General features: G+C 36.2%; 1 protein-coding gene and 1 long non-coding RNA gene across 4 annotated transcripts; one reads left to right on the plus strand and one right to left on the minus strand.

The window, feature by feature from the left end:
* Positions 1-1,446: 1,446 nt before the first annotated feature.
* On the plus strand, positions 1,447-86,010 carry LOC100371219 (RNA-binding motif, single-stranded-interacting protein 2-like). 3 transcript variants are annotated; one of them, XM_006819254.3, is made up of 14 exons: positions 1,447-1,671; positions 1,874-2,092; positions 44,843-44,929; positions 48,462-48,656; positions 77,043-77,206; positions 78,995-79,053; positions 79,285-79,376; positions 79,994-80,154; positions 80,618-80,679; positions 80,964-81,114; positions 81,346-81,526; positions 82,543-82,728; positions 83,011-83,144; positions 83,377-86,010. In XM_006819254.3, the coding sequence occupies exons 1-13, from the start codon at positions 1,600-1,602 to the stop codon at positions 83,140-83,142; spliced, it is 1,761 nt and encodes a 586-aa protein (XP_006819317.1). In that variant the 5' UTR covers positions 1,447-1,599; the 3' UTR covers positions 83,143-83,144; positions 83,377-86,010. The 3 variants fall into 3 exon arrangements, with proteins under 3 accessions (XP_006819317.1, XP_085357670.1, XP_085357671.1); XM_085501545.1 differs by having other exon boundaries at positions 1,668-1,734; XM_085501544.1 differs by lacking the exon at positions 44,843-44,929.
* A 40,476-nt stretch (positions 86,011-126,486) lies between these two features.
* Positions 126,487-127,800, minus strand: LOC146740970 (uncharacterized). Its single transcript, XR_014930037.1, has 2 exons — positions 127,446-127,800; positions 126,487-126,956 (listed from the first exon to the last, which is right to left on the minus strand). It is a non-coding gene; the product is annotated as an uncharacterized LOC146740970 (long non-coding RNA).
* Between the last annotated feature and the right edge of the window lie 16,379 nt (positions 127,801-144,179).

Consider the following 144,179-nt stretch of genomic DNA (forward strand, 5'->3'; position numbering starts at 1 on the left):
ATATATTGTTAATGATGGAGTACTATTTGTTGTTCTGAATTATTTAGAAAATCTGGGTTTTAAAAAGTGTCAAAAAATGCAATTTTTCTTTAACATTGTGTTCTATGGAATTGTTCTAAAAATAGCGATTTTTAAGAAATATTAGAACACGTTTCTCAAAAATCTGTAACACACAAAATAATGCTATTTCATTGTACCATAGAACATTAACTTCATGATTGTACATGATAAACTAATGAACATTGTCATGCGAATTATGCCCATTTTTGTAAAAAACATCTATATGCAAATAGTGACGTGAATATTAATACCCAGTAGCTTCCTTCCAGAATGTTTGCCGATCTTTGTTACTATAGTTTAACGTCCACATTTAGTAACTAGAACTTTAATTATGTTTCCCGTAATTCGAAATTCGGTTAACTGTTATTTAACACTCGAGTTACTAAATGCGGACGTTCAACAAAACAAAAAGTAGACGGAGGTGACTGTGGTCAAACTAATGTAAATTTCGTGCAAAAACAATAAACAAATGTCAGCTTAAATCGAATTATCTAGTTGTTTACTTTATTTTGTTACTTTTTTAGCTAGTTGTTATTTATTTAAACAACATTCTTTATTTTATTATTTTCAAGATCCCAATAAGGATACGAAATCAATAAAGTTATTTATTTATTTACTTACTTATTTACAAAACAAAACAACAACACTCAAATAAAGCAGATACAAATAACATTGGTACTGAACGCACCGCATAAAAATGTCGTAACAGAATCTCGATGCTATTTACCATACACGCTTTTTTGCTTTTTTTACGGTCCTTCACTGTGTGGTTTCAAGTTGTCGTCGCCGCAAATCAGCTTTCAAATCAGCACTTTCAAAACAGCGCCCCCATGCGAACAAAACAACGGATTGCTAACGTTCGCTTGGTATTTGTGAATAATTATGTTTATTTTGGGTACACCATTATACCATGTACAAACTATAAAAACTTTAATCTAAGTACGTTAATTATAATGACTGGTATAAATATTACTTCGATTTGTTATTCTGTGACCGCTATATATATTAAAGTAATCCTATTTTGGACCGTTTCATTACACAAATATGTTCACTGCTCTTTCAACCGCAAAGAATTATTGTCATACACATAGCTTAAGCGGCTATATATACCTGAACACAAACACACACACACATATATATATATATATATAGTGTAACAATATAATGTTTGTATAATTTTTATTCATCCTCCAATTTTGTTTTAATTATGAAGATCTCTAAAACATTTTAACCATGTTTCGAATATTTATCCCGACTGTTTATTATAAGCATTGAGTGCAATAGAAACGCTAAATTTTTTTTTTTCCAATTTTAAGATATTGTTATGGTATACTTCTCGTCGTCTGATGAAATGTGACTACGGAGCGACTTCGAATCCCCGTCTGTGTATACAGAGAATACTGACAAGCACGTGTGATTTGTTTACGTTGTGTGCCATTATCAGTTGCTCGCACCTCCATCGTGGATTTGGGTCTTGTATATATTTATCGCTGTGATCTAGTTTAACACGATAACTTCCTAATATCTTGCTAGTTTATTATGCAGACGGATAGTGTAGAAAACAGAAAACATGCTAGCCTGCTCGCCGAACCTATCAACGCACAGAAGACGGTAGGTGGTTGGAAATGATCTGTGATTTTCAGTAGGGCTGGGTGTGACCGTGTTTTCGTGAAGGTTGGTACGGGGTGTCAACGCCACTGTCATTGGGAATCCTGTGTAACTGAGCGAAAGTGTGCTCATGGATGTCTCATATGTGAGTTTTATATTATTGAAAAAGTTCTGATTTAGCTCGATTGTGCTTTGTTTTACACAGGGAGGGGACGATAAAATGGAGGAAAGCGCGAAAGTGAACGGCGTGAAAGGAGAGACTCGCACGCCATTCGGAGAGAGTGTTAGAACAAACGAAACTAACAACAAACCAGAGAGTCCTCCTATCCAAGTGAATAATGACAAAAAGACTGACATGACTGTGGGTCAAAGTGACGACAACGAATCCAAGTTCCAGAAAATGACAGATAAGGACGAAAAGAAGGTAAGTTTTCGTTGAGTATGGGCAGGTTGACAAGTAAAGGCGTTAATGGCCTCTTCCCGTGCGATGTCGAGTTGAGGGCCCCTTCAAGGTATTTCGGTACATTGTCTGTTTCCTTCATTGTATTAATAGCGGTGAGTTTAATTAATATAAATTTCACTTAACACTGTAAGGATTGTTCGACATAATAAATAAATTGACACATGCGCTCATTCGACATGGTCACCGCTTTATTGTACTTTGCTTCGGTCATACGCGTACAAGAAAAGGAAATACGTTGAATAAACAGGGAAATATACAATCGGTTGCAGTCAACATTCCTAACTAATCTAATTTATTAAGGACATTCAAATGATTATACATTATATATTGCCAAAACACCCTGGGGAGGGGAGGGGTGTGATGGGGGTATTGTGGATATATGCATCTGTGTATACAATACAAGTACTTCATTGAAAAGTTTTCAAATAAAGTGGCATTTAAAGTTACCATAAAGGCATTCCCTCCCTAAAATAAGTTAATGTAGCAAGTAGCAATTTGTCATTTGTACAAACAAAATTATGTTGAGACTAGTAGATTGTTATCACCTCCCAACCTAGACATCAAGAATGTCCTAATCTATTGGGTATATGTACTCAACTCCTAAAGTACAAAAAATAATTTAACTAACATAACAATAATATAATTATTATGCACTATTTAAATTGGAAAAATCTATTTAGATGTAATAAAATGTAAAAACAAGTCAGAGATAAAAAAAAGAGAGAAATATGTTGTATTTAAAAAGATACGAGTTGTTCTTGATTATGGCTTAGGATTAGTTTTCTCTGGAAGGCTTAATAACAACCAAACTTAACTTTATAATAGTGTGCCAAAAGTATTGTCATTGGTCCTATCAAATGATGTATATACCTACACTAACTTTAAATCACACTCCCCAAGATGTCATGGTGCCGTTGATGTTCCTATTGTAATCTCTCAAAAGGCTTTTTTTGAATTGAAATAATTTTTCAAGATCAGAGTGTTGATAAAAATGTATTATCTGAACTTAGGAAATGCATAGTGCATTATAATAACTGATTATTTTGTACATGTTAGATATTACCTTCCATGGTCTAGCTGCTTGGATGTATTGTACATGTTCCATGATTCCTAAAAAAATAAAAAATGTACATTTCCAGACATTGTTTTGTGAGTGAAAATGGAAAAGTAACTTTAAAAAATTGGCTTTTGACTTATTTCCCATTGCTTGTTTTAGAAAAGCACTGATCTACTCTGGCAAACAAAAGATCCAGTATGTATATGTAGTTATTGAATGAACACTCATTAGTTATTCTTTGTAATGACATGGAGATTGATCTGGTTCTGACCTATTGAGGGCCACGCCCACTTTAGCAGTTTAGCTGACAGATAGTTCCTGTACTTTTTTCATATAATTAGAATATAATGCAATGGTACAAAATCAAAAATTGTGTAAAATTGCATTTATCTGCAGTTGATAGTTCTGAGTTTGCTAGTTACAAGGTTTTTATGTAAAAGGTTTATGAATATTCTGTCTGACATTTACTTTCATTTTTTTGTCGATTTCTAAAGTGGAGGGCATTTGTAAATACATTTTGTGAAAGTCACTGTGAATCATTGTCTTAAATTTGTTGGAATCATGAAATTACATTGCTGTGTTGTGTTATTTTGACCATAGACACACCAGTCATTTAGTAATATAACAAATAATGGTTACTGTAATGTAGAGCTCAGGATACTCAGGATACATATTTCTTTCAATAGAAGCACATCACCAATAGAAGTGATGTAAAGCGTCAGTTACATTAACTGTATAATTGTAATATTACTTTTTTTTGGCCATAGACATACTGCTGTCATCTGTGTGAACACATGAGCTACTAAAAGAGTTTATACATCATGTCTATTTAAACAGCCCTTATCTTTGCTATATCTCTTGTTTATTGACATTGACTCCATTTGACTTAGACTAGTAGTTATATCATCTTCACATAAGTTTTGTGTCCCTTTACATCAACATACTTGTAAGAGAATAATACTTTGAATTAAAATGGCAGATTTTAAACCTCCTTGAAGGGGTGGTACATGTATATTACGTAATAGTTGGTAAGCACATTACGTCAGCGTATATGAAGAGGCAAGTTTTGTAAGTGTATTGGGATTCTAAACTAAATTTGAGTGCCACAGTCAACTGGATTTGATTTTTGATTTTATTTCAATGTAAAACAGGCTCACAATTAATGTATGTAAATAACAAAACATTGCATGTCTACGAGTCAGTAACATAGTGCAGATTATGCTATATTTATGTCTCTTGTAAGAATTGCTGGTGTGAACACAAGATTATGCCACTGGCTAGTAGTAAGCAGAAGTAGTGGGATGTTCTTGTGTACACACTGTGGCTTGAAGTGAGCACAGACTGACCTCCCTGTGTAGACACTGTGCCTAGTAGCAGTGAGCATAAACTGACCTCCCTGTATAGACACTGTGCCTAGTAGCAGTGAGCATAAACTGACCTCCCTGTATAGACACTGTGCCTAGTAGTAGTGAGCATAGACTAACCTCCACGTGTAGACACTGTGGCTAGTAGTAGTGAGCATAGACTGACCTCCCTGTGTAAACACTGTGCCTAGTAGTAGTGAGCATAGACTAACCTCCACGTGTAGACACTGTGGCTAGTAGTAGTGAGCATAGACTGACCTCCCTGTGTAAACACTGTGCCTAGTAGTAGTGAGCATAGACTAACCTCCACGTGTAGACACTGTGGCTAGTAGTAGTGAGCATAGACTGACCTCCCTGTGTAAACACTGTGCCTAGTAGTAGTGAGCATATACTGACCTCCCTGTGTAGACACTGTGGTAAGTAGTTAGCATAGACAGACCTCCCTGTGTAGGCACTGTGGCTAGTAGTAGTGAGCATAGACTGACCTCCCTGTATAGACACTGTGCCTAGTAGTAGTAAGCATAGACTGACCTCCCTGTGTAGGCACTGTGGCTAGTAGTGGTGAGCATAGACTGACCTCCCTGTGTAGACACTGTGCCTAGTAGTAGTGAGCATAGACTGACCTCCCTGTGTAGACACTGTGGCTAGTAGTAGTGAGCATAGACTTACCTCCCTGTGTAGACACTGTGCCTAGTAGTAGTGAGCATAGACTGACCTCCCTGTGTAGACACTGTGCCTAGTAGTAGTGAGCATAGACTGACCTCCCTGTGTAGACACTGTGCCTAGTAGTAGTGAGCATATACTGACCTCCCTGTGTAGACACTGGCTAGTAGTAGTGAGCATAGACTGACCTCCCTGTGTAGACACTGTGCCTAGTAGTAGTGAGCATAGACTGACCTCCCTGTGTAGGCACTGTGGCTAGTAGTAGTGAGCATAGACTGACCTCCCTGTGTAGACACTGTGGCTAGTAGTAGTGAGCATAGACTGACCTCCCTGTGTAGACACTGTGCCTAGTAGTGAGCATTGACTGACCTCCCTGTGTAGACACTGTGCCTAGTAGTAGTAAGCATAGACTGACCTCCCTGTGTAGACACTGTGCCTAGTAGTAGTGAGCATAGACTGATCTTCCTGTGTAGGCACTGTGGCTAGTAGTAGTAAGCATAGACTGACCTCCCTGTGTAGACACTGTGCCTAGTAGTAGTGAGCATAGACTGACCTCCCTGTGTAGACACTGTGCCTAGTAGTAGTGAGCATAGACTGACCTCCCTGTGTAGGCACTGTGGCTAGTAGTAGTGAGCATAGACTGACCTCCCTGTGTAGACAATGTGGCTAGTAGTAGTGAGCATAGACTGACCTCCCTGCGCAGACACTGTGGCGAGTAGTGAGCATAGACTGACCTCCCTGTGTAGACACTGTGGCTAGTAGTAGTGAGCATAGACTGACCTCCCGGTGTAGACACTGTGCCTAGTAGTGAGCATTGACTGACCTCCCTGTGTAGACACTGTGCCTAGTAGTAGTAAGCATAGACTGACCTCCCTGTGTAGACACTGTGCCTAGTAGTAGTGAGCATAGACTGATCTCCCTGTGTAGGCACTGTGGCTAGTAGTAGTGAGCATAGACTGACCTCCCTGTGTAGACACTGTGCCTAGTAGTAGTAAGCATAGACTGACCTCCCTGTGTAGGCACTGTGGCTAGTAGTAGTGAGCATAGACTGACCTCCCTGTGTATACAATGTGGCTAGTAGTAGTGAGCATAGACTGACCTCCCTGCGCAGGCACTGTGGCGAGTAGTGAGCATAGACTGACCTCCCTGTGTAGACACTGTGGCTAGTAGTAGTGAGCATAGACTGACCTCCCTGTGTAGACACTGTGCCTAGTAGTGAGCATAGACTGACCCCCCTGTGTAGACACTTTGCCTAGTAGTGAGCATATACTGACCTCCCTGTGTAGACACTGTGCCTAGTAGTGAGCATAGACTGACCTCCCTGTGTAGACACTTTGCCTAGTAGTGAGCATATACTGACCTCCCTGTGTAGACACTGTGCCTAGTAGTAGTGAGCATAGACTGACCTCCCTGTGTAGACACTGTGGCTAGTAGCAGTGAGCATAGACTTACCTCCCTGTGTAGACACTGTGGTTAGTAGTGAGCATAGACTGACCCCCCTGTGTAGACACTGTGGCTAGTAGTGAGCATAGACTGACCTCCCTGTGTAGACACTGTGGTTAGTAGTTAGCATAGACAGACTCCCCTGTGTAGACACTGTAGCTAGTAGTGAGCATAGACTGACCTCCCTGTGTAGACACTGTGGTTAGTAGTTAGCATAGACTGACCTCTCTGTGTAGACACTGTGTATGCACTGTGGCGAGTAGTGAGCATAGACTGACCTCCCTGTGTAGGCACTGTGGCTAGTAGTAGTGAGCATAGACTGACCTCCCTGTGTAGACACTGTGGCTAGTAGTAGTGAGCATAGACTGACCTCCCTGTGTAGACACTGTGCCTAGTAGTGAGCATTGACTGACCTCCCTGTGTAGACACTGTGCCTAGTAGTAGTGAGCATAGACTGACCTCCCTGTGTAGACACTGTGCCTAGTAGTAGTGAGCATAGACTGACCTCCCTGTGTAGACACTGTGCCTAGTAGTAGTGAGCATAGACTGACCTCCCTGTGTAGACACTGTGGCTAGTAGTAGTGAGCATTGACTGACCTCCCTGTGTAGACACTGTGGCTAGTAGTAGTGAGCATTGACTGACCTCCCTGTGTAGACACTGTGCCTAGTAGTAGTGAGCATAGACTGACCTTCCTGTGTAGGCACTGTGGCGAGTAGTGAGCATAGACTTACCTCCCTGTGTAGGCACTGTGGTTAGTAGTTAGCATAGACTGACCTCCCTGTGTAGACACTGTGCCTAGTAGTGAGCATTGACTGACCTCACTGTGTAGACACTGTGGTTAGTAGTGAGCATAGACTGACCTCCCTGTGTAGACACTGTGCCTAGTAGTAGTGAGCATAGACTGACCTCCCTCTGTAGACACTGTGCCTAGTAGTAGTGAGCATAGACTGACCTCCCAGTGTAGACACTGTGCCTAGTAGTAGTGAGCATAGATTGACCTCCCTCTGTAGACACTGTGCCTAGTAGTAGTGAGCAGAGACTGACCTCCCTGTGTAGACACTGTGCCTAGTCGTAGTGAGCATAGACTGACCTTCCTGTGTAGACACTGTGGCTAGTAGTGAACATAGACTGACCCCCCTCTGTAGACACTGTGCCTAGTAGTAGTGAGCATAGACTGACCTCCCTGTGTAGACACTGTGGTTAGTAGTGAGCATTGACTGACCTCCCTGTGTAGACACTGTGGCTAGTAGTGAGCATAGACTGACTTCCCTGTGTAGACACTGTGCCTAGTAGTGAGCATAGACTGACCCCCCTGTGTAGACACTGTGGTTAGTAGTAGTGGGAATTGACTGACCTCCCTGTGTAGACACTGTGGTTAGTAGTGAGCATTGACTGACCTCCCTGTGTAGACACTGTGCCTAGTAGTAGTGAGCATAGACTGACCTCCCTGTGTAGACACTGTGGTTAGTAGTAGTGAGCATAGACTGACCTCCCTGTGTAGACACTGTGGTTAGTAGTGAGCATAGACTGACCTCCCTGTGTAGACACTGTGGTTAGTAGTGAGCATAGACTGACCTCCCTGTGTAGACACTGTGGCTAGTAGTGAGCATAGACTGACTTCCCTGTGTAGACACTGTGCCTAGTAGTGAGCATAGACTGACCTCCCTGTGTAGACACTGTGGCTAGTAGTGAGCATAGACTGACCTCCCTGTGTAGACACTGTGGTTAGTAGTTAGCATAGACAGACTCCCCTGTGTAGACACTGTGGCTAGTAGTGAGCATAGACTGACTTCCCTGTGTAGACACTGTGCCTAGTAGTAGTGAGCATAGACTGACCTCCCTGTGAAGACACTGTGGCTAGTAGTAGTGAGCATTGACTGACCTCCCTGTGTAGACACTGTGCCTAGTAGTAGTGAGCATAGACTGACCTCCCTGTGTAGACACTGTGCCTAGTAGTGAGCATAGACTGCCCCCCCTGTGTAGACATTTGATATTTGATATTAATTATACATGTATATATAGGCACTACAGGTGAACCTCTCTCAGATTTGTTCATTTCGTGATGATATCTTCAATTCTCCAATTTTGATGAATATTTTTGTAATTTTTTGTAAAATGTTTGCATTAGTATGCATTGAGGGGCAGCGGTCAGGGGATAGTGTAGGGTGCACTGTAATTGGGGGATGGTGGTCATGGGATAGTGTAGGGTGCACTGTAATTGGGGGCATGGTGGTCATGGGATAGTGTAGGGTGCACTGTAATTGGGGGATAGTGGTCAGGGGATAGTGTAGGGTGCACTGTAATTGGGGGATAGTGGTCAGGGGATAGTGTAGGGTGCACTGTAATTGGGGGATAGTGTAGGGTGCACTGTAATTGGGGGATGGTGGTCAGGGGATAGTGTAGGGTGCACTGTAATTGGGGGCATGGTGGTCAGGGGATAGTGTAGGGTGCACTGTAATTGGTGGATAGTGGTCATGGGATAGTGTAGGGTGCACTGTAATTGGGGGATAGTGGTCAGGGGATAGTGTAGGGTGCACTGTAATTGGGGGATGGTGGTCAGTGGATAGTGTAGGGTGCACTGTAATTGGGGGATAGTGGTCAGGGGATAGTGTAGGGTGCATTGTAATTGGGGGATAGTGTAGGGTGCACTGTAATTGGGGGATGGTGGTCAGTGGATAGTGTAGGGTGCACTGTAATTGGGGGATGGTGGTCAGGGGATAGTGTAGGGTGCACTGTAATTGGGGGATAGTGGTCAGGGGATAGTGTAGGGTGCACTGTAATTGGGGGATAGTGTAGGGTGCACTGTAATTGGGGGATGGTGGTCAGGGGATAGTGTAGGGTGCACTGTAATTGGGGGCATGGTGGTCAGGGGATAGTGTAGGGTGCACTGTAATTGGTGGATAGTGGTCATGGGATAGTGTAGGGTGCACTGTAATTGGGGGATAGTGGTCAGGGGATAGTGTAGGGTGCACTGTAATTGGGGGATGGTGGTCAGTGGATAGTGTAGGGTGCACTGTAATTGGGGGATAGTGGTCAGGGGATAGTGTAGGGTGCATTGTAATTGGGGGATAGTGTAGGGTGCACTGTAATTGGGGGATGGTGGTCAGTGGATAGTGTAGGGTGCACTGTAATTGGGGGATGGTGGTCAGGGGATAGTGTAGGGTGCACTGTAATTGGGGGCATGGTGGTCATGGGATAGTGTAGGGTGCACTGTAATTGGGGGATAGTGTAGGGTGCACTGTAATTGGGGGATGGTGGTCAGGGGATAGTGTAGGGTGCACTGTAATTGGGGGATAGTGGTCATGGGATAGTGTAGGGTGCACTGTAATTGGGGGATAGTGGTCATGGGATAGTGTAGGGTGCACTGAAATTGGGGGCATGGTGGTCAGGGGATAGTGTAGGGTGCACTGTAATTGGGGATAGTGGTCAGGGGATAGTGTAGGGTGCACTGTAATTGGGGGATAGTGTAGGGTACACTGTAATTGGGGGATGGTGGTCAGGGGATAGTGTAGGGTGCACTGTAATTGGGGGATAGTGGTCAGGGGATAGTGTAGGGTGCACTGTAATTGGGGGATAGTGGTCAGGGGATAGTGTAGGGTGCACTGTAATTGAGGGGTGGTGATCAAGGATTAGTGGTCAGGGGTAGGTTGGGGTGCACTGTAATTGGTGGATAGTGGTCAGGGATAGGGTGGGGTGCACTGTAATTGAGGGTTGGTGATCAAGGATTAGTGGTCAGTGGTAGGGTGGGGTGCACTGTAATTGAGGGGTGGTGTAAAGGGTAGGGTGGGATGCACTGTAATTGAGGGTTGGTGGTCAGGGGTAGGGTGGGGTGTGTTGTAATTGAGGGGTGGTGATCAGGGGGTAGTGGCCAAAGGTTGTGTAGGGTACATTGTAATTAAAGGGTGGTCAGGGGGTAGTGGTCAGGGGTAAGGTGGGGTACACTGTAATTGAGGGGTGCTGGTCCAGGGTAGTGATCAGGGTTGGTAGGGTGCATTGTAATTATGGGATGGTGGTCATGGGCAGTCAACAGGGGCAGTGTGGGGTGCACTATAATTGAGGGGTGATGGTCAGGGGCAGGGGCACGAGCAATGTGGGGTGCACTATAATTGAGGGATGATGGTCAGGTGGGGTGGTGTAACTTTTTGTAATATATTCTGTTGAGTTTGGTTCTTTTGTCAGCATCATAAAAATGTAATAAACTTTTCAAGGCCTTTCCTAATTTACCAAAATTTAAATACCATTGTTCCTTAGCAACTGTTAAGAGAATGAAGTTTAGTTACAATTCCATGTAAAAATTTTGTGGTTCTAATGTTGTTATAATTTGTGGCAAACTGTCCCATAATACATGTAAGATAGCAAGTAGTTTCCACAGTGAAAACACACATCTCAATACATGTAGTAATTGAAATGGTCGTAACTTTGTTGCTTATCTATATTGCTTATCAGTGAAATATGGCCATTGGTTTTGGACATTTTAAGGACTTTATATTGAGCCGCTTGGCATATATGTGAATGGTCAACGAACTTTAAATAATAATTATAGAAAAGAATTTTTATTTTATGAAATTTATTCCAATAATTAAAATAATTCTGAAAAAAATCAACAAAATATTTATTTTAAAAGCCCGTTTTTTGAAATTATAAAAATATGGTGTTCACACGGAATTGATAATATCCATTTGGGAAGACCCAAGCAGTTTGACTTAGACGTACGGTATTTCACAAGCAACACGATTTATGACGTATTAACCTCAACAGTGTGTTTTTTCATTCAAAAGTTCGAAATAAGTCCATTTTTAAATCTAATTCAAATTATGAATCCACACAAAGCAAAAAGTGACATTCTTAAAAAATGTCAAAACTGCCAAAATCTTCTCAAATAAATAAGTGTAAAAAAAATATTTAAGAGACTTTGTGTTTTGGTCTGCCATCGTTGTATACTATTTGTGGTAAAAGTAACAGCAAAAGATGTGAATAAGTATGAACGCCAATTAAATATGAACCTCTGCAACAAACTACATGTGTGAATAAGGCTATAGTAATTACCAATTAGATCAATAGTGACATATTGATGTAGGAAGCAAAGCAAATATTCATGACCAATATAGATATCATATTTGTAAAATGGTTGCAGCATAGCATGTAATGGGTACATCCTATCACCATGGTTGCAGCATAGCATGTAATGGGTACATCCTATCACCATGGTTGCAGCATAGCATGTAATGGGTACATCCTATCACCATGGTTGCAGCATAGCATGTAATGGGTACATCCTATCACCATGGTTGCAGCATAGCATGTAATGGGTACATCCTATCACCATGGTTGCAGCATAGCATGTAATGGGTACATCCTATCACCATGGTTGCAGCATAGCATGTAATGGGTACATCCTATCACCATGGTTGCAGCATAGCATGTAATGGGTACATCCTATCACCATACGTCCTTTATTATAATTGCTACATGTCATTCAGTATTAGTCTTGTGTTAACATCCTTATAAATTTTAAAACAGCTGTTTGTGATCCACAGACACTTGTACTGTTCTATCTTTCCATTACCTACAGTACAGTTCTCGCGGAAGCTTTGGCTTCACTTCAGCTTCACCTTCGCTTCAGCATCGCATCATTATGGCATTGTTATGGCTTCAGCATCGCTTCAATGTCGCGCCATTAAAAAGTTAGGCGATTATCGCTTCGCTTCATTGTGGCCTCATTATGGCGACAATGTGGCATCAGCATCGCTTCATTCAAACAAAGAAGTTTAGTAACCGTGCATAGATGTTGAACAACCGTCAAAAGTTCAAATACTTTTTGTTTTAACTATCTATAATTATATGCACGCAATCTGACCCTTTGACCTAGATTTGGCTGGGATTGAATATTTTATTTTAGACAATATTCCGACGTGACGCACTGCTACAAAATGTATTCAACTGAAGTACAACATGGTTGTCTGGGTTTCTTTTCCTGATTGTGTTGAGTTTACGATTTGTATAATTATCGTTGTTTCCCCCCCAAGCAGAAGACAAGCCGAAGGACCATGAAGCTAAATAGAATTCCCACGCATGGACGTGGACTGAGTGAAAAAAAATATTTCTAAGGCTAAAATAAAAATGACCTACTATTACACCTCTTTGTGTATTTGTCAATTTTGTATATATATGACCGTATGATCGTAAATACCTAGAAAAATCTCGTCTTTCGTTAATAATTTCATTTGTTTGAAATGTCTACCGACCGTAATTTGTTTCTCCAAACAGTCCCGACGTCCGTCATTCAACACAATCAGCATTTATTTATCGCAATTCATGGGGATCATGTCCCGTAATTTGCGGGCTGTAAAACCAAATAATTAAACAAGTACTATTTATTGTATTTTTGTTTTACCTCGCGAAACTACAACAGAGCGTAGAGTTGTCACGGTTAAATAGTCGCCTTGAAATCGATGGAACTTCAACTACAAGTATCCATTTCTCAACTTGAAATAAAAAAATCGAAGAGCATCGGGGGATATATTATTAACCAGTCTTACGAATCGCTAGCTTTATTTTATTCGAATTTATAAAATTCACGAGTTTTCGACATTTGTTGGCAACTTCCGCGCTAAAATGGTTGAAAATGTGGGTGTGGTTTTCTCGCAAAGTCCTGTTGATAATACAGACTTATATGGTTCTGTGACCCAGGTCGTGTTCCGATCAGGTGACTCTCAGCCAATCAATGATGTTGTAACAAAACATATTTAACGCAAATTGAAGGGTCGTCGTACCATCCAATCTCCATCGTCGATTCACAAAGTTTTTTTTGTGCTGTGACAAGTTTCGCAATTATTCACTGAAAAACATCGGTATATTTTGACAAACGGATGGGATTTTACCTCAGTTCAAAAAAAAGAAAAAAAAAAAAAAAAAAAAAAAAACAGGGCTGAGATACAAATCAGTTTTGCAAGTTGGGAAATAAGGTAAACCAGACTGGGGTCGATGATTTTCAGTATCGAAGGATTTCCGTGTGAATCATGATTTTCAAATTGTTCATCGGCTGGTGACCAAATATTTACGGCCACACTAAATGGACACGTTTTTTTTCTGAAGCCCAAAAAATTATTTCTGCATGTCAAGTGCTATTCGATTTTTTACAGAGCATGTGGCTCGTTTTCATTCGAAAATATGTTTGTGAGAATACTTTTAAAGTACGTATAGATCAAGCTCAGATCACTGATCGTGACTTAATTTTGAGAATTGGTTGTCAAATTTTACCAGACCGACGCCACCACAACCATCCAATCGTATGTTGGAAATGTACGCACTTGTTTTGGAACTTTGTATCAAGATGACTGGCGACGACGCCGACGCACCAGGCGGCGTACGTGTGTGTTGCATGTTTTAGTAGTCCGGGCATGGGGTCGGACTCGGCTAAAACTAAACGAAACACAGAAAAATACCACCGAAATGAGGAATCTGAATCTGCTCTTCTAGCAGCAAATAAAATGAGCGTAAAAAGGTAAATTTTATAACAAGAACAGTTTCACTTCGTATACAGCAAATTGCATCGTGTGATTTGAATTTATCACGATTTTCCTTCCAGTCAATATGAAACTCGTCACCTTGCCGATTGTAATGTACTTCGCAAAGTTTTTGGTGCCCAATACTCGCAACACTAAAATAATTAAACAAGATATCTTTTTAAAATGTCATTTTACTTTTGATCATATTATTTTATTCGCCTTGAATTTCAAATCGAATACATATCGAACTTCTGTACATGTTTTTGTCTACTGCCCTTCTGCGTGCAAATAATGAGGTCATACTCATGTCACAATACTTTGAAGCTGATGCCATGTTGATGCCATGAGACTGCGAAGCTGAGGCCACGATGATGCCACAAAATAGCGAGGCGAACACAGCTTCAATTTTCAATGACGCGAAGCTGATGCCACAATGATGCGATGCTGAGGCGACAATGAAGCCATGCGTAGGCGACAATGATGCCACAAAAGCCAAAGCTTCCGCGAGAACTGTACTGTATGTATGCAAACAACTAAAAGGCTGAAATATGAAACTATGTACGGGTACTACATTTGTACTTTGTTCTGAAGTGGAGCTTTCATTATGCTTTGTAGCTGGTTGGTATACTTCGTTCTGGCAGGTCTGTTAGAATAACAAAAGGAATATAGTTGTGGTTACAAGTACATGTACAGTAAAACCTGTCAAAACCGACCCCTGGATAAACCGACCTACTGTCAGAACCGACTAATTTATGTAGCCCCGAAATTTCTCCAAAGACGCCTATAGTAAAATAACCTGTGAAATCCAACCACTGTCTACTCCGAACACCGACCGCATTGATGGGTCCAGGTCCAATATTCACACTGAATACATCGACCATCCGACCAGTTGCACCACGTCCGCTGGCTAGTAATCTGGTCTGCCCGACCTAAAAAGTGTGCATTGTGTTTAATTTATCGTGAACGTCACAGAAACAATACCAAATCTCACACTACAAGTAACGTCCGAGTAAAACAATAGCAACTGATTAAGTTTTTCACACCACACGCCCACGCATCGCGTGGTGTCTGAACAGTATAATGACCCCGGATATAAACAAATGATCGGGGTCATCACTTTCAGTTGCTGTGAAACGTACTACATCACCTTTTCAACGAGCGAAAGACATTGAGTTTTCTTCTTTTCATAACGATTCTGAACGATAATATTGTGCTTTCGAATGTTCCCGTGAAGGGGGCTTCAAGATTGAAATTGATGATGACGAAGAAACAGACGACAACAAAGAAATCGGAAACCTTATTGAAAAAGTTGCAGACCCTCAAACGCAGTGTAGCGACGTATGGCGGCAAGAGAGCAACAGATTGTTGAGAATTTGAGAATTGCAGACAAAGAAAACAAGGAATCTACAAACAACGATGACATAAATTGCAACGACAGTCAAATTATCGACCCCCACAACGAAAGTGATTTGACGCATGGTGATGTGCTAGCCCGGGTGTGCTAGACATGTTGACGTGATTACAGGACTTTGCAATAAACAAAAACTCCAGGTACTTGACAGATATCCAAGATCTCAAAATTTGAACGGAAAACAAAATCGTTGAAAAAAGATGTTCTTTAAAGCAGTCAAAACTTGATGATTTTTTTACATCGTAATTTAATTCATTGACTTAACAGCAAGATCAACTGTCTGCATAAATTATGATAATTACATGTAGCTCACATGAACTTCAAAATGGACGCCTCCAGTTACGATACGTGATACTTACCCGGTCTGTTTGAACAGTTATTTTAATATTTATTGATTTCATGTACATATCATAATATTCTTGTCTTGTTTGGTAAATTATTTTATTGAAACAATACAATAAATGTAAATATAATCATTGGAGGCAAACTCCAGTGTCTTTCATTTGTCCCGTGTTTACCGCACATGTAATTGTTGTTTCAATCGAATTGAGTTACGCCCACCCTGAATAAACCGACTCCCTCTGAAAACCGACCATAGATCCCAGTCATAAAAATACACACATTTTATTACAATACTATTTAAATAACATCTGAATTTACATTGTAAAAATGGGTAGGGTCTGTGTGAAAACAGTCAAAGGCAAGATGTTTATCATTATCTTTGTTGTGGGATGTTTTCGATCATACGTAAACTCTCCATGCAAAGCAATTTCTGCCATGATGTTTTTCAGCACAATTTGTCCTGAAGCAATGTCCTTTAAACTAACAAGTCTTTCGTTAACCAATCAAAATGCTGTGTCATACTGATGAAATTTTCTGATTATTGACGATGTAAATTGACATGGATTATATGTATAACCCTAATCTACCTACAATTTATTGTCTATCCTAAATTACTCAAAATTTCAATGAGAATTGAATGAAACTGAATTTATTATCCAGAGCTGTTACTGATTGTCTGTCTGTCTGTCCGTCTGTCTGTTCGTTAACAATTACATGTAAATTTTCATCATCTTCTTGAAAACCAGTAAACCAAGTGCTTTGATGTTTGGTATACAAGTACCTTATGGAACTGATCATTACCACCCAGCCCGTTTCCTGTGAGTTTGACTCTGTTTACCGTACCGGTCGTTGCTTTACCGTACCGACCGTTGCGTTACCGTACCGGCCGGTGCTTCACTGTACCGGTTGGACAATTACCGTACTGATAGGACCAATACCGACTATTTATCACCTTCGATTAATGAATGCATGGTAAACAAAGCCCCGGTAACTGATCGGCGCCCTGCCGGTAACCATGAGTCATGCATAAATTAATTGGGCATTTTGCAAACAATAAGAATTTTTTTTTACCCATTGAAAGTGAATAATTTGAAAAAGACATGACTTGTACAACAGAGTGTTACCTCCCAGTCGACTAGAGGACTCGATGGGTTAATTATTTGTTTATATTTGTCAGTAGCTCACACAGTGGAAAGAAAGTCGGACAACCGTCGAAATACAAATAAATAAATTAAATAAAAAAGTCTTTCTGAAATTCTTCGCATGTGTATTTTTCAATATATGTTATAAAACGACAGTCCTACATCATAGCTTACCCACGACGTTGAATAAAACGTCTCAACTTGTCGCATGAATTCGATGATACTTGCATAATGTGTCAGCGTGACTCGCGTGGCCGAGCTCACATGTATTTAAATTCGGGCTTGGGCGTTCGAAAATCTGTTTTGATACTTTGTTGACAATAACACGCGCAATGCGTGCACGTAGTCCAGATAAAATTCAAGTGCGTAAAACGGAATTTGACCTTGCTCTAGGTCAACATTTTTCCATTGCTTTTCGACCTCATTTTGTGATTTTGTTTATGGAATTGACCAAACATATTTACACACCCCCTCCAACAATCCCCAATGTAACTTTATTATAACAAAACAGAGTGTGCAAGTGTGCCGGTATATCTCTTTTTGGAACATGTGATTGGCCCTGAAATATGCTGTTTGGTTTGGGGCAGAAAATGATTTAGACTGGAAAGGTCGGGACTTTTTTTTGTTTTACAAAAAAAATATAATTACAGCCAATACAAAGTCAGCTTGGACATTCAGTTGTGAGACATAACAAAATAAACGGTGCCAGCGATAGATTTTGCGAATGAAAGAACAAACTAAACGCAATCAAAGGCGCCGACCACGCACGTTGGAAATAAACTAATAAAACGCGTTGCGACGAGAAATCTCGTCTGCATCTATCATTCACGCAAACGCACACACATGCTATTTTCATATGTTGAATACGTTGGCAACGTCGTCAAATATTTAGCCCAATTACTGAATAAAAAAACATCCAAGCACACGTGCACTGGCGCCAGATAAAGTGAAAAAATGAAAACAAAATTACGTCTGCACTGTGCATTTGTAACAATAACCAAAACCATTAGGTTACATGCCAAAACTACCGACTCAGGATTCATCATACACAAATATAGCCACTTTCATGGAACTGTTATTTTTGTAATCCACTTTGTCGGCTCAGTTGATTTGAGTGCACTGATCCCAATTTAAAAAAAATAAAAATATCGTATAAAATAAAGACACAGTTCTGTCTGTAGTCATATCCAACATTTGATTGTTCCAAAGTTGAGTTGGACGCCTTGGTGAAGCTCTCATTTTCACCATGGACGTACTGGGAGCTCCATGATCTCACAAAAATCATGTGTAGCATTATCACGCGCAACTTGAATGTAAATATTATGCAATAATAATGGTAAAGTTTAATCTCTGACAAATAAAAAGACACAACAAATTGCCCTGGTGGTGTATTTGACCTCGAAAGCTACCGCATAGCAAACATGAACAAAATGATTTATAAACAGACTATAACTACAAACTAAACAAATTCTACTCAAATTAATTCTACAGTTTTGCTTTCTCTGCCGATCCTGTGCATAAAACTGAAATTTAAACAGGTCGGCATTTTACCGGTAAACCGGAATATCAATGCATAAATTAACTTGTCAGAAGTGTGAATTGCCTCCTGCCAGTACGGTAACGGCCTTGCCGGTACGGCTAATGACCTTCGGGTACGGTAAAGAACCAGCCTGAACGGTGAAGAACCGGCCGGTACGGTAAAGCAGCGGCCGGTACGGTAAAGAAACGCATGCCGCAGGAGACTCACAGGAAACCGGCTTGGTGGTAATGATCAGTTCCCTTAGGTGGTTCACTCTCAGATTTGTTTGTTTTATTAAAAACTGAAATTTTCGACCTTTTCTCTGAATCTGTTTACTTAGAATGGTTTCAAATTTGGTATACAAGTACTTTGAGTCTTTCTCTCCTAGACTTATTCATTTTGTTTCGATATCTCAAATTATCAACTTTGTATTTATGAATACAGCGGAGCTTATTTGACCATGTTTGTTAATTTTTGTTTTTAATTAACTGAGGATTTTATATTTCTGTATTTTGAAACTGAAAAGTCAGGTGCCGATGATCACAACATTAGCGGTGAATGTGAATGCCCATGACATCACAATGCTATCAGCTGGCAATGTTATGTTTATCATTGTATTATGATATAGATCAATGAACAGTTCTTGGCTTCAGTTTGAAATGCTGTTGCAGAAAAAATATCGTGTGATAATTTTTTTTATTCCATGAAACAGTGAAATCCATGCACCAAGAGAGCACAGCATGTAAAACGTGGTATAAATTGAACATAATAGGACCTTAGATGCAGGCATTTTGTGTTTCAGATCAGATTCAAAATGGCTGACTGTTGGACATTTGTTTTAATGAATGCGGTAACCAAATTAGTATCACATATGTCATATTTCAATAATGGAGTACTGGTATATAATAAATACAGTTTTTGATTTATATGTGTTTCTAGTAGAGCAAATACAATATTTTATTCACAATGTGTTCAAATCTCAAACAAAAGTAGTTTGGATATCTGTGTGATCAATGAAATTGCTTATGACTCTGTACCACACAAATACATTGTATGTTTGATCATCAACAAAGGCTTACAATAGTTACACAATGTTTCAAAGTAAACTTACTTTATGATTTTCAGCTATATCTTCGAATGCTGCTGCTTTCAGAATTTTCAAGAATTAAATTGAACTAAATTGCTCTCACCAATCGCCACTCTGAGAAAACAAGATACAATTTATGTCATCTGGCTGTATTTCAGATGTTTTTCGACTTACACACCAACTTAGGTTGTAGGAATTCCTGGCATGTATTTGAGTGAAAACATTTGCAAGCCATTACTGTGAAAGTGTACCTCTGATATGTTATGCTTGTAAGAAGAGTTGTGTTCTCAAAATGGTGGGAATTCTTCCATGATTGTAAAGCTGTGCTAAGAATTATAGTTTTTTTTGTATATTTCTCAATATGAATGTAAGTTACATGGAGAGAAAACAAAACCTTTGTGACTTCTGTGACCTAATAGAAAGTTAAAAAGGTAATGTTATAGTAATTGTGTCTGTTAATGTGGAATTCAGGTCTTAAGTGCATGGATAGGCACTGGTTGGTTATTAAGGTTAGTCATTTATTAGCTCTACTATCATTGTGGAGCTGTTCATAAAGATGATTGTTTGTCGTTGTTGCAAATATTTTTGACCTCTGTGGAATTTGTTCATTTCATGACAATATTTTCAATTTGTTTTTTTGCAAATATTTTTTTTTGTTTTTGGTAAAAAAAAGCTATTTTTGACTTCATGATGAAAACTGCCAAATCAATTGCTTTGATACTTGGTATGTAGGTATAATGGGTAAACTTGTATGAGTTCTCTGACCAGATAATAACAATTGTAGTTGCCATGGCAACAACCATATGAATTACCATGATTCTATTATGTCAAAAACATTGTGGGAACAATATTAACCATGGCAAATAGATATCTTATAATTATAGTACAGAACATTATCAACTTTGTATTGAGGAAGAGATAGCAGAGTTATTTCGACCATAAAGAAGGTTTTTGTGAAATATGAAGGAAAGGTTAATGAATGTGGGAAATTAAAAGTGTTCATTTACAATCTTCCTCAGAAGAAAATGTTGATTTATAAAAATAAACCACAGTTATTACAATGTATCGATGTATAAGAGTGTTATACTCTTCTAGTACTTGTGTATTTACCAAGATAAAACAAATGGCTAATATATTATTAATTTTAGTAACCCACCAGTCTTTGCATAGTGCTCGATATTCTGGAACAAATCCAAGATAAAATCTGTGCTAATTCCGGTGGTTGGGTGGGTGTATATACATGTACTTAAAAACTTAACTGAATAACTTTCTTTATTATAAGTTATTTTAAAGTATTTTACATATGTCTATGTGTTTGTAGATAAGGGTTTGTGTATGAACACAACCTATAAATTATAAGACTATACTAAATATTGATATTTACATCATACATTATAGTTCATAATTTAATTATGTTTTCTCATGAATAAATTGTGTACATTTATTTAGTCTTTGTAAAATATATTTCCATTGTAATATACAAAACAGTACATATGGATTGACTTCCATGCATGCCTGGGCCAATCATATTCACACTGTACAGTACATGTGGATTGATTTCCATGCATGCCTGGGCCAATCATATTCACACTCTACAGTACATATGGATTGACTTCCATGCATGCCTGGGCCAACCATATTCACACTCTACAGTACATATGGATTGACTTCCATGCATGCCTGGGCCAATCATATTCACACTCTACAGTACATATGGATTGACTTCCATGCATGCCTGGGCCAATCATATTCACACTCTACAGTACATATGGATTGACTTCCATGCATGCCTGGGCCAATCATATTCACACTCTACAGTACATATGGATTGACTTCCATGCATGCCTGGGCCAACCATATTCACACTCTACAGTACATATGGATTGACTTCCATGCTTGCCTGGGCAAATCATATTCACACTCTACAGTACATATGGATTGACTTCCATGCATGCCTGGGTCAACCATATTCACACTCTACAGTACATATGGATTGACTTCCATGCATGCCTGGGCCAATCATATTCATATTCACACTCTACAGTACATATGGATTGACTTCCATGCATGCCTGGGCCAACCATATTCACACTCTACAGTACATATGGATTGACTTCCATGCATGCCTGGGCCAACCATATTCACACTCTACAGTACATATGGATTAACTTCTATGCATGCCTGGGCCAATCATATTCACACTCTACAGTACATATGGATTGACTTCCATGCATGCCTGGGCCAACCATATTCACACTCTACAGTACATATGGATTGACTTCCATGCATGCCTGGGCCAACCATATTCACACTCTACAGTACATATGGATTGACTTCCATGCATGCCTGGGCCAATCATATTCACACTCTACAGTACATATGGATTGACTTCCATGCATGCCTGGGCCAACCATATTCACACTCTACAGTACATATGGATTGACTTCCATGCTTGCCTGGGCAAATCATATTCACACTCTACAGTACATATGGATTGACTTCCATGCATGCCTGGGCCAACCATATTCACACTCTACAGTACATATGGATTGACTTCCATGCATGCCTGGGCCAATCATATTCACACTCTACAGTACATATGGATTGATTTCCATGCATGCCTGGGCCAACCATATTCACACTCTACAGTACATACATGTATGGATTAACTTCTATGCATGCCTGGGCCAATCATATTCACACTCTACAGTACATATGGATTGACTTCCATGCATGCCTGGGCCAACCATATTCACACTCTACAGTACATATGGATTGACTTCCATGCATGCCTGGGCCAACCATATTCACACTCTACAGTACATATGGATTGACTTCCATGCATGCCTGGGCCAATCATATTCACACTCTACAGTACATATGGATTGACTTCCATGCATGCCTGGGCCAACCATATTCACACTCTACAGTACATATGGATTGACTTCCATGCATGCCTGGGCCAATCATATTCACACTCTACAGTACATATGGATTGACTTCCATGCATGCCTGGGCCAACCATATTCACACTCTACAGTACATATGGATTGACTTCCATGCATGCCTGGGCCAACCATATTCACACTCTACAGTACATATGGATTGACTTCCATGCATGCCTGGGCCAATCATATTCACACTCTACAGTACATATGGATTGACTTCCATGCATGCCTGGGCCAACCATATTCACACTCTACAGTACATATGGATTGACTTCCATGCATGCCTGGGCCAATCATATTCACACTCTACAGTACATATGGATTGACTTCCATGCATGCCTGGGCCAACCATATTCACACTCTACAGTACATATGGATTGACTTCCATGCATGCCTGGGCCAATCATATTCACACTCTACAGTACATATGGATTGACTTCCATGCATGCCTGGGCCAATCATATTCACACTCTACAGTACATATGGATTGACTTCCATGCATGCCTGGGCCAATCATATTCACACTCTACAGTACATATGGATTGACTTCCATGCATGCCTGGGCCAACCATATTCACACTCTACAGTACATATGGATTGACTTCCATGCTTGCCTGGGCAAATCATATTCACACTCTACAGTACATATGGATTGACTTCCATGCATGCCTGGGCCAACCATATTCACACTCTACAGTACATATGGATTGACTTCCATGCATGCCTGGGCCAATCATATTCACACTCTACAGTACATATGGATTGACTTCCATGCATGCCTGGGCCAACCATATTCACACTCTACAGTACATATGGATTGACTTCCATGCATGCCTGGGCCAACCATATTCACACTCTACAGTACATATGGATTAACTTCTATGCATGCCTGGGCCAATCATATTCACACTCTACAGTACATATGGATTGACTTCCATGCATGCCTGGGCCAACCATATTCACACTCTACAGTACATATGGATTGACTTCCATGCATGCCTGGGCCAACCATATTCACACTCTACAGTACATATAGATTGACTTCCATGCATGCCTGGGCCAATCATATTCACACTCTACAGTACATATGGATTGACTTCCATGCATGCCTGGGCCAACCATATTCACACTCTACAGTACATATGGATTGACTTCCATGCTTGCCTGGGCAAATCATATTCACACTCTACAGTACATATGGATTGACTTCCATGCATGCCTGGGCCAACCATATTCACACTCTACAGTACATATGGATTGACTTCCATGCATGCCTGGGCCAATCATATTCACACTCTACAGTACATATGGATTGACTTCCATGCATGCCTGGGCCAACCATATTCACACTCTACAGTACATACATGTATGGATTAACTTCTATGCATGCCTGGGCCAATCATATTCACACTCTACAGTACATATGGATTGACTTCCATGCATGCCTGGGCCAACCATATTCACACTCTACAGTACATATGGATTGACTTCCATGCATGCCTGGGCCAATCATATTCACACTCTACAGTACATATGGATTGACTTCCATGCATGCCTGGGCCAACCATATTCACACTCTACAGTACATATGGATTGACTTCCATGCATGCCTGGGCCAACCATATTCACACTCTACAGTACATATGGATTGACTTCCATGCATGCCTGGGCCAATCATATTCACACTCTACAGTACATATGGATTGACTTCCATGCATGCCTGGGCCAACCATATTCACACTCTACAGTACATATGGATTGACTTCCATGCATGCCTGGGCCAATCATATTCACACTCTACAGTACATATGGATTGACTTCCATGCATGCCTGGGCCAACCATATTCACACTCTACAGTACATATGGATTGACTTCCATGCATGCCTGGGCCAACCATATTCACACTCTACAGTACATATGGATTAACTTCTATGCATGCCTGGGCCAATCATATTCACACTCTACAGTACATATGGATTGACTTCCATGCATGCCTGGGCCAACCATATTCACACTCTACAGTACATATGGATTGACTTCCATGCATGCCTGGGCCAATCATATTCACACTCTACAGTACATATGGATTGACTTCCATGCATACCTGGGCCAACCATATTCACACTCTACAGTACATATGGATTGACTTCCATGCATGCCTGGGCCAACCATATTCACACTCTACAGTACATATGGATTGACTTCCATGCATGCCTGGGCCAATCATATTCACACTCTACAGTACATATGGATTGAGTTCCATGCATGCCTGGGCCAACCATATTCACACTCTACAGTACATATGGATTGACTTCCATGCTTGCCTGGGCAAATCATATTCACACTCTACAGTACATATGGATTGACTTCCATGCATGCCTGGGCCAATCATTCACACTCTACAGTACATATGGATTGACTTCCATGCATGCCTGGGCCAACCATATTCACACTCTACAGTACATATGGATTGACTTCCATGCATGCCTGGGTCAATCATATTCACACTCTACAGTACATATGGATTGACTTCCATGCATGCCTGGGCCAACCATATTCACACTCTACAGTACATATGGATTGACTTCCATGCATGCCTGGGCCAACCATATTCACACTCTACAGTACATATGGATTAACTTCTATGCATGCCTGGGCCAATCATATTCACACTCTACAGTACATATGGATTGACTTCCATGCATGCCTGGGCCAATCATATTCACACTCTACAGTACATATGGATTGACTTCCATGCATGCCTGGGCCAACCATATTCACACTCTACAGTACATATGGATTGACTTCCATGCATGCCTGGGCCAACCATATTCACACTCTACAGTACATATGGATTGACTTCCATGCATGCCTGGGCCAATCATATTCACACTCTACAGTACATATGGATTGACTTCCATGCATACCTGGGCCAACCATATTCACACTCTACAGTACATATGGATTGACTTCCATGCATGCCTCGGCCAACCATATTCACACTCTACAGTACATATGGATTGACTTCCATGCATGCCTGGGCCAATCATATTCACACTCTACAGTACATATGGATTGACTTCCATGCATGCCTGGGCCAACCATATTCACACTCTACAGTACATATGGATTGACTTCCATGCATGCCTGGGCCAACCATATTCACACTCTACAGTACATATGGATTGACTTCCATGCATGTCTGGGCCAATCATATTCACACTCTACAGTACATATGGATTGACTTCCATGCATGCCTGGGCCAATCATATTCACACTCTACAGTACATATGGATTGACTTCCATGCATGTCTGGGCCAATCATATTCACACTCTACATTTTGTGTATACAGATGACACTTTTTGATGGCATATGCACATTCATTTGTTACATGATCTGATTGAAGATGGCTTAATGGCAGTCAGTTTTTCAAAGTCAAATCAATTTCTGTATGTCTGTCATACATAGACATCTATTGTTCAAAGTTAGTACATACATTAGACATATTATACCTTGATTTTGTTTTTCAGATTGGATTCAAAATGGCTGACTGGTTTTAATGACTGTAGTTTGGAAGCTGTGTCTCTGACATACCATTGTGTTCAAACTTTGTACCTACGTCATCCACATATGATATCGTACTTAATATAGATATCGTACTTAATATAGATATCGTACTTAATATAGATATCGTACTTAATATAGATATCGTACTTAATATAGATATCGTACTTAATATAGATATCGTACTTAATATAGATATCGTACTTAATATAGATATCGTACTTAATATAGATATCGTACTTAATATAGATATCGTACTTAATATAGATATCGTACTTAATATAGATATCGTACTTAATATAGATATCGTACTTAATATAGATATCGTACTTAATATAGATATCGTACTTAATATAGATATCGTACTTAATATAGATATCGTACTTAATATAGATATCGTACTTAATATAGATATCGTACTTAATATAGATATCGTACTTAATATAGATATCGTAAAAAAAAGTTTTTGTATTAACAAATGCTATTTTAGAGTAAAAGCTTTGAAATGCCTTGACTTATTGCAATCTAATAACATTATGTCATACATATCAGTATGCAATTGGTTTCAAGTTCTGATTTGAAATGGCTGGCTCATTTCAATTTGTTTTGTTTACTACTTGTCTGTGTTACAGTATTATCACTGGCAGTCCTCTTAGGATGAGGAATTATCCGACTTATTTTCACAAAGACAGTGACGCTAAACACATTATGCAAATTTATTTACTTTCTAATTTGATACACAGGTATTGTCTTCATGTGATTGGTTGGATTTCTTCAAATGCAACCATACTGTTTAAATAACTGAATTCTCACAATTGAGAGAAAAGTAAATAAAATTGCTTAGAGTCTGTCTGTCTAGTATTTTCATACATTAACCCTCACTGTGTACTTAGTGTCACTTAAAGGGTGATTCCTGTGGCTCTTTGGATATTCCAGGTTGATCTACAGACCTCAGACATTTTAACATGCTTTTAATACTACTCAATATTGATGTGACAATATTCAGCTTCTGCAAATTATCATCCAAGTTCTTTATTTGCATCACAATTAAAGCTACAGTACAGTTCTCGCGGAAGCTTTGGCTTCACTTCAGCTTCACCATCTCATCATTATGGCATTGTTATGGCTTCAGCATCACTTCAATGTCGCGACATTAAAAAGTTAGGCGGTAATCGCTTCGCTTCATTGTGGCCTCATTATGGCGACAATGTGGCATCAGCATCGCTTCATCAAACAAAGAAGTACAGAACTTATTTCGCCCAACCTCTCGCCTGCTTCCGCTTTTCAGTCGCTCGCTTTTGCGACCGCTTGTTGAATTTCTGCTTTATTTTCGACTGTGCAAAAATTCGGACTACTAACAATTTTCTGGTTTTCATAGTTCACGGTTACTAGTTTAGTAACCGTGCATAGATGTTAAACAACCGTCAAAAGTTCAAATACTTTTGTTTTAACTATCTATAATTATATGCAAGCAATCTGACCCTTTGACCTAGATTTGGCTGGGATTGACTATTTTATTTTAAACAATATTCTGACGTGACGCACTGCTACAAAATGTATTTCAACAGAAGTACGACATGGTTGTCCGGGTTTCTTTTCCTGACTGTGTTGAGTTTACGATTTGTATAATTATTGTTATTTCCCCCAAGGAGAACACAAGCTGAAGGACCATGAAGCTAAATAGAAGTCCCACGCATGGACTGAATGAAAGAAAATATATCTAAGGCTAAAATAAAACCTAATATCTCTTGGTGTATTTGTCAATTTTGCATATATTTGTTGTGACAGTATGTTCGTAAATATCTGGAAAAATCTCGTCTTTCGTTAATAATTTCATTTGTTTGAAATGTCTACCGACCGTGTCCCAATAATTTGTTTGGAATATCGATCCCTGTTGGTTTCTCCAAACGGTCCCGACGTCCATTATTCAACACAATCAGCATTTATTTATCGTAATTCATAGGGATCATGTCCCATAATTTGCGGGCTGTAAAACCAAATAATTAAACATGTACTATTTATTATATATATTTTTTTACCTCGTGAAACTACAACACAGCGTAGAGTTGTCGCAGTGAAACAGTCGCCTTGAAATCGATGGAACTTCAATTATCCATTTCACGCCCTGAAATAAAATTTAAAAAAATTCGGAGAGCATCAGGAGATATATTATTAACCAGTCTTGCCAATCGCTAGCTTTATTTTATTCAAATCCATAAAATTCATGAGTTTTTCGACATTTGTTGGCAACTTCCGCGCTAAAAATGGTTGAAAATGTGGGTGTGGTTCTCTCGCAAAATCCCGTTGATAATACGGACAAATATGGTTCTTTGACCCAGGTCGTGCTCCGATCAGGTGACTTTCAGCAAATCAATGATGTTGTAACAAAGCATATTTGACGCTAATTGAAGGGTCGTCGTACTGTCCAATCTCCGGCGTCGATTCACTGTGCTGTGACAGGCTTCACAATCATTCACTGAAAAACATCGGTATATTTTGACAAACGGCTGGGATTTGACCTCAGTTCAAAAAAAGAAAAAAGAAAAAGTGATACAAATCAGTTTTGCAAGTTGGGAAATATGGTAAACCAGATTGGGGTCGATAATATTCAGTATCGAAGGACTTCCGTGTGTATAATGAGTGACTGGTCACCAAATATTTACGGCTACAACTAAATGAACACTTTTTTTCTGCACGTCAAGTGCTATTCGATTTTTTACCAGGCCTGTGGCTCGTTTTTATTGGAAAATATTTTTTTGTGAGAATACTTTTAAAGTACGTATAGATCGAGCTCAGGTCACTGATCGTGACTTAATTTTGAAAATTGGATGTAAAATTTTACCAGACCGACGCCACCACAACCATCCAATCATAGTTGGAAATGTACGCACTTGATTTGGAGCTTTGTATCAAGATGGCAGGCGACAACGCCAGGCGGCGTTCGCGCGTTTTGCATGTATTAGTAGTCCGGGCATGGGATCGGACTCGGCTAAAACTAAACAAAACACAGAAAAATACCACCAAAATGAGGAATCTGAATCTGTTCTCTTACCAGCAAATAAAATGAACGGAAATAAGATAATTTTATAACAAGAACAGTTTCATTTCGTATAGCAAATTGTGTTGTATCCGAACGCCGATTGCATCGTGTGATTTAAATTTATCACATTTTTCCTTGCAGTCAATATGACACTCATCATCTTGCAGATTGCAATGTACATGTACTTCACATAGTTTTTGGTACCCAATACTCGCAACATTAAATAATTAAACAAGATATCTTTTTAAAATGTCATTTTATTCTTGGTCATATTATTTTATTCCCCTTACCGCTTTGAATTCCAAATCGATTACATATCAAACTTCTGTACATGTGTTTTTTCTCTACTGCCTTTCCATGTGAAAATAATGAGGTCATACTCATGTCACAATACTTTGAAGCTGATGCCATGTTGATGCCATGAGACTGCGAAGCTGAGGCCACGATGATGCCACAAAATAAGAGAGGAGAACACAGCTTCAATTTTCAATGATGCCACAAAAGCCAAAGCTTCCGCGAGAACTGTACTGTACTTCACTAGCAAAAACTTTAAGCTTCTCATCTGACCCCTGATTTAACTTTTTCTCAGAGACTGAAAAAGTCAATCTATTTGCCAAGTTCATTTGTCTACTCCTAGTGAGCTTTGTTTATTTCTGCTGCCAGATTTCCAATGACTGCTCCGACTCAATTTCTGTGGATCTCTCACTGCCCACTTTCTGTGTTGATTTGAGTGTGATATCAACTTCCATCTTATTGAGCAGTTGCAAGATGTTTACATTTATTTGGTCACTATATTCATCTCTGTCATTTTCACCCATCAATCATACTGGTCAATCATCAACATTTACGATTTTCCTTCTGCACTGTCTAATCAAAGTATTGCATGAATCTGGATGTTTAGCAGTAAACATCTAAGAATGATAAAAAAAAATCCTCACGCATAAATACAACATCTTTAATATATTGTGTATCTAACAAGACAAGAAAATGATTCACTTCAAAAACAACTAATTTGTGCACTTAATTGAAAAAAATAGCCACACGACCGATGACTAAACTTTGAAGAAGAATTAAACATCACTAAAGTACAAATACAAAACATGATGTTTAAACTTTAAAATCTCTAACTAATAAATTATATAAAGAGACACTTTAAAGTTATCCAATAGAAAACTATGATGAGTCCCATTAATGTACCTCTCCATATGTTGGTACACTAGCCGGGTACCCGCATAAATATCAAATTATACTGTGTGTAATCTTACAATGAAGGAAGCTAATCCCATGTTTAACATCTAATACGTATATAGTATTTATTTAATGAAGTCAATGCATTAGATCTCATGACACTCTTAACATCTATTACGTATATAGTATTTATTTAATGAAGTCAATGCATTAGATCTCATGACACTCTTAACATCTAATACGTATATAGTATTTATTTAATGAAGTCAATGCATTAGATCTCATGACACTCTTAACATCTAATACGTATATAGTATTTATTTAATGAAGTCAATGCATTAGATCTCATGACACTCTTAACATCTAATACGTATATAGTATTTATTTAATGAAGTCAATGCATTAGATCTCATGACACTCTTAACATCTAATACGTATATAGTATTTATTTAATGAAGTCAATGCATTAGATCTCATGACACTCTTAACATCTAATACGTATATAGTATTTATTTAATGAAGTCAATGCATTAGATCTCATGACACTCTTAACATCTAATACGTATATAGTATTTATTTAATGAAGTCAATGCATTAGATCTCATGACACTCTTAACATCTAATACGTATATAGTATTTATTTAATGAAGTCAATGCATTAGATCTCATGACACTCTTAACATCTATTCAGGCAGAAAATTAAAAATTCTTTCATTAGGGTATAGACAGAGAATGAAGTCTTTCCTTATAAATAACTTTATGTTAGCCAGGGCTTATCAATGTAACAGTTGAGTAATTGCTACATACATGTACAGTGTTCACAACAGGGATCTGTTGAAACTGGTATGAATTCATTAAATGACAGAGCAGTGTTTATGGTTACAATGAGTTGTATTGGATCCAATATACAATACATGCAATTTATGTGCACTTTTATTAGCTCCGCTGTCGACTTTGTCGAGCGGAGCTTATCATATGAGTGATTGTCCGTCGTCGTCCGGTGTCGTCCGTCGTCGTCCGTGTCAATGTTTTACTTTTTCGACTTCTTCTTGAAAACTACAAGCCTGAATGCTTTGATACTTGGTGTATATGTACCTTGGGTAGACCTCTCTTAGGTTTGTTCATTTCATGTTGATATCTTCAATTCTCTAATTTTGGTGAATATTTTTGTCATTTTTGGTAAAAAGTGATATTTTCGACTTCTTGTTAAAAACCGCAAGTGCAATTGCTTTGATATTACATATATAGGTACTGCATGTGGACCTCTCTCAGATTTGTTCATTTTGTAATGATATCTTTAATTCTCTAATTTTGGTGAATATTTTTGTCATTTTTGGTAAAAAGTGATATTTTCGACTTCTTGTTAAAAACCGCAAGTCCAATCGCTTTGATACTACATATATAGGTACTACATGTGGACCCCTCTCCGATTTGTTCATTTTGTAATGATATCTTCAATTCTCTAATTTTGGTGAATATTTTTGTCATTTTTGGTAAAAAGTGATATTTTCGACTTCTTGTTAAAAACCACAAGTGCAATTGCTTTAATATTACATATATAGGTACTACATGTGGACCTCTCTCAGATTTGTTCATTTTGTAATGATATCTTTAATTCTCTAATTTTGGTGAATATTTTTGTCATTTTTGGTAAAAAGTGATATTTTCGACTTCTTGTTAAAAACCGCAAGTCCAATTGCTTTGATACTACATATATAGGTACTACAAGTGGACCTCTCTCAGATTTGTTCATTTTGTAATGATATCTTTAATTCTCTAATTTTGGTGAATATTTTTGTCATTTTTGGTAAAAAGTGATATTTTCGACTTCTTGTTGAAAACTGTAAGTCCGATTGCTTTGATATTACATATATAGGTACTACATGTGGACCTCTCAGATTTGTTCATTTTGTGATGATATCTTCAATTCTCTAATTAATTTATTTTGGTGAATATTTTTGTAATTTTCGGTAAAAAGTGATATTTTCGACTTCTTGTTAAAAACTGTAAGTCCGATTGCTTTGATACTATTCATATTGTTCATTTTCTAATGATGTCTTCAGTTCTTTAATTGAAATGTGCATTGCTAACAGCGGAGCTATCTCAGCCGATAGGCTGCTTGTTAGAGATGCACTCTGTTTAATTAGTAAGGTTGGATAAGTGACATATGTCAGTGCCTATAAAAATGTATTGAACCACAAAGGAATGGCTGCCATGAAGGATGTGTCAAATTAACTAATGAAGGTCTCCAAAATCAAATTGAAATCAAATCAAATTTGAATGAAAACGACATTATTAGCTGGAAAGGGGTCTATAGTTTTGAGGTCTGTCTGTCTGTCTGATGTTTCATGTTTGATAACCCCTGTCTCGAAACCATTATAAACAATCGGGCAGTCAAATTTAGAGCATTTTGGAAGAGATGCGTGATTAGCCGAACATGAACCCGAAAATAGAAATGTCCCAAAAGTGGGGGATGAGCACTTAGTTGGATGAGTGTGGTAATACAATAATTTATAATTCTTTATTAACTGTCTATACCAGTCACTTACAGTGTTTTTTATTAACTGTCTATACCAGTCACTTACACAGTGTTTTTTATTAACTGTCTATACCAGTCACTTACACAGTGTTCTTTATTAACTGTCTATACCAGTCACTTACACAGTGTTTTTTATTAACTGTCTATACCAGTCACTTACACAGTGTTTTTTATTAACTGTCTATACCAGTCACTTACACAGTGTTCTTTATTAACTGTCTATACCAGTCACTTACACAGTGTTCTTTATTAACTGTCTATACCAGTCACTTACACAGTGTTCTTTATTAACTGTCTATACCAGTCACTTACACAGTGTTTTTTATTAACTGTCTATACCAGTCACTTACACAGTGTTTTTTATTAACTGTCTATACCAGTCACTTACACAGTGTTTTTTATTAACTGTCTATACCAGTCACTTACACAGTGTTCTTTATTAACTGTCTATACCAGTCACTTACACAGTGTTCTTTATTAACTGTCTATACCAGTCACTTACACAGTGTTTTTTATTAACTGTCTATACCAGTCACTTACACAGTGTTCTTTATTAACTGTCTATACCAGTCACTTACAGTGTTTTTTATTAACTGTCTATACCAGTCACTTACACAGTGTTCTTTATTAACTGTCTATACCAGTCACTTACACAGTGTTCTTTATTAACTGTCTATACCAGTCACTTACACAGTGTTTTTTATTAACTGTCTATACCAGTCACTTACACAGTGTTCTTTATTAACTGTCTATACCAGTCACTTACACAGTGTTCTTTATTAACTGTCTATACCAGTCACTTACACAGTGTTCTTTATTAACTGTCTATACCAGTCACTTACACAGTGTTCTTTATTAACTGTCTATACCAGTCACTTACACAGTGTTCTTTATTAACTGTCTATACCAGTCACTTACACAGTGTTCTTTATTAACTGTCTATACTAGTCACTTACACAGTGTTCTTTATTAACTGTCTATACCAGTCACTTACACAGTGTTCTTTATTAACTGTCTATACCAGTCACTTACACAGTGTTCTTTATTAACTGTCTATACCAGTCACTTACACAGTGTTTTCCAGTGTATTAGTCAACAATGCATTTTTGTTTGAACACTACATCAGTGTTTTTTATTGTTTACACAAGTTGATGTTACTGGTATAAAAACATACAAACCTGAGTACTGTACCATGTTAGACCTGCATCTAGAGGTCAACATGACCTCAACTTAATTGCTCTGATGCAGCCGCTCTGTTGGCAGGTAGTCCATGTGATGTGACAACGCTAATGTTGGAAAACAAAAATATGCAGAGATCATTGAGTTCATCCCTCCTATTGGTGAGATCACCATTCACATGTCATGTAATATTCATTGTGTTATTTATGCTTGATTTCATTTGACTCTTTGATTGTTGCTGCATTCAGTCATTAAAAACCTGTCTCAACTGAACACTAAAAGCATTGAGAAAAATTGTTCATATAACATGAAACTTTCAACAGAATATTGTTAAAAAAATATATAGTTTACATGGTCTAATTTTGACCTAGTCAAATTTTCACATGATCTAATGTTACTATGGTATAATAATGTCATATTGACATGGTCTAATGTTGTGATGGTATATTTAATGTTGACAAGATCTAATGTTGGCTAGTTTAATTTCACATAATCTAATGTTGTCATGGTATAATGTTGAATAGTCTAATTGTTAGCTCCGCTGTCGAGCGGAGCTTATCATGTAAGTAATTGCCCGTTGGCGTCCGTCGTCAATGTTTTACTTTTTCAACTTCTTTTTAGCTCCGCTGTCGACTTTGTCGAGCGGAGCTTATCATATGAGTGATTGTCCGTCGTCGTCCGTGTCAATGTTTTACATTTTCGACTTCTTCTTGAAAACTACAAGTCTGAATGCTTTGATACTTGGTGTATATGTACCTTGGGTAGACCTCTCTCAGATTTGTTCATTTCATGATCATATCTTCAATTCTCTAATTTTGGTGAATATTTTTGTCATTTTTGGTAAAAAGTGATATTTTCAACTTCTTGTTAGAAACCGCAAGTCCAATTGCTTTGATATTACATATATAGGTACTACATGTAGACCACTCTCAAATTTGTTCATTTCATAATGATATCTTTAATTTTCTAATTTTGGTGAATATTTTTGTAATTTTTGGTAAAAAGTGATATTTTCGACTTCTTGTTAAAAACCACAAGTCCAATTGCTTTGATATTACATATATAGGTACTACATGTGGATCTCTCTCAGATTTGTTCATTTTGTAATGATATCTTCAATTCTCTAATTTTGGTGAATATTTTTGTCATTTTTGGTAAAAAGTGATATTTTCAACTTCTTGTTAGAAACCGCAAGTCCAATTGCTTTGATATTACATATATAGGTACTACATGTGGACCACTCTCGAATTTGTTCATTTCATAATGATATCTTTAATTTTCTAAATTTGGTGAATATTTTTGTCATTTTTGGTAAAAACTGATACTTTCGACTTCTTGTTAAAAACCACAAGTCCAATTGCCTTGATATTACATATATAGGTACTACATGTGGACCTCTCTCAGATTTGTTCATTTTGTGATGATATCTTTAATTTTCTAAATTTGGTGAATATTTTTGTCATTTTTGGTAAAAAATGATACTTTCGACTTCTTGTTAAAAACCACAAGTCCAATTGCCTTGATATTACATATATAGGTACTACATGTGGACCTCTCTCAGATTTGTTCATTTTGTGATGATATCTTTAATTTTCTAAATTTGGTGAATATTTTTGTCATTTTTGGTAAAAAGTGATACTTTCGACTTCTTGTTAAAAACCACAAGTCCAATTGCCTTGATATTACATATATAGGTACTACATGTGGACCTCTCTCAGATTTGTTCATTTTGTGATGATATCTTTAATTTTCTAAATTTGGTGAATATTTTTGTCATTTTTGGTAAAAAGTGATATTTTCAACTTCTTGTTAAAAACCACAAGTCCAATTGCTTTGATATTACATATATAGATACTACATATGGACCACTCTCAAATTTGTTCATTTCATGATGATATCTTCAATTCTCTAATTTTGATGAATATTTTTGTCATTTTTGGTAAAAAGTGAAATTTCTTCTTGTTAAAAACCACAATCATTTATGGTCAAAAATGATATTTTTGAATTCTTGTTGAAAACAGCAAGTCCCATTGCATTGATACTATGCATATTGTTCATTTTCTAATGATATCTTCTGTTCTTTAATCGAAATGTGCATTGCTAACAGCGGAGCTATCTCAGCCGAGAGGCTGCTTGTTGAAAACTACAAGCCTGAATGCTTTAATACTTGGTGTATATGTACCTTGGGTAGACCTATTTGTTCATTTCATGGTGATATCTTCAATTTTCTATTTTAAGCAAATATCCTTTTGATACTGGGTATGGTTAGTTGCTAACAATAACCATGGCAAATCACTAATACATTTGTATATCACCATATAAAACATTAACAACTTTGTTTTGAGAAATACAAAAAGTAGAGCTATTTAACCCTTGAGGTCACTTGTTTAAGTAATGAGGTAAATCATTAAAAACTTTGAAGAGTAGAAATACTGTGCATCTCGTTTTGAGATAGCTTAATGCAAAAATTGTTTACACAAGTTATAACAAGTGTGGAATTTGGCACATTTGGACACTTGAAGGAATAATCAGGAATGCTAAAATAAATTATGCAATTTGTGTCTAAAAAGTTTTGGTAAAAAGTCACAAATTTATAATTTTCATTCCAATTATGTACAGGGACTTTGATTTATTGAAAAAAAAAGCGTATTTGTTGATGTAAACACCATCACAACAAGTCTACTTTGACTTTAACAAAATGAACAGGCACATTCGTTTTTATTTTAGTTGTTAATTTATTTATGTCAAAATTTGTTGTCAAAATTTTAATTTTGATGTTTATACATGTCAATACTGCTAATCTAATTCACTTTGGTATATGGCTGTATAGAAATAATGATTACAGACCTGACAAGCTTTTGGTGAAAATCTACAAAATCTGAATCGGTCAATTTTGGCATCAAGTCTTTTATATATTAGTTCAACATATTCTTGCCTATGGTGAGTGCAGTAATTTGCATATGTATTTGTTTGCTGTGTGCAAAACACACAATGGGAGTTTTGCAGTTTAGTACATCTGTGTAGGCATCTGTATTTATGAATGTCTGATAACGTTTTAGTAGAAATCTGTGCAATATTAATACATGTAATATATAATGAAATGCCATTTCTTTTGTCAAAAACCGCCAGGCCTATTGTTCTAAGTACTGCTTGCTCTACAAGTATGTATCTATGTAAATGACAGAGGCGATAAGTAATATTTTAAAAATCCCATATATATATAGTTAATGTAATACACAGAGAAAACCCGGTATGGATTGTCAGTTTCTCACTATTGGAACAAACACTCTGTAGCCTTAGATAAAACATTGCTGCCACACTGCAATATTTTGCTATTCAAAAGTGATTCATTTCTATATCAACAGGTTTTTTAATCATTTGGTGAGAGGGGCAGGTGTGTTGGCTTTGCATCTAGTAATCCACTACTTTATCAGGGAATTAGTTACACACCTTGCTGCTTATTAATCCCTTCCATTAACCTCTTCAAATTAGATAAAAGTCTGTAAGTACTGTCGGTGTTTTTCCAGCAAAATGTTCCATGTCATTTACATTTAAATCTCCATCACTACTTCCAGCTGTCATGTCCAGTTTACATGAGAAAGATACTAATTGATTCTTTTGTCTGAAACATTCAAGCTTATTTCAAATCACAGACAAAAAGTGGTCAAAATATATTGTAACTAAATCTACACATGTTAGATTGTGCTTGCTCCATAGGGTCAAGGGTCAAATTGTCATGTGACATCATTATTGGACTTTGATTGGCTATAATGAATGGGGTTTGCATGTCTTAGTAGATTTCTTTTAAAATCAGTGTAAACATCTGTTCCTTTTAAGATAAAAGGGGTGTAGTTCACTAAATGTTCTGATCTCCTGCTCAGATTGTAATTGGAAACAGTGCAAAAAATGTTGTCTATGCTATGACTGTCCCTGTGACATAACCTGTGGTCATGTGACCTTCCTGTGACACACATGTCAGGTTACCAATATGTGCCAACTCAAACATATTGTCAATACAAGCTGTCAAGCTGTATGTTGTCATGGAGACAGTCAATCCATATATTTTAAAAATTGGTTTCAAATGCTAAGTCAGACATCTTTTTAAATGATTATGGTAATTTCAAACTACATATATTTAGGCAAACATTGTATTGTAATAAGCCTAATTTTACTGTGCTTAATTTGTGTGTAATCAACTGATGGGGGGGGGGGGGGGTATCTGAAAGTTGGATTATATTAACTATATACATGATTTAACCCTGTCTCTGTTTTCAAAAAGTGATGACTATTATAAATGTATTTCCAAAACTTATGATCAAAATTTGAATCATAATCTGCTACTGTGTTAAAAATGTAAAAATTTAATAACAAATTGATTAAAAACCAAAATGGAGCTATCCCAACCATTGGTGTGTGGGTTTTAACAAGGTTATGAATTGTGTGTGGTATGTCTAAAGGCTGGAATTTATGAAATAAACATTGACATTCCTTTAAAGATAATTACTAGTTTAAATGCTGAATCTAAAGTCCAGTCGATGCCTGTCATTTGGTTAAACCCCTTGAAAAGAACAACATTTACTCTGATGAAAATCATAACCTGTACAATCTGTTGCCATAGTAACAGTAAGATTACTAAGATTGATTATGAATAAGATATTTTCGACCAGAATACCAGTTTATAGAAAAAAAATAAGTAAAAAAAGAAAGATAAGGTTTATTGACAATTTTATGTGTTTATGTTTATTTATGGTAAGCTGGGTGAACTATGAGCAATGTACTATGGGAACCCACACGTAGTTTCCCTATAGCAGGCCTCTGTATCTGCTGACGTTGATATAAGATGTTATAGCCAAGGATATATCACTAGGCTCCTCCCCCAACTGCTTGTAAAGCGCTGTGGCCCTTCACCCCTGTATACTGGAAACCTTTTGGTGTTTTCTGTAGCCTGCTGACTGTTTGCATTGGTGACCAAGTGGGACATGGACCAACAGGTATTCTTGGATGGGGGGAAAAACATGACTGCTTTTATTCACATTTTTTTCATTTAACGTGAACTCAGTCAATTGATTCTTTAGGATTCTATTTTTGTAATTAGTAAGGTATAACTGCCTGACCTACATATCAAATCTTGTTATACAACCAATGCAGTGTTTGTTGTGGCATTTCTCAACTGTTTGGTTGACATACTGCTAAGACTATAATCGACCATTTTCATTATTCCTTATAACAGATTGTTATTGTGATAGCACACCCACATATGTATTAAGTATTTACCAAGGCTGGATTTTGTCTATAACATAACTGCTTTGAATTTATTTCAACCAAAATATCTTATAAAATTGACAATGACATAATGGCATGTGTAATTGACTACAGTATATATCTCTTTTTTTAATCTCAGAGTCCTAGGTTACTTACAAGTCATTACATGTAATCCTATAAATATGAATATTTTTCAGTTATAATTAATTCTTCTGACATTAAGCTTCAATTTATTACAATTACAGAATAATATACACATTACATTAAGAGAATAATGTCACCATTATTTCTTTGTAATACAACCTTTCATTGACCTACATGTAGGTATCAAATAATATTGACCAATGCTTGAAGTAAAATGTACAGTATAATTTATTGTACATTATTATTCGCTGTGACTCTCATGTTATGAGTTGATCAATAGATTGAAACATTCACCACAGTGAGTGAAGAGGGATTATTGTTTGCACTGTCTTCAAACTGACCTAGTTGCGATACTTTTAAATAGAATTCTACATAACAATGCAGTTCTTAAGTTTGTATGAAAAAAAATGCACAATTGGGACAGGAAAGCATATTCGTTGATGATGGTCCTTGCCGTAAACCTTGAGAAGACCCTGTTTAACCTTGTTGCTTGCATTCCTGCATATTGTGTGAGACTTGGTACAAAAAGAGGTTACTTTCAAAATGTTTACTTGTTATATTTACAAAAGGACCTCAAGCAATTAATTTACTGAAAGCTTAGATGAACTCACCCTATTCAGAAATAGTTAATATAACTAATACATCTTATCATGGTATCTATCTGAACTCTGGGCCACCCATGTAAAAACAACAAATTGTAAATGACACAGAAAATAAATTTCTTTAACCACAAATTGTGAGCTGTGTTTACCAGGGTGCATCTTGGGTGCCAGTATTTAAATGAATGACTTCTATTGTATTTGAAACAATAGCTTTATTGTATTACATAGCTGAGTTCTATTGTATTCAAACAAGGAGTTCTACAATGTAGGAGTATCTAAAGCAATGTCTTCCATTGTATTTTTGTATTTTCACATCTACAGGAATTTCTCTTGTGCCTACAACTGAACCATGAATTATTCAATTTGAAAATGGTGGAACATTGAATCCAGCATTTGTCTAAACTAAGTTTGTTTTTTGATTTGATAAAACTACTTTATTGGCTCCATTAGAAGTGTACCTAAATCGCAATTATTATGTCTAGTATGTATTTCAGATGTAGATTTATTTGTTGTCCAATATCTGGTCACATCCTACACATAGCGGGGTTAGTAAAAAAATACTAAATCAAATGAGAAAATAACATCAATTATGTTAAAATAAAATAGAATATATTATGAAAAACTATAAGAGAAATTTGTATATGGATACATGTACATGTTATAGCCATTGTAGTACTTCATTGCTAAATAATATCGTCAACTTACATGTAGTTGCAACAATCAGAGCGATTAAGTGGACATGCTATTTTGCAGTTAGTTGTGAAAGCTCCCTCCTCCCCCCTCCCCCTTACACACCTTAAGTTTCTACTGTCACATTCTTGTACCTAGGCTAGTGCATGTAGCAAGTAAACCGTGACCTGGGTTTTCAAATGTATTTAGGTCACACACATATTTGTAGTGGATTTTAATTCGTATGGGTCAACACTTTAAGTAGTTTCTTTTACAAAGTGTCCAGTCCATTAGTTGGTACACTCTGCTGCCAATATTTGTGACCAGCAAAAATTGATTTTTGAATTGTATTGATTCCTGAAAAAATTATGAAGTGTCGGCCATTTTAGAATGTGATAGGATGATAGCAGGATTACAGCGTCAGATTTCACCTTGATTGTATTGGCAGTGGCGGGGTCATGTGGTTTGATTAATGATTTATACTATACACTATTTTAATCCTATCATTTTATTAGACAATATATGAGTTACAACTCTCCAGTGGAAATGTAATTCTGATAGGGTACTAGCTTAGAAGGATTTATTGTTTCCGTACGCTGTCGTCATAATGTAACTCCATGCAAGAAACCTAGAACTATACATTGTATATATACCATTGCCGTAAAGTGTCAACATGTGAAGATTTTCTTTTGTGAATAGCAATCACTATAAAGTGTCAAATTTTGATGATATCCAGGTTTAGAAGTTAACCACATTGGTGATAAATTGTTGTAGTTTACATATCACAAGTTATCAGTCATACTATAAACCACTTTCATTTTGTAAATAACTGAAAGTCACAAAGTGTCAGTCAAAATTTTGTTTACATGAATGTAATAAAATGATCAAATTGTAACAGTACATTACAGTATTTAAACATAAGAGTCACTGTGATGCTACAAGTTACAGCGTGTCGTAATTGTATGATATATTGCATTTTACCATATTAGGGAATGTGCATGAATTCCAAATATGAAATGATTATTGCAGTGAGGACTTTTGAAAATAAAGTTCATAGCAAGGAAATTTGACTAATTTGCACCTTTCTGCTCATTTCTTGGCTTCTAATTTTGAAACCAAGCACGCAAATTGATCAGGAAGATGTATAATAATAAGGTTAATGCCAAGATACTGCACAGTATGTGACCTCCAAAACGCCCTGGTCTGTACTGTCTTCATGCATACTTTGTGGCATCCTCGTAATAACCTTGTGATATATATTGTGACAGAAATGATGTATTATCATGTGCGTAACATACATATCTGTGTGACAATTACAAAACACATATCACATAATTTGACAACACATACTGCCAAACTTGTTATTCAATGTACACGCTGTCTGAAGGTTGTGCTGTGCTTTTGATTTTATATACAACCTGAAAACTAAAGAACAATGGCTCATTTTACCAAGCTCATAAGTGTATTTTTGGAATTGTAATTCAGTCCCACCAAAATATATAAAATAAACCACCACAATCCTGACATTGATTCATGTGAAATATAGAATGCCATGAGATCAATAAAATTAGCATACAAGACATGCACAATAGTTTGTACTGGAAACATGCATATGATAAATATATAATCCTATAATATTCTCTCTTAGCTTGATGTCAGAATAACATCAATCCTTTCCTGTAGTGAGCATGCATTTATACAAACCTCAGTCTACAAGTGTCTGCTGATGTCAACGTCATGGGATTATATATAAATATTATATTAATTATTACATGTAATAACATGATTACAAGTATATTACATTGTGAAATCTATGGCAGGACTTCAACTATTTAAAACCCAGCAAGCATATCCAAGAAATTTAGGGTTAGGGCCTTTTATCTTGTTCATTCTTATATGCAAGCCTGTACACAAAAAAGTTGTATTTTCATTGAATTCTTTTTTTTTTACCATATCTAGGTGAACTTAGATCTTTTTAGTGAATCATATAATACTGTGATAAATTAGATAAGTTAGTATTTCTAATATTTTCCCATAAATGTACATGTACCTCTCAATCATGAGATTCATGAATCACTGTGTAGATGTGGTTTATGCTATCCAGTGAGAAAATCATATTATCCTGCATCACTGCAATAGCATGGTATTTATCCTATTTTGGCATCACAAAATGTTTTGAGCATTGGACACAGACTGTTTTCATCACAAATACACTCATTTCATAAAATCATTTACAGATAGCATTTGTAGAAATGTGCATTTTGTGATCATCACAAAAATGATCAGCAAACAATAGATACAATTTTCCCATTCCAAGTATTCTAATGTAAGCAACATTTTTGTTTTTCAGTATTTCCTGCATTTCCAAAATACAATGTTTATTGTGACTAGTAACATGAACTTTGTTTCAACAGTGAGCTGTTACGAAAAGTATTGAATAATTATAATCCTAATATCATTTTCCAAATTTAAAAACAAAACAAAAATAAAAACTGATGCATTCATCATCATCAGAAATGTTTGCATATTTTCTGCTATACTTTATAGTGTTCTGATTGGTAAAAATAATTGCAGATAATGTTTTGCATTGACTGTTTGTATTTTACTTGCTATTCAAACCAATGAATTATTTTTTTATTTATTATAATCCTGAGTCATTGCTTCTAACACTTCAAAAATATGTGAGTTATTCATTTTTGAAACAGCATGACTGGATTGCACTAATGTTGATTGTTTTCATTTAAAACTACCAGCAAAATTAAAACCAATTATATTAAACTTTACATGTATATTAAATTCACTTTGAATTACCAATTATTTTATTATGCCTATTTTAGAACCAAGTGAAGGTCCCTCTATCTTACCTAAATCATGTGTGGGCTTGTATTAAATGTGCAGTGCTTCAGCCTCAATCCCAACCAAATTTTGCAATATTTCAACACCATTCCATTACTTATCATTCAAACAATGAAACTAAATATTTGAAATGATAAAAGTAATTATAACTGCTACTTTGTGTAATAGAACTGCCATTTTGTCCTAAAACTTGTGCTGATAATGTAATTGCAATATTTTAAAATAATTTGCTGTATCTTGTGAACACAGGCTTTTATAGAATAGGTGCTAACACCAAGGCATCAATAATTACTTTCTCGAGACTCTAGTTGTAGCATTCTTTTCACTGAGTGATGCTGTTGATATGAAAACCCACAATATAACTTCTTTCTGGGTAGTGGTTTGATAACAAATATGTCGTTTTACTCATGGATAAGCAGATTTATTTCCCAAGCCAGTGTTATACTCCTCCCAACTAATGATCAGTTTTCAGAAATCTAATATCCTTATGAATATTTAATTAATGAATTTTCTTTACCAAATTATACAATAATTTAAAAGTTTATAAGCAGAAGTCTTAGCATTATTTACAAAAACAGATCCCAAATAATGAGTATATCATTTTACATGTAAGTATCAAGGTTGGATTTGGATCTAAATATGGAAGAGGGTGTGCAACTATCATGTATGCCGAATAGTATAATGCACAACACATAACACACCTTTCCCATGCATTCATCTTACTTCCGGTGTATTCTATTCCTGTTTGATGTTTCTATCTCTCTGTGTAAACTGTAATTGTTCATTAGAAGTACAGTACATATACCCAATACTCAGTCAGCTGGCGTACATGTGATAATAAAATAAATGTGATCAATTTACTAGTATTTACTTCATGGGGCAGCCATCTTGAATATAGCTTGAAACTAAATAAAGTTGAGAAATGTCAAATTTGTCATTTTTGTGTAGAAAAAATTCCTTTCATACGAATACCTTAATTACATTTTGAAAATAGTGCAATTTTAAAAACTGAAACTGTCATCCTGCTGTAAGGCTGTCACTGACTGGCTCCTGAGTGGCTCATTTTACGACTTACATTAAGCTTGTGTCTGTGCTTCTAATAGAGCAAATTGAACCCAAATTTCATTCATGTATTTTTGTTCTCTGTCTTACTTTTATTTTTGTTTCCTTTTGTCTTGTAGCAACTGAATCCCAGTAACATTAGTTCATCATCTTCAACCAGAATCACCAAGTTTTCCTCTTATAACTCTTTCACTCCTTCTAAACAGGTACTGTTTCCCTTATCATATCTCAATCCCGTCATCAGCATTTTCAAAACTAAAGATCTCCAGATTTTTCATGGCTCTATATCCGCCTTCTCAACATAGCTCTGATAAATAAGCAACCAATGAGAATGCTTCTCACATGTTTCTACCTGTATCTGTCAAGTGTAGTTTTGAGTTCTGTCAGTCCATTCATGGATCTGTTTGATTTGGTTCTATACGTTGGTACAAAGACAGTATATACCAGTGAAGTTAACATGTTTAAATAAAAAATTGTTAGTCAAAAAATGTTATATAAATGTGCGATTTTTTTTTTTTTTAATTTTGTTGATTTTGACCGAAAAAACAACATTACATTATTTCATCAGCTTCGACTCATATCTATAGTAAAAGAAAAAAATCATGTGTAGATGGATTGTGATGAACAGTAGTTATTTTTATGAAATAATGATTTAACATGTATTCCTAGTATAATATGGCCGACTGATGGCCATTTTCCAATAAAAACACTAGAGGGCATTTCTGAACTCCAGAGAAGGGGGTTGTTGTATTTATCTAAATTTACCTACCTGCAATGATTTAAACCAGTCAGTCTTTTGCGTTGTTCATTTCATCCAACATTAATACAGTTGTATATATTAAAAGCAATATAATACTGAGACCAGCCATATGATATGTTAGCATGCATGCAAATATACACATGCATGTACATCATTGCAGAAGAAGAGTGAATTGTTGCCATGGAGACAGGAATAAAAGTGTATTATTGTAATTTTCATAAAAAAGAAAATCTGCTCATAGGCTATTCAGTAAATGAAATAAACGATACTGAGAGAGCAAGCGAGCGAGAGAGAGAATCGTGCTGGTGTTGTGTCATTTCATGGCTAATCCTTTTAACACATTTTCAGATGCATCATTGGAAATTTGTGCAAATTTTCTCAATTTTGTCAATTTTGTCAAATCTGGTTTAAAAACATGAATTAAACTGATCCCTAAACAGTAAATGTGAAAACACTAACATCTTAATTTTAATGACTAACTTGAATTACAAATAAATAAATAAATAGCAAATGTGATCTGTAATCACATGATTCTTTGGCAAATGTTCACCTCACATTATCGGTGCAGTGGCTAGGAAGTTCAACTCGCATCATGATGGGATTACAGTGGTTAGAGTTTTGACATTGGGTGTGTTCTACATGCATCAGGACATGAGACTGACTAGCATATATACTTTACATTGGGGACATAGTGGTCGTACCCCTAAAGTTGACTGCTCACTTAGCAGTGTAAGTGCATACTATTAGAGATATTAAGATGCGCATACAAGAACGGAACGAGAACGGATACATCACCGCTTTGTGCATGACCTCCGCGCAAACCAATGACGTCATCGGTTGCCTGGTTGTATGGCAGTCATTTTGAACGTGATCAAGGCGACTGACTCGTAGTTGATTTCCGAGAGCTTTTCTCGCTGTCAATTTTAATTAATTTTCACTGACATTGATAAAACGTTTTATATTAGAGTGATTTTGTATATTTATGATAAAATAAGAAATATTGGATGCATTTTAGCTGACATTTATACCCACTGAAAACGCATGACATTGATCTGCTGAAAGAGGATTTTGCAAACAGGCCTGGGACCTCAGCAGAGTGGGTGGAAATAGCGAGAGCTCTGTCAAATGTCTGGGGAGGTATGTAAATGTGTCGAAATAAACATAGTGCGAGTGGTTAGTGCTAGTAGCACTAATCCGAAAAACTACTAAAATAGCACTATCGGTAGATCTAGTGCTACATGTACATAGTGTGAGTGGCATTGATATCGCGTTGTCAACGACGTCAAGATATCCCCTAATTCTCTGAAAATAAATTAATATTTACGTAAAATTGTTGTATCTTTCATTCATTGGAAATGTGCTACAGTGGGAAAATTGAGAATTGTCCACGTTTGTCGTAATAGACCTTTAGAACAACGCGATCGGCCGGGAAACTAGCTGAAACAGTGAAACTGCAGGTCGAACTTCGCAATTTTTACAAATTGTAAATAGATATACTGTATGAAATGGTATTGTGTGGAAGTTTGTGTTTTCAACTTTGGCGAATGGAAACTTTATGTAAATGGTGGAATTCAGCGTTGATTTTTTTAAATCGCTGATGTGCCGTTTTATTTCTGGTCGGCGCCACACTTAATGAAAATAGATCTTCGAAAATGAAATTATGATGCCATATGTCAACTAAATAAAAAAAAGGTATACTCCTAGTCTAAGTCCCGGGTCCCTGTAAAGCTTGGTGGATTTTGTGTGTACTGCTACCTGTGAATTGGCATATACATGTACATATTCACGCAATCCTGTTGTTACATTGTATCATGGAGGAACTAACGGAATATGATGCAACCTCACCGATTTTTTGATTTTTTAACGTGACCATATTATATATGTCTAGACACTTTCTCTGCAATAATATATTTTTTAGGAGCCCTTAGGATTTTTTGTTGTAGACTCTCGAAATCTTGTTCTTGTTACAGTTGCTAATAATTAAAACATGTGAAATCTGTGAAGTAACAAGTTCGTCTGTTGAATTTCCGGTTGTAAAATACATATTTTAACTCTTCACAGCTAAACAAACCCAGTGTATGGTCGCGTTAAAAAAAATAGGACCAAGAAATCGTCCAGGGCGATTTTTCGGCAGTTTTAAAATTTATTTTTTAAAATATTTTGGCGTAATTTATCAGACAAATCTTTTCCGCGTTGCGTTCAATAACATTAACATATTTAAATGAGCTATGGTGATTTAAACGCGTTGGCATCATACAGCACTCGCACTGTGCACATTTTAGCACTAGATCTAGTGCCATTTTAGCGCTAGATCTAGTGCCATTTTAGCACTAGATCTAGTACTTTTTCGGATTAGTGCTACTAGCACTAACCACTCGCACTACGCCCATTTCGACACATTTACATACATGGTCTGGGAACTAACTACTAATTCTGATTCCGGACGTGAAATGACATAACAAATTTTGGATATTATGGTTGCCCAATAATAGATGAACTGACATGGTTCTGGTTTCAGTTACGTCCCTGTTGTCAGCCGCTTGTACTTAATCATTTTCTGACACTGGGGAACGTAACGCAAACGAAATTAGAACATCACGTTACGTTCCTGTTACGTACGCAAATCTTAAACTCTCTATTAAGTTTTGGGTGTTTAATTAAATGTAACAATACAAACTACTACTAATGTTCAAGGAGTAGCATGGTATTATTTGCTCCTTTCTCTAATGTCAGTCCTCATGAGAGCTGGGTCTTTAATCTAGTCTCTTGTTATCAGTAATAAATAATATTATCTTTATTAGCTCACGTAGAAGTGTTCTATCGTCAAAAATATGACATTTCTATGACCAAGCATAAAATAATTGTAATTATACGTGTATGTTTTTTATTGGAGATTTGCTTTAAAGAGAGCAAATGGGGGAAAAAAGTATTCCAAAATGACAATTGATGATTCATTATTTTTTTTCCATTCATTGCAGCCTCAACAATATCAACAGAGAACAACATATACAACATGTAGGCGTAACATGTCACCACATGCACCAGCACTGTCCGGATGGCAGAGTCATCCATCATCGCCAGGCTGGCCACAGTTTGGTATTACTACGCGTGCACCGCCACAAAGATACACATCACCACATCAACCAACGGCGCATACTTTTGGTGCTCAAACGGTAAATTTGACACATTCAGTGTTAGTTTTGCTTTCCAATGTTTTCATCAGATCTTCTGAACCCAAGATGTAGGTCAAGGGTCACACCCAAATATTGAAGTTAGCGCAACTGTTTCCCAAGAAAATAATGTAGCCCTCCAACTGCACTATAGAACCCTTGTTCTGATTGGTTGACCTTTTTTTTTTATTTCAGTAGAGTTCACTCACCTTGCCTTATTTTCTAAGTGACATTCCTTGCATGCATTTAAACAATTTACATAACAAATGATTCATTTTGATAGATTAGATTTCTTTCATTGTGTTGCTTATTTACTGTTCTTATTGCGAGTTATTTTCAATGGCTTGATTTTTTGTATGGAATCAAGTCCAAGTGTATGAATTGCTTAGTGTTCTCACACTAAGTCATTGTGTTCACACAATAATCACTTGTCCTATTTTAAGGAGGTTTGACCTGAATTGAAGATTATATAGCACTGTTCATTTGTCATGCCATTAGGATACTAACAAAATAGAATTGTGGCCACTAAGCATTATTATTTAAAATACAGCAGTCCTAAATGTCATATACTATAGTCCAGATTAGCATTTTTTTGCACAATTTTCTAAAAAACAATATATCTCAAAATTGTGAAATGGGGTGGAAATTATCTTTTATACGATACTAATATTGATAAAATGTTAAACAATAGTCATATAATTTAGTCAGTTTCCAGTATAATAATAGTTTATTTTTGTCATTTTCTGGTTCTCTGTCATTGACTATGTTGGCATCTGAACACTCATTGATTATGTTGGCATTTAAACACTTGTTGACTATGTTGGCCTTTAAATACTGTCATTGACTATGTTGACATTTAAACACTGTCATCGACTATGTTGGCATTTAAACACTCATTGACTATGTTGACATTTAAACACTGTCATTGACTATGTTGGCATCTAACCACTCATTGACTAAGTTGGCATTTAAACACTTGTTGACTGTTAGCATTTAAACACTCATTAACTATGTTAGCACCTAAACACTCTTTGACTACATTGGCCTTTGAATATTGTCATTGACTATGTTGGCATTTAAACACTCATTGTCTGTTTGTATCTAAACACACATTGTCTATGTTGGCATCTAAACACTCATTGACTATGTTGGCCTTTAAACACTGTCATTGACTGTTGGTATTTAAACACGGTCATTGGCCATTTTGACATTTAAACACTCATTAACTGTGGGTATATAAACACTCATTGACTATGTTAGCATCTAAACACTCATTGCCTAAGTTGACATTTAAACACTTGTTGACTGTGTTGGTATCTAAACACTCATTGACTATGTTGCTGTCTAAACACTCATTGACTGTTGATACCTAACACCTAAACACTCATAGACTACGTTGGCTTTTAAATACTGTCATTGACTATGTTGGAATTTAAACACTGTCATTGACCATGTTGGCATTTAAACACTCATTGATTATGTTGGCATCCAAACACTCATTGACTATGTTGGCATATGAATACTGTCATCGTAACTCCCATTGTCTATGTTGGCATCTACACACTCATTGAATATGTTGGTATTTAAACACGGTCACTGACTATGTTGGCATTTAAACACTGTCATTGACTATGTTGACATTTAAACACTCAATGACTATATTAGCATCTAAACACTTATTGACTGTGTTGGTATCTAAACACTCATTGACAATCTTGGTATTTAAACACTCATTGACTGTTGGTATCTAAACACTCATTGACTATATTGCTGTCTAAACACTCATTGATTATGTTGGTATCTAAACACTCAAATTAAAAAGGTTATTTTGTGACATGATGAACTTATTGACACTCATTGACTATGTTGGTTTTTAAACAATGTCATTGACTATGTTGGTCTTTAAACACTGTCATTGACTATGTTGGCATTTAAACACTCATTGACTATGTTGGTATCTAAACACTCATTGACTATGTTGCTGTCTAAACACTCATTGACTATGTTGCTGTCTAAACACTCATTGATTATGTTGGTATCTAAACACTCAAATTAAAAAGGTTATTTTGTGACATGATGAACTTAAAACGATGACACAACTCAGACATTCAATCCCCAATACTCTTACAGAAAAGTTATCATTACAACTGTGTCATACATTCCAGTGGAGACATATTTCCTTAGCTCATATCGCTAAAAGGATGAATTTGTAAATTTGCGTCTCAGTGAACACCACGGTCACCAAGGTAGCTATGGCACATTAATTAATGAGTACTCCTGACACACACACTGACTAAACTGAAGTTTTATGCACTCCATTGTACAAGTGAAAACTTCACTTAGCTTCTTTGTTGTTGCATTAGCATGAGCATAGTTGACTCTTGTTCATGTTCATTGTTTACATCTGTGTATTGCTCATGACCACTTTAGTAAATTTTATTTACGATTTCTCTTGAATGTTGATGTACATTTTAACTACTTGCGTTTTCCTTCCCATTCAGATGTCATCTCGTCTTATTGTAAATAAGATCCTTTTCATTTTGGTAATATATTTTCATCTTAAATAAACTTAATTAACTCAAATTAGTATTAAGAAACACAAATATCTAAAAACTGAGGTGATATTCAGAGACCCCCCCCCCCCCACTATAAGATGAGACACTGTATAACAACAATGCTAGTCCTATATTTGTATATTTTAATATAATCATGACATGACTTGTTTTTATCAAGTTTTAACATCTAACATTGACAAAATCAACTAAAGCTACTTATAGTATTGCCTATCTGTTGCTATCAGCGCCAATTTGACATTCTCAACTTGTTCTTATTAACCCTCAGTTGTATGGCTTTCACACTCAGTACAAATGTATCTTGAGTAGTTCTCTCTCAGTTTTGTTCATTTTGTGACGATACCTTCAACTCTCTAATTTTAGTAGATATTTCTGTCAATTTTGGTAAAAAATGCTATTTTTGACTTCTTATTGAAAATAGCTAGCCTGATATCTTTGATATTTCAGAAGCATGTGATATTGGTGAATTTCTGTCAGATTTGTTCATTTTATGATGATACTATTTTTAGACGACAGGCTGCTTCTTATTTTAATATCATTATTAAGATATGCTAGATTTCAAAAATAATTATTTTACATCAAGTTCTTGGAAATCACTCGTATCCTTCTCATTTTATAAATCTATTAATTGGTATTGTAGTGAATGCCAATTTGTGAGTATTTGAATAAATTTACCATTGGATTCTATAGTGTTGAGATATTATGTCCTATCCCAAATTGTTGCCTCGTGAAATATGATATGTAACTTATTCACCCTAACTGATTTGACTTTTGGTTTTTCTCAATTAGTTAATTAGTTTTTAAAAAGTGATGAAAAATGCTTTTTTGCTATAACATTCTATTCATGGGAAGTTGTAGCTACCAGGTAATATATTTGCTAAATTACAGAACTATATCACACAATGGTTTCATAGCACGAATGATGGCTTCATGATTGTACATAATTAACCCAATAAACAATTTGATGTGATTTATGACTAGCTTTCTCAAAAATAATGAGTATAGGTCTTAATAGAGACTTAATGCCAGTTTGAGTTTCCAACTATTGTTATAATTCTAGTTTAAGGGCACATACCATACATGCACATTACTCTCTTTAATTCAATGGTGTCTTTCTAATCATTTAAAAGTTATCTCTTGTTTCTGTCCACAAATATTATTCTTGCAGTATGTTTGCCCCCCCCCCCAGTCCTATTAACCTTTTCACTATCAGACTTTCTCGCTTAATTTTTTTTGCATTTTTAATCCTAATATTCTTCAATATTTCTGGAAATGAACTCTAATTTTGGTGCCAACTGACAAAATTTGAGTTAATCTTCAGTTTTTAGCTCCGCTGTCGACTTTGTCGAGCGGAGCTTATATGAGTGATTGTCCGTCGTCGTCGTCGTCCGTCGTCGTCCGTGTAAATGTTTTACTTTTTCGACTTCTTCTTGAAAACTGCAAGCCTGAATGCTTTGATACTTCGTGTATATGTACCTTGGGTAGACCTCTCTTAGGTTTGTTCATTTCATGTTGATATCTTCAATTCTCTAATTTTGGTGAATATTTTTGTCATTTTTGGTAAAAAGTGATATTTTCGACTTCTTGTTAAAAACTGCAAGTGCAAATGCTTTGATATTACATATATAGGTACTACATGTGGACCTCTCTCAGATTTGTTCATTTTGTAATGATATCTTTAATTCTTTAATTTTGGTGAATATTTTTGTCATTTTTGGTAAAAAGTGATATTTTCGACTTCTTGTTAAAAACCGCAAGTCCAATTGCTTTGTTACTACATATTTAGGTACTACATGTGGACCTCTCTCAGATTTGTTCATTTCGTGATGATATCTTCAATTCTCTATTTTTGGTGAATATTTTTGTCATTTTTGGTAAAAAGTGATATTTTCGACTTCTTGTTAAAAACCGCAAGTCCGATTGCTTTGATATTACATATATAGGTACTACATGTGGACCTCTCTCAGATTTTTTTCATTTTGTGATGATATCTTCAATTCTCTAATTTTGGTGAATATTTTTGTAATTTTTGGTAAAAAGTGATATTTTCGACTTCTTGTTATAAACCAATAGTTCAATTGCTTTGATATTACATATATAGATACTACATGTAGACCTTTCTCAGATTTGTTCATTTTGTGATGATATATTCAGTTCTCTAATTTTGGTGAATATTTTTGTCATTTTTGGTAAAAAGTGATATTTTCGACTTCTTGTTAAAAACCAATAGTTCAATTGCTTTGATATTACATATATAGATACTACATGTAGACCTTTCTCAGATTTGTTCATTTTGTGATGATATCTTCAATTCTCTAATTTTGGTGAATATTTTTGTCATTTTTGGTAAAAAGTGATATTTTCGATTTCTTGTTAAAAACTGTAAGTCCGATTGCTTTGATACTATTCATATTGTTCATTTTCTAATGATGTCTTCAGTTCTTTAATTGAAATGTGCATTGCTAACAGCGGAGCTATCTCAGCCGACAGGCTGCTTGTTACTATTATTGTGTCAATATTATGAAGGAAAGTGCAGACTATAAACTGGACTATTTGTGTGAATTTGTGATGAAAAGAGGGAAGTGTTGGTGAAAAGGTTAAGTAAATGATAGATGGATGGACATTTCCTTCTATTTAACCACTATTTTAATTATTTTGGCAACTAGAGTACCTAATGTAAATTTAGTCTGTGTGTACCATTGTGTGCCAGGGGTGACAACTTTATTCTATGGAGAGGTGAGTAGATAATACACCCCTCCCAGACCAGGTGCAGTGGGTGGGCATTTAAGCCCCTGTTTGATTTGGTAGAATGGGTGGGCCTGTAAGTCCCCTCCCTGACTAGGCCCAGTGGGTGAGCACTTAAGCCCCTGTTTGATTTGGTCTAATGGGTGGGTCTATAAGCCCCCTCCCAGACTAGGTCTAGTGGGTGAGCATGTGAGCATGTGAGCCCCTGTTTGATTTGTTGCAGTGGGTGGGCATGTAAGCCCCCTCCTGACTAGGTCCAGTGGGTGAGCATGTGAGCCCCTGTTTGATTTGTTGCAGTGGGTGGGCCTGTAAGCCCCCTGTAAGTGCTTTCAGTTTGAATGCAAGGTATGCAATGATTACTTACTAGTACCTGGCTTAATTTATTTTGCCAATAGGGGATTTGATTGTCAAAACAGGTTTAAATGGAGTCTTGATTCTGATATCATAAATTCATTATCATGCTTCAACCCTGATTTGACCATGTCAATCTGACCATCTGTCTCAGCAAATGGAAAAAAATTAAAATGACCATTCTTTCCCCTCTCTGAAAATCTAATTGACACCCCTAAAATGAAAATGGAACAATTTGACTTGACACTTAAAGGTGAAGTATGCCAATCACTGTGTAGGGATTTTCCTTTGTTATGCAAATTATACTGCTGTCCTATTACCCTTGGTTGGTTCGGAAGGATTTCTGAACTTCATTGGCCTTATTTATGTGTGAATGGGGCTGGGCATTTCAACCAGTGTTAAAAGCTAGAAGTCACAGTGGCTGAACTAGACTACTGCTAAATACTGCCTCTAGCCGCTCCATTCTACACTGTGGACAATTGGCTGGAATGGCATCTAACCTATCGAAGAGACCAGATATAATACCATATACTGCCACCAATGTGAATATATCACCTGTTACCGCTAAACTCGTAGGTTCCTCTTCTTGTTGGTCTCTCTCATTACACTTAGTCACACCATAGTAACCTATAAGTAGCTACCATACTACTACTTCCTCTTCATTGCAAACATTTCTAGCATGATCTGGTATTCAATTTTACCTGGCTACTATCCAACTATTTCTGTCAGGCTTTTCCTTATTGGGCGTAGGTATTATATCACGTTTTATTTCTCATTGACCTACTTTTAAACAACTCTTTATTTACTTTTTACACCAAGCATTAATTTAAACCAACCTTCCTTTTTAGCTCCGCTGTCAACTTTGTCGAGCGGAGCTTATCATATGAGTGATTGTCCGTCGGCGTCCTCCGTCGTCGTCGTCGTCCGTGTCAATGTTTTACTTTTTCGACTTCTTCTTGAAAAATACAAGCCTGAATGCTTTGATACTTGGTGTGTATGTACCTGGGGTAGACCTCTCTAAGATTTGTTCATTTCATGATGATATCTTTAATTCTCTAATTTTGGTAAATATTTAAGTCATTTTTGGTAAAAAGTGATATTTTCGACTTCTTGTTAAAAACGTCAAGTCCAATTGCTTTGATATTACATATATAGATGCTACATGTGTACCTTTCTCAGATTTGTTCATTTCTTGATGATATCTTCAATTCTCTAATTTTGGTGAATATTTTTGTAATTTTTGTTAAAAAGTGATATTTTCGACTTCTTGTTAAAAACTGCAAGTCCAATTGCTTTGATATTGCATATACAGATACTACTTGTGATCCTTTCTCAAATTTGTTCATTTCGTGATGATATCTTAAATTCTCTAATTTTGGTGAATATTTTTGTCATTTTTGGTAAAAAGTGATATTTTCGATTTCTTTTAAAAAACCGCAAGTCCAATTGCTTTGATATTACATATATAGATACTACATGTGGACCTCTCTCAGATTTGTTCATTTCGTGATGATATCTTAAATTTCTTAATTTTGGTGAATATTTTTGTCATTTTTGGTAAAAAGTGATATTTTCAACTTCTTGTTAAAAACCAAAAGTCCAATTGCTTTGATATTACATATATAGGTACTACATGTGGACCTTTCTGAGATTTGTTCATTTTGTGATGATATCCTCAATTCTCTAATTTTGGTGAATATTTTTGTTATTTTTGGTAAAAAGTGATATTTTTGACTTCTTGTTTAAAACCGCAAGTCCGATTGTTTTGATATTACATATATAGGTACTACATGTGGACCTCTCTCAGATTTGTTCATTTTGTAATGAGATCTTCAATTATCTAATTTTGATGAATATTTATGTCATTTTTGGTAAAAAGTGATATTTTTGAATTATTGTTGAAAACAGCAAGTCCAATTGCTATACATTCTTATACATATTGTTCATTTTGTAATGATATCTTCAGTTCTTTAATTGGAACGTGCCTTGCTAACAGCGGAGCTATCTCAGCCGAGAGGCTGCTTGTTTATTTTACCTACTGTTTTGTTGTTGACTTTTTAAGCTTTGAAAGACAAGGCCATGCACCACTGCCTGTGAGTGCAACCCATTTACATTCAGTTGGTTGTAAATTCCGACAACATCTGATTAATAAGTTTTTATGTAAACCCATATATTTCATCAATATTATTCACACTTAACTAAATTTTGTTCTTGTATTCTTCTCGTAAACTTTTAAATAAGGTGAATATTTGAATAATTAATTTTGAAATAATATGATTGCAGACACTTAATATTTTGTAGGATATGAAAATGGGGCAGTTTCCCCTTTTTTCGGTCTTGGTCACTGACAGTTTCTATCACCTGGTTACAGACCTGCATAAATAATAGTAAATATAAATAGATAAATTATTTTGATCAGATATATGTGCTTTAAAATTACGAGGTGGAATGCTGGCAAGAATGATGACTAATAAATTCTGACTTAAAGTTGACACTCATAAAAAATGCTGTATGGACAGTTTTTAAAATATAGATTACTATAATTATCCGTTTGTCATAAAAACATCTCTTAATCAACATTTTTTTCTTCTGAATTTTGTTATTCATTCTGAACATATTCAGGAATGATTTAATTAGATTGTTTAGTGTCAATCGTATTCTTGGTTGTCAACATCATTGTTATTACGCTGTGTGTCGGGTATTTTACTGGTTTGTTAACATAAAAGATTTATTATGATTTCTACATGTACGTACCAGAATGAGTGAGCGTTGACACAACCATGTACATTCTTCATTGTATTCTAATTATAAATCTTCCTGATTCAACCCCTTGGAATAGGAAGCCCAGAAATGGTTAAAATTATTGAAACTCTCAAGAAATTCTACCATCTAGAAAATGCTGCATAACCAAATAATCATAATTAGAAATCATATTTCCTGGAAAGGGAGGCTACAGATATCCCTTTCAATACCACAAAAATGACAGCACACTCTAACTTGCAGGGATTCCATAACAGATGTATAATATACATTTCTTATATAAGCAACTGTGATATTCACGGTTTCTTATTGTTTTAGCTGCAGTAATATTATGTAAGTCATACAGTGCTCACCACCACTGTCGCAGATCTCACTCGTCTTCTTTTCCGTGGTAAGTTTAGTAACTTTGGGCGAATGCAGTTGCACATATAATAAGGAAATCATTTACAGCTAATACCAAAGATAATATGTAGTCGAAGCAGTATTGATTATTTTGTTACACACTTTGGTTGTAAAAATTTATTAAATATGTTAGTTTGATTTTTTAGTTTTTTGAGGCCTTTGTTATATATAGTAATTGGTCTTAACACATAAAGTTGTCTGCCAAAAAAGCATGGTGCTGGCTTAAATTTTAGTGAATTTGAGTTTGAATTCAGTGGTTTGTGAAGGAAATAATACATTCCCTGATTAATTATGATGTACATTTTCTACATTTTAATTTATCACATTTATGAAATAACCTATTGGTAAAATAAGTTATGAACGGTGGTCATTGTGCTGTGTCCTGGTTGATATTGGACTCATACCAATGGATACACTGCATGTAATTGTTGGCTGCGTGACGACCACTGCCCTTTAAGACTTTGACAGTGTGGTTCTGTGTTACATGAATAGATCTAGTCTTAAGTAAATAAATATTTTTTAATAAATGTAAGCAATTCATGACAGTTTTTTAATGCTTGATTGTAACATATTTTTACAACACTGCTTCATTATGTACTGCTTTGTGCCAGCCTGCTTACCTATATCCTTCTCTGAGTGCCACACCCTGCTTCATTCTTTGTGGGAGAAAAGAACATATATATCTAAACATGCTTCACAGCTTTGATGTGAAAGTCAGTGATTCTGAAGATATTTATAGAAATTATACAATTGTTTTTTTCAATTCTCTTTTATAATTGTTGTCACGACAACGCTGCTCAACTGAGCACCAAATGACATTATGTCTAATTTTAAAAGTTTAAAATGCAGAACTGTAAGGGTAATTAATTATTTTAGTTCTGTATTAGGTTACATTAATGGAATCGATTTGCCCAATATAATTTCTTTGAAAGCCTCATTATTCATTTGTTAACTCACATTGTAACAATTATTCATGGTTCTGCAAGTGCAGGTGTCTCAGTGTCACCAATAGTTAGGCTTTTTATTTTATTTTATTCTGTGAAACTGAACATAGAGTTGACTTCTATGAAACTGCCTGTGTGATAAGATTGGAATGTTAAGGTGTGTGGAACAAACAATTAAATGTTATATATAATGAATATGAGTATCTCATCATGTATGCACAAGATTCATGTTGATAAAGACATTGATTTTCCAACATCCCACCACGCTCTACAAAAATTCAAAATATCCACAAGTAGGCCTGTTACTGGATGGGTAATGGGTGGGTATTCTGGGTCCATCGGTGGATGGGTTAGTCGATTTATGGGCAGGCATTCAGTGGTTTGGTACTTGGCGGTGGGTATTCTGGGTCCATCAGTGGTGGGTTGGTCAGTTTATGGGCAGGCATTCAGTGGTTTGGTACTTGGCGGTGGGTATTCTGGGTCCATCGGTGGATGGGTTATTCGATTTATGGGCAGGCATTCAGTGGTTTGGTACTTGGCCGTGGGTATTCTGGGTCCATCAGTGGTGGGTTGGTCAGTTTATGGGCAGGCATTCAGTGGTTTGGTACTTGGCGGTGGGTATTCTGGGTCCATCGGTGGATGGGTTAGTCGACTTATGGGCAGGCATTCAGTGGTTTGGTACTTGGCGGTGGGTATTCTGGGTCCATCGGTGGATGGGTTAGTCGATTTATGGGCAGGCATTCAGTGGTTTGGTACTTGGCGGTGGGTATTCTGGGTCCATCAGTGGTGGGTTGGTCAGTTTATGGGCAGGCATTCAGTGGTTTGGTACTTGGCGGTGGGTATTCTGGGTCCATCGGTGGATGGGTTAGTCGATTTATGGGCAGGCATTCAGTGGTTTGGTACTTGGCCGTGGGTATTCTGGGTCCATCAGTGGTGGGTTGGTCAGTTTATGGGCAGGCATTCAGTGGTTTGGTACTTGGCGGTGGGTATTCTGGGTCCATCGGTGGATGGGTTAATCGATTTATGGGCAGGCATTCAGTGGTTTGGTACTTGGCGGTGGGTATTCTGGGTCCATCAGTGGTGGGTTGGTCAGTTTATGGGCAGGCATTCAGTGGTTTGGTACTTGGCGGTGGGTATTCTGGGTCCATCGGTGGATGGGTTAATCGATTTATGGGCAGGCATTCAGTGGTTTGGTACTTGGCGGTGGGTATTCTGGGTCCATCAGTGGTGGGTTGGTCAGTTTATGGGCAGGCATTCAGTGGTTTGGTACTTGGCGGTGGGTATTCTGGGTCCATCGGTGGATGGGTTAGTCGATTTATGGGCAGGCATTCAGTGGTTTGGTACTTGGCGGTGGGTATTCTGGGTCCATCGGTGGATGGGTTAGTCGATTTATGGGCAGGCATTCAGTGGTTTGGTACTTGGCCGTGGGTATTCTGGGTCCATCAGTGGTGGGTTGGTCAGTTTATGGGCAGGCATTCAGTGGTTTGGTACTTGGCGGTGGGTATTCTGGGTCCATCGGTGGATGGGTTAATCGATTTATGGGCAGGCATTCAGTGGTTTGGTACTTGGCGGTGGGTATTCTGGGTCCATCGGTGGATGGGTTAGTCGATTTATGGGCAGGCATTCAGTGGTTTGGTACTTGGCCGTGGGTATTCTGGGTCCATCAGTGGTGGGTTGGTCAGTTTATGGGCAGGCATTCAGTGGTTTGGTACTTGGCGGTGGGTATTCTGGGTCCATCGGTGGATGGGTTAATCGATTTATGGGCAGGCATTCAGTGGTTTGGTACTTGGCGGTGGGTATTCTGGGTCCATCAGTGGTGGGTTGGTCAGTTTATGGGCAGGCATTCAGTGGTTTGGTACTTGGCGGTGGGTATTCTGGGTCCATCGGTGGATGGGTTAATCGATTTATGGGCAGGCATTCAGTGGTTTGGTACTTGGCGGTGGGTATTCTGGGTCCATCAGTGGTGGGTTGGTCAGTTTATGGGCAGGCATTCAGTGGTTTGGTACTTGGCGGTGGGTATTCTGGGTCCATTGGTGGATGGGTTAGTCGATTTATGGGCAGGCATTCAGTGGTTTGGTACTTGGCGGTGGGTATTCTGGGTCCATCGGTGGATGGGTTAGTCGATTTATGGGCAGGCATTCAGTGGTTTGGTACTTGGCGGTGTGTCTTCTGGGTCTTTTATTGGGTTGGTCAGTTTATAGGCAGGTATTCAGTGGTTGGGTACTCAACGAATGGGTATTCTGGGTCTATCATTGGGTGGGTTGGTCAGTTTATGGGCAGGCATTCAGTGGTTTGGTACTTGGCGGTGGGTATTCTGGTTCTATCATTGGGTGGATTGGTCAGTTTATGGGCAGGCATTCAGTGGTTAGGTACTTGGCGGTGGGTATTCTGGTTCTATCATTGGGTGGATTGGTCAGTTTATGGGCAGGCATTCAGTGGTTAGGTACTTGGCAGTGGGTATTCTGGGTCTATCATTGGGTGGATTGGTCAGTTTATGGGCAGGCATTCAGTGGTTGGGTACTCAACGAGTGGGTATTCTGGGTCTATCATTGGGTGGGTTGGTCAGTTTATGGGCAGGTTGGGTACTCAACGAGTGGGTATTCTGGGTCTATCATTGGGTGGGTTAGTCAGTTTATCGGCAGGTTGGGTACTCAACGAGTGGGTATTCTGGGTCTATCATTGGGTGGGTTAGTCAGTTTATCGGCAGGTTGGGTACTCAACGAGTGGGTATTCTGGGTCTATCATTGGGTGGGTTGGTCAGTTTATCGGCAGGTTGGGTACTCAACGAGTGGGTATTCTGGGTCTATCATTGGGTGGGTTAGTCAGTTTATCGGCAGGTTGGGTACTCAACGAGTGGGTATTCTGGGTCTATCATTGGGTGGGTTGGTCAGTTTATGGGCACTTGACGGCGAGTGGGTATAGTCTGTGAATGAATCGAATGTGTATGACCAATATACAGATTTATATATCATACGGAAATACAGAAATTGAATATCTTGATGAATATTTTTGTAATTTTTGGTAAAAAGTGATATTTTTGAATTCTTGTTGAAAACAGCAAGTCCCATTGCTTGATACTATACATATTGTTCATTTTCTAATGATATCTTCTGTTCTTTAATTGAAATGTGCATTGCTAACAGCGGAGCTATCTCAGCCGATAGGCTGCTTGTTTTTAGTACATGTACACTGATCGAATTATTGAAAAATTCCCATATTTATGTAAGCATTGTAAATGTCTCTGGTTCATTTACACACAACATTGTAACTATTGCTACTGGATATGGAAATGTGTGTCTTGACAACTGATTTATCTGCTTGCACGAAAAAGATTAAACATTCTTTAAGTTTATTATTTTTTAATAATATCTTGTACCAAATTAAATTTGTGTAACCAAAAAGGTGTTTTTTACACTGATACAGTGTGTGATGTTTAATAACCCTCCCCCAATGCAATACTCTAGTTTTACAATAAAGTAGCATATTTTTTTAAAGCACCATGTACAATAGGTGACCTATATAGCTGATGTTAAGGTATAGTTATTTATGTTAACAATGGATATGTGTGGGCCCTACCTACATTCCATACCAACATTGCTATTCAGCATTGTCACACCTGGATTAATATGGTTTACAATATATATTGTCATTATTCATTATTTAATATTGGTATATTAACATATGTTGTTCATGGGAGGGGTTTGCTCAGGGTAACAAAATTAGTTCCTTGACCTTGAGGCTTCCTTTGTCTCATCTCAGATTTATAAAAAAAGTGAAGGAATTGTTCATTACATGTATAAGTAGGAATTGACTCAAGAGTATCATATGTTTACCTTGTTGATCTTTGCTTTTATTCAAATCTCTTATTAATTCTGGTATACATTAGCCAAGTTCATCATCAGCAATCTTTGTTTCAATCGTATACACCTGCCTTGTCAGTCATGTTGAAAAACGTACATTTCCAAGAATGTTCAGAACAATGGTCAGTAAATTATTTATCACATTGGTTGGCATTTCCCAGTTTGCAGATCAGACACTGTAGTAGAGATGGTCATCGATTATTTATGTTGTGAAATAGACCATAAACCATGCTTATACATGTATTTGAATATTGGTAAATGGTGATCAGAGATGTTTATGTAACAGAGCAGTTTATTCAGAGATTGGCGAGACTAATAACAGATTAATGTTACAGTCTCAGGTTTACACCTGGTATTGAATTAATAACATATGGTATTTGCTCTATTGGTATAGGATGTAAACGAGTGTCATGACATACCACGGTAAGTCATATTGTAAAATTCAAACTTTCTGTGGTTATGTGTACATTTATAATATGGGTAGGTAAATGGTCAGTACAATTTAGTCAGGCAATGAATCATAGTCTTACATGTAAATAGTGAACAGATAAGGGCCCACACCTTGAACTAAATAGGGGTGGGCAGAAATGTCAGTTAGTATTTAATATTTGTTACCATCACAACCCACAGCCATACCATCGACTATCATAGTCTCTTTATGTATGTGTGGAATTCAGTAAAGTAATCTTGTTGGCTTCTGGAAATATTCTGATATCTTAGATTGATACATTAACATACTTTCTTGGCATAGTGATACGTGTAGCATAAAACAATTGCCTATTATCATACAACCAAGTAACTATTGTTAGTATCCATTCAGATGAAGTCAGAAAACAGAACCTTGATCAGTTGACCTACATGTGTGGTATGGTATGGTTGTTAATATTAATTATCTTGACCATAGATGCTCTATTGTCCTTTACATAAATACAGTGATGTCATTGAAATAACGGAATAATTTAAAATCTTTGAGTTACTTCCTGTCTATACAAAATTTGACTTCCTGTACACTTTTTATCATGTTAATATCAATGTTTCTCTCATATCACTTGACCCTCATAGTATATACACAAATAAGCTGTCATCTCAACCTACCACGACTTTCCCAATTTGGGGAGGGTGGGGGGGTCAGTGTGCCTGTAGCTGTACCATTTAAACTTTCTGAGATATATATTTATATAAGAAGTCATATAATAAGTGAATTCTTTCATACAAAAAAACACAAATATGCCTTTTCATACTTGTCCCTCCATCATCACACCTGTTCTCACCTAGTAAAAGTGGTTAGTGTCCAAATACATAGATATTAGGATATACACTGCCTGACAACTATCACCGTGTTATTGATTGCAGTGTCTATATACAACATGTCAAATATACACTGCCTGACAACTATCACCGTGTTATTGATTGCAGTGTCTATATACAACATGTCAAATATACACTGCCTGACAACTATCACCGTGTTATTGATTGCAGTGTCTATATACAACATGTCAAATATACACTGCCTGACAACTATCACCGTGTTATTGATTGCAGTGCCTATGTACATGTCAAATATACACTGCCTGACAACTATCACCGTGTTATTGATTGCAGTGTCTATATACATGTCAAATATACACTGCCTGACAACTATCACCATGTTATTGATTGCAGTGTCTATATACAACATGTCAAATATACACTGCCTGACAACTACCACCATGTTATTGATTGCAGTGTCTATGTACAACATGTCAAATATACACTGTCTGACAACTATCACTGTGTTATTGATTGCAGTGTCTATATACATGTCAAATATACACTGCCTGACAACTACCACCATGTTATTGATTGCAGTGTCTATATACATGTCAAATATACACTGCCTGACAACTACCACCATGTTATTGATTGCAGTGTCTATGTACAACATGTCAAATATACACTGCCTGACAACTACCACCATGTTATTGATTGCAGTGTCTATGTACAACATGTCAAATATACACTGCCTGACAACTACCACCATGTTATTGATTGCAGTGTCTATGTACATGTCAAATATACACTGCCTGACAACTATCACCGTGTTATTGATTGCAGTGTCTATATACATGTCAAATATACACTGCCTGACAACTATCACCATGTTATTGATTGCAGTGTCTATGTACAACATGTCAAATATACACTGCCTGACAACTACCACCATGTTATTGATTGCAGTGTCTATGTACAACATGTCAAATATACACTGTCTGACAACTATCACCGTGTTATTGATTGCAGTGTCTATGTACAACATGTCAAATATACACTGCCTGACAACTACCACCATGTTATTGATTGCAGTGTCTATGTACAACATGTCAAATATACACTGCCTGACAACTACCACCATGTTATTGATTGCAGTGTCTATGTACAACATGTCAAATATACACTGTCTGACAACTATCACCGTGTTATTGATTGCAGTGTCTATGTACAACATGTCAAATATACACTGCCTGACAACTACCACCATGTTATTGATTGCAGTGTCTATATACAACATGTCAAATATACACTGCCTGACAACTATCACCGTGTTATTGATTGCAGTGTCTATGTACAACATGTCAAATATACACTGCCTGACAACTACCACCATGTTATTGATTGCAGTGTCTATGTACAACATGTCAAATATACACTGCCTGACAACTATCACCATGTTATTGATTGCAGTGTCTATGTACAACATGTCAAATATACACTGCCTGACAACTACCACCATGTTATTGATTGCAGTGTCTATGTACAACATGTCAAATATACACTGTCTGACAACTATCACCGTGTTATTGATTGCAGTGTCTATGTACAACATGTCAAATATACACTGCTTGACAACTACCACCATGTTATTGATTGCAGTGTCTATGTACAACATGTCAAATATACACTACCTGACAACTACCACCATGTTATTGATTGCAGTGTCTATATACAACATGTCAAATATATACTGCCTGACAACTACCACCATGTTATTGATTGCAGTGTCTATATACAAGATGTCAAATATACACTGCCTGACAACTACCACCATGTTATTGATTGCAGTGTCTATATACATGTCAAATATACACTGCCTGACAACTACCACCATGTTATTGATTGCAGTGTCTATATACATGTCAAATATACACTGCCTGACAACTACCACCATGTTATTGATTGCAGTGTCTATGTACAACATGTCAAATATACACTGCCTGACAACTACCACCATGTTATTGATTGCAGTGTCTATGTACAACATGTCAAATATACACTGCCTGACAACTACCACCATGTTATTGATTGCAGTGTCTATATACAAAATGTCAAATATACACTGCCTGACAACCACCACCATGTTATTGATTGCAGTGTCTATATACAAAATGTCAAATATACACAATTGTCATCTAAAACAGTTGGGTTTTATGCATGAAACAAGTCAAAATAGTAGATATCACTAATTTAAAATGTAATAATGAGCTCTCCACTGTGTCATATTGGAATCAAGAGTCAATTCTATGCTAGATACTGTTCCCACCTGCGGCTCAGTTGCTATCATGCATAGAATCATTCAGTATTAATCAAATATTACAACTTTATAAATTTGAACAAGTTATTATTATAACTTATGATTTTTTGAAATGAATAAACCATATTAACCAGTAAAGACCTGTAATACACTATTATTCTTATTAACCAGTGAAGAACTTGTAAGAATTATTTGCTGAGAATGTGACCCCCCTTGTGATTATTGACTATGCCACAATTGCTTGAAGGTCGGTTCTCACCTGCTTGTACATAATAAATTAGATGACATTAACAGCCTCTCAATTGTTAGCGTTGACTTGCTGGTCTTTGTCCTTGCTTATAAATACATGTACTTGGAGTAGCACACTGAATAAAGCAATTCATGCTGGAGTTGAATGTTTAGAGACTTTAATTATTTGGTTCTTTTAGAATCTGTTAAAGTCAATTAAATCTTTAATTCTCTTAAGTTAGTTGTGTTAACATTTTGTTCATTCTGTCTATGATTTAAAATTAATCTATAATTTGCTGAGAAGAAATCGTTGAAAAAGAAAATTTACTTATGTTTTATTTCTGTCAGCCATGACTGTCGTATATGTGTAGTACCAGATACTGGTTATCACTAGAAAAATTTACGTTGGCGTAAAAGGTGTGTGTGATAATTAAAAAGATAAGGATCTTTTGTTCTTGTGTTCAATTCTTACAAGAGGAACAAGTATGACCAGCACTGGATAATACGCACAATGGCACTGGTATGTAGATAGGCATTGTTTAGGTTGACCATTTATTACTACATGTATTACGTAATAATTATGCCAGTTCTGATTGCACCCCCCCCCCCCCAAAAGGGTTTTAAAACTCCATTTTTTAATCCTTTTGCATCAACATAACTTTTTCTCCTGCAAAAAACAAACAAAAGTTCTTGTCTTTAATTCTGATAAAATTTCAGCAGGACTGTAATGCAATTGATATTTGTGTCTATATTTTCAAACATTAAGTCCGAATTCTCAAGGCCGACAAAAAGGAGAAACACTGTCAATGAATATGGTACACATTGCCTCAAGTGAAGTCAGTTACGAGTAGAAATCATAGATAGTTGGCGCCTTGTGTCCTGATGTAAATCACCATTTAAATTACACTGAACATTCCACCATGATTACATTTTCCCTTGAATTTTGTTGTGAGTGTCTTGTTTGTTTCAGTCTTCTAAATCATGAACTTGTGTATTGTGCGATAATTCCAGGCAAAACATGCTTTATCTGAGAATTCATAATTACAATTTTTTCACAGATCTACCTGATTTTTGTGAGATAATTATGATAATTAGATATCAGAGTAAAATCAAGTAGAGTGAAGAGTGTCAAAAAGTTAGTGTGCATACCTCCCTTTGATGTTTGACGTTTACATGTATGAACAAGTAAAATATCCAGATATTTGTTTGTTTTGTAATAAATAGAAATAAACTAAGGACTGTCATGTGGTAGAATAGATAAGGGAAAGCCATAAAATATTTAGCTCCCAGCATTCTATTCTCTCTGACCTTCTTGAAAGAATCCTTTGAGAATCAGTCTTAACAAAACTTGGAGTGTGGACATGGTCCATTGCTGCTGAGCCATTTGTAAGTATTCCAATCTTGATTGATGACTTTATTCAGAGTTAACAGCAACTAATATTTAGTTTTGAGTTCATTGATTCAATCAGCCTCTGGTATCTCCAGGAATGTGGGTTAAACAGAAAGATAATATGTCAGCCCTCTAAGGAAAATCGCTTAACATTGTTTGCATACTGTATTACCACTTTTAGCAAGTATGTATTATGACATTGCCTAGCTTAATATTTCTACAGTGCTCAGCTACAATCAAAGTACATTTGAAACTAGCATAGTAACAAAATGATAAAATACAATCACTTGGTTATTTGATTTTTTTTAGCTCCACTGTTGACTTTGTCGAGCGGAGCTTATCATATTGTCCGTTGTCGTCCATGTCAACTTTTTACCTATTCGACTTTTTCTTGAAAACTAAAATTTTTATTGCTTTGATACTTGGTGTATATGTACCTTGGGCAGACCTCTCTTGGATTTGTTCATTTTGTGCTGATATTCTTCAATTTCGATATATATTTATGTCATTTTTGATAAAAAGTGATATTTTTGACTTGAAAACCGTAAGTTGGATTTCTTTGATATTATATTCATAGGTACTACATATGGACCGCTCTCAGATTCCTTCATTTTGTTATACCGGTATCTTCAATTCTCTAATTTTGATAAATATTTTTAGGAAAAAGTGATATTTCTTTGACTTCTTGTTAAAAACTGCAAATCTGATTGCTTTGATACTATACATATAGGTACCTCAGGTAGACCTCTCGGATTTGTTTCTTTTGCAATGATATCTTCAGTTCTTTAATTGAAATGTGCATTGCTAACAGCAGAGCTATACCACATGAGAGGATGCTTGTTAAAATATGGTGTCAAGGGTCATGCATACATAATGTAGCAATAAAAAAATACTAAATTTAATAAATAACTAAATAAAACAGATATCAACAAGCTGCCGTATATTTCTATCGTGAGTGTAAATAATTTGCAATGCTCACAAACATACATGTAGAAACCATGTTTAATACATTGTACATGTGATTACATATTAATGATTCATGTTCAAATTTGTCATCAATTTGGAGATAATTGCTCTAAGACAGTGTGATGGACCTTAGTTTTGGGTTTAAATACTTGCATAATGATTACATTTTCAGCTTTTCTGTCGTTTTTGTAAGCATTAATATTTACATTCTAGTAGAACGTATTACATAGGTGCCAGCGGACAATACACAGACCTGATTATTAAATAGTGCATAATCACCACATTTCATTGGAACCTGCATACAGTCTCTTACTTGCTTTTTCAATAAAATATGCAAGTGTATAAATGGCGAAAGGCGGGTGACTGCAAGACAAACAAGAAATTAGTGTTCTTTACAGTTAATGAACATTGTAACAAATCTATGTAATTTACATATCATAGGATTTGATATGAGGAGAAATAAGTTATGACCCAGGAATCATTAGGGGTTGCCATATATCTCCAGCTTTCATGTCATCGATCTGAAACTTGTTGCTTACTGTGTTCTGTCATTTACTCTAATTGCCCTTTCATGAGAGCCGCCTGTTGAGATACTATGATCCTTGGGTGTACATTGAAATGCCTGTAAATTTTTTTTTTTAAATTGTTTTTTATGCCAGGCGACAGTTCCGGACAGTGAATGTCACTGTTTTTTTCTCAAAGTAATTAAATTACAATTGTTTTACTGTCTGTCTAAATCCCCCAAAAAACTATTATTACATTAGTAAAAAATATTAAAATAATAAATATTAAATATTTAATGTGGTTTTATTTCTTTTTTTTAATTTTATTTTGATTGTGTACTGTTTAGTTATCACCACTGAAATTAATTTTAGCGCCCTCTATCACCAGGGTGCAACCATGCTGGTTGCTATGCAAGTTACTTGCAGAGAAGAGATCTGTCTTATGTTTGACAGTCTAGAATGATCGCATATGACATATTGCTCTACTCTGCCATGTGAAAATTAAATCCTGTTACAGGCTAATTTTGTGGAATTGGATTTATTGAATTGTTATGATTTATGACATAGATACATATCAGATTGCTCTTATTAATCCTGGTGACCTTCATTTGTTGAGGGATTTACATATATTTAACGGGGGGGGGGGGGGGGGGGCTGGTTATCACATGTATACAGTATGAGAGAGAGGAACTCAAGCAAGAATTGATCCTTATCTAGAGTTTTCGTTATGTCAGACACTGTGTGTGTGTGTGTGTGTGTGTGTGTTGCTAGCAGAGTACTAGAATATGCTGTCTTTAATTGTTATAATGTGGAGGTGATGACCCAGCCTTAAACAGTTCAGGAAATATTTGTAGGCAGCCTCTGTATCTATTCTTTGTGTTGCTATTAAGTATGTATGGTATGCAATTAGGTCAGTATTGTCCACTGACCTTTTTCTTTGATCAATGTGTATTTAGAGTGATGCTAAAAAGTGTACTATCGGCACAGATTATAAAGCAAATGTCTGACGATTCATTTGAATGCAGATGATTAGAAATTTCCCATACATTAGTTGTTCAGGTATTAGTACATGGGTACAGTGATGTGCCAGTATTGCACTTTTATTTATTTTTTTTAAATGTTTTTGTGCCAGGCGACAGTTCTGGACATTGAGTGTCACTGTTGTCTCTCCTGACTTTTTTTTAATGTGCAAATTGCAAGTGCTCGTGCTGACACATTGTTTTGCCACTGAGACCATATTCATGTGTGGGACTGCACGACAGGGTTGTGCATCAAATTGTGTATCAAATGGCAATTTAATGCTCTATCCTGGCGTCAACCAGGCTTGGTTGAACACAAGCACCTGTGGACCTTCACCAAGGTTCCCCCAAAGTCACATTCGTTAGTGAATGAATCTCGGGCAGTGGAATTGATCTATCCATTGAGTCTGGCACACTCATGCAGGGTAGGGGTGGGGTCGACCCTTTTTTGTTTTTTCAGCCTAAGGTAGGATTTGAACTTGGGTCTACCAGTAACCAGTATTGCACTATGTGGCATACCAAAACAGATATGTCTACCATAAAATAGTGTACAATTCTTTCCTTATCATTAGCATACCATTCAAGATATCTCAGTTGAATTTAGGTCAAAATTAAAAGCCAAAATGTTTTAATAATTTATCTCAAGTGGTTCTCTCTCATAAAAAAAACAACAAAAAGTGTATTTTTTGATATTAGCTTTGATTTCAGACATCAGGCCAGATTTGACTGTTTGTACATGTAGTAAGATAAGGCTACTTCCTGCTATAGGAATTGTACACATTTGTTTATTCTTATACTGTGGTCATCATCTGAAATTCTAAATCTTTTTTGGTGGCATAGACCAGATATTGACCCATCCCCTATGCATAAACCAGATATTGACCCATGCCCTATGCATAAACCAGATATTGACCCATGCCCTATGCATAAACCAGATATTGACCCATGCCCTATGCATAAACCAGATATTGACCCATGCACTATACATAAACCAGATATTGACCACGCACTATACATAAACCCACTATTTATCTGCCCTATACATAAATCAGATATTGACCTGCCCTATACATAAACCCACTATTGACCTGCCCTATACATAGGCCAGATATTTACCTACCTTATACATAAACCAGATATTGACCTATACCCTATAAATAAACCAGATATTGACCTGCCTTATACATAAACCAGATATTGACCTACCCTATACATAAACCCACTATTGACCCATGTCCTATACATAAACCCACTATTGACCTGCCCTATACATAAACCAGATATTGACCCGCGCCCTAAACATAACCAGATATTGACCCGCGCCCTATACATAAACCAGATATTGACCTACCCTATACATAAACCCACTATTGACCCATGCCCTATACATAAACCCACTATTGACCTGCCCTATACATAAACCAGATATTGACCCATGCCCTAAACATAAACCAGATATTGAACCGCGCCCTATACATAAACCAGATATTGACCTGCGCCTATACATAAACCAGGTATTGACCTGCTCTAGACATAAAACAGATATTCACCTGCCCTATACATAAACCAGATATTGACCCACGCCCTGTACATAAACCAGATATTAACCCGCGCCCTATACATAAACCAGATATTGACCCGCGCCCTATACATAAACCAGATATTGACCTGCCCTAAACATAAACCAGATATTGACCCGCGCCCTATACATAAACCAGATATTGACCTGCGCCTATACATAAACCAGGTATTGACCTGCCCTAGACATAAAACAGATATTCACCTGCCCTATACATAAACCAGATATTTACCTGCCCTATACATAAACAAGATATTGACCTGCCCTATGCATAAACAAGATATTGACCCACCCTATGCATAAACCCACTATTGACCCATGCCCTATACATAAACCAGATATTGACCCACGCCCTATACATAAACCAGATATTGACCTGCGCCCTATACATAAACCACATATTGACCTACCCTATACATAAACCACATATTGACCTGTACCCTATACATAAACCACATATTGACCCATGCCCTATACATAAACCAGATATTGACCTACCCTATACATAAACCCACTATTGACCCATGCCCTATACATAAACCCACTATTGACCTGCCCTATACATAAACCAGATATTGACCCGCGCCCTATACATAAACCAGATATTGACCTGCCCTAAACATAAACCAGATATTGACCCGCGCCCTATACATAAACCAGATATTGACCTGCGCCTATACATAAACCAGGTATTGACCTGCCCTAGACATAAAACAGATATTCACCTGCCCTATACATAAACCAGATATTTACCTGCCCTATACATAAACAAGATATTGACCTGCCCTATGCATAAACAAGATATTGACCCACCCTATGCATAAACCCACTATTGACCCATGCCCTATACATAAACCAGATATTGACCCACGCCCTATACATAAACCAGATATTGACCTGCGCCCTATACATAAACCACATATTGACCTACCCTATACATAAACCACATATTGACCTGTACCCTATACATAAACCACATATTGACCCATGCCCTATACATAAACCAGATATTGACCTACCCTATACATAAACCCACTATTGACCCATGCCCTATACATAAACCCACTATTGACCTGCCCTATACATAAACCAGATATTGACCCGCGCCCTAAACATAAACCAGATATTGACCCGCGCCCTATACATAAACCAGATATTGACCCGTGCCCTATACATAAACCAAATATTGACCCGCGCCTATACATAAACCATGTATTGACCTGCTCTAGACATAAAACAGATATTCACCTGCCCTATACATAAACCAGATATTGACCCGTGCCCTATACATAAACCAGATATTGACCCGCGCTCTATACATAAACCAGATATTGACCTGCCCTAAACATAAACCAGATATTGACCCACGTCCTATACATAAACCAGATATTGACCCGCGCCTATACATAAACTAGGTATTGACCTGCACTAGACATAAAACAGATATTCACCTGCCCTATACATAAACAAGATATTGACCTGCCCTATACATAAACCAGATATTGACCTACCCTATACATAAACCCACTATTGACCCATGCCCTATACATAAACCCACTATTGACCTGCCCTATACATAAACCAGATATTGACCCGCGCCCTAAACATAAACCAGATATTGACCTGCGCCCTATACATAAACCAGATATTGACCCGCGCCTATACATAAACCAGGTATTGACCTGCTCTAGACATAAAACAGATATTCACCTGCCCTATACATAAACCAGATATTGACCCACGCCCTATACATAAACCAGATATTGACTCGCGCCCTATACATAAACCAGATATTGACCCGCGCCCTATACATAAACCAGATATTGACCTGCCCTAAACATAAACCAGATATTGACCCATGCCCTATACATAAACCAGATATTGACCTGCGCCTATACATAAACCAGGTATTGATCTGCCCTGATATAAAACAGATATTCACCTGCCCTATACATAAACCAGATATTGACCTGCCCTATACATAAACAAGATATTGACCTGCCCTATGCATAAACAAGATATTGACCCACCCTATGCATAAACCCACTATTGACCCATGCCCTATACATAAACCAGATATTGACCCACGCCCTATACATAAACCAGATATTGACCTGCGCCCTATACATAAACCACATATTGACCTACCCTATACATAAACCACATATTGACCTGTACCCTATACATAAACCACATATTGACCCATGCCCTATACATAAACCAGATATTGACCTACCCTATACATAAACCCACTATTGACCCATGCCCTATACATAAACCCACTATTGACCTGCCCTATACATAAACCAGATATTGACCCGCGCCCTATACATAAACCAGATATTGACCCGCGCTCTATACATAAACCAGATATTGACCTGCCCTAAACATAAACCAGATATTGACCCACGTCCTATACATAAACCAGATATTGACCCGCGCCTATACATAAACTAGGTATTGACCTGCACTAGACATAAAACAGATATTCACCTGCCTTATACATAAACAAGATATTGACCTGCCCTATACATAAACCAGATATTGACCTACCCTATACATAAACCAGATATTGACCTACCCTATACATAAACCCACTATTGACCCATGCCCTATACATAAACCCACTATTGACCTGCCCTATACATAAACCAGATATTGACCCGTGCCCTAAACATAAACCAGATATTGACCCGCGCCCTATACATAAACCAGATATTGACCCGCGCCTATACATAAACCAGGTATTGACCTGCTCTAGACATAAAACAGATATTCACCTGCCCTATACATAAACCAGATATTGACCCACGCCCTATACATAAACCAGATATTGACTCGCGCCCTATACATAAACCAGATATTGACCCGCGCCCTATACATAAACCAGATATTGACCTGCCCTAAACATAAACCAGATATTGACCCATGCCCTATACATAAACCAGATATTGACCTGTGCCTATACATAAACCAGGTATTGATCTGCCCTGATATAAAACAGATATTCACCTGCCCTATACATAAACCAGATATTGACCTGCCCTATACATAAACAAGATATTGACCTGCCCTATGCATAAACAAGATATTGACCCACCCTATGCATAAACCCACTATTGACCCATGCCCTATACATAAACCAGATATTGACCCACGCCCTATACATAAACCAGATATTGACCTGCGCCCTATACATAAACCACATATTGACCTACCCTATACATAAACCACATATTGACCTGTACCCTATACATAAACCACATATTGACCCGTGCCCTATACATAAACCAGATATTGACCTACCCTATACATAAACCCACTATTGACCCATGCCCTATACATAAACCCACTATTGACCTGCCCTATACATAAACCAGATATTGACCCGTGCCCTAAACATAAACCAGATATTGACCCACGCCCTATACATAAACCAGATATTGACCCGCGCCTATACATAAACCAGGTATTGACCTGCTCTAGACATAAAACAGATATTCACCTGCCCTATACATAAACCAGATATTGACCCGCGCCCTATACATAAACCAGATATTGACCCGCACTCTATACATAAACCAGATATTGACCTGCCCTAAACATAAACCAGATATTGACCCGCGTCCTATACATAAACCAGATATTGACCCGCGCCTATACATAAACCAGATATTGACCTGCGCCCTAAACATAACCAGATATTGACCCGCGCCCTATACATAAACCAGATATTGACCTACCCTATACATAAACCAGATATTAACATGCGCCCTATACATAAACCAGATATTGACCTGCCCTATACATAAACCAGATATTGACCCGCACCCTATACATAAACCAGATATTGACCCGCGCCTATACATAAACCAGGTGTTGACCTGCCCTAGACATAAAACAGATATTCACCTGCCCTAGACATAAAACAGATATTCACCTGCCCTATACATAAACCAGATATTGACCTGCCCTATACATAAACAAGATATTGACCCACGCCCTATGCATAAACAAGATATTGACCTGCCCTATGCATAAACAAGATATTGACCTGCCCTATACATAAACCAGATATTGACCTGCCCTATACATAAACCAGATATTGACCTGCGCTCTAAACATAAACCAGATATTGACCCGCGCCCTATACATAAACCAGATATTGACCCGCGCCCTATACATAAACCAGATATTGACCCGCGCCTATACATAAACCAGGTATTGATCTGCCCTAGACATAAAACAGATATTCACCTGCCCTAGACATAAAACAGATATTCACCTGCCCTATACATAAACCAGATATTGACCTGCCCTATACATAAACAAGATATTGACCCACGCCCTATGCATAAACAAGATATTGACCCGCCCTATACATAAACCAGATATTGACACGCCCTATACATAAACCCACAATTTACCCTCTCTACATTAACTTTATGCAGGAATCCAACAGAAGTGAAATTTATATTGACTGTAAAAGTGTTTAGTAATAAATAGATGAACTCATTGTCTGTGACATCATTCCCACATGCTTGTAATTCTCTTGAAATGAATACTACTGCAAATTAAGAAGTTAAATTAACTAATTGAACCAGTTCTTATCTGTATCACCATCTAATAATTGGATCATATACTACTGACCTTGAGAAATAATAAGGTCAATGCCCTGGCATATTTTCTGGACCACTCTGTGCTTTCCTCCTGTCATTGGACACCATGACCACACCTACGTTGCTTTGTGGGTGGCACTTCAAAGCACTACTTACATTGTAACTGCATTCCTTGTGATTGCTATTTGCAATACTTTCTGTTGTATTTACAATTCCTTTGTCACTTACTTTTCGCTTGGAATTAATTTTCGCTGAAGAAATGATTCAGTGAAAATAATATACCTTTTTTACTATATTTTACATTCAATTCATCAAAAATTAGTGAAAATAAATTCCATACAAAACACCCAAAAAGTGTTTTCAGCGAAAATTAATTCCAGCTAAAGTAAAATATTTCACAGTACTATAATTTGCCGTGATTTTACAATAATCTCAGAAACTTGTGTTATAAAATTTCACTGACTCTCTTAGAAGATTATATCGGTTAACAGTATTTCATTCTGTATACTTTTGTCCATTTGGGCCAAAATGAAAAAGAAACTACAGAAAAATCAATACCAAAATGTTTCACCATAATTTTGCAATCCACTTTAAACAAACATAAACCAGAGTTTTTGCTTGATATTAAAATCCAACTTATTATGACAGTGAGCTTAAACAGTGTCTTCTAAAAATGTTTCATAGTGCTGTCACGTTCTAATCAGTAACCTTTATGCTGCCAGCCATTATGTACTTTTACACTGACTTTACAAGGTAATAGTGTAAATGCAGAAACAGTTTTGATATTGAATTGCTAATACCAATGTGGGGGATATAAGTTCTTTACTTGAAATTTAGCTTCATGAGATATTTACTTATTTTCTTCCTCTTATTTGTATACAGACATATAATCCAGCCCGCAATATGCCGCCTCCAAGTCCAAGCGCTGGCAGCAGTGGATCAGGGTCTCAGCAGTCCATCGGAGAACAACTTAGTAAAACAAATCTTTATATTAGACGACTTCCTCCAAACACAACAGATCAGGACTTACAGAATATGTGTTTACCGTAAGTTATTGAATTTAACATTCATTATTAGTTATATGTAGGAGCAAGAGATTGTATCGAGTTACAGTTAAACCTGTCTATAATGGACAGTCAGTGGACTGAGCCAAACTTTCCTTTATAGACAGGTGGTCTTTATATGGAGGTGGCCTAATTTATTCGTTCAATCATGAATATTAATTAGGGCGGGAATTTTAAGGGAGATCATAAGCAAAACATTAAATTGTACAATGAATAGGTCTTTTTTAGTAAAAGTCACTCATTTTCATCTGCATAATTGCAGCTTTACTTTTTTACTACAAATTATATCATGTAAATTCACTAAAACCAAGTGATTCTACCCATGGATTTATTGGTGTATTTAATGCATAAGAACGATTGTCAACGATCGGCCGCATTGTCACACTCTGGCCATGCAGTCTTATTCCCCAGTCTCTTACACATATCCCATCACAGGCAGTATCAGTCCCATCGTTAGTATTGTCGATTGTACACTGTGACAAAATGCACAGGAAAAGTTGCCATGTTTGAAAAAACAAACAAACAAAAAGCATTAAAAATGAAGAAGCATTGGTAATAAACAAAATTTACCAAACTATTAATGATTGCTCCAACTCTCAGTGTTGAATCAGAAAGTCGAACGAACCGGAAATGAAACACGATGATCGTACACGCAATTTTACAGTTATTTGTTGCAAGCATCAACGTGTCAAAACTGCCAAAACAAAACAATTTTCTCTATTGTGAATTATTGATATTACCATTTATAAAAAAGAGAATCAAAATAGAAAACATCTTTCGTTGAGAATAACCCTGAGATGACCCCTCAGTAACAATACATTTTGCCCATGCGCTAGCTTCATTAGCATAATTTATAATGATCAACAACAAACAACATGGCGGCCAAAATAGGTCGGATTTTGCAATCCCGCGATGAAAACGAAATAAACGAATGTTTTATTATTTTGTTTGGATATTTCATGTCGACAAGGTAATTAAAACGTCTCTCATTTAATAAAACTGGTTCATTTTTCTTGTTTTCGAGACGGGAGGAATTTGCTCTTCATGTGCTGGCCGGCTGGGGATCGATAGTATAGTACAGATCGGAAACGAGCTAGTTTTTCATTTCAAACTTTGAATGAAACTGATTTAATTTGTTGTTAAAATCTTTCCACATTCAGATGATATTCAACTTTTTTTTTTTTACTTTTTCGCAACTTCACAAACCAAGTTGTGATGGTTACCCCTGGCTATTAGCCTTAAAGATTGCATACTCGGTAATCTGAACGTAACATATGGTCACTTTCCTGTTAGTGATTCGCAAGTAGCTAATGTCTTATTGCTGAGATCGTCTGATGGAAATGTTGGTGGTCGTTACACAAAGGTTAAAGTGTGAATAGGTCTACAATAGGGTGGTCGCTGGTCACGTTGGACAGGTGGTCACTATATCCAGTGTCTTTAACATGTAAATTGCAAAGGGACTGTACTAAGGTGGTCGCTATGAGCAGGTGGCCGCTCTGCACAGGTGGTCGTTAACACAGGTTTGACTGTATTAACGAATCATAACAGAGTTAAATTTTTATTGAATCTCACTGTATAATTAATGACCTAATGTATGGTAAATTTATTGCCATGTTCATTTTATGATTGGGAAGTATATTGTGCATTCAGGATCTTAGCAATGTTGTTATATGCCAGCCAATCACATGATCTCTTATATATCATGTGTCAGCTATTTTGATTGGCTATTAAAATATTGTCTTCATTACAATTCTATGTATTTTATCTTAGGTATGGAAAGATAGTATCAGTGAAAGCAATATTGGATAAAAGCACCAATAAATGCAAAGGTATGTGGATCAAACATTGATTGTGGTAGAAAAACAGAAGGAATCTCAATTTTGACTGTGAGGGCGATATTTATATCTTTAAAAAAAAGAGTTTTTTCATGAACTGAAAATGTGTACGTTTCTTCACCCTTTATCCAAATCTAGTCTCCACAATGGTAGTAAATTTGTTGTTGATTCTTGTAGGCTCTAACATGTCTATTGTTTCAGATGAGTTTCTTTCATTTTTTCAAGGATATGGGTTTGTTGATTTTGATTCTCATGGAGCGGCTCAAAAAGCAGTGCAAGCATTGCAACAACAAGGCATTGAAGCCCAAATGGCAAAGGTATGTGTAAGTTATGTAATATTATGTTTACACAACAAAGCCATTATCAATAACTGTTTTACAGGGGTACATTTTGCTTGTGAGCATTGTTGACTTTCCATATGCTAATGACACGGTATACTTCTCAAGTGTACTGCTGCTCATGTTAAGATATGACGCAAATTGACATTCATATTTCAGCATTGCAAGGTTTATTTGTTAGCACCAACATTGATATATGTAAATTGTGCCCGATTGGGTTTTGAGGATTGACAAAGCTGGTGGGTTCTCAAGCAAATACACTTCAGATAGCCATCTGTTTTTTTGGCGCTGTTCGAGTAATTCTGAAAAATAAGTTTTCCCATACTTCTTTTTTGAACCCAAGGTATCTGAAGATCACATTGTTCTTCATTACGTGCTATGTCCGTAGCACAGAATAATATTTTTGCCGATTTCAGTTGACACAAGGATTTAAGCTTACTGTGTGCATGGAAGGTTAGTACCTTCCATGCTGTGTGTTATTCATGTTTGGGTCTACTACTAACCACAGAAAACTGTGTGTATCAGGTATTTTAGACCTGCATGTACAGGTCACTGGTGATATATAATAATCAATTCTATTTGTTTATTACCTACAGCAACAAGAGCAAGATCCAACCAATTTGTACTTATCTAATCTGCCCATACACATGGATGAGAAAGATTTAGAAAGTTTACTGTCACCATATGGTCAAGTTATAAGTACCCGAATATTACGAGATTGTCAAACAAATATGAGTAGGGGGGTAGGGTTTGCAAGGTGAGTACATGACAAATAGTGGGTAGGGTTTGCAAGGTGAGTACATGACAAATAGTGGGTAGGGTTTGCAAATTGATTTTGCTAAATGTGTGGAATAGTTTTTAATAGAATAAACAGAAGTAGAAATAATTGTTGATTGACTGTTAGTAATAGCTGTGGTGTCCCACATACTCTATTAAAATACCTTTCACACTTTCTATGATGTCATGTTCCGTAAAAAGGACACCATTTACATTGGCCATATTTCTTTAATCTGTGATTATTCTAAGATGGTTGTCTACATCCACCTCATTTTGGTGTCACAGAAATGGTTTGTCACTACAATGTGAAAGATAATACTGAATTTGATGAGTATTTTAACCCTTTCCATGACATCATCTGTACTTTGTCCCATCTCATCTAACAATATTAAACTTAGCAATTACAAATATCACCAATTAATGGTTTCACTTCTGTTTTTCAGAATGGAATCCAAAGAAAAATGTGAACATATTATAACGAAGTTTAATGGAAATTATTTACCAGGTAGGTCAAATGTGATAATATTGAAAGCAGAACTTTATTATTATTATTACTTAAGGTACTTCCTCTTCAAAGTATGTCCAGCCAATCAGGGAGCTTCATACTTAGGTCTACGGACAGTCTAATGTGATTGTACCAGAAGATTTGATGACAGTGCAGCAAGATCAAAATCAAGGTTTCCTAAAATAGCCAATCAAATCTTGTTATTTGCTTATATTATAATGTATGCACCTAAGTATAATAGAAATGCTGCTGAAATACAATTGTTTACTCTGTGTTGTTTATAGGGCAATTAGAACCATTGCTATGTAAATTTGCTGATGGAGGAGTTAAAAAGAGGAACCAATATAATAAACAGCAACAAGAAATGCGACAGTGGCAGAGAGATGGGGAGACTGCTGTTGCCTTATATGACCAAAGTCCCCTGCCCCAAAATGGGTATGTATTAAGTTTATTTACAAAGTGCAAATGTGCATGCGTGTTGGACTTCACTCATGCTGAATGACTTATTTTAATTTTTCATTAAAAATACACTACATGCAACTTCATGTTTGGAATTTATAAATAATTTGAAATGTACACAGGTTTGTGTTTGCCACTGTATTAACTGATCTAATTTAGTTACCATACATATCATGCACTTTGACTCTATTGCCTTGTTTATTTCAGGTATCAATTTCATTCTAGCATACAGTCTAACAGAGTAGTACATCCTAGTCAAATAATGCCGGCAACTTCATATGCAATGCCAACATCACCAGTCAATAGTTATCCTGTCCATAGTAATAGTGGTGGTGGTTGGCCGTTACACGCCCAGTATGTTATGCAGTCACATGGTGTCATGTCTCCTGTAAGTAGCTATCAAATATAATGATAAACTCAGTGATGTAGAGAGAAGAATGTTTGTATGTCAAATGCTTGGACAGCCTCAAAAATACAAAAGATTTTCAAGGTGGCAGTTTTGGTAGTGTAAAATTGGGGTATAGGTTCAAAATTTTGTGATCTGACATATCAATTTGATGCTGATGAAGTCATTGAGATTAGATTGAAACCATTAATAGGAGATGGATTTGTAAAAAAATATGATTTAGTGCTTTTACACGAGAATTGGACATTGGGCAGTCATATTGAATCAAATTACAAAAATAATGTTCATGTTGATGTATCTATTGGTAAACTGTCTTTGTACAAAATTTAAACAGAAATGTTCATTGCATTAATAGGAAAGTAGGCATGGGTACCATGAAAAACAAGATGGCCGCCAGTCGGTCATATTTGTTCGAATCACGGAAAAAAATGTGTGTGATCATCATACCAACTTTGATCCAAATCGACCCAGTCATCTTCGAGAAACTGCTGCGGACACGTTTAGGTATCAGAAATAGCAAATTTTACATCCAAAATGGCTGCTAGTCTGCCATTTTTGCTCCGACCATAAAGTAACTTGACGCGCATATGTAAGACATTATGTATTGTCAGACGGAGTTTGGACGGACGGAAAGAACCCAAATTAATAGTCCCCGTTTTCCGACTTCGTCCAAACAGGGACTAACAAATTTGGTTTCTGGTCATCATGCATGTCAGTTCTAATGTTTTCTCTTTTTTTTTGTGGTATCTGCCAAAGAAAAACTGCCCCAAAAAATAAATAAATAAAAGTGCTCACCACAACATTTAAGATTGATACTTGATATACATGTGCCTTAGATGAAATCTCAGATTTGTTCATATTTAGATAACAAATAATTTCAACTAGCTCTGATATTTAATATAGGTATAATATAGATATTTTATTTATGATGTTGCTTGTTTCAATTCCTCATCTGTATATACACACTGCTAACACAATTTCCAATTCTCTCCTTGTAGAGTATAATGACATCACAAGTTGATCCAGGCATGACAATGCATACCAACATGATGCCTCAGCTAACCAATCAGATGAATCAGTTACAGCTATCTGGAGGATCCCCGGTTTATGGAATGCAGCCTTCAAACCATTACCAAATGGCACCTCAGTATCAACAACATATTATACAGACGGTTCCATTAGAGGTGGGTTTATGTTGCCATGGTAAACTTGACACATTAATCAGGGGTAATTTCCTTACACATCAAAGCACTACTTTTTAATTGCAGTGTTTTATTTGTAGCCCTTTGCTAATTCTGACATTTCTTGTTAGTACACATTGATGTCAATGGTATAATGTATTCTTTAATAGGTAGAAATTGAAATCTTCAAAAAATGATGCTACTAGTGCTGAATTTCTAGACTCTGGTTCAGTTGAAATGCCCAAACAATAATTAACTATAATTTCAAAACTTTTAATTCAACAGGACCACAGTGCACAACAGAATGTTTCTGGTGCAGCGTCAGCAAGCAGCACAACAGCAGGAAGCACAGCCTCAGTCGATGAACAACAAAGTCAAGCACAACAGCAATATTATACAACACATCAAACAAAATAAAGGTGGGTGAATGCCATCGTTTAGTGGCGGCCATTTAATATTCATGTAATGAAGATTTTGAACTCATTTTCGACAGGAATCAATATCTTCTCTCCAGAAATTCTTAAATATCACACAGTTCTTGTTTTTCTATCAACACATCATACAAAATATATTTGTGCTAATATTGTTAAATTTTCAGTAGTTTTCTGAAAATACAACTGACGTTATTTAAAACTTTTTCTGTTTTTGTAGGGGAAATGAAATGCGGGAGACATATCTGAGGCTGATGAGGATCCATCTGAAATTATGAAGTCAGGAAAAAACCTTATAAGCATTAGTAAAAAAAAAATGGTACTTTTATTTTTGCTGCAAAAAATGTTCAATTGTTCAAAAACCGATTTTACAAAGATTGATAGGAGAAAAATACCATAGTATATTTTCTTATATGAAAAGAGCTATTTTTGAGGTAATCCAACGAGAATTAAAAAATTATAAAATGTAAAGAAAGTGCATATGATGAGTTATAAAAAAAAATAGTTTTTTGACGTTTTCTGTGAAAAAAAGAACTTTATTGTTTATTGAAATTAGGGTAAAGATTTTTATCATTTTTTTTGTGCTGGGGTTAGAATCATTATGGTAGTAATGGTGTTTTGTGTTACTGTATTTGACTGCAAGACTTGCCTGGATTGACCAAAATGACTTGTGAAATGTTTGTTGTTTGTATGGAAAACAGGTGAAATTTAGCTTGGTCGTGAAAGATTAGCATAGCGTTAATGTCTTCCAAATTTCTGTAGAACTACAGTTAGTCAGTATTCCAAGTGCTTGCAATTTTTTAGCATCTTTTTAGGCTTAGAGCAAGTGGAAATGCATCTGATCTCATTGTGAATAATGTTTCTTATTTTTGTTGTTTTGTCAGAGAAAATTTGTTGTTTGAAAATGAAATTTTTCAGTTTTTAAAAGCACAGTTGTGTTGTATGTTGAATGTGAAATTTTTAATAGTTTTAGTGGGGTAAAACATTAGTTTTATCATTTTAATGGGAAGAAGCGGTAGCTATTTTTAATTTTTTTTTCAAATGTCTCTTCATTGGTGTAGACTTAACCATGAGGACAAAATGTTGGATTTAGAAGTTTTTTTTTTAAATAAGAGGAAGAAGTCTTTTGAACTTGTGCATCGATATTTCATGTTTTTGTTTAGCAAAGTTAATCCACATTTTGTGTTTTGTACAAATATATCAGTTCATATATGTGTTTTGTTTGTAGCCCACTGCTTATTATATTGCATACATTACATATTTATATGTTAACTGTAAATACGATGTTAGTCACTCAGTGTTTGCTGCAATCCATTGTAGCTTTTATCAATTGCTGTATTTTATATGAAAGTCTAAACCCACCACAACCCTACCCATGTATCATCGCCAGGTGTTGGTTTCCAATTGATAATGCAGTCACATGACACAAGATAGTTGATCAGGTGATTCACTTCCTATTGGAAATTATGTGACTGACCAATTTTATTGTCTGCATGAAAAAGTCAGTTGATGTGTCACTTGTTCACTTTTTCTGATTAAGACAAGTATTATTGATAATACCGTCTATACTGGTGACCAAGTATTATTGATAATACCGTCTATACTGGTGACTTCCCCTTAATGTATTCAGCTATGTCCGTGTAATCTGGCTTGCATCTTAGTTTCATGGGGAGTGATCACATTTATTGTTTAGTAAACAAATAGCCTAGCAACCAATTATAGACCGTTCATTTACAAACTAATATCAGAAATCGGCAAAAACAGTTTCCTTGATTGTTTGGGAGGGGAAAAGGGGGGGGGTGCAGTCTCTGCAGATAAACCTGACACGGGTTGCAATTGGTAATAGTGTGTGTTCTTTTAGAGTTGTTATAACAGTTGCCAAGTCTCAAAAATTATTGCCATAAGCATGGCTAACAATCCTTTTTCGTTTTAAATTTTGAATCTCATAAAAAGTGTAAGGCAAAGATAAACTGTAATCAATTTATATATTTTTGATTTGTGTTGTGATGTTGGTTACTGTACATACCTATATACTCAATAATTAAGTTGCCAGTCAGTTTAACATAAATTAAAAAGAAACTGCTGGCCATTTGGAATGATTTTCTGATTGATAATTGGAGGTGTGATAGTGTGTTAGTTGTCAGTGTCAGGAAATTTGTGTACAACATGAATTGAACTGAGCAAAGAGATCAATACATAGGCTGCTCTGTGCTGCTGCAAATTTCATATTGTCTATCTGGCACTATTGTTATTTTACAGAAATATATTTATCTATTAAATGTTTATTTCCACAAGATTGATTTGTTTATCTAAAGTTTGCTATTTTATTACTACCTTGCCCATTTTGAGTATTTACAGCCGAGCATTTGAATGCTCATAACAATTAATTTAAAAGCAGATACGTAATAAATTTTAGTTTGCTTTGATTTGCATATCTGAAAATTGGGTGTTTTAAACCAGCAGCAGTAAAGGCGACAACTACAAATCTAAGCGACACAGAGCAGCCATTATAGATAGAAATGATTGTATGTGCTGAGTGTGTGAAGTTAAAAAAAAAAGAAAGCTTTCTATAATTTATTGAAGAGATGGTATTTTGAACAGAGAGTAATTTATTTTTTCACCAATGTACAGATTTGACCACGATATGAGGTATCATGCATAAGTTCATAGTTATTTTTTAAAAAAAGACATGTATATTAATGGGGAAGAATCTATTTCAATTTTTTTTTCATTATTTTTTTTTCTATTTTTTTTTCTTTAATAAAAGAGAAGTAGTGTAGACGTAGCTTGAGACTTAGTAGTAGTTATTTTGTAGTTCAAGATTTTAGGGAAAAATAAATTGATACAAATCAGAGTTGTCTTTTGCATTATTTATTTTTATGTAAGCTATATGCTTGCACATCACACAAGAACAAATAACATTAAGATATTGTCTCTTCCACAAAATAAAAACATTTTCAACAGAGTTTACCAGATATTCAATACAATGTCAGGAAATTGATATTAAATGTCAGTGTCAGTAAATTTATTGACTGGAAAGAACTAACCCTAATCAACAAACTGTGTTTTATTGGTCAGATACAGGCACATAGTGAGATCTTTGTGCATCAACTAGCTCATTTTGTTTTTCTAAGAATTTAACGATTACTATAGCACCAAATATAATAAAAGCCGCCACAAACAGAATGGCGAGTACAGAAGACACCAGTACATCAGTATTGTCATCACCTACAAAGAAGAATAAAAATGGTTTTGAGGACATTGATTCTATTTTTCTCAATTGATGTGGCAAAACAATGAAGTGAAATGCATGTTTGCTCTAGTTTTCATGCCATTCATTAATCAAAACTGAATAAACAAGATGTATAAACACAAATTGTATTCATAAGTGGCATATACATGTAGCTATAGCGATCCTTTTTCTCAGATTTTTATTTTTAATAAAACATTCCAAAAGTTGTACATTAAATTACTTGCCAGTAAAAAAGATGGCTGCATAGTTATGCCCAGGTCTCTGGAGGGTACCATCTAGTCAATGAAACCTTGTGATGTGCAATAGTATTTAAAACCTAATTTTTCAAATTTTGATCATCTTCAAGCAAAAAAACTATTTAAATTCACAGCTATTGTATCGTCTCTTTAAATTTACAGACTGATGAACAATTATTTCTAACAAAATGAACAGAAATTTGTTTTTATTTTAAACAACACTTACGAATTTTATCGACATGGATTTTCAGTGTTTCTGTCGTCTGCTGTGTTGAACCTGGAAAAACAAAACTAATGAAGGTACACATTCCAAATCCTGACTTTATCAAAATTTACCTTTGACCATCAATATTAAGCTTGGAAATACTCAACAAAATTTGTCCGTGTTTGTTGAATCTCGTACAATTTTTTACGGCCACTATGATGCTATGTTCTGTGTTAGTTCTGTTTTTACATGTCAATTTCATGCATAATAAAGGATCTTGTAATGTATGTATAAAGGTCAATGAGATCCCAATGCAGTTGATGCTAATCTACAAGGTTTTTACCTGACTTGTTGAGCCATTCCAGTTTATATCTGCACCCCCCTGTTGATGAGTTTGTGTGTTTAGTTCATACAGGGTATAATTTCCATGGGTGTATAAGTCATATAAAGTTGTATTTCCAAATCACCATTCACCATACAGTAATGGAAATCCAAAACTATAGTTCCTACTTATGGTAGTAGGATTTCCAAATATAACTCTCATCATATGCTAATTTACCAAGTTCAAACTTTTATATTTGATAATGGAAATCCAAACTAGTCCTGATTCATCGTGTTGATGAGCTCATTTGTGCTACCATTCAGAGCAGGATTTCCAAATATAACTCTCGTCATATGATGCCAATTTTCCAAGTTCAAACTCCAACTGCGGTAAAGGGGAGGGACATCATATTAGTCACAGAATTAGCATTTTAAAACAAGCGGCCTGTCAGCTGAGATAGCTCTGCTGTTAGCAATACACATTTCAATTGAAGATACATGTATCATTAGAAAATGAACAATATGTATAGTATCAAAGCAATCAGACTTGCTGTTTTCAACAAGAAGATGAAAATATCACTTTTTACAAAAAATGACAAAAATATTCACCAAAATTAGAGAATTGAAGGTATCATCATGAAATGAACAAATCTGAGAGAGGTCCACATGTAGTACCTATATATGTAATATCAAAGAAATCGAGCTTGCGAATTTTAACAGAAGTCGAAAATATCACTTTTTACCAAAAATGACAAAAATATTCACCTAATTAGAGAATAGAAGATATCATTACAAAATGAACAAATCTGAGAGAGGTCCACATGTAGTACCTATATATGTAATATCAAAGCAATTGGACTTGCGTTTTTTAACAAGAAGTCGAAAATATCACTTTTTACCAACAATGACAAAAATATTCACCAAAATTAGAGAATTGAAGATATGATCATGAAGTGAAGTTTTTTTGATTGACTAATTTTTCAAAATTTCATGACGCCTATTGTAAAACCTTTCACTCCCGTGACGTCTTAATTAGAGTGCGCCTATTTAAAAGATTATACGGTATCTTGCTTTTCGTCAGCCACGAATGTCACACTAGAGGAACTTTATCGATGAAGCCTACCAGCCCGTGCATTTTTATCAACACACAGTGACATGCAAATCGAGAAAACTTTTGTCCTTACAACTGATCAAATTTTGTGGAATACATCATCATTGTAGTGATTGGTTTGCTGTTTGACTATATCTCGCGACCTGACAAACAAAGATTTGTATATTTCTAGAAATGCATCATTTGTTGTATATTTGTATTCCTATTACAGGGAACATTAAAAAGTTTGCATATACACCAGTAAGAGCACATTTTAGAAGCAAGGGAACAATTTACCAGTCATTTTGGAAATTTTTCGGGGGATATGTTTATTCCGTGGGGTATGTTTATTTGGGTTTGAAGATTTGTCCGTGGGGTATGTTATTTGGGACTTGAGAGTGTAGATGCGCGTGGAAAAGGTGAGACGCAGTGTTGTATATATGCCACTCTGCGTATACGTGCAAATTTAACTAGCACGTGGCATTCTAATCATAACCTGCGAGCAAACCAGACGTTCGCTGAGTTGGAACAAAAGAAATGTACGCGCAAATATCAGACTTGTGGGCGTGTGGGCTTGCATGTGGCTATCTAATTATACATGCCAATGAAATATGGAAGTATTAAGTATGTTGAGAATACAGCGAAATCATTGCAAGAAGTTGCACTAGTCTTCACTCCATATTGATTAACATGCACCACCCATTTGGTTAAAGATCCTTATTGATACAATATTATACATAAGCTTTGGTAAGCTTCCAATTGTTATTTCAGTCAATTACGAAATACAACACAGTGGTCCGCTTTACTCATTCTTAATTGTGGAGATGAATGAATTTCAGCTGTACGTAAACTGTATGATACACATCCACTCGTTTGATTTGACAGTGTTTCATGCCTGTCATTCGCAGAAACATTTATCACCGCGCCACTTTTTTGCCTTGCAGTATTAACAGTACTAGTTCGAGTGGCCTGTGAATTATTTACAACTGATTTGTTTCAGGCTTGTTGGCGAAACAAGACTTGTTAAAATAAACAACTTCGGTCCTATAGCTACCGGGCTGGTATAGCGCGAACAAGCATGTGGGGGAAAGCTGGCGCTAAATACTTGTAGTTGCAAACGCTGAGAACTTCAAAACACCGGACGCGGTATGCCTTTGATGTGAGGTCGTTTGAGACGTCGTAGTTGGACTATTCCATTGCTTTTATGGGTATACGAAACATTGCTTTAACACTGAGAATGGATATTAAAAAGCAACAGTAATTGTCAGTTTGTTGATATTTGATGTTGTCATTTACTTTGTATTAGTAATATCATTAAGGTCTATGGTAATATTAGTTTGCGAGTGCCAGGTACTCAGTTTGCCGTTTAATGGCATGTCCCATTGCCAGTCAATTTTTCCTTGGAATATCTTACTTTTAGTTTCACCTCTATATCATCGCGATGTACCCTCCGATATCATGTTTTGTAACAACGACATTTTGAATGCATAACAAAATACAGTTAATTCGAAAATTTTATAATAAGGCTAGCTGACGTCGGCCGCTGCTCTTGCTGGGACCATGGAGGTAGAAAAGAGACGTAACTAAACCAGCCTGGGACGGAAGTGTTGCACAATGCCTTGGCGATTCCATTATATTTTAGATGTCTTCCTTAAAAATAAACGAGTTTATTATTTTTATAAAACGTTCAAAATAAAATTAATTTATTAAAATGTGGAGTATATGCGTACATGAAATAATAAAGTGTACGATAACAATGAATAAAACATTGTTTGATAAACTCGGCGAATAGAGGAATGTATATTTATCGCAACAACAATAGTATTCTACGACTTCCACGATATCGAATATAAAAACTTTTCAACAATGCAAACAGAATATTGCTGAAATAAAATAATCATCATCAAATCTATGTCAAAAGGTCAAGTTGCGTGAATACAATTTTAACGATGGACGCGCTCCCTGGACGCGCTGGTAAGGGAAGTGACTCCCGAAAACTTAATGTTCTTTGCAAACTATCACTGGGAGAACTCAACATCAGTGCATTGGGCAAATGAATCAACAGCCATCTCTGCATGTTTTCGGTATGATTATGGAAGAGATTGTTTACTTATTTATTTTTTTTACGATGCAGGCAGCTATTTTGCACCTCTTTGCGATTTTTCCCAGATTTTCGGTGTTGGCAAATACGTTGACAACTCCGAAAAGTTCGACTGCCGATACTTATTTATACGGACGCAACTTAGAATAAAGAATAAACCAATGTGTTGGGGCAAATAAGTCATGTGTATACTCTTGATTCATTCCTTTCAAAGAGTCTGACTTGTACCTTTCAGTTTTTCTCAACTTTTATTGGCACCAATGAACTGGAATAGTTCACATTCAAATTTAAAACTCAACTCAACATCTAGCTATTACACCGAACATTACAACACTTGTATACATTTTATTATAATATTTTATATCTTCATATGTTATTGGCATTAAATGCGTCCATGTTTAAGTTTGCGTAATTGTTACGAATGCAACGCATTTTCAAGTCAGCAATATATCAATATTCACAGACCCAATACGTTGAGTTTGCGTAATAATTATGAAAGCAATTAGAATGTTGAATTAAAGCTGCAAGCAGCATCACAGGGGCCCAAGTATACATGCCATAAATAATGTCAAATGATACACATGATACACAATTAGTTTGAATGATTAGTACCATGAGGTCGAAATGCAGTTGGTTCCATATATTTATTTGAGATATAAAGGTTATTAATATATGGTCATCATCAGTTATTTTAATCAAATCTCTTGTTCAACATAGTCATGATAACACAGGATTCATCTTCCTAACTGCAACAGTGTTTGAGATACAACGATTATGCATATTAATGAGCTCACATGACCATATATGGTCATCTGTTATTTTATTCAAACCTCTTGTTTAACATCATCATAATAACACAGGTTTCATCTTCCTACCTGCAACAGTGCTTGAGATATAACAGTTATGCATATTAATGAGTTCACATGACCATATATGGTCATATGTTATTTTAATCAAATCTAAGGTTCACTGTTGTCATGATAACACAGGAATCATCTTCCTACCTGCAACAGTGCTTGAGATATAACAGTTATGCATATTAATGAGTTCACATGACCATATATGGTAATCTGTTATTTTAATGAAATTGCTTGTTCACTGTTGTCATGATAACACAGGAATCATCTTCCTAACTGCAACAGTGCTTGAGATATAGCAGCTATGCATATTAATGAGGTTAGAAGCCCCCACCCCATGGGCGTGTAGCCACATGACCTAGCCATATGCCATTCAGGGGAAAGAATGTATCTAAAGAGTAGAATACACATACAAAATTTTATTCCAATCGGACTAATACAAAACATGTAGTTGCATAATTTCAATTTTCACAAAATGCAAGATGGCGGCCAAACCACGTGACTTATCGAAAATATATTATTTTTTTCATATGCAGTTGAGGCCAGGCATGGCAAATATAAAAACATCTAGTAGATTCGTTGACTCACCTCTGAGAAACAAATGCCCAAACTTTTAATCAATTTTGCTTAAAATCCAAGATGGCGGCCAAACCATGTGACTGATCTGAAATTTTTTTTAGGTTTCTGAAAGGGTTAGTTAGAGACATGCCATGTCGCAATATTTGAGATAATCGCTCAAGTGCGGCATGAGTAAAAAACTACTTCCTGTTGAGAACAAACCCAAAATGGCGGCCAAACCATGTGACCAATCATAATGAATTTCTCAAATCTAAATCAGCTCCATATGTAGAAGCTAAGTACTGAATATGAGAACATTTTACTTGGCAATTCTGAAGAAGAAGATTTTAAAGTGTTTTATGCCGTTTTTAGGAAAAACAAAATGGCGGGAAAAGTCACATGACCGCTAAAGTTTTTATTTCTGATATTTATTACACATGAGTTGTACTATATACCATAAAAAAATCTAGACGCCTAGACCCTCAGAAAGTGGTCAAACAGCCACTTCCGGTTTTATTTCAATCCAATATGGCTGCCAAACTAATTGGCCAATCAAAATTCTGAAAGCATGTTGCACCAGTTCACATTAGGGACTATCAGTATAGAGCATTATCAGACCATTCCGTTCAGCAGTTTTCTCAAACGGCTTGACGAAAAAAGTTACGGAAGAAAGAAGAAGATGAAAGAAGAAGAAAAAACCGAACAATAAGAATAGGGGCCACGCCCTACAGGCTTGGGCCCCTAATTAAAGCCGCAAGCGGCGTCACCGGGGCCCAAGCTGACAAGATTCTGTTTCATAATTAATGTGGTCACATGTTAGACAATCAGGTAGCTTGAATTATCAGTAACATGAGGTCAAAATGAAGTTGGTACCATGTATTTACCTGGTTTGGTTATCGAAATATGGTTTTCAGGATATATAATGAGCCATGTTCTTAATAATGAGATTACATAATCATATATAGCCATTTCTAATGTCAGTTACATCTTTCATTCAATGTCTTCATAATGACACTTGTTACATGTCCTGCTCTGCGACAGTGTTTTAGATATGACTGCTTTGCATATTAATGAGTTCACATGACCATATATGGTCATCTGTTTTTTTTAATCAAATCTCTTGTTCACTGTTGTCATAATAACACAGGATTCATCTTCCTAACTGCAACAGTGTTTAAGATATAATGGTTATGCATATTAATGAGTTCACATGACCATATATGGTTATCTGTTATTTTAATCAAATCTCTTGTTCACTGTTGTCATAATAACACAGGATTCATCTTCCTAACTGCAACAGTGTTTAAGATATAATGGTTATGCATATTAATGAGTTCATATGACCATATATGGTCATCTGTTATTTTAATCAAATCTCTTGTTCACTGTTGTCATAATAACACAGGATTCATCTTCCTAACTGCGACAGTGTTTTAGATATGACTGCTATGCATATTAATGAGTTCACATGACCATATATGGTTATCTGTTATTTTAATCAAATCTCTTGTTCACTGTTGTCATAATGACACAGGATTTATCTTCCTAACTGCGACAGTGTTTAAGATATAATGGTTATGCATATTAATGAGTTCACATGACCATATATGGTTATCTGTTATTTTAATCAAATCTCTTGTTCACTGTTGTCATAATGACACAGGATTCATCTTCCTAACTGCAACAGTGTTTGAGATATAACGATTACGCATATTAATGAGCTCACGTGACTATATATGGTCATCTGTTATTTTAATCAAATCTTTTGTTCAATGTTGTCATAATAACACAGGATTCCACTTCCTAACTGCAACAGTGTTTGAGATATGACAGTTATGCATATTAATGAGCTCACATGACCATATATGGTCATTTGTTATTTTAATCGAATCTCTTGTTCAAGGTTGTCATAATAACACAGGATTCATCATCCTAACTACAACAGTGCTTGAGTTATAACAGTTATGCATATTAATGAGGTTAGAAGCCCCCACCCCATGGGTGCCCAGCCACGTGGCCTAACAGCGTGCTATTGGGGCAAAATGATGCATCTGATGACACAAATGCACATACAAAATTTGAAAGAAATCAGACTAATACAAAACATGTAGTTGCATAATTTCTATTTTCACAAAATCCAAGATGGCGGTCAAACCACGTGACTGATCAAAATAATATTATTTTTCTCGTATGCAGCTAAGGCCAGGCATGGTAAATATAAAAACATCTAGTAGATTGGTTGAATCGTCTCTGAGAAACAAATACCCAAACTTTTGGTCAATTTTGCTTAAAATCCAAAATGGCGGCCAAACCATGTGACTGATCTGAATTTTTTTTTAGGTTTCTGAAAGGGCTTGATACACAGATGCCATGAAGCAAAATTGAAAATATTCCCTCAAGTGTTGCCAGAGTAAAAAACTACTTCCTGTTTAGAAGAAATCCAAAATGGTGGCCAAACCACGTGACCAATCGTAAACATTTTTTCAAACATAAATGGGATTCATATATAGAAGCTAAATACTACATATGAGAGCATTCTGCTTGGTGGTTCTGAAGAAGAAGATTTTCAAGTGTTTTTTGCCGTTTTTAGGAAAAACAAAATGGCGGGAAAAGTCACATGACCGCTAAAGTTTTTATTGCTGATATTTATTACACATGAGTTGTACTATATACCATAAAAATATCTAGACGCCTAGACCCTCAGAAAGTGGTCAAACAGCCACTTCCGGTTTTATTTCAATCCAATATGGCTGCCAAACTAATTGTCCAATCGAAATTCTGAAAGCATGTTGCACCAGTTCACATTATGGACTATCAGTATAGAGCATTATCAGACCATTTTGTTCAGCGGTTTTCTCAAACGGCTTGACGAAAAAAGTTACGGAAGAAAGAAGAAAGAAAGATTAAAGCCGCAAGCGGCGTCACCGGGGCCCAAGCTGATAAGACTGTTTCATAATTAATGAGGTCACATGTTAGACAATCTGGTAGCTTGAATTATCAGTAACATGAGGTCGAAATGAACTTGGTACCATGTATTTACCTGGTTTGGTTATCAAAATATGGTTTTCAGGATATATAATGAGCCATGTTCTTATGCACAATAATGAGATTACATAATCATATATAGCCATTTCTAATGTCAGTTACATCTTTCATTCAATGTCTTCATAATGACACTAGTTACATGTCCTGCTCTGCGACAGTGCTTAGATATGACTGCTTTGCATATTAATGAGTTCACATGACCATATATGGTCATCTGTTATTTTAATCAAATCTCTTGTTCACTGTTGTCATAAGAACACAGGATTCATCTTCCTAACTGCAACAGTGTTTAAGATATAATAGTTATGCATATTAATGAGTTCACATGACCATATATGGTCATCTGTTATTTTAATCAAATCTCTTGTTCACTGTTGTCATAATAACACAGGATTCATCTTCCTAACTGCGTCAGTGTTTTAGATATGACTGCTATGCATATTAATGAGTTCACATGACCATATATGGTTATCTGTTATTTAATCAAATCTCTTGTTCACTGTTGTCATAATGACACAGGATTCATCTTCCTAACTGCGACAGTGTTTAAGATATAATGGTTATGCATATTAATGAGTTCACATGACCATATATGGTTATCTGTTATTTTAGTCAAATCTCTTGTTCACTGTTGTCATAATGACACAGGATTTATCTTCCTAACTGCAACAGTGTTTGAGATATAACGATTACGCATATTAATGAGCTCACGTGACTATATATGGTCATCTGTTATTTTAATCAAATCTTTTGTTCAATGTTGTCATAATAACACAGGATTCCACTTCCTAACTGCGACAGTGTTTGAGATATGACAGTTATGCATATTAATGAGCTCACATGACCATATATGGTCATTTGTTATTTTAATCGAATCTCTTGTTCAAGTTTGTCATAATAACACAGGATTCATCATCCTAACTACAACAGTGCTTGAGTTATAACAGTTATGCATATTAATGAGGTTAGAAGCCCCCACCCCATGGGTGCCCAGCCACGTGGCCTAACAGTGTGCTATTGGGGCAAAATGATGCATCTGATGACACAAATGCACATACAAAATTTGAAAGAAATCAGACTAATACAAAACATGTGGTTGCATAATTTCTATTTTCACAAAATCCAAGATGGCGGCCAAACCACGTGACTGATCAAAATAATATTATTTTTCTCGTATGCAGCTAAGGCCAGGCATGGTAAATATAAAAACATCTAGTAGATTGGTTGAATTGACTCTGAGAAACAAATACCCAAACTTTTGGTCAATTTTGCTTAAAATCCAAAATGGCGGCCAAACCATGTGACTGATCTGAAATTTTTTTTAGGTTTCTGAAAGGGCTTGATACACAGATGCCATGAAGCAAAATTGAAAATATTCCCTCAAGCGTTGCCAGAGTAAAAAACTACTTCCTGTTTAGAAGAAATCCAAAATGGTGGCCAAACCACGTGACCAATCGTAAACATTTTTTCAAACATAATTGGGATTCATATATAGAAGATAAATACTACATATGAGAGCATTCTGCTTGGTGGTTCTGAAGAAGAAGATTTTCAAGTGTTTTTTGCCGTTTTTAGGAAAAACAAAATGGCGGGAAAAGTCACATGACCGCTAAAGTTTTTATTGCTGATATCTATTACACATGAGTTGTACTATACACCATAAAAAAATCTAGACGCCTAGACCCTCAGAAAGTGGTCAAACAGCCACTTCCGGTTTTATTTCAATCCAATATGGCTGCCAAACTAATTGACCAATCTAAATTCTGAAAGCATGTTGCACCAGTTCACATTAGGGACTATCAGTATAGAGCATTATCAGACCATTCCGTTCATCGGTTTTCTCAAACGGCTTGACGAAAAAAGTTACGGAAGAAAGAAAGAAAGAAGAAAGAAGAAAAAACCGGACAATAAGAATAGGGGCCTCGCCCTTTGGGCTTGGGCCCCTAATTAAAGCCGCAAGCGGCGTCACCGGGGCCCAAGCTATCAGACGAATTATGTAATTAAAGTGGTCAATGAATTGCCATTAAAGTACTTTGAATGATTTGTACAATAAGGTTGACGTGCCGATGGTTCCTTCTTTTTACCTGGTTTGGTTATCGAGATATTTTTTTAGAATATGCAAGGAGCCATGTGCTTATGCATATATTAATTAGTTCACCTGACCATATATGTTCATCTGTTATTTTATTCAAATCTCTTGTTTAATGTCACCATAATTCAGCGAATTGCCATTAAAGTACTTTGAATGATTTGTACAATGAGGTTGACATGCTGATGCTTCCTTCTATTTACCTGGTTCGGTTATTGAGATACGGTTTTTAGAATATACAAGGAGCCATGTGCTCATGCATATTAATGAGGTTACATAATCATAAATGATATTCTCTTATATGAGTTAATTTTTTTGGGAGATGTCTTCATTATGGCACTGGTTGCATGTCTTGTTCTGCAACAGTGTTTCAGATATGACAATTATGCATATTAATGAGTTCACATGACCATATATGGTCATCTGTTATTTTAGCCAAATCTCTTGTTTAACATCATCATAATAACACAGGTTTCATCTTCCTACCTGCAACAGTGCTTGAGATATAACAGTTATGCATATTAATGAGTCCACCTGACCATATATGGTCATCTGTTATTTTATTCAAATCTCTTGTTTAACGTCATCACAATTCAGCAGGTTTCATCTTCCTAACTACAACAGTGCTCAAGATATAGCAGTTATGCATATTAATGAGGTTAGAAGCCCCCACCCCATGGGCGCGTAGCCACACAACCTAGCCATGTGACATTCAGGGAAAAGAATGCGACTCTTGAGTAGAATTGACATACACAATTTCAGCCAAACCTGACCAATACAACACATGAAATTGCACAAGTTTCATTTTCACATAATCCAAGATGGCGGCCAAACCACGTGACTTATCGAAAATATATTATTTTTCTCATATGTAGCAATGTTCAGGCATGTTATATTCAAAACCAGAAGTTAATCGGTTGAATCAACTCTGAGAAACTAATGCCCAAACTTTTGGTCAATTTTACCTAAAATCCAAGATGGCGGCCAAACCATGTGATTGATCTGAAATCTTTTTTAGGTTTCTGAAAGAGTTTGATATAGAGATGCCATACAGCAATATTGAAAATAATCCCTCAAGTGTGGCATGAGTAAAAAAACTACTTCCTGTTTAGAAGAAATCCAAAATGGTGGCCAAACCACGTGACCAATCGTAATAATTTTTTCAAACATAAATGGGATTCATATATAGAAGCTAAATACTACATATGAGAGCATTCTGCTTGGTGGTTCTGAAGAAGAAGATTTTAAAGTGTTTTTTGCCGTTTTTAGGAAAAATAAAATGGCGGGAAAAGTCACATGACCGCTAAAGTTTTTATTTCTGATATTTATTACACATGAGTTGTACTATATACCATAAAAAAATCTAGACGCCTAGACCCTCAGAAAGTGGTCAAACAGCCACTTCCGGTTTCATTTCAATCCAATATGGCAGCCAAACTAATTGACCAATCGAAATTCTGAAAGCATGTTGCACCAGTTCACATTAGGGACTATCAGTATAGAGCATTATCAGACCATTCCGTTCAGCAGTTTTCTCAAACGGCTTGACGAAAAAAGTTACGGAAGAAAGAAAGAAAGAAAGAAAGAAAAAACTGAACGATAATAATAGGGGCTTCGCCCTTCGGGCTTGGGCCCCTAAAAACCGGACAATAAGAATAGGGGCCTCGCCCTTCGGGCTTGGGCCCCTAAAAAAACCGGACAATAAGAATAGGGGCCTCGCCCTTCGGGCTTGGGCCCCTAATTAAAGCCGCAAGCGGCGTCACCGGGGCCCAAGCTGATAAGATTCTGTTTCATAATTAATGAGGTTACATGTTAGACAATCAGGTAGCTCTTATTATCAGTAACATGAGGTTGAAATGAAGTTGGTACCATGTATTTACCTGCTTTGGTTATCGAAATATGGTTTTCAGGATATATAATGAGCCATGTTCTTATGCACAATAATGAGATTACATAATCATATATAGCCATTTCTAATGTCAGTTACATCTTTCATTCAATGTCTTCATAATGACACTAGTTACATGTCCTGCTCTGCGACAGTGTTTTAGATATGACTGCTTTGCATATTAATGAGTTCACATGACCATATATGGTCATCTGTTATTTTTAATCAAATCTCTTGTTCACTGTTGTCATAATAACACAGGATTCATCTTCCTAACTGCAACAGTGTTTAAGATATAATGGTTATGCATATTAATGAGTTCACATGACCATATATGGTCATCTGTTATTTTAATCAAATCTCTTGTTCACTGCTGTCATAGTAACACAGGATTCATCTTCCTAACTGCAACAGTGTTTAAGATATAATGGTTATGCATATTAATGAGTTCACATGACCATATATGGTCATCTGTTATTTTAATCAAATCTCAGGTTCACTGCTGTCATGATAACACGTGAATCATCTTCCTAATTACAACAGTGTTTAAGATATAATGGTTATGCATATTAATGAGTTCACATGACCATATATGGCCATCTGTTATTTTAATCAAATCTCTTGTTCACTGTTGTCATAATAACACAGGATTCATCATCCTAACTACAACAGTGCTTGAGTTATAACAGTTATGCATATTAATGAGGTTAGAAGCCCCCACCCCATGGGCGTGTAGCCACATGACCTAGCCATATGCCATTCAGGGGAAAGAATGTATCTAAAGAGTAGAATACACATACAAAATTTTATTCCAATCGGACTAATACAAAACATGTAGTTGCATAATTTCAATTTTCACAAAATGCAAGATGGCGGCCAAACCACGTGACTTATCGAAAATATATTATTTTTTTCATATGCAGTTGAGGCCAGGCATGGTAAATATAAAAACATCTAGTAGATTCGTTGACTCACCTCTGAGAAACAAATGCCCAAACTTTTAATCAATTTTGCTTAAAATCCAAGATGGCGGCCAAACCATGTGACTGATGTGAAATTTTTTTTAGGTTTCTGAAAGGGTTAGTTAGGGACATGCCATGACGCAATATTTGAGATAATCGCTCAAGTGCGGCATGAGTAAAAAACTACTTCCTGTTGAGAACAAACCCAAAATGGCGGCCAAACCACGTGACCAATCATAATGAATTTCTCAAATCTAAATCTGCTCCATATGTAGAAGTTAAGTACTGAATATGAGAACATTTTACTTGGCGGTTCTGAAGAAGAAGATTTTAAAGTGTTTTTTGCCGTTTTTAGGAAAAACAAAATGGCGGGAAAAGTCACATGACCGCTAAAGTTTTTATTTCTGATATTTATTACACATGAGTTGTACTATATACCATAAAAAAATCTAGACGCCTAGACCCTCAGAAAGTGGTCAAACAGCCACTTCCGGTTTTATTTCAATCCAATATGGCTGCCAAACTAATTGGCCAATCAAAATTCTGAAAGCATGTTGCACCAGTTCACATTAGGGACTATCAGTATAGAGCATTATCAGACCATTCCGTTCAGCGGTTTTCTCAAACGGCTTGACGAAAAAAGTTACGGAAGAAAGAAAGAAAGAAGAAAGAAGAAAAAACCGGACAATAAGAATAGGGGCCTCGCCCTTCGGGCTTGGGCCCCTAATTAAAGCCGCAAGCGGCGTCACCGGGGCCCAAGCTGACAAGATTCTGTTTCATAATTAATGTGGTCACATGTTAGACAATCAGGTAGCTTGAATTATCAGTAACATGAGGTCAAAATGAAGTTGGTACCATGTATTTACCTGGTTTGGTTATCGAAATATGGTTTTCAGGATATATAATGAGCCATGTTCTTAATAATGAGATTACATAATCATATATAGCCATTTCTAATGTCAGTTACATCTTTCATTCAATGTCTTCATAATGACACTTGTTACATGTCCTGCTCTGCGACAGTGTTTTAGATATGACTGCTTGCATATTAATGAGTTCACATGACCATATATGGTCATCTGTTATTTTTAATCAAATCTCTTGTTCACTGTTGTCATAATAACACAGGATTCATCTTCCTAACTGCAACAGTGTTTAAGATATAATGGTTATGCATATTAATGAGTTCACATGACCATATATGGTTATCTGTTATTTTAATCAAATCTCTTGTTCACTGTTGTCATAATAACACAGGATTCATCTTCCTAACTGCAACAGTGTTTAAGATATAATGGTTATGCATATTAATGAGTTCACATGACCATATATGGTCATCTGTTATTTTAATCAAATCTCTTGTTCACCGTTGTCATAATGACACAGGATTCATCTTCCTAACTGCAACAGTGTTTGAGATATAACGATTACGCATATTAATGAGCTCACGTGACTATATATGGTCATCTGTTATTTTAATCAAATCTTTTGTTCAATGTTGTCATAATAACACAGGATTCCACTTCCTAACTGCAAAAGTGTTTGAGATATGACAGTTATGCATATTAATGAGCTCACATGACCATATATGGTCATTTGTTATTTTAATCGAATCTCTTGTTCAAGGTTGTCATAATAACACAGGATTCATCATCCTAACTACAACAGTGCTTGAGTTATAACAGTTATGCATATTAATGAGGTTAGAAGCCCCCACCCCATGGGTGCCCAGCCACGAGGCCTAACAGTGTGCTATTGGGGCAAAATGATGCATCTGATGACACAAATGCACATACAAAATTTGAAAGAAATCAGACTAATACAAAACATGTAGTTGCATAATTTCTATTTTCACAAAATCCAAGATGGCGGCCAAACCACGTGACTGATCAAAATAATATTATTTTTCTCGTATGCAGCTAAGGCCATACATGGTAAATATAGAAACATCTAGTAGATTGGTTGAATCGTCTCTGAGAAACAAATACCCAAACTTTTGGTCAATTTTACTTAAAATCCAAAATGGCGGCCAAACCATGTGACTGATCTGAAATTTTTTTTAGGTTTCTGAAAGGGCTTGATACACAGATGCCATGAAGCAAAATTGAAAATATTCCCTCAAGTGTTGCCAGAGTAAAAAACTACTTCCTGTTTAGAAGAAATCCAAAATGGTGGCCAAACCACGTGACCAATCGTAAACATTTTGTCAAACATAAATGGGATTCATATATAGAAGCTAAATACTACATATGAGAGCATTCTGCTTGGTGGTTCTGAAGAAGAAGATTTTTGAGTGTTTTATGCCGTTTTTAGGAAAAACAAAATGGCGGGAAAAGTCACATGACCGCTAAAGTTTTTATTGCTGATATTTATTACACATGAGTTGTACTATATACCATAAAAAAATCTAAACGCCTAGACCCTCAGAAAGTGGTCAAACAGCCACTTCCGGTTTTATTTCAATCCAATATGGCTGCCAAACTAATTGACCAATCGAAATTCTGAAAGCATGTTGCACCAGTTCACATTAGGGACTATCAGTATAGAGCATTATCAGACCATTCCGTTCAGCGGTTTTCTCAAACGGCTTGACGAAAAAAGTTACGGAAGAAAGAAAGAAAGAAAGAAAGAAAGATTAAAGCCGCAAGCGGCGTCACCGGGGCCCAAGCTGACAAGATTCTGTTTCGTAATTAATGTGGTCACATGTTAGACAATCAGGTAGCTTGAATTATCAGTAACATGAGGTCAAAATGAAGTTGGTACCATGTATTTACTTGGTTTGGTTATCAAAATATGGTTTTCAGGATATATAATGAGCCATGTTCTTATGCACAATAATGAGATTACATAATCATATATTACATAATCATATATAGCCATTTCTAATGTCAGTTACATCTTTCATTCAATGTCTTCATAATGACACTAGTTACATGTCCTGCTCTGCGACAGTGTTTCAGATATGACTGCTATGCATATTAATGAGTTCACATGACCATATATGGTCATCTGTTATTTTAATCAAATCTCTTGTTCACTGTTGTCATAAGAACACAGGATTCATCTTCCTAACTGCAACAGTGTTTAAGATATAATGGTTATGCATATTAATGAGTTCACATGACCATATATGGTCATCTGTTAATCAAATCTCTTGTTCACTGTTGTCATAATAACACAGGATTCATCTTCCTAACTGCGACAGTGTTTTAGATATGACTGCTATGCATATTAATGAGTTCACATGACCATATATGGTTATCTATTATTTAATCAAATCTCTTGTTCACTGTTGTCATAATGACACAGGACACATCTTTCATTCAATGTCTTCATAATGACACTAGTTACATGTCCTACTCTGCGACAGTGTTTCAGATATGACTGCTATGCATATTAATGAGTTCACATGACCATATATGGTCATCTGTTATTTTAATCAAATCTCTTGTTCACTGTTGTCATAAGAACACAGGATTCATCTTCCTAACTGCAACAGTGTTTAAGATATAATGGTTATGCATATTAATGAGTTCACATGACCATATATGGTCATCTGTTATTTTAATCAAATCTCTTGTTCACTGTTGTCATAATAACACAGGATTCATCTTCCTAACTGCGACAGTGTTTTAGATATGACTGCTATGCATATTAATGAGTTCACATGACCATATATGGTTATCTGTTATTTTAATCAAATCTCTTGTTCACTGTTGTCATAATAACACAGGATTCATCTTCCTAACTGCAACAGTGTTTAATATATAATGGTTATGCATATTAATGAGTTCACATGACCATATATGGTCATCTGTTATTTTAATCAAATCTCAGGTTCACTGCTGTCATGATAACACATGAATCATCTTCCTAATTACAACAGTGCTTGAGATATAATGGTTATGCATATTAATGAGCTCACGTGACTATATATGGTCATCTGTTATTTTAATCAAATCTTTTGTTCAATGTTGTCATAATAACACAGGATTCCACTTCTTAACTGCAACAGTGTTTGAGATATGACAGTTATGCATATTAATGAGCTCACATGACCATATATGGTCATTTGTTATTTTAATCGAATCTCTTGTTCAAGGTTGTCATAATAACACAGGATTCATCATCCTAACTACAACAGTGCTTGAGTTATAACAGTTATGCATATTAATGAGGTTAGAAGCCCCCACCCCATGGGTGCCCAGCCACGTGGCCTAACAGTGTGCTATTGGGGCAAAATGATGCATCTGATGACACAAATGCACATACAAAATTTGATAGAAATCAGACTAATACAAAACATGTAGTTGCATAATTTCTATTTTCACAATATCCAAGATGGCGGCCAAACCACGTGACTGATCAAAATAATATTATTTTTCTCGTATGCAGCTAAGGCCAGGCATGGTAAATATAAAAACATCTTGTAGATTGGTTGAATCGTCTCTGAGAAACAAATACCCAAACTTTTGGTCAATCTTGCTTAAAATCCAAAATGGCGGCCAAACCATGTGACTGATCTGAAATTTTTTTTAGGTTTCTGAAAGGGCTTGATACACAGATGCCATGAAGCAAAATTGAAAATATTCCCTCAAGTGTTGCCAGAGTAAAAAACTACTTCCTGTTTAGAAGAAATCCAAAATGGTGGCCAGACCACGTGACCAATCGTAAACATTTTTTCAAACATAAATGGGATTCTTATATAGAAGCTAAATACTACATATGAGAGCATTCTGCTTGGTGGTTCTGAAGAAGAAGATTTTTAAGTGTTTTTTGCCGTTTTTAGGAAAAACAAAATGGCGGGAAAAGTCACATGACCGCTAAAGTTTTTATTGCTGATATTTATTACACATGAGTTGTACTATATACCATAAAAAAATCTAGACGCCTAGACCCTCAGAAAGTGGTCAAACAGCCACTTCCGGTTTTATTTCAATCCAATATGGCTGCCAAACTAATTGTCCAATCGAAATTCTGAAAGCATGTTGCACCAGTTCACATTATGGACTATCAGTATAGAGCATTATCAGACCATTCTGTTCAGCGGTTTTCTCAAACGGCTTGACGAAAAAAGTTACGGAAGAAAGAAAGAAAGAAAGAATTAAAGCCGCAAGCGGCGTCACCGGGGCCCAAGCTATCGGACGAATTTCATCATTAAAGTGGTCACCGAATTGCCATTAAGGTACTTTGAATGATTTGTACCTTGAGGTTGATGTGCCTTCTATTTACCTGGTTTGGTAATGAGATATGGTTTTTAGAATATATAAGGAGCCATGTGCTTATGCATATTATTGAGGTTACAATGTCATATATGGTATTCTTTTATATTAGTCTTTTGTTTGATTACTTCATTGTGGCACTGGTTTTGCAACAGTGTTTCAGATATGACAGTTATGCATATTAATGAGTTCACGTGACCATATATGGTCATCTTTTATTTTAGTGAGAGCTCTTGTTTACCATCATCTTAATAATGTAGAAAAGGAAGTTTGAACGAACAGTTACATTAGGTACACATGCAGTTAGTTGCATGTATTTACCTGGTCTGGTTATTAAGATATGGTTTTCAAAATATATAATTAGCCATGTGTTTATGGATAATAATGAGGTTTGTTTGATGCCTTCATTATGGTACAAGTTACATATCCCGTTCCGTAATAGTGTTACAGATATGACAGTTATGCATATTAATGAGCTCACAGGACCATATATGGTCATCTGTTATTTTAATCACATTTCTTGTTCAACATCATCATAATAAAACAAGTTTCATCTTCCTAACTGCAACAGTGTTTGAGATATAATGGTTATGCATATTAATGAGTTCACATGACCATATATGGTCATCTGTTATTTTAATCAAATCTCTTGTTCACTGTTGTCATAATAACACAGGATTCATCTTCCTAACTGCAACAGTGTTTAAGATATAATGGTTATGCATATTAATGAGCTCACATGACCATAAATGGTCATTTGTTATTTTAATCAAATCTCTTGTTCAACGTTGTCATAATAACACAGGATTCATCATCCTAACTACAACAGTGCTTGAGTTATAACAGTTATGCATATTAATGAGGTTGGAAGCCCCCACCCCATGGGTGCAAGACCACGTGGCCTAGCAGTGTGCTATTTAGGCAATATGATGTGTCTAAAGACGGAAATGCACATACAAAATTTGAAAGAAATCAGACTAACACAACACATGTAGTTGCATAATTTCTATTTTCACAAAATCCAAGATGGCGGCCAAACCATGTGACTGATCAAAATAATAATATTTTTCTCATATAGAGCTAAGGCCAGGCATGGCAAAATAAAAAGATCTAGTAGATTGGTTGAATCACCTCTGAGAAACAAATGCCCAAACTTTTGGTCAATTTTGCTTAAAATCCAAGATGGCGGCCAAACCATGTGACTGATCTGAAATCTTTTTGAGGTTTCTGAAAGAGATTGATACACAGATGCCAGGAAGCAATATTGAAAATAATCCCTCAAGTGTGGCATGAGTAAAAAACTACTTCCTGTTTAGAAGAAATCCAAAATGGTGGCCAAACCACGTGACTAATCGTAATAATTTTTTCAAACATAAATGGGATTCATATATAGAAGCTAAATGCTACATATGAGAGCATTCTGCTGGGTGGTTCTGAAGAAGAAGATTTTTTAGTGTTTTTTGCCGTTTTTAGGAAAAACAAAATGGCGGGAAAAGTCACATGACCGCTAAAGTTTTTATTGCTGATATCTATTACACATGAGTAGTACTATATACCATAAGAAAATCTAGACGCCTAGACCCTCAGAAAGTGGTCAAACAGCCACTTCCGGTTTTATTTCAATCCAATATGACTGCCAAACTAATCGACCAATCAAAATTCTGAAAGCATGTTGCACTAGTTCACATTAGGGACTATCAGTATAGAGCATTTTCAGACTATTCAGTTCAGCAGTTTTCTCAAACGGCTTGACGAAAAAAGTTACGGAAGAAAGAAGAAGAAAGAAAGAAGAAAAAATTGGTACCATGTATTTACGTGGTTTGGTTATCGAAATAGGGTTTTCAGGATATATAATGAGCCATGTTCTTATGCACAATAATGAGATTACATAATCATATATAGCCATTTCTAATGTCAGTTACATCTTTCATTCAATGTCTTCATAATGACACTAGTTACATGTCCAGCTCTGCGACAGTGTTTCAGATATGACTGCTATTCATATTAATGAGTTCACATGACCATATATGGTCATCTGTTATTTTAATCAAATCTCTTGTTCACTGTTGTCATAATAACACAGGATTCATCTTCCCAACTCCAACAGTGTTTAAGATATAATGCTTATGCATATTAATGAGTTCACATGACCATATATGGTCATCTGTTATTTTAATCAAATCTCTTGTTCACTGTTGTCATAATAACACAGGATTCATCTTCCTAACTGCAACAGTGTTTAAGATATAATGGTTATGCATATTAATGAGGTTAGAAGCCCCCACCCCATGGGCGCGTAGCCACACGACCTAGCCATGTGACATTCAGGGAAAAGAATGCGACTTTTGAGTAGAATTGACATACACAATTTTAGCCAAATCTGACCAATACAACACATGTAATTGCACAAGTTTCATTTTCACAAAATCCAAGATGGTGGCCAAACCACGTGACTTATCGAAAATATATTATTTTTCTCACATGTAGCAATGTTCAGGCATGTTATATTCAAAACCAGCAGTTAATTGGTTGAATCACCTCTGAGAAACAAATGCCCAAACTTTTGGTCAATTTTGCCAAAAATCCAAGATGGCGGGCAAACCATGTGACTGATCTGAAATCTGTTTTAGATTTCTGAAAGAGTTTGATATACTGATGCCATGCAGCAATATTGAACGTAATCCCTCAAGTGTGGCATGAGTAAAAAACTACTTCCTGTTTAGAAGAAACCCAAAATGGCGGCCAAACCATGTGACCAATCATAACAATTTTTTCAAACGTAAATGGGCTTCATATATAGAAGCTTAATACTACATATGATAGCATTCTGCTTGGTGGTTCTGAAGAAGAAGATTTTTTAGTGTTTTTTGCCGTTTTTAGGAAAAACAAAATGGCGGGAAAAGTCACATGACCGCTAAAGTTTTTATTGCTGATATCTATTACACATGAGTTGTACTATATACCATAAAAAAATCTAGACGCCTAGACCCTCAGAAAGTGGTCAAACAGCCACTTCCGGTTTTATTTCATTTCAACATGGCTGCCAAACTAATTGACCAATCGAAATTCTGAAAGCATGTTGCACCAGTTCACATTAGGGACTATCAGTAGAGAGCATTTTCAGACTATTCAGTTCAGCAGTTTTCTCAAACGGCTTGACGAAAGAAGTTGTGGAAGAAAGAAGAAGAAAGAAGAAAAAACCGAACAATAAGAATAGGGGCCTCGCCCTTTGGGCTTGGGCCCCTAAAAAACTGAACGATAATAATAGGGGCCTCGCCCTTTGGGCTTGGGCCCCTAATTAAAGCCGCAAGCGGCGTCACCGGGGCCCAAGCTGACAAGATTCTGTTTCATAATCAATGAGGTCACATGTTAGACAATCAGGTAGCTTGAATTATCAGTAACATGAGGTCAAAATGAAGTTGGTACCATGTATTTACCTGGTTTGGTTATCGAAATGGTTTTCAGGATATATAATGAGCCATGTTCTTATGCACAATAATGAGATTACATAATCATATATAGCCATTTCTAATGTCAGTTACATCTTTCATTCAATGTCTTCATAATGACACTAGTTACATGTCCTGCTCTGCGACAGTGTTTTAGATATGACTGCTATGCATATTAATGAGCTCACATGACCATATATGGTCATGTTATTTTAATCAAATCTCTTGTTCACTGTTGTCATAATAACACAGGATTCATCTTCCTAACTGCAACAGTGTTTAAGATATAATGGTTATGCATATTAATGAGTTCACATGACCATATATGGTCATCTGTTATTTTAATCAAATCTCTTGTTCACTGTTGTCATGATAACACAGGATTTATCTTCCTAATTGCAACAGTGTTTAAGATATAATGGTTATGCATATTAATGAGTTCACATGTCCATATATGGTCATCTGTTATTTTAATCAAATCTCTTGTTCACTGTTGTCATAATAACACAGGATTCATCTTCCTAACTGCAACAGTGTTTAAGATATTATGGTTATGCATATTAATGAGTTCACATGACCATATATGGCCATCTGTCATTTTAATGAAATCACTTTTTTAATGTTGTCATAATAACACAGGTTTCATCTCCCTAACTACAACAGTGCTTGAGTTATAACAGTTATGCATATTAATGAGGTTAGAAGCCCCCACCCCATGGGTGCCCAGCCACGTGGCCTAACAGTGTGCTATTGGGGCAAAATGATGCATCTGATGACACAAATGCACATACAAAATTTGAAAGAAATCAGACTAATACAAAACATGTAGTTGCATAATTTCTATTTTCACAAAATCCAAGATGGCGGCCAAACCACGTGACTGATCAAAATAATATTATTTTTCTCGTATGCAGCTAAGGCCAGGCATGGCAAATATAAAAACATCTAGTAGATTGGTTGAATCGTCTCTGAGAAACAAATACCCAAACTTTTGGTCAATTTTGCTTAAAATCCAAAATGGCGGCCAAACCATGTGACTGATCTGAAATTTTTTTTAGGTTTCTGAAAGGGCTTGATACACAGATGCCATGAAGCAAAATTGAAAATATTCCCTCAAGTGTTGCCAGAGTAAAAAACTACTTCCTGTTTAGAAGAAATCCAAAATGGTGGCCAAACCACGTGACCAATCGTAAACATTTTTTCAAACATAAATGGGATTCATATATAGAAGCTAAATACTACATGTGAGAGCATTCTGCTTGGTGGTTCTGAAGAAGAAGATTTTTAAGTGTTTTTTGCCGTTTTTAGGAAAAACAAAATGGCGGGAAAAGTCACATGACCGCTAAAGTTTTTATTGCTGATATTTATTACACATGAGTTGTACTATATACCATAAAAAAATCTAGACGCCTAGACCCTCAGAAAGTGGTAAAACAGCCACTTCCGGTTTTATTTCAATCCAATATGGCTGCTAAACTAATTGACCAATCGAAATTCTGAAAGCATGTTGCACTAGTTCACATTAGGGACTATCAGCATACAGCATTATCAGACCATTCTGTTCAGCGGTTTTCTCAAACGGCTTGACGAAAAAAGTTACGGAAGAAAGAAGAAGATGATGAAGAAGAAAAATCCGAACAATTAAAGCCGCAAGCGGCGTCACCGGGGCCCAAGCTGATAAGATTCTGTTTCATAATTAATGAGGTTACATGTTAAACAATCAGATAGATCTTATTATCAGTAACATGAGGTCAAAATGAAGTTGTACCATGTATTTATCTGCTTTGGTAGTCGAAATATAGTTTTCAGGATATATAATTAGCCATGTTCTTATGCACAATAATGAGATTACATAATCATATATAGCCATTTCTAATGTCAGTTACATCTTTCATTCAATGTCTTCATAATGACACTAGTTACATGTCCTGCTCTGCGACAGTGTTTTAGATGACTGCTATGCATATTAATGAGTTCACATGACCATATATGGTCATCTGTTATTTTAATCAAATCTCTTGTTCACTGTTGTCATAATAAAACAGGATTCATCTTCCTAACTGAAACAGTGTTTAAGATATAATGGTTATGCATATTATTGAGTTCACATGACCATATATGGTCATCTGTTATTTTAATGAAATCAATTGCTCACTGTTGTCCTGAAAACCCAGGAACCATCATCCTAACTACAACAGTGTTTGAGAGATAATGGTTATGCATATTAATGAGTTCTCATGACCATATATGGTCATCTGTTATTTTAATCAAATCTCTTGTTCACTCTTGTCATGATAACACAGGATTCATCACCCTAACTGCGACAGTGTTTGAGATATAACGATTACGCATATTAATGAGCTCACGTGACTATATATGGTCATCTGTTATTTTAATCAAATCTTTTGTTCAATGTTGTCATAATAACACAGGATTCCACTTCCTAACTGCAACAGTGTTTGAGATATGACAGTTATGCATATTAATGAGCTCACATGACCATATATGGTCATCTGTTATTTTAATCAAATCTCTTGTTCGCTGTTGTCATAATAACACAGGATTCATCTTCCTAACTGCAACAGTGTTTAAGATATAATGGTTAAGCATATTAATGAGTTCACATGACCATATATGGTCATCTGTTATTTTAATCAAATCTCTTGTTCACTGTTGTCATAATAACACAGGATTCCACTTCCTAACTGCAACAGTGTTTGAGATATGACAGTTATGCATATTAATGAGCTCACATGACCATATATGGTCATTTGTTATTTTAATTGAATCTCTTGTTCAACGTTGTCATAATAACACAGGATTCATCATCCTAACTATAACAGTGCTTGAGTTATAACAGTTATGCATATTAATGAGGTTAGAAGCCCCCACCCCATGGGTGCCCAGCCACGTGGCCTAGCAGTGTGCTATTGGGGCAAAATGATGCATCTGATGACACAAATGCACATACAAAATTTGAAAGAAATCAGACTAATACAAAACATGTAGTTGCATAATTTCTATTTTCACAAAATCCAAGATGGTGGCCAAACCACGTGACCGATCAAAATAATATTATTTTTCTCAAATGGAGCTAAGGCCAGGCATGGTAAATATAAAAACATCTAGTAGATTGGTTGAATCACCTCTGAGAAACAAATGCCCAAACTTTTGGTCAATTTTGCTTAAAATCCAAGATGGCGGCCAAACCATGTGACTGATCTGAAATCTTTCTTAGGTTTCTGAAAGCGTTTGATATACAGATGCCATGAAGCAAAATTGAAAATAATCCCTCAAGTGTTGCCAGAGTAAAATACTACTTCCTGTTTAGAAGAAATCCAAAATGGTGGCCAAACCACTTGACCAATCGTAATAATTTTTTCAAACATAAATGGGATTCATATATAGAAGCTTAATACTACATATGATAGCATTCTGCTTGGTGGTTCTGAAGAAGAAGATTTTTTAGTGTTTTTTGCCGTTTTTAGGAAAAACAAAATGGCGGGAAAAGTCACATGACCGCTAAAGTTTTTATTGCTGACATCTATTACACATGAGTTGTACTATATACCATAAAAAAATCTAGACGCCTAGACCCTCAGAAAGTGGTCAAACAGCCACTTCCGGTTTTATTTCATTTCAACATGGCTGCCAAACTAATTGACCAATCGAAATTCTGAAAGCATGTTGCACCAGTTCACATTAGGGACTATCAGTAGAGAGCATTTTCAGACTATTCAGTTCAGCAGTTTTCTCAAACGGCTTGACGAAAGAAGTTGTGGAAGAAAGAAGAAGAAAGAAGAAAAAACCGAACAATAAGAATAGGGGCCTCGCCCTTTGGGCTTGGGCCCCTAATAAGAATAGGGGCCACGCCCTACAGGCTTGGGCCCCTAATGAGGTCACATGTCAGACAATCAGCTGCAGGTAGATTGTATTATCAGTAACATGAGGTCGAAATGAAGTTGGTACCATGTATTTACCTCGTTTGGTTATTGAAATATGGTTTTCAGGATATATAATGAGCCATGTTCTTATGCACAATAATGAGATTACATAATCATATATAGCCATTTCTAATGTCAGTTACATCTTTCATTCAATGTCTTCATAGTGACACGAGTTACATGTCCTGCTCTGCAACTGTGTTTTAGATATGACTGCTTTGCATATTAATGAGTTCACATGACCATATATGGTCATCTGTTATTTTAATCAAATTTCTTGTTCACTGTTGTCATAATAACACAGGATTCATCTTCCTAACTGCAACAGTGTTTAAGATATAATGGTTATGCATATTAATGAGTTCACATGACCATATATGGTCATCTGTTATTTTAATCAAATCTCTTGTTCACTGTTGTCATAATAACACAGGATTCATCTTCCTAACTGCGACAGTGTTTTAGATATGACTGCTATGCATATTAATGAGTTCACATGACCATATATGGTTATCTGTTATTTTAATCAAATCTCTTGTTCATTGTTGTCATAATGACACAGGATTTATCTTCCTAACTGCGACAGTGTTTTAGATATAATGGTTATGCATATTAATGAGTTCACATGACCATATATGGTTATCTGTTATTTTAATCAAATCTCTTGTTCACTGTTGTCATAATGACACAGGATTCATCTTCCTAACTGCAACAGTGTTTGAGATATAACGATTACGCATATTAATGAGCTCACGTGACTATATATGGTCATCTGTTATTTTAATCAAATCTTTTGTTCAATGTTGTCATAATAACACAGGATTCCACTTCCTAACTGCAACAGTGTTTGAGATATGACAGTTATGCATATTAATGAGCTCACATGACCATATATGGTCATTTGTTATTTTAATCGAATCTCTTGTTCAAGGTTGTCATAATAACACAGGATTCATCATCCTAACTACAACAGTGCTTGAGTTATAACAGTTATGCATATTAATGAGGTTAGAAGCCCCCACCCCATGGGTGCCCAGCCACGAGGCCTAACAGTGTGCTATTGGGTCAAAATTATGCATCTGATGACACAAATGCACATACAAAATTTGAAAGAAATCAGACTAATACAAAACATGTAGTTGCATAATTTCTATTTTCACAAAATCCAAGATGGCGGCCAAACCACGTGACTGATCAAAGTAATATTATTTTTCTCGTATGCAGCTAAGGCCAGGCATGGTAAATATAGAAACGTCTAGTAGATTGGTTGAATCGTCTCTGAGAAACAAATACCCAAACTTTTGGTCAATTTTGCTTAAAATCCAAAATGGCGGCCAAACCATGTGACTGATCTGAATTTTTTTTTAGGTTTCTGAAAGGGCTTGATACACAGATGCCATGAAGCAAAATTGAAAATACTCCCTCAAGTGTTGCCAGAGTAAAAAACTACTTCCTGTTTAGAAGAAATCCAAAATGGTGGCCAAACCACGTGACCAATCGTAAACATTTTTTCAAACATAAATGGGATTCATATAAAGAAGCTAAATACTACATATGAGTGCATTCTGCTTGGTAGTTCTGAAGAAGAAGATTTTTAAGTGTTTTTTGCCGTTTTTAGGAAAAACAAAATGGCGGGAAAAGTCACATGACCGCTAAAGTTTTTATTGCTGATATTTATTACACATGAGTTGTACTATATACCATAAAAAAATCTAGACGCCTAGACCCTCAGAAAGTGGTCAAACAGCCACTTCCGGTTTTATTTCAATCCAATATGGCTGCCAAACTAATTGACCAATCGAAATTCTGAAAGCATGTTGCACCAGTTCACATTAATGACTATAAGTATAGAGCATTTTCAGACTATTAAGTTCAGCAGTTTTCTCAAACGGCTTGACGAAAAAAGTTACGGAAGAAAGAAAGAAGAAAGAAAAAACCGGACAATAAGAATAGGGGCCTCGCCCTTCAGGCTTGGGCCCCTAATTAAAGCCGCAAGCGGCATCACCGGGGCCCAAGCTGATCTATCATGACAAGATTCTGTTTCATAATAAATGAGGTCACATGTTAGACAATCAGGTAGCTTGTATTATCAGTAACATGAGGTCAAAATGAAGTTGGTACCATGTATTTACCTGGTTTGGTTATCGAAATATGGTTTTCAGGATATATAATGAGCCATGTTCTTATGCACAATAATGAGATTACATAATCATATATAGCCATTTCTAATGTCAGTTACATCTTTCATTCAATGTCTTCATAATGACACTAGTTACATGTCCTGCTCTGCGACAGTGTTTCAGATATGACTGCTATGCATATTAATGAGTTTACATGACCATATATGGTCATCTGTTATTTTAATCAAATCTCTTGTTCATTGTTGTCATAATAACACAGGATTCATCTTCCTAACTGCAACAGTGTTTAAGATATAATGGTTATGCATATTAATGAGTTCACATGACCATATATGGTCATCTGTTATTTTAATCAAATCTCTTGTTCACTGTTGTCATAATAACACAGGATTCATCTTCCTAACTGCAACAGTGTTTAAGATATAATGGTTATGCATATTAATGAGTTCACGTGACCATATATGGTCATCTGTTATTTTAATCAAATCTCTTGTTCAACGTTGTCATGATAACACAGGAATCATCTTCCTAACTCCAACAGTGCTTGAGATATATCAGTTATGCATATTAATGAGGTTAGAAGCCCCCACCCCATGGGTGCCCAGCCACGTGGCCTAACAGTGTGCTATTGAGGCAAAATGATGCATCTGATGACACAAATGCACATACAAAATTTGAAAGAAATCAGACAAAACATGTAGTTGCATAATTTCTATTTTCACAAAATCCAAGATGGCGGCCAAACCACGTGACTGATAAAAATAATATTATTTTTCTCGTATGCAGCTAAGGCCAGGCATGGTAAATATGAAAACATCTAGTAGATTGGTTGAATCATCTCTGAGAAACAAATACCCAAACTTTTGGTAAATTTTGCTTAAAATCCAAAATGGCGGCCAAATCATGTGACTGATCTGAAATTTTTTTTAGGTTTCTGAAAGGGCTTGAAACACAGATGCCATGAAGCAAAATTGAAAATATTCCCTCAAGTGTTGCCAGAGTAAAAAACTACTTCCTGTTTAGAAGAAATCCAAAATGGTGGCCAAACCACGTGACCAATCGTAATATTTTTTTCAAACGTAAATGGGATTCATATATAGAAGCTAAATACAACATATGAGAGCATTCTGCTAGGTGGTTCTGAAGAAGAAGATTTTCAAGTGTTTTTTGCCGTTTTTAGGAAAAACAAAATGGCGGGAAAAGTCACGTGACCGCTAAAGTTTTTATTGCTGATATCTATTACACATGAGTTGTACTATATACCATAAAAAAATCTAGACGCCTAGACCCTCAGAAAGTGGTCAAACAGCCACTTCCGGTTTTATTTCAATCCAATATGGCTGCCAAACTAATTGACCAATCGAAATTCTGAAAGCATGTTGCACCAGTTCACATTAGGGACTATCAGTATAGAGCATTATCAGACCATTCCGTTCAGTGGTTTTCTCAAACGGCTTGACGAAAAAAGTTACGGAAGAAAGAAAGAAAGAAAGAAAGAAAAAACTGAACGATAATAATAGGGGCCTCGCCCTTTGGGCTTGGGCCCCTAATTAAAGCCGCAAGCGGCGTCACCGGGGCCCAAGCTGATCTATCATGACAAGATTCTGTTTCATAATAAATGAGGTCACATGTTAGACAATCAGGTAGCTTGTATTATCAGTAACATGAGGTCGAAATGAAGTTGGTACCATGTATTTACCTGGTTTGGTTATCGAAATATGGTTTTCAGGATATATAATGAGCCATGTTCTTATGCACAATAATGAGATTACATAATCATATATAGCCATTTCTAATGTCAGTTACATCTTTCATTCAATGTCTTCATAATGACACTAGTTACATGTCCTGCTCTGTGACAGTGTTTCAGATATGACTGCTATGCATATTAATGAGTTTACATGACCATATATGGTCATCTGTTATTTTAATCAAATCTCTTGTTCACTGTTGTCATAATAACACAGGATTCATCTTCCTAACTGCAACAGTGTTTAAGATATAATGGTTATGCATATTAATGAGTTCACATGACCATATATGGTCATCTGTTATTTTAATCAAATCTCTTGTTCAATGTTGTCATAATAACACAGGATTCATCACCCTAACTGCGACAGTGTTTGAGTTATAACAGTTATGCATATTAATGAGGTTAGAAGCCCCCACCCCATGGGTGCCCAGCCACGTGGCCTAGCAGTGTGCTATTGGGGCAAAATGATGCATCTGATGACACAAATGCACATACAAAATTTGAAAGAAATCAGACTAATACAAAACATGTAGTTTCATAATTTCTATTTTCACAAAATCCAAGATGGCGGCCAAACCACGTGACTGATCAAAATAATATTATTTTTCTCGTATGCAGCTAAGGCCAGGCATGGTAAATATAAAAACATCTAGTAGATTGGTTGAATCGTCTCTGAGAAACAAATACCCAAACTTTTGGTAAATTTTGCTTAAAATCCAAAATGGCGGCCAAACCATGTGACTGATCTGAATTTTTTTTAGATTTCTGAAAGGGTTTGATACACAGATGCCATGAAGCAAAATTGAAAATAATCCCTCAAGTGTGGCATGAGTAAAAAAACTACTTCCTGTTTAGAAGAAATCCAAAATGGTGGCCAAACCACGTGACCAATCGTAAGCATTTTTTCAAACGTAAATGGGATTCATATATAGAAGCTAAATACTACATATGAGAGCATTCTGCTTTGGTGGTTCTGAAGAAGAAGATTTTTTAGTAGTTTTTGCCGTTTTTAGGAAAAACAAAATGGCGGGAAAAGTCACATGACCGCTAAAGTTTTTATTGCTGATATCTATTACACATGAGTTGTACTATATACCATAAAAAAATCTAGACGCCTAGACCCTCAGAAAGTGGTCAAACAGCCACTTCCGGTTTTATTTCAATCCAATATGGCAGCCAAACTAATTGACCAATCTAAATTCTGAAAGCATGTTGCACCAGTTCACATTAGGGACTATCAGTATAGAGTATTATCAGACCATTCCGTTCAGCGGTTTTCTCAAACGGCTTGACGAAAAAAGTTACGGAAGAAAGAAAGAAAGAAAGAAAGAAAAAACTGAACGATAATAATAGGGGCCTCGCCCTTTGGGCTTGGGCCCCTAATTAAAGCCGCAAGCGGCGTCACCGGGGCCCAAGCTGACAAGATTCTGTTTCATAATTAATGTGGTCACATGTTAGACAATCAGGTAGCTTGAATTATTAGTAACATGAGGTCAAAATGAAGTTGGTACCATGTATTTACCTGGTTTGGTTATCGAAATATGGTTTTCAGGATATATAATGAGCCATGTTCTTATGCACAATAATGAGATTACATAATCATATATAGCCATTTCTAATGTCAGTTACATCTTTCATTCAATGTCTTCATAATGACACTAGTTACATGTCCTGCTCTGCGACAGTGTTTAGATATGACTGCTTTGCATATTAATGAGTTCACATGACCATATATGGTCATCTGTTATTTTAATCAAATCTCTTGTTCACTGTTGTCATAATAACAAAGGATTCATCTTCCTAACTGCAACAGTGTTTAAGATATAATGGTTATGCATATCAGTGAGTCACATGACCATATATGGTCATCTGTTATTTTAATCAAATCTCTTGTTCACTGTTATCATAATAACACAGGATTCATCTTCCTAACTGCGTCAGTGTTTTAGATATGACTGCTATGCATATTAATGAGTTCACATGACCATATATGGTTATCTGTTATTTAATCAAATCTCTTGTTCACTGTTGTCATAATGACACAGGATTCATCTTCCTAACTGCGACAGTGTTTAAGATATAATGGTTATGCATATTAATGAGTTCACATGACCATGTATGGTTATCTGTTATTTTGATCAAATCTCTTGTTCACTGTTGTCATAATGACACAGGATTCATCTTCCTTACTGCAACAGTGTTTGAGATATAACACTTACGCATATTAATGAGCTCACGTGACTATATATGGTCATCTGTTATTTTAATCAAATCTTTTGTTCAATGTTGTCATAATAACACAGGATTCCACTTCCTAACTGCAACAGTGTTTGAGATATGACAGTTATGCATATTAATGAGCTCACATGACCATATATGGTCATTTGTTATTTTAATCGAATCTCTTGTTCAAGTTTGTCATAATAACACAGGATTCATCATCCTAACTACAACAGTGCTTGAGTTATAACAGTTATGCATATTAATGAGGTTAGAAGCCCCCACCCCATGGGTGCCCAGCCACGTGGCCTAACAGTGTGCTATTGGGGCAAAATGATGCATCTGATGACACAAATGCACATACAAAATTTGAAAGAAATCAGACTAATACAAAACATGTAGTTGCATAATTTCTATTTTCACAAAATCCAAGATGGCGGCCAAACCACGTGACTGATCAAAATAATATTATTTTTCTCGTATGCAGCTAAGGCCAGGCATGGTAAATATAAAAACATCTAGTAGATTGGTTGAATCGTCTCTGAGAAACAAATACCCAAACTTTTGGTAAATTTTGCTTAAAATCCAAAATGGCGGCCAAACCATGTGACTGATCTGAAATTTTTTTTAGGTTTCTGAAAGGGCTTGATACGCAGATGCCATGAAGCAAAATTGAAAATATTCCCTCAAGTGTTGCGAGAGTAAAAAACTACTTCCTGTTTAGAAGAAATCCAAAATGGTGGCCAAACCACGTGACCAATCGTAAACATTTTTTCAAACATAAATGGGATTCATATATAGAAGCTAAATACTACATATGAGAGCATTCTGCTTGGTGGTTCTGAAGAAGAAGATTTTTAAGTGTTTTTTGCCGTTTTTAGGAAAAACAAAATGGCGGGAAAAGTCACATGACCGCTAAACTTTTTATTGCTGATATTTATTACACATGAGTTGTACTATATACCATAAAAAAATCTAGACGCCTAGACCCTCAGAAAGTGGTCAAACAGCCACTTCCGGTTTTATTTCAATCCAATATGGCTGCCAAACTAATTGACCAATCTAAATTCTGAAAGCATGTTGCACCAGTTCACATTAGGGACTATCAGTATAGAGCATTATCAGACTATTCCGTTCAGCAGTTTTCTCAAACGGCTTGACGAAAAAAGTTACGGAAGAAAGAAAGAAAGAAAGATTAAAGCCGCAAGCGGCGTCACCGGGGCCCAAGCTGACAAGATTCTGTTTCATAATTAATGTGGTCACATGTTAAACAATCAGGTAGCTTGAATTATCAGTAACATGAGGTCAAAATGAAGTTGGTACCATGTATTTACCTGGTTTGGTTATCAAAATATGGTTTTCAGGATATATAATGAGCCATGTTCTTATGCACAAAAATGAGATTACATAATCATATATAGTCATTTCTAATGTCAGTTACATCTTTCATTCAATGTCTTCATAATGACACTAGTTACATGTCCTGCTCTGCGACAGTTTTTTAGATATGACTGCTATGCATATTAATAAGTTCACATGACCATATATATGGTCATCTGTTATTTTAATCAAATCTCTTGTTCACTGTTGTCATGATAACACAGGATTCATCTTCCTAACTGCAACAGTGTTTAAGATATAATGGTTATGCATATTAATGAGTTCACATGACCATATATGGTAATATGTTATTTTAATCAAATCTCTTGTTCACTGTTGTCATGATAACACAGGATTCATCTTCCTAACTGCAACAGTGCTTAAGATATAATGGTTATGCATATTAATGAGGTTAGAAGCCCCCACCCCATGGGCGCGTAGCCACACGACCTAGCCATGTGACATTCAGGGAAAAGAATGCGACTTTTGAGTAGAATTGACATACACAATTTTAGCCAAATCTGACCAATACAACACATGTAATTGCACAAGTTTCATTTTCACAAAATCCAAGATGGCGGCCAAATCACGTGACTTATCGAAAATATATTATTTTTCTCACATGTAGCAATGTTCAGGCATGTTATATTCAAAACCAGCAGTTAATTGGTTGAATCACCTCTGAGAAACAAATGCCCAAACTTTTAGTCAATTTTGCCTAAAATCCAAGATGGCGGCCAAACCATGTGACTGACCTGAAATCTGTTTTAGGTTTCTGAAAGAGTTTGATATACAGATGCCATTCAGCAATATTGAACGTAATCCCTCAAGTGTGGCATGAGTAAAAAACTACTTCCTGTTTAGAAGAAACCCAAAATGGCGGCCAAACCATGTGACCAATCATAACAATTTTTTCAAACGTAAATGGGCTTCATATATAGAAGCCAAATACTACATATGAGAGCATTCTGCATAGTGGTTCTGAAGAAGAAGATTTTCAAGTGTTTTTTGCCGTTTTTAGGAAAAACAAAATGGCGGGAAAAGTCACATGACCGCTAAAGTTTTTATTGCTGATATCTATTGCACATGAGTTGTACTATATGCCATAAAAAAATCTAGACGCCTAGACCCTCAGAAAGTGGTTAAACAGCCACTTCCGGTTTTATTTCAATCCAATATGGCTGCCAAACTAATTGACGAATCACAATTCTGAAAGCATGTTGCACCAGTTCACATTAGGGACTATCAGTATAGAACATTATCAGACCATTCCGTTCAGCGGTTTTCTCAAACGGCTTGACGAAAAAAGTTACGGAAGAAAGAAAGAAAGAAGAAAGAAGAAAAAACCGGACAATAAGAATAGGGGCCTCGCCCTTCGGGCTTGGGCCCCTAAAAAAACTGAACGATAATAATAGGGGCTTCGCCCTTCGGGCTTGGGCCCCTAATTAAAGCCGCAAGCGGCGTCACCGGGGCCCAAGCTGATAAGATTCTGTTTCATGATTAATGAGGTCACATGTCAGACAATCAGCTGCAGGTAGATTGTATTATCAGTAACATGAGGTCGAAATGAAGTTGGTACCATGTATTTACCTCGTTTGGTTATTGAAATATGGTTTTCAGGATATATAATGAGCCATGTTCTTATGCACAATAATGAGATTACATAATCATATATAGCCATTTCTAATGTCAGTTACATCTTTCATTCAATGTCTTCATAGTGACACGAGTTACATGTCCTGCTCTGCAACTGTGTTTTAGATATGACTGCTTTGCATATTAATGAGTTCACATGACCATATATGGTCATCTGTTATTTTAATCAAATTTCTTGTTCACTGTTGTCATAATAACACAGGATTCATCTTCCTAACTGCAACAGTGTTTAAGATATAATGGTTATGCATATTAATGAGTTCACATGACCATATATGGTCATCTGTTATTTTAATCAAATCTCTTGTTCACTGTTGTCATAATAACACAGGATTCATCTTCCTAACTGCGACAGTGTTTTAGATATGACTGCTATGCATATTAATGAGTTCACATGACCATATATGGTTATCTGTTATTTTAATCAAATCTCTTGTTCATTGTTGTCATAATGACACAGGATTTATCTTCCTAACTGCGACAGTGTTTTAGATATAATGGTTATGCATATTAATGAGTTCACATGACCATATATGGTTATCTGTTATTTTAATCAAATCTCTTGTTCACTGTTGTCATAATGACACAGGATTCATCTTCCTAACTGCAACAGTGTTTGAGATATAACGATTACGCATATTAATGAGCTCACGTGACTATATATGGTCATCTGTTATTTTAATCAAATCTTTTGTTCAATGTTGTCATAATAACACAGGATTCCACTTCCTAACTGCAACAGTGTTTGAGATATGACAGTTATGCATATTAATGAGCTCACATGACCATATATGGTCATTTGTTATTTTAATCGAATCTCTTGTTCAAGGTTGTCATAATAACACAGGATTCATCATCCTAACTACAACAGTGCTTGAGTTATAACAGTTATGCATATTAATGAGGTTAGAAGCCCCCACCCCATGGGTGCCCAGCCACGAGGCCTAACAGTGTGCTATTGGGTCAAAATGATGCATCTGATGACACAAATGCACATACAAAATTTGAAAGAAATCAGACTAATACAAAACATGTAGTTGCATAATTTCTATTTTCACAAAATCCAAGATGGCGGCCAAACCACGTGACTGATCAAAGTAATATTATTTTTCTCGTATGCAGCTAAGGCCAGGCATGGTAAATATAGAAACGTCTAGTAGATTGGTTGAATCGTCTCTGAGAAACAAATACCCAAACTTTTGGTCAATTTTGCTTAAAATCCAAAATGGCGGCCAAACCATGTGACTGATCTGAAATTTTTTTTAGGTTTCTGAAAGGGCTTGATACACAGATGCCATGAAGCAAAATTGAAAATACTCCCTCAAGTGTTGCCAGAGTAAAAAACTACTTCCTGTTTAGAAGAAATCCAAAATGGTGGCCAAACCACGTGACCAATCGTAAACATTTTTTCAAACATAAATGGGATTCATATAAAGAAGCTAAATACTACATATGAGTGCATTCTGCTTGGTAGTTCTGAAGAAGAAGATTTTTAAGTGTTTTTTGCCGTTTTTAGGAAAAACAAAATGGCGGGAAAAGTCACATGACCGCTAAAGTTTTTATTGCTGATATTTATTACACATGAGTTGTACTATATACCATAAAAAAATCTAGACGCCTAGACCCTCAGAAAGTGGTCAAACAGCCACTTCCGGTTTTATTTCAATCCAATATGGCTGCCAAACTAATTGACCAATCGAAATTCTGAAAGCATGTTGCACCAGTTCACATTAGGGACTATAAGTATAGAGCATTTTCAGACTATTAAGTTCAGCAGTTTTCTCAAACGGCTTGACGAAAAAAGTTACGGAAGAAAGAAAGAAGAAAGAAAAAACCGGACAATAAGAATAGGGGCCTCGCCCTTCAGGCTTGGGCCCCTAATTAAAGCCGCAAGCGGCGTCACCGGGGCCCAAGCTGACAAGATTCTGTTTCATAATTAATGTGGTCACATGTTAGACAATCAGGTAGCTTGAATTATCAGTAACATGAGGTCAAAATGAAGTTGGTACCATGTATTTACCTGGTTTGGTTATCGAAATATGGTTTTCAGGATATATAATGAGCCATGTTCTTAATAATGAGATTACATAATCATATATAGCCATTTCTAATGTCAGTTACATCTTTCATTCAATGTCTTCATAATGACACTTGTTACATGTCCTGCTCTGCGACAGTGTTTTAGATATGACTGCTTTGCATATTAATGAGTTCACATGACCATATATGGTCATCTGTTATTTTTAATCAAATCTCTTGTTCACTGTTGTCATAATAACACAGGATTCATCTTCCTAACTGCAACAGTGTTTAAGATATAATGGTTATGCATATTAATGACTTCACATGACCATATATGGTCATCTGTTCTTTTAATCAAATCTCTTGTTCACTGTTGTCATAATAACACAGGATTCATCTTCCTAACTGCAACAGTGTTTGTGATATAATGGTTATGCATATTAATGAGTTCACATGACCATATATGGTCTTCTCTTATTTTAGTCAAATCTCTTGTTTAACGTCATCATAATAGCGCAGGTTACATCTTCCTAACTACAACAGTGCTTGACATATAGCAGTTATGCATACTAATGAGGTTAGAAGCCCCCCCCCCAATAGGTGCGTAGCCACATGACCTAGCCATATGTCATTCAGGGGAAAGAATGTATCTAAAGAGTAGAATACACGTACAAAATTTTATTCCAATCGGACCAATACAACACATGTAATTGAACAATTTCTGTTTGCACAATATCCAAGATGGCGGCTAAATCATGTGACTGATCAAAATTATATTATTTTTCTCATATGGAGCTATGGCCAGACATATTATAAATGAAAACATCTAGTAGATCGGTTGAAGCAGCTTAAAGAAACAAATGCCCAAACTTTTGGTCATTTTTATTTGAAATCCAAGATGGCGGCCAAACCATGTGACTGATCAAAACTATATCATTTGTTTCAAATGGAGCAATGGCCAAACATAATATATACAACATATCTAGTTGATAGGTTGAAGCACCTTCGAGAAACAAATGGCCAAACTTTTGGTCATTTTTATCTAAAATCCAAGATGGCGGCCACACCACGTGACTGATCGAAAATATATTATTTTTTTCAAATGGACCTATGGCCATACATCTGATATACAACGTATCTAGTTGATCGGTTGAAGCACCTCTGAGAAACAAATGTCCAAAATTTTGGTCAATTTTGCCTAAAAACCAAGATGGCGGCCAAACCATGTGACTTATCTGAATTTTTTTCTTCGATATCTGAAAGAGGTCATTATAAAGCTGCAATTTAGCTGATTAGAAAATGATCACATAATTGTAGCTTGATAAAAAAAACTACTTCCTGTCTAGAAGAAATCCAAAATGGCGGCCAAACCATGTGACCAATCATAACAATTTTTTCAAACTTAAATGTGCTTTGTATATTGAAGCTAAATACTATATATGGGAGCATTTCGCTTGGTGGTTCTGAAGAAGAAGATTTTCAAGCGTTTTTTCCCGTTTTTGGGAGAAAAAACATGGCGGAAAAAGTTGAGGTTTACGTTTAGAATTTTTTTTCATATATCTATTACACATGAGTTGTACTATATGCCATAAAAATCCCTGATCGCCTAGACCCTCAGAAAGTGGTCAAATACCCACTTCCTGTTTAACTTCAATCCAATATGGCTGCCAAACTAATTCACCAATCAAAATTCTAAAAGCATGTTGCACCAGTTCACATTAGGGACTAACAGTATACAGCATTATCAGACCATTCTCTTCAGCGGTTTTCTCAAACGGCTTGACGAAAAAAGTTACGGAAGAAAGAAAGAAAGAAGAAAAAACTGAACAATAACAATAGGGGCCTAGCCCTTCGGGCTTGGGCCCCTAATTAAAGCCGCAAGCGGCATCACCGGGGCCCAAGCTGACAAGATTCTGTTTCATAATTAATGTGGTCACATGTTAGACAATCAGGTAGCTTGAATTATTAGTAACATGAGGTCAAAATGAAGTTGGTACCATGTATTTACCTGGTTTGGTTATCGAAATATGGTTTTCAGGATATATAATGAGCCATGTTCTTATGCACAATAATGAGATTACATAATCATATATAGCCATTTCTAATGTCAGTTACGTCTTTCATTCAATGTCTTCATAATGACACTAGTTACATGTCCTGCTCTGCGACAGTGCTTAGATATGACTGCTTTGCATGTTAATGAGTTCACATGACCATATATGGTCATCTGTTATTTTAATCAAATCTCTTGTTCACTGTTGTCATAAGAACACAGGATTCATCTTCCTAACTGCAACAGTGTTTAAGATATAATGGTTATGCATATTAATGAGTTCACATGACCATATATGGTCATCTGTTATTTTAATCAAATCTCTTGTTCACTGTTGTCATAATAACACAGGATTCATCTTCCTAACTGCATCAGTGTTTTAGATATGACTCCTATGCATATTAATGAGTTCACATGACCATATATGGTTATCTGTTATTTAATCAAATCTCTTGTTCACTGTTGTCATAATGACACAGGATTCATCTTCCTAACTGCGACAGTGTTTAAGATATAATGGTTATGCATATTAATGAGCTCACGTGACTATATATGGTCATCTGTTATTTTAATCAAATCTTTTGTTCAATGTTGTCATAATAACACAGGATTCCACTTCCTAACTGCAACAGTGTTTGAGATATGACAGTTATGCATATTAATGAGCTCACATGACCATATATGGTCATTTGTTATTTTAATTGAATCTCTTGTTCAAGTTTGTCATAATAACACAGGATTCATCATCCTAACTACAACAGTGCTTGAGTTATAACAGTTATGCATATTAATGAGGTTAGAAGCCCCCACCCCATGGGTGACCAGCCACGTGGCCTAACAGTGTGCTATTGGGGCAAAATGCAATCTGATTAAAATCTGATGTAGTGTACGGGCTTTAATTATTGTGGCTATAATTTTATTTTTTATTACTTTTGTTATTAATGCCCTTTTATTTTATTATTTTACTTTGATTTTGATTTTGTGATTTTTTTTTAATTCTGCCCTACCTACATCTGATCCGACGCCTATGTAAGTCCCGTTCAAATCTCGCATAAGTAACAGCCAATCACAGCCCCCCTTTTATACAGGCTGTCAGTTGCTTACTTTTCAGTGTAGCGATACTACGGGCAATCTTTCTGTACATTATATTTTGCCCACTTGAATAAACCATTAATAGAAAATTGCTAGTATATTTTTATTTGCAAAAGAAATTCCACAGCATTTTACAATTTTTGTCATTACATTGAATATTTTTTTCACTTCCAACAAATGTGTACACTTCCAGATACATCTTCGCCAGCCAAGGTTCGTTCATTCAGTCATCGCTTCAATTTTACATCACTGAGCATAATTATCTAGAATGGAAGCAAAAAAATAAGTAAATCGTAATGATTAGAACACTGTAAACAGCTATAGTAAACAATGCAAACTGATTTTAAATTGTATGACGGTCACTGGCCCACGGCATCGACGCGGAAAATTGGAGCAAAAAAATATTTCCTGATCAATTGCGATGTGTTCCAATAAAAAATATTTTATTCCAAATCAGCTCAATTACTTTAATAAAGAGTTATTGTATAATGTACAAAATGATGATACAATTTGATGAATATTTACGGCTACGGTTTCAATACCGTAGACGATGTTGGCCCGATCTTCAACAAAACATCACCCATCTCCAGGGCAGGCGACTGGAAAAAGACACTGGTGTTCGGTCGAAACGGCGGAAACAAAATCGTCACTCCCAGAATAACTATGCAAAATAACGATTTAAAGTCGAACCATTCGAGCCACAATATTAACATAAAAATGACTTTTGTTGCATTTGACAATGATAAACTTACCGAAAAGCCGTGTTATTCTCGGTCGCTAACGTCGGTATAATCCGCCATTTTATTTGAGTGTGTATGCCACCCGACTCCGCCCGGTGACGTCATCATGTGCGCTATAGAAGGAGGTATGTGATTCGTTGACTAAAATCGTCGATAGTGGGTCTCGTTGAAATCTCGTTACATAGGCATCGGCTCAGATGTAGGTAGGGCGGATTTAAAAAAAATCACAAAATCAAAATCAAAGTAAAATAATAAAATAAAATAAAATAAAAGGGCATTAATAACAAAAGTAATAAAAATTAAAATTAAAATAAGTTTATAGCCAAAATAATTAAAGCCCGCCCGTACACTACATCAGATTTTAATCAGATTGGGCAAAATGATGCATCTGATGACACAAATGCACATACAAAATTTGAAAGAAATCAGACTAATACAAAACATGTAGTTGCATAATTTCTATTTTCACAAAATCCAAGATGGCGGCCAAACCACGTGACTGATCAAAATAATATTATTTTTGTCGTATGCAGCTAAGGCCAGGCATGGTAAATATAAAAACATCTAGTAGATTGGTTGAATCGTCTCTGAGAAACAAATACCCAAACTTTTGGTCAATTTTGCTTAAAATCCAAAATGGCGGCCAAACCATGTGACTGATCTGAATTTTTTTTTAGGTTTCTGAAAGGGCTTGATACACAGATGCCATGAAGCAAAATTGACAATATTCCCTCAAGTGTTGCCAGAGTAAAAAACTACTTCCTGTTTAGAAGAAATCCAAAATGGTGGCCAAACCACGTGACCAATCGTAAACATTTTTTCAAACGTAAATGGGATTCATATATAGAAGCTAAATACTACATATGAGAGCATTCTACTTGGTGGTTCTGAAGAAGAAGATTTTTTAGTAGTTTTTGCCGTTTTTAGGAAAAACAAAATGGCGGGAAAAGTCACATGACCGCTAAAGTTTTTATTGCTGATATCTATTACACATGAGTTGTACTATATACCATAAAAAAATCTAGACGCCTAGACCCTCAGAAAGTGGTCAAACAGCCACTTCCGGTTTTATTTCAATCCAATATGGCTGCAAAACTAATTGCCCAATCTAAATTCTGAAAGCATGTTGCACCAGTTCACATTAGGGACTATCAGTATAGAGCATTATCAGACCATTCCGTTCAGCGGTTTTCTCAAACGGCTTGACGAAAAAAGTTACGGAAGAAAGAAAGAAAGAAAGAAAGAAGAATTAAAGCCGCAAGCGGCGTCACCGGGGCCCAAGCTGACAAGATTCTGTTTCATAATTAATGAGGTCACATGTTAGACAATCAGGTAGCTTGAATTATCAGTAACATGAGGTCAAAATAAAGTTGGTACCATGTATTTACCTGGTTTGGTTATCAAAATATGGTTTTCAAGATATATAATGAGCCATGTTCTTATGCACAATAATTAGATTACATAATCATATATAGCCATTTCTAATGTCAGTTACATCTTTCATTCAATGTCTTCATAATGACACTAGTTGCATGTCCTGCTCTGCGACAGTGTTTCAGATATGACTGCTATGCATATTAATAAGTTCACATGACCATATATGGTCATCTGTTATTTTAATCAAATCTCTTGTTCACTGTTGTCATAATAACACAGGATTCATCTTCCTAACTGCAACAGTGTTTGAGATATAATGGTTATGCATATTAATGAGTTCACATGGCCATATATGGTCATGTGTTATTTTAATCAAATCTCTTGTTCACTGTTGTCATAATAACACAGCTTCATTTTCCTAACTGCAACAGAGTTTAAGATATAATGGTTATGCATATTAATGAGTTCACATGACCATATATGGTCATCTGTTATTTTAATCAAATCTCTTGTTCACTGTTGTCATAATAACACAGGATTCATTTTCCTAACTGCAACAGTTTTTAAGATATAATGGTTATGCATATTAATGAGTTCACATGACCATATATGGTCATGTGTTATTTTAATCAAATCTCTTGTTCACTGTTGTCATAATAACACAGGATTCATTTTTCTAATTGCAACAGTGTTTAAGATATAATGGTTATGCATATTAATGAGTTCACATGACCATATATGGTCTTCTGTTATTTTAATCAAATCTCTTGTTCACTGTTGTCATAATAACACAGGATTCATCTTCCTAACTGCAACAGTGTTTGAGATATAATGGTTATGCATATTAATGAGTTCACATGACCATATATGGTCATCTGTTATTTTAATCAAATCTCTTGTTCACTGTTGTCATAATAACACAGGATTCATCTTCCTAACTGCAACAGTGTTTGAGATATAATGGTTATGCATATTAATGAGTTCACATGACCATATATGGTCATCTGTTATTTTAATCAAATCTCTTGTTCACTGTTGTCATAAGAACACAGGATTCATCTTCCTAACTGCAACAGTGTTTAAGATATAATGGTTATGCATATTAATGAGGTTAGAAGCCCCCACCCCTTAGGCGCCCAGCGACAAAACCCAGCCACGTGCTATTCAGTTGAAAGAATGCATCTCATGAGTAGAATGCACATATACAATTTTAGCAAAATCGGACCAATACAACACATGTAAATGCACAAGATTTGTTTTCATAAAATCCAAGATGGCGGCCAAACCATGTGACTGATCAAAATAATATTATTTTTCTCATATGAAGCTAAGGCTAGGCATGGTAAATATAAAAACATCTAGTACATTGGTTGAATCACCTCTGAGAAACAAATGTCCAAACTTTTAGTCAATTTTGCTTAAAATCCAAGATGGCGGCCAAACCATGTGACTGATCTGAAATCTTTTTTAGGTTTCTGAAAGAGATTGATATAGAGATGCCATACAGCAATATGGAAAATAATCTCTCAAGTGTGGCATGAGTAAAAAAACTACTTCCTGTTTAGAAGAAACCCGATATGGCGGCCAAACCACGTGACCAATCACAATAATTTTTGCAAACATAAATGGGATTCATATATAGAAGATGAATACTACATATGAGAGCATTCTGCTTGGTGGTTCTGAAGAAGAAGATTTTTAAGTGTTTTTTGCCGTTTTTAGGGAAAACAAAATGGCGGGAAAAGTCACATGACCGCTAAAGTTTTTATTGCTGATATCTATTACACATGAGTTGTACTATATGCCATAAAAAAATCGAGACGCCTAGACCCTCAGAAAGTGGTCAAACAGCCACTTCCGGTTTTATTTCAATCCAATATGGCTGCCAAACTAATTGACCAATCGAAATTCTGAAAGCATGTTGCACCAGTTCACATTAGGGACTATCAGTATAGAGCAATATCAGACCACTCCGTTCAGCGGTTTTCTCAAACGGCTTGACGAAAAAAGTTACGGAAGAAAGAAAGAAAGAAAGAAAGAAAAAACTGAACGATAATAATAGGGGCCTCGCCCTTTGGGCTTGGGCCCCTAATTAAAGCCGCAAGCGGCGTCACCGGGGCCCAAGCTATCAGACGAATTATGTAATTAAAGTGGTCAATGAATTGCCATTAAAGTACTTTGAATGATTTGTACAATGAGGTTGACGTGCCAATGGTTCCTTCTTTTTACCTGGTTTGGTTATCGAGATATTGTTTTTAGAATATGCAAGGAGCCGTGTGCTTCTGCATATATTAATGAGAGTTCACCTGACCATATATGTTCATCTGTTATTTTATTCAAATCTCTTGTTTAATGTCATCATAATTCAGCGAATTGCCATTATACTTTGAATGATTTGTACAATGAGGTTGACATGCTGATGCTTCCTTCTATTTACCTGGTTCGGTTATTGAGATACGGTTTTTAGAATATACAAGGAGCCATGTGCTCATGCATATTAATGAGGTTACATAATCATAAATGATATTCGCTTATACGATTTAATTTTTTTGGTAGATGTCTTCATTATGGCACTGGTTGCATGTCTTGTTCTGCAACAGTGTTTCAGATATGACAATTATGCATATTAATGAGTTCACATGACCATATATGGTCATCTGTTATTTTAGCCAAATCTCTTGTTTAACATCATCATAATAACACAGGTTTCATCTTTCTACCTGCAACAGTGCTTGAGATATAACAGTTATGCATATTAATGAGTTCACATGACCATATATGGTCATCTGTTATTTTATTCAAATCTCTTGTTTAACGTCATCATAATTCAGCAGGTTTCATCTTCCTAGCTACAACAGTGCTCAAGATATAGCAGTTATGCATATTAATGAGGTTAGAAGCCCCCACCCCATGGGCCTGTAGCCACACGACCTAGCCATGTGACATTCAGGGAAAAGAATGCGACTCTTGAGTAGAATTGACATACACAATTTCAGCCAAACCTGACCAATACAACACATGAAACTGCACAAGTTTCATTTTCGCATAATCCAAGATGGCGGCCAAACCACATGACTTATCGAAAATATATTATTTTTCTCATATGTAGCAATGTTCAGGCATGTTATATTCAAAACCAGCAGTTAATTGGTTGAATCACCTCTGAATAACAAATACCCAAACTTTTGGTAAATTTTGCTTAAAATCCAAAATGGCGGCCAAACCATGTGACTGATCTGAATTTTTGTTTAGGTTTCTGAAAGGGCTTGATACACAGATGCCATGAAGCAAAATTGAAAATATTCCCTCAAGTGTTGCCAGAGTAAAAAACTACTTCCTGTTTAGAAGAAATCCAAAATGGTGGCCAAACCATGTGATCAATCGTAAACATTTTTTCAAACATAAATGGGATTCATATATAGAAGCTAAATACTACATATGAGAGCATTCTGCTTGGTGGTTCTGAAGAAGAAGATTTTTTAGTAGTTTTTGCCGTTTTTAGGAAAAACAAAATGGCGGGAAAAGTCACATGACCGCTAAAGTTTTTATTGCTGATATTTATTACACATGAGTTGTACTATATACCATAAAAAAATCTAGACGCCTAGACCCTCAGAAAGTGGTCAAACAGCCACTTCCGGTTTTATTTCAATCCATTATGGCTGCCAAACTAATTGACCAATCTAAATTCTGAAAGCATGTTGCACCAGTTCACATTAGGGACTATCAGTATAGAGCATTACCAGATCATTCCGTTCAGCGGTTTTCTCAAATGGCTTGACGAAAAAGTTACGGAAGAAAGAAAGAAGAAAGAAAGAAGAATTAAAGCCGCAAGCGGCGTCACCGGGGCCCAAGCTGACAAGATTCTGTTTCATAATTAATGAGGTCACATGTTAGACAATCAGGTAGCTTGAATTATCAGTAACATGAGGTCAAAATGAAGTTGGTACCATGTATTTACCTGGTTTGGTTATCGAAATATGGTTTTCAGGATATATAATGAGCCATGTTCTTATGCACAATAATGAGATTACATAATCATATATAGCCATTTCTAATGTCAGTTACATCTTTCATTGAATGTCTTCATAATGACACTAGTTACATGTCCTGCTCTGCGACAGTGTTTCAGATATGACTGCTATGCATATTAATGAGTTCACATGACCATATATGGTCATCTGTTATTTTAATCAAATTTCTTGTTCACTGTTGTCATAATAACACAGGATTCATCTTCCTAACTGCGACAGTGTTTTAGATATGACTGCTATGCATATTAATGAGTTCACATGACCATATATGGTTATCTGTTATTTTAATCAAATCTCTTGTTCACTGTTGTCATAATGACACAGGATTTATCTTCCTAACTGCGACAGTGTTTAAGATATAATGGTTATGCATAGTAATGAGTTCACGTGACCATATATGGTTATCTGTTATTTTAATCAAATCTCTTGTTCACTGTTGTCATAATGACACAGGATTCATCTTCCTAACTGCAACAGTGTTTGAGATATAACGATTACGCATATTAATGAGCTCACGTGACTATATGGTCATCTGTTATTTTAATCAAATCTTTTGTTCAATGTTGTCATAATAACACAGGATTCCACTTCCTAACTGCAACAGTGTTTGAGATATGACAGTTATGCATATTAATGAGCTCACATGACCATATATGGTCATTTGTTATTTTAATCAAATCTCTTGTTCAACGTTGTCATAATAACACAGGATTCATCATCCTAACTACAACAGTGCTTGAGTTATAACAGTTATGCATATTAATGAGGTTAGAAGCCCCCACCCAATGGGTGCCCAGCCACGTGGCCTAACAGTCTGCTATTGGGGCAAAATGAGGCATCTGATGACACAAATGCACATACAAAATTTGAATGAAATCAGACTAATACAAAACATGTAGTTGCATAATTTCTATTTTCACAAAATCCAAGATGGCGGCCAAACCACGTGACTGATCAAAATAATATTATTTTTCTCGTATGGAGCTAAGCCCAGGCATGGTAAATATAAAAACCTCTAGTAGATTGGTTGAATCGTCTCTGAGAAACAAATACCCAAACTTTTGGTAAATTTTGCTTAAAATCCAAAATGGCGGCCAAACCATGTGACTGATCAGAAATTTTTTTTAGGTTTCTGAAAGGGCTTGATACACAGATGCCATGAAGCAAAATTGAAAATATTCCCTCAAGTGTTGCCAGAGTAAAAAACTACTTCCTGTTTAGAAGAAATCCAAAATGGTGGCCAAACCACGTGACCAATCGTAAACATTTTTTCAAACATAAATGGGATTCATATATAGAAGCTAAATACTACATATGAGAGCATTCTGCTTGGTGGTTCTGAAGAAGAAGATTTTTAAGTGTTTTTTGCCGTTTTTAGGAAAAACAAAATGGCGGGAAAAGTCACATGACCGCTAAAGTTTTTATTGCTGATATTTATTACACATGAGTTGTACTATATACCATAAAAAAATCTAGACGCCTAGACCCTCAGAAAGTGGTCAAACAGCCACTTCCGGTTTTATTTCAATCCAATATGGCTGCCAAACTAATTGACCAATCAAAATTCTGAAAGCATGTTGCACCAGTTCACATTAGGGACTATCAGTATAGAGCATTATCAGACCATTCCGTTCAGCGGTTTTCTCAAACGGCTTGACGAAAAAAGTTACGGAAGAAAGAAGAAGATGAAGAAGAAGAAAAAACCGAACAATAAGAATAGGGGCCTCGCCCTTCGGGCTTGGGCCCCTAAAAAACCGGACGATAATAATAGGGGCCTCGCCCTTCAGGCTTGGGCCCCTAAAGAAGATTAAAGCCGCAAGCGGCGTCACCGGGGCCCAAGCTGACAAGATTCTGTTTCATAATTAATGTGGTCACATGTTAGACAATCAAGTAGCTTGTATTATCAGTAACATGAGGTCAAAATGAAGTTGGTACCATGTATTTACGTGGTTTGGTTATAGAAATATGGTTTTCAGGATATATAATGAGCCATGTTCTTATGCACAATAATGAGATTACATAATCATATATAGCCATTTCCAATGTCAGTTACATCTTTCATTCAATGTCTTCATAATGACACTAGTTACATGTCCAGCTCTGCTATTCATATTAATGAGTTCACATGACCATATATGGTCATCTGTTATTTTAATCAAATCTCTTGTTCAACATTGTCATAACACAGGATTCATCACCCTAACTGCAACAGTGTTTGAGATATAACAATTACGCATATTAATGAGCTCACATGACTATATATGGTCATCTGTTATTTTAATCAAATCTTTTGTTCAATGTTGTCATAATAACACAGGATTCCACTTCCTAACTGCAACAGTGTTTGAGATATGACAGTTATGCATATTAATGAGCTCACATGACCATATATGGTCATTTGTTATTTTAATCGAATCTCTTGTTCAATGTTGTCATAATATCATAGGATTCATCATCCTAACTACAACAGTGCTTGAGTTATAACAGTTATGCATATTGATGAGGTTAGAAACCCCGACCCCATGGGTGTCCAGCCTCGTGGCCAAGCAGTGTGCTATTGGGGCAAAATGATGCATCTGATGACACAAATGCACATACAAAATTTGAAAGAATTCAGACTAATACAAAACATGTAGTTGCATAATTTCGATTTTCACAAAATCCAAGATGGCGGCCAAACCATGTGACTGATCAAAATAATATTATTTTTCTCATATGGAGCTAAGGCCAGGCATGGGAAATATAAAAACATCTAGTAGATTGGTTTAATCGTCTCTGAGAAACAAATACCCAAACTTTTGGTCAATTTTGCTTAAATTCCAAAATGGCGGCCAAACCATGTGACTGATCTGAAATTATTTTTAGATTTCTGAAAGGGTTTGACACACAGATGCCATGAAGCAAAATTGAAAATAATTCCTCAAGTGTTGCCAGAGTAAAAAACTACTTCCTGTTTAGAAGAAATCCAAAATGGTGGCCAAACCACGTGACCAATGGTAAAAAAAAATTCAAATATAAATGGGATTCATGTATAGAAGCTAAATACTACATATGAGAGCATTCTGCTTGTTGGTTCTGAAGAAGAAGATTTTTAAGTGTTTTTTGCCGTTTTTAGGAAAAACAAAATGGCGGGAAAAGTCACATGACCGCTAAAGTTTTTATTGCTGATATTTATTACACATGAGTTGTACTATATACCATAAAAAAATCTAGACGCCTAGACCCTCAGAAAGTGGTCAAACAGCCACTTCCGGTTTTATTTCAATCCAATATGGCTGCCAAACTAATTGACCAATCAAAATTCTGAAAGCATGTTGCACCAGTTTACATTAGGGACTATCAATATAGAGCATTATCAGATCATTCCGTTCAGCGGTTTTCTCAAACGGCTTGACGAAAAAAGTTACGGAAGAAAGAAAGAAAGAAAGAAGAAAAAACCGGACAATAAGAATAGGGGCCTCGCCCTTCGGGCTTGGGCCCCTAATTAAAGCCGCAAGCGGCGTCACCGGGGCCCAAGCTGATAAGATTCTGTTTCATAATTAATGAGGTCAACATGTTAGACAATCAGATACTAGTAACTTGCATTATCAGTAACATGAGGTCGAAATTAAGTTGGTACCATGTATTTACCTGGTTTGGTTATCGAAATATGGTTTTCAGGATATATAATGAGCCATGTTCTTATGCACAATAATGAGATTACATAATCATATATAGCCATTTCTAATGTCAGTTACATCTTTAATTCAATGTCTTCATAATGACACTAGTTACATGTCCTGCTCTGCGACAGTGTTCCAGATATGACTGCTATGCATATTAATGAGTTCACATGACCATATATGGTCATCTGTTATTTTAATCAAATCTCTTGTTCACTGTTGTCATAATAACACAGGATTCATCTTCCTAACTGCAACAGTGTTTAAGATATAATGGTTATGCATATTAATGAGTTCACATGACCATATATGGTCATCTGTTATTTTAATCAAATCTCTTGTTCACTGTTGTCATAATAACACAGGATTCATCTTCCTAACTGCAACAGTGTTTAAGATATAATGGTTATGCATATTAATGAGCTCACATGACCATAAATGGTCATTTGTTATTTTAATCAAATTTCTTGTTCAACGTTGTCATAATAACACAGGATTCATCATCCTAACTACAACAGTGCTTGAGTTATAACAGTTATGCATATTAATGAGGTTAGAAGCCCCCACCCCATGGGTGCCCAGCCACGTGGCCTAGCAGTGTGCTATTGGGGCAAAATGATGCATCTGATGATACAAATGCACATACAAAATTTGAAAGAAATCAGACTAATACAAAACATGTAGTTGCATAATTTCTATTTTCACAAAATCCAAGATGGCGGCCAAACCACGTGACTGATCAAAATAATATTATTTTTCTCGTATGCAGCTAAGGCCAGGCATGGTAAATATAAAAACATCTAGTAGATTGGTTGAATCGTCTCTGAGAAACAAATACCCAAACTTTTGGTCAATTTTGCTTAAAATCCAAAATGGCGGCCAAACCATGTGACTGATCTGAATTTTTTTTTAGATTTCTGAAAGGGTTTGATACACAGATGACATGAAGCAAAATTGAAAATAATCCCTCAAGTGTTGCCAGAGTAAAAAACTACTTCCTGTTTAGAAGAAATCCAAAATGGTGGCCAAACCACGTGACCAATCGTAAATAAATGTTCAAACATAAATGGGATTCATATATAGAAGCTAAATACTACATATGAGAGCATTCTGCTTGGTGGTTCTGAAGAAGAAGATTTTCAAGTGTTTTTTGCCGTTTTTAGGAAAAACAAAATGGCGGGAAAAGTCACATGACCGCTAAAGTTTTTATTGCTGATATTTATTACACATGAGTTGTACTATATACCATAAAAAAATCTAGACGCCTAGACCCTCAGAAAGTGGTCAAACAGCCACTTCCGATTTTATTTCAATCCAATATGGCTGCCAAACTAATTGACCAATCAAAATTCTGAAAGCATGTTGCACCAGTTCACATTAGGGACTATCAGTATAGAACATTATCAGACCATTCCGTTCAGCGGATTTCTCAAACGGCTTGACGAAAAAAGTTACGGAAGAAAGAAAGAAAGAAGAAAGAAGAAATTAAAGCCGCAAGCGGCGTCACCGGGGCCCAAGCTGATAAGATTCTGTTTCATAATTAATGAGGTCACATGTTAGACAATCAGGTAGCTTGAATTATCAGTAACATGAGGTCGAAATGAAGTTGGTACCATGTATTTACCTGGTTTGGTTATCGAAATATGGTTTTCAGGATATATAATGAGCCATGTTCTTATGCACAATAATGAGATTACATAATCATATATAGCCATTTCTAATGTCAGTTACATCTTTCATTCAATGTCTTCATAATGACACTAGTTACATGTCCTGCTCTGCGACAGTGTTTCAGATATGACTGCTATGCATATTAATGAGTTCACATGACCATATATGGTCATCTGTTATTTTAATCAAATCTCTTGTTCACTGTTGTCATAATAAGACAGGATTCATCTTCCTAACTGCAACAGTGTTTAAGATATAATGGTTATGCATATTAATGAGTTCACATGACCATATATGGTCATCTGTTATTTTAATCAAATCTCTTGTTCACTGTTGTCATAATAACACAGGATTCATCTTCCTAACTGCAACAGTGTTTAAGATATAATGGTTATGCATATTAATGAGCTCACATGACCATAAATGGTCAGTTGTTATTTTAATCAAATCTCTTGTTCAACATTGTCATAATAACACAGGATTCATCTTCCTAACTGCAACAGTGTTTGAGATATAATGATTACGCATGTTAATGAGCTCACACGACTATATATGGTCATCTGTTATTTTAATCAAATCTTTTGTTCAATGTTGTCATAATAGCACAGGATTCCACCTCCTAACTGCAACAGTGCTTGAGTTATAACAGTTATGCATATTAATGAGGTTAGAAGCCCCCACCCCATGGGTGCCAAGCCACGTGGCCTAACAGTGTGCTATTGGGGCAAAATGATGCATCTGATGACACAAATTCACATACAAAATTTGAAAGAAATCAGACTAATACAAAACATGTAGTTGCATAATTTCTATTTTCACAAAATCCAAGATGGCGGCCAAACCACGTGACTGATCAAAATAATATTATTTTTCTCGTATGCAGCTAAGGCCATGCATGGTAAATATAGAAACATCTAGTAGATTGGTTGAATCGTCTCTGAGAAACAAATACCCAAACTTTTGGTCAATTTTACTTAAAATCCAAAATGGCGGCCAAACCATGTGACTGATCTGAAATTTTTTTTAGGTTTCTGAAAGGGCTTGATACACAGATGCCATGAAGCAAAATTGAAAATATTCCCTCAAGTGTTGCCAGAGTAAAAAACTACTTCCTGTTTAGAAGAAACACAAAATGGTGGCCAAACCACGTGACCAATCGTAAACATTTTGTCAAACATAAATGGGATTCATATATAGAAGCTAAATACTACATATGAGAGCATTCTGCTTGGTGGTTCTGAAGAAGAAGATTTTTGAGTGTTTTATGCCGTTTTTAGGAAAAACAAAATGGCGGGAAAAGTCACATGACCGCTAAAGTTTTTATTGCTGATATTTATTACACATGAGTTGTACTATACACCATAAAAAAATCTAAACGCCTAGACCCTCAGAAAGTGGTCAAACAGCCACTTCCGGTTTTATTTCAATCCAATATGGCTGCCAAACTAATTGACCAATCGAAATTCTGAAAGCATGTTGCACCAGTTCACATTAGGGACTATCAGTATAGAGCATTATCAGACCATTCCGTTCAGCAGTTTTCTCAAACGGCTTGACGAAAAAAGTTACGGAAGAAAGAAAGAAAGAAAGAAAGAAGAAAAAACCGGACAATAAGAATAGGGGCCTCGCCCTTCAGGCTTGGGCCCCTAAAAACCGGACGATAAGAATAGGGGCCTCGCCCTTCAGGCTTGGGCCCCTAACAAACCGGACAATAAGAATAGGGGCCTCGCCCTTCAGGCTTGGGCCCCTAATTAAAGCCGCAAGCGGCGTCACCGGGGCCCAAGCTGACAAGATTCTGTTTCATAATTAATGTGGTCACATGTTAGACAATCAGGTAGCTTGAATTATCAGTAACATGAGGTCGAAATGAAGTTGGTACCATGTATTTACCTGGTTTGGTTATCGAAATATAGTTTTCAGGATATATAATGAGCCATGTTCTTATGCACAATAATGAGATTACATAATCATATATAGCCATTTCTAATGTCAGTTACATCTTTCATTCAATGTCTTCATAATGACACTAGTTACATGTCCTGCTCTGCGACAGTGTTTCAGATATGACTCCTATGCATATTAATGAGTTTACATGACCATATATGGTCATCTGTTATTTTAATCAAATCTCTTGTTCACTGTTGTCATAATAACACAGGATTCATCTTCCTAACTGCAACAGTGTTTAAGATATAATGGTTATGCATATTAATGAGTTCACATGACCATATATGGTCATCTGTTATTTTAATCAAATCTCTTGTTCACTGTTGTCATAATAACACAGGATTCATCTTCCTAACTGCAGCAGTGTTTAAGATATAATGGTTATGCATATTATTGAGTTCACATGACCATATATGGTCATCTGTTATTTTAATCAAATCTCTTGTTCACTGTTGTCATAATAACACAGGATTCCACTTCCTAACTGCAACAGTGTTTGAGATATGACAGTTATGCATATTAATGAGCTCACATGACCATATATGGTCATTTGTTATTTTAATCAAATCTCTTGTTCAACGTTGTCATAATAACGCAGGAATCATCTCCCTAACTACAACAGTGATTGAGTTATAACAGTTATGCATATTAATGAGGTTGGAAGCCCCCACCCCATGGGTGCCCAGCCACGAGGCCTAACAGTGTGCTATTGGGGCAAAATGATGCATCTGATGACACAAATGCACATACAAAATTTGAAAGAAATCAGACTAATACAAAACATGTAGTTGCATAATTTCTAATTTCACAAAATCCAAGATGGCGGCCAAACCACGTGACTGATCAAAATAATATTATTTTTCTCATATGGAGCTAAGCCCCTGGGCTTAGCTCCATATAGGTATGGCATGGTAAATATAAAAACATCTAGTAGATCGGTTGAATCGTCTCTGAGAAACAAATACCCAAACTTTTGGTCAATTTTGCTTAAAATCCAAAATGGCGGCCAAACCATGTGACTGATGTGAAATTTTTTTTAGGTTTCTGAAAGGGTTTGATACACAGATGCCATGAAGCAAAATTGAAAATAATCCCTCAAGTGTTGCCAGAGTAAAAAACTACTTCCTGTTTAGAAGAAATCCAAAATGGTGGTCAAACCACGTGACTAATCGTAATAACTTTTTCAAACGTAAATGGGATTCATATATAGAAGCTAAATACAACATATGAGAGCATTCTGCTAGGTGGTTCTGAAGAAGAAGATTTTCAAGTGTTTTTTGCCGTTTTTAGGAAAAACAAAATGGCGGGAAAAGTCATGTGACCGCTAAAGTTTTTATTGCTGATATCTATTACACATGAGTTGTACTATATACCATACAAAAATCTAGACGCCTAGACCCTCAGAAAGTGGTCAAACAGCCACTTCCGGTTTTATTTCAATCCAATATGGCTGCCAAACTAATTGGCCAATCAAAATTCTGAAAGCATGTTGCACCACTTCACATTACGGACTATCAGTATAGAGCATTACTAGACTATTCCGTTCAGCGGTTTTCTCAAACGGCTTGACGAAAAAAGTTACGGAAGAAAGAAGAAAGAAAGAAGAAAGAAAGACAAGCGGCGTCACCGGGGCCCAAGCTGACAAGATTCTGTTTCATAATTAATGTGGTCACATGTTAGACAATCAGGTAGCTTGAATTATCAGTAACATGAGGTCGAAATGAAGTTGGTACCATGTATTTACCTGGTTTGGTTATCGAAATATGGTTTTCAGGATATATAATGAGCCATGTTCTTATGCACAATAATGAGATTACATAATCATATATAGCCATTTCTAATGTCAGTTACATCTTTCATTCAATGTCTTCATAATGACACTAGTTACATGTCCTGTTCTGCGACAGTGTTTCAGATATGACTGCTATGCATATTAATGAGTTTACATGACCATATATGGTCATCTGTTATTTTAATCAAATCTCTTGTTCACTGTTGTCATAATAACACAGGATTCATCTTCCTAACTGCAACAGTGTTTAAGATATAATGGTTATGCATATTAATGAGTTTACATGACCATATATGGTCATCTGTTATTTTAATCAAATCTCTTGTTCAACGTTGTCATAATAACACAGGATTCATCACCCTAACTGCGACAGTGTTTGAGTTATAACAGTTATGCATATTAATGAGGTTAGAAGCCCCCACCCCATGGGTGCCCAGCCACGTGGCCTAGCAGTGTGCTATTGGTGCAAAATGATGCATCTGATGACACAAATGCACATACAAAATTTTAAAGAAATCAGACTAATACAAAACATGTAGTTGCATAATGTCTATTTTCACAAAATCCAAGATGGCGGCCAAACCATGTGACTGATCAAAGTAATATTATTTTTCTCATATGGAGCTAATGGCAGGCATGGTAAATATAAAAACATCTAGTAGATTGGTTGAATCGTCTCTGAGAAACAAATACCTAAACTTTTTGTCAATTTTGCTTAAAATCCAAAATGGCGGCCAAACCATGTGACTGATCTGATTTTTTTTTTAGATTTCTGAAAGGGTTTGATACACTGATGCCATGAAGCAAAATTGAAAATAATCCCTCAAGTGTTGCCAGAGTAAAAAACTACTTCCTGTTTAGAAGAAATCCAAAATGGTGGCCAAACCACGTGACCAATCGTAAACAAAATGTTCAAACATAAATGGGATTCATAAATAGAAGTTAAATACTACATATGAGTGCATTCTACTTATTCGTTCTGAAGAAGAAGATTTTTAAGTGTTTTTTGCCGTTTTTAGGAAAAACAAAATGGCGGGAAAAGTCACATGACCGCTAAAGATTTTATTGCTGATATTTATTACACATGAGTTGTACTATATACCATAAAAAAATCTAGACGCCTAGACCCTCAGAAAGTGGTCAAACAACCACTTCCGGTTTTATTTCAATCCAATATGGCTGCCAAACTAATTGACCAATCAAAATTCTGAAAGCATGTTGCACCAGTTCACATTAGGGACTATCAGTATAGAACATTATCAGATCATTCCGTTCAGCGGTTTTCTCAAACGGCTTGACGAAAAAAGTTACGGAAGAAAGAAAGAAAGAAGAAAGAAGAAAAAACCGGACAATAAGAATAGGGGCCTCGCCCTTCGGGCTTGGGCCCCTAATTAAAGCCGCAAGCGGCATCACCGGGGCCCAAGCTGACAAGATTCTGTTTCATAATTAATGAGGTCACATGTTAGACAATCAGGTAGCTTGAATTATCAGTAACATGAGGTCGAAATGAACTTGGTACCATGTATTTACCTATTTTGGTTATCAAAATATGGTTTTCAGGATATACAATGAACCATGTTCTTATGCACAATAATGTGATTACATAATCATATATAGCCATTTCTAATGTCAGTTACATCTTTCATTCAATGTCTTCATAATGACACTAGTTACATGTCCTGCTCTGCGACAGTGTTTTAGATATGACTGCTTTGCATATTAATGAGTTCACATGACCATATATGGTCATCGGTTATTTTAATCAAATCTCTTGTTCACTGTTGTCATAATAACACAGAATTCATCTTCCTAACTGCAACAGTGTTTAAGATATAATGGTTATGCATATTAATGAGTTCACATGACCATATATGGTCATCTGTTATTTTAATCAAATCTCTTGTTCACTGTTGTCATGATAACACAGGAACCATCTTCCTTACTACAACAGTGTTTGAGATATAATGGTTATGCATATTAATGAGTTCACATGACCATATATGGTAATCTGTTATTTTAATGAAATCAATTGTTTAATGTTGTCATAATAACACAGGTTTCATCTTCCTAACTCCAACAGTGCTTGAGATATATCAGTTATGCATATTAATGAGGTTAGAAGCCCCCACCCCTCAGGCGCCCAGCGACAAAACCCAGCCACGTGCCATTCGGTTAAAAGAATGCATCTCAAGAGTAGAATGCACATATACAATTTTAGCCAAATCCGACCAATACAACACATGTAATTGCACAAGATTTGTTT

The sequence above is a fragment of the Saccoglossus kowalevskii genome, chromosome 7 (assembly GCF_978046115.1).
Source record: "Saccoglossus kowalevskii chromosome 7, keSacKowa6.1, whole genome shotgun sequence".
Taxonomy (NCBI): domain Eukaryota; kingdom Metazoa; phylum Hemichordata; class Enteropneusta; family Harrimaniidae; genus Saccoglossus; species Saccoglossus kowalevskii.

Coding starts and splice junctions, on each gene's coding strand:
- LOC100371219 (XM_006819254.3), top strand. CDS start 1,600: ATGCAGACGGATAGTGTAGAAAACAGAAAACATGCTAGCCTGCTCGCC. Junction 77,207..78,994: donor TTACAGAATATGTGTTTACC/GTAAGTTATTGA, acceptor ATTTTATCTTAG/GTATGGAAAGATAGTATCAG. Junction 80,155..80,617: donor AGGGGGGTAGGGTTTGCAAG/GTGAGTACATGA, acceptor TCTGTTTTTCAG/AATGGAATCCAAAGAAAAAT.